The sequence below is a fragment of the Hesperophylax consimilis genome, chromosome 24, assembly GCF_061612785.1.
Source record: "Hesperophylax consimilis isolate HC1 chromosome 24, BYU_Hcon_1.0, whole genome shotgun sequence".
NCBI classification, from domain to species: Eukaryota; Metazoa; Arthropoda; class Insecta; order Trichoptera; family Limnephilidae; genus Hesperophylax; species Hesperophylax consimilis.
This window is the reverse complement of record NC_142859.1, coordinates 3999187-4143365: the sequence shown is the minus strand read 5'-3', so window position 1 is coordinate 4143365 and position 144179 is coordinate 3999187. Positions and strand designations below refer to the sequence as shown.

General features: G+C 39.4%; 4 protein-coding genes, 1 long non-coding RNA gene and 2 other non-coding genes across 7 annotated transcripts in view; 6 read left to right on the top strand and 1 right to left on the bottom strand.

The window, feature by feature from the left end:
• The first annotated feature begins 8570 nt into the window (after window positions 1–8570).
• Window positions 8571–16119, top strand: LOC149411827 (ELAV-like protein 2). Its single transcript, XM_089646575.1, has one exon. The coding sequence runs from the start codon at window positions 8817–8819 to the stop codon at window positions 9879–9881; it is 1065 nt and encodes a 354-aa protein (XP_089502701.1). The 5' UTR covers window positions 8571–8816; the 3' UTR covers window positions 9882–16119.
• A 38089-nt stretch (window positions 16120–54208) lies between these two features.
• On the top strand, window positions 54209–113344 carry Cpsf160 (cleavage and polyadenylation specificity factor subunit 1). The gene is made up of 28 exons (XM_089646545.1): window positions 54209–54612; window positions 55405–55619; window positions 56676–56843; window positions 57365–57525; window positions 58170–58309; window positions 60364–60474; window positions 60962–61143; window positions 61822–61960; window positions 62535–62692; window positions 64503–64689; window positions 66087–66217; window positions 66617–66755; window positions 67862–68118; window positions 68490–68633; window positions 69443–69637; window positions 70231–70419; window positions 71813–71954; window positions 72558–72748; window positions 78673–78890; window positions 80093–80239; window positions 81009–81081; window positions 81302–81454; window positions 81743–81937; window positions 82599–82713; window positions 107264–107446; window positions 109623–109752; window positions 111477–111582; window positions 112716–113344. The coding sequence occupies exons 1-28, from the start codon at window positions 54450–54452 to the stop codon at window positions 112794–112796; spliced, it is 4413 nt and encodes a 1470-aa protein (XP_089502671.1). The 5' UTR covers window positions 54209–54449; the 3' UTR covers window positions 112797–113344.
• An 8627-nt stretch (window positions 113345–121971) lies between these two features.
• LOC149411825 (uncharacterized) lies at window positions 121972–124341 on the bottom strand. Its single transcript, XR_016304661.1, has 2 exons — window positions 123777–124341; window positions 121972–122692 (listed from the first exon to the last, which is right to left on the bottom strand). It is a non-coding gene; the product is annotated as an uncharacterized LOC149411825 (long non-coding RNA).
• A 178-nt stretch (window positions 124342–124519) lies between these two features.
• LOC149411824 (PR domain-containing protein 11-like) lies at window positions 124520–129890 on the top strand. Its single transcript, XM_089646251.1, has 10 exons — window positions 124520–125662; window positions 125746–125813; window positions 125892–125944; window positions 126097–126179; window positions 126266–126349; window positions 126429–126679; window positions 126763–126905; window positions 126996–127126; window positions 128496–128602; window positions 129780–129890. The coding sequence occupies exons 1-10, from the start codon at window positions 125563–125565 to the stop codon at window positions 129888–129890; spliced, it is 1131 nt and encodes a 376-aa protein (XP_089502377.1). The 5' UTR covers window positions 124520–125562.
• A 6193-nt stretch (window positions 129891–136083) lies between these two features.
• On the top strand, window positions 136084–136202 carry LOC149411823 (5S ribosomal RNA). The gene has a single exon (XR_016304738.1). It is a non-coding gene; the product is annotated as a 5S ribosomal RNA (ribosomal RNA).
• A 323-nt stretch (window positions 136203–136525) lies between these two features.
• Window positions 136526–136644, top strand: LOC149411822 (5S ribosomal RNA). The gene has a single exon (XR_016304736.1). It is a non-coding gene; the product is annotated as a 5S ribosomal RNA (ribosomal RNA).
• Window positions 136645–140460: 3816 nt separating this feature from the next.
• Window positions 140461–144179, top strand: part of LOC149411821 (uncharacterized) — a 4375-nt gene continuing 656 nt past the window's right edge. The window contains exons 1-10 of the mRNA XM_089646250.1: window positions 140461–140572; window positions 141061–141138; window positions 141220–141287; window positions 141379–141431; window positions 141584–141666; window positions 141750–141833; window positions 141913–142163; window positions 142247–142389; window positions 142480–142610; window positions 143988–144179. The exon at window positions 143988–144179 is cut by the window's right edge and continues 656 nt beyond it. Of these exons, the coding sequence (XP_089502376.1) occupies window positions 140461–140572; window positions 141061–141138; window positions 141220–141287; window positions 141379–141431; window positions 141584–141666; window positions 141750–141833; window positions 141913–142163; window positions 142247–142389; window positions 142480–142610; window positions 143988–144179 (1195 nt within the window). The remainder of the gene's footprint in view (window positions 140573–141060; window positions 141139–141219; window positions 141288–141378; window positions 141432–141583; window positions 141667–141749; window positions 141834–141912; window positions 142164–142246; window positions 142390–142479; window positions 142611–143987) is intronic.

The following is a 144179-nucleotide window of genomic DNA, read 5'->3' as shown; positions in this document are numbered from 1 at the left end:
CACGTGGGAGATTATAACGAGTGTGCGGAGTGTCAATAAACGTCATAGGTCTGAGTCAACAGTCTTTTATTTTTAATAATCCCCGATATAATAATACTGAATACCAAAAATGAAAAATCGGTAACTATAAGCCACAGGACCTCCAGTAACGTCTTCTAAAACCGGCGTCGGCAGGCCACGGGATCTCCGGTAGCGTCTTCTAAAACCGGCGTAGGCGAATAAAAAGCGGTAACTACAGGCTACAGGACCTCCGGTAGCGTCTTTGGAAACCGGCGCGGCGTAGGCGAATAAAAAGCGGCAACTACAGGCCACAGGACCTCCGGAAGCGTCTTCTAACGGCGTAGGCGTATAAAATTAAACTAATTGAAAATTTGAAGAAAACTGTAGTTTTATTTAAAAAACAAACCCTCGACCCCGGAACACTCATCGTTCGTTATATTTGAGCGAATGAAAGTGAAAGATACTCTTTTAGTGAGAGACCACCAGATAGAATCAAAACGGTACGTTGCTCTGAATGGATTTAGCTATGATTTGATAAGTGATTATCTGAATAACAGTAGGTATCTCCCAACTTCTCCCCCTTCAAAATAATCCATAAAATGTGGATACCACAGACCCACTAACAATGGGAAGGCTACTTTGGCATTGCATAAAATATTCAACTTGCCGAACAACACTTTGACAAAAAATTATGCGTAAAATGAACATCGATGCCATAAAAACACTCAATTTGAATCGCATCCCTTACCAAACAAAACCACCCTCTCCAATTTGCCACCACCCATCACAATAATTCGCAGCCCACCGAGCCACTTCCCTTTCCCACCCCTCCCGCCCACTGGGAGTGAGAGCCTCCTCATCTCCTTCCCCTCCCCAGTGTTATTTCACAGGTAGCAAACGCCCATCGCAGGAATAAACAAGTAACACCCACCCCCTCTGATCGCGTGATCAGTGAACAGGCAAAACGTATGCCGTCTGATATGGAAACAGGTAAATATATTCTGTACATATCTCTCTTTAGAAGCATTCTAGAATATAACTTTGCAATTTAGTCACCAGCTGTCTTTAATAATCATATTAATATCATTGAAAGAGTCCAACGCAATTTTTTGAGGTGTGTTAATTTTAGACATACATATTTTAAAGTCAATAGATTATGAGTTTTTATTACTTTCATTCAAATTATTGAAATTAAGTGCCAGAAGAAAACTTACTGATATTATATTTTTACTAGCTGTCCTGTACGCGGCGTTTCTGGGGGTTATCTCAGTCTTATATGTATTCAGGTTCAGCTTCTTTGAAGACATACAACAAGTTATTGCTTCTAGACATTGAGCTATACGGATCTTGAGACTATTGATATTATAATAAGCTAAACTGGTTGTTGATTTCGATGTCGATCTCGATGTGTAAGCGTCTCTGCAATTTGATGCAATTACAGCAGTTAATATACGAAATAAATGTCTGTCCTATCCGATTGGCATTTGGCACAGTTGTTAGTGTAGTTGACTCCGATCCCTGGGGAGGAAAGTTCAATTCTCAATCAAAGCAAAAAAAAAATCAGTTTTGACATTATAAAAGAGATTTATTATGGTAAAAAAAACTTGGTTTTTCACGGGCTGATTTTTTTAATTTTACGTAATTTTTAGAATTTCTTACATTTTTTCAATCATCAATATTTAATTAAAAATAAAAATTCCTGAAAACTTTTGTGATACCGCATGAATAAACAATTCAAAGTTCAAACAAAACGCAAATTAAATTCGAACAAAGAGTTTCGTCTTAATAATAAAACCAATTATTATTACATGGAAAAATCCAAACAAAGAACAACCCTTCATCAACTTAATAAACAAATTAACAGCTTCACACAAATTGACTAATTCATTGAAAAATGAACAAAAACTGTAAACAAAGTTTAGAAATTAATTAAAAGTGCGTTTTGTTGAGACTTTGACATTGGTTACATTATCGGGGGGGTTTACCGAAGGACGCGATGGGGTCAATGAAACAAAGCAGGGGTAGGTGAATTATTTGAATGTATATTGCAGTGGCGCAGTCAGGATGTTTTTTAAAACTTTAAAAAAACATAAATTTTGTTTTTATTTATCAAAATTCTAAATTAATGTTTATAAGACAAGGTTTTTTATGCAAAGCACAAAGGATAACAAATTATTATAAGCAATAATTTGTCGCCCGAAATATCAATACAAATTGAAAATATCTCCTGAGTAAAAATAAATGCTGCCAACGGGAATTGAACCCGCACCTGTGCTCTGGACCACTGAGCTACGTCGGCTTATTCCCAACACGCCAAATAATTCAATATGTACTTGTGCTTCAATCAACAATTACAGCTGAATATATTTTAAAAATAAAGTTGGTCGTTTACAGGTGAAAAAATATAATAAGCAGTAATTGTTGACTGAAGTACTAGTACATATTGAACACCCTCGTAACCTTCACTGGCTCAAGTGCCCTGAAAGCATCCATTACAAATTGTGCTGGATGGTGTTTAAATCCATCAATGAAATGTCCCCACCCTACATCTCTGAACTATGCGTCCCGGAAAACATTGGTCTGAGGCAGTCAACTCTTAGATCAGCAACATCATCAGATGTAGGCAGACTGATAGAACCTAAGCGGAAGTCAAATACTAAGTTTGGTGATCGCGCTTTCGGAGCATCTTACAACTTACCTTTTTAAGCTGTCATACCCTTAAATAAAATATATCATTCCTGAGAGAAAGTCCAGTTATATCCAATTTTCCAATTATGTCCTAAATCCTGTATCTAAATTTCGCTAATAAACAATTAGTTAATGTTAATTAAGTGTTCATCTCAAGTGACCTACCACGTAAGTATTGTACTGCATATTATCTACATAAATAGTTAGTAAAAACATAGATCACTGTAGAAATGTATTATAATAGAAATGTATAGACCGGTCAGTGGTTGAGTGGGCATAGCGCTTGGGTCTCACCCGAGCGTCACGTGTTCGATTCCTCGGCTGGCTAAGTCCTCCAACACAACACAAGCAACATTTTCGGCTTTCTGTGGTGGTAGTAGGAGATTTTCAAACATTGTTGGGTTATTCGTAACCCGGGAATGTTTGTCTTTCTTTTAAAAAAAAAAAAAAAAGTTTGTACAGCGCCCTTGAGGTGATTTTGCACAAAAACGGCGCTATATCATCCAATTATTATTATTATTATTTATAACAAAGCCTTTCCTACAAAAATAATGATGGTTGTTTACAGGTGAGAAAATATAATAAGCAGTAATTGTTGATTGAAGTGCTAGTACATATTATTTGGCGTGTTGGAAATAAGCCGACGTAGGACATCAGAAGGTGCGGGTTCAATTCCCATCGACGGCATTTATTTTTACTCCGGTGATAAAAAGGTTTTTCTTTGGGAGATAAAGATGTTTTTTGCATTTACAAGTTTCGCTACTACTAGTTTCTTTTTCTATTAAATAAAATTGTTCAGTGGAAGAAATATAACACGTTTCGTCGGCAAGAATTACTGGAAAACATTCAAGTAAGTTACTTTTGTGATCAAGCCGTTAGAAATTGTGTTGTTGCATAATTTTGTTTCGTACGTTTTTATTCAGAACGTTTAAAATGGTCACTGATGTGAATAAATATCATTGTAAGCTTTATACTTAGAAAAACTTCCGTAGTTTTATGTTTGTTGTATTTTGTGAAGGGGGGACGGTAGGCTCCTAGGTGCGCCACTGGTATTGTGTATGGTACTGGTATGTACAATGTACATGTAGACGGGGTAAGTTGGCACTGTATTCCTGATAATATTATGATCGTGATGTATGCGTGTGTTGGGCCATGCACTTTCGACAACGGGGGTGACTTCGTGTATGTACATCATTTTTGATCTGGTATAATGTGGTATTGATTTTTGTCTGGATTTTGGCAACTGAACATGACTGAGTGTGCAATGATGTAGATATTTCCCTTTGACATATGAAACTTTAGAAGAATTATATTAGAACCGAATTAGAACCGATAAATTTTACCAAATACATGTTCCTACCTACATATTATAAGGTCTGACTGGGTTTGTATAACTACAATATTTGTAAATTATTCGTGACTTGTGATTTAGTGCTTTTATTTCAATGAGTAAACTTTTAGCGTGAAAGATTTTTTTTTTCAAATTGTTTAAGAGGTCGCTACCGATTACTTATATTTGATATTTCAATTTGGAGGACGGGTATGTAAGTACCTACCTATAATATTATATTTGGGGAGAAAATAATTTTTATTGCCATTTTTTAAATTGGAACTAATCTGTTAGGAATTCAGACAAGCGATAAAGTACCTATCCATAATATGATATTTCGGAAGAAAATTATTTTTATTGCCATTTTTGAAATTGGAACTAATCTGTCAATAATTTAGACAATCGAAAGAGTACCTACCTATAATATGATATTTGAGCTGAAAATCATTTTAATTGCCATTTTAGAAATTGGACCTGATCTGTCAAGAATTCAGACAAGCGAAAATCATTTTAATATCCATTTTAGAATCCTACAAAAAAGTCCCGTATTTTTCTTGAATATGCGCTAGCATATAAAACATAAAATTTTAAACTTTACTGCTATTTTCAAACAAATATTACTACGTACTCAAATAGGTCCATTATTGTTTCAGCTGAAAAAATAAACATCATATCAGTATGATATAATTATTTAACACAACACAAAAGATCTCCTCTGAATTGAGGAAACAACTAGTTGGATTAGTTGGGCGATGTTGTGAGGCAGGTTAAAGAAGGGGCAGAAAAAATAAGATTCTTGAAAATATTGGGTATTACCGGTCTTGTAAAGGCCCGAATTAAAAAAATTAAGGAATTAAAAAATTGATGCCTAAGAAAAATCACAAATTCCGGTTATCTCTTAATCCAGAGAGACCCCTTAAAAAAAACTGAAACTTCTGTTTCGTTCATATGTATATAATGGACTTCTATATAAACTTGTTAGTACGGTCATCTCCGGAGAAGTTCAGACAAAAACACAAAAATATAAACTCGTGACAAGATATATAGAAAACTTATTAAAACGACAAGCAAACAAAACAATATTTCAAAAGGGATCTTACTACGTGGCTATTAAAGTATATAAAAACCCTTCACGTAACATGAAACAAATTGACGATATACTCCTCACTATAAAATGATTTGTATAGGCAGCCCAGATTTACTTCACCTCATTGAATTTCATATACCTATGAGAGCAACTCGTTCCAAAATCTTGTTTAAATATAACAAACCAGGATTGAACATTTTAAGCTTGTACAATGTACATGTACATAGATTACATGAGGTTAGTAATAGATATGAAGATGTAGCAGATCTATTTAACTGCACGGAATGTAGGTACAAAAAGGCTATACTATCACATGTTTGAGTCAATACTAATCTAAGCTTTTTTTTTTTTTTTTATAAAAGAAAATTACATTTTTCACTTATTTAACTAGAAATAACATATATATTACACATAAATATATTACACACTGATATTATTCACTTTCATTTTTTTGTTGATTGAGCATAAAACTGAGCAATTTTTTTTTAAATGTACCTATACTTTTTTCATTTTTAATTTCGTCTGGGAGGCAATTGTATATGTTGCTTCCCTCGTAACCAATGGATTGCTTGCCATAATGAGTATGTATGGTGTTTAAATGTATTTTATCGTGTTGCCGTGTAAAGTGTGTGTGTACTTGGGACGTTTTAATGAGTTCTGTATTTGTATGTATGAGTTTATTATTTATTTTGTAAATAAGGAGACATGTATTATATTCATATAATTTTCTTAATTTTAATAGTTTTGTTTCCATATATAATTTTTTTGTTGATGTTCTAGATTTGAAGTGAAATAGTTTTTTGATTACTTTGTTTTGTGTTACCTGTAGTTCGTTTATATATGTTTCACATGTATTTCCCCAGATTTCAACCAAGTAGTTTAAATGTGAGTGTACGAGGCTATAATATAAACCTTTTTTAATTTTATTTGGTAACAGATATGATATCCGGCTGAATACGCTAATTAAGGGGGTGATTTTATCTTTAATATCTTGAATATGCTGTTTAAAAGTTAGGTGTTTATCAATGCACAGTCCAAGATATTTCTCCTCTTAGTCTACTTATAAGCATTTTGCATTTACTTGTAACTCTTGCTTTTATAACTGTCTAGAGTTTTTGTAAATTTTAATATTTCTGATGTCATTGCATATAATTTATTGTATACTAACTGACATGTACCTGGCGTTGCTAGGGGTTATGTTTAGGAGATAGACATATACCGTTCCGGACTTTTTTGTAGGCCTTTAAGAAATATGATTCCGTTCTACATAATTTTGATGTATCTCACAAGGTTTAGCTAGCGTTGGCAATGTAAGCGCACGAAAATATATATCTATTTTTTAAGACTTGAATTCTAAACATCGACTTTTCTTCAATTTTTATAAATATAATATACATGTATTATATACACAAACCTTTCGAAAAAAAATCTGTAAATGGTGATGAAAACCCTATCAGAATCCCTTGCGTAGTTTAGAAGAACTAAGTGCACAGACAGACAGAGGTTGATAGTGACTTTAATTTATACTATTTAGAGATGGTATATTTATAACGTTGATATCAAATAAATATATATTTACCTACTTCGCTATTTGTGAATTTTGTTATCTGTTATAAATAAGACGTACCTATACCTATAAAGTATATCATTTATACTTTCTGTATACTTGTACAATAAATGTATTTTGAATTTGAATTTCAATTCAATACAATGTATTTTAACATATTTTCTCGTTAGTATGATCAGCTGTTTGTGTGTATGAATTACGATACCTCAATATGTGAGTGTTTGTACTCCCGTGGAGAGGGGAAGTGGAAAGTTGCGGCGGGGGAGGAGGGGTGGGGGTGTAAGGGAGGTGTTCTTATCAAAACGCTGTGAGTGAATTGGGTGCACCCAGGCTTGCCTATGGGGGAGGGTGACAAAACAGGGCTGTGCCAAAAGCTGGACATAATGAACAAACATAACTTAAACAAAATATTACTAATGTAGGCATAAGTAATTTTGTCAATTAGAATTCGTAGAAATCGAACAAAATCAAATCAAATGTACGTTTTCTCGTGTAAGTCAGACTCAAAAAATATTAAAATGATTTTCGGTCAGTGACTAAAACACAAAATCATACAATGCAAGCAAATCTGAAAAAAAGTTCGTATGATGAAGATTTAACATTTCAAAGAATTTTTATAGATCTGATAAAAAATATTCTAGGTTTATAAAAAGGGTCACTATTTTTTTTAAATTATGGTTCCAAATATATCTGTAGTGTCTTAAAATGTTTAGGTGATCAATTTCTCCATAAACGGCTTTTAGCATAAATTTTAATATTTTAGCAAAAGCAACATATACAGGGTGTATCGGCACGTACCCGACAAACTTTAACCAGCTATTCCTTAGCATATTTGGAGTAAAAAATCTTATGTGCACTTTGCTGTCCGGTAACGTTTTTTTTTAATAAAAATTTTACTATTCATATTTTCACCACATGTCACCACTGTTTTACCCTTTGACAAAGTTTGAAAACCCATCTGGCAATTATTTTATTCGAATTCCGTTGAATAATGCACGTGTGTACCTATATTGGCGCACGTTTACAGTCACAACGAAATAGCACGGCACCATTCGTCTCATTTTTAACTATTATTATTTAGTGTGTGCGAAAGAGCGAAGACGCTTTTTGACATACTTGCTTATAACAGCTGTTTAACACGAAACGCAATGCCAATGACAGTGATGTAGTGTGGAAATTTTAATTTTTTTTGTTTTTAATTGAAAAAAAAATGCTACCGGACAGCAAAGTGCCCATAACATTTTTTACTCCAAATGTGCTAAGGAATAGCTGGTTAAAGTTTGTCGGGTTAGTGCCGATACACCCTGTATATATAGATAGAAAAGAAAATCGACTAACTAAACGCACAAAAAAAAATCAGTTAATTATAATTATAAAATAGATGTATTGTCATCGACAACGAGTCTATCTGCCGAGTTCCAGCTCGATCGGATGTCGGGAAGTGACTTAATATCCGCTTCCAAGATTTGCATTCATTCATCACTGAAAACAAAAGTGAAATTCAAATACAAGTATTCGTAAATTGAAAAAGTTTGAAATTGATTATTTCATAACAGGTAGGTAAATTATTTTGCACCATTCATTCTTTATTGTTACTTAACCGTAGTTTTTTAGTAATTTTTTTCTGTGGCCTGTCATGATATGATAAAAAAACTTTCATTTTAATTTTGACAATATCGAATCTATAGTTAATATAAGTGCATTGTTGCACAATCCTCCCCTGAGTCGCGGGGGACTCCGGGGGAGTCTGTCAACAAGCCCTGCCCGGGGCAGCCCTACACACAACACACCCGTACGAAGGGGATAGGGTGGAAAAGGGGGATGAAGCGAGGGGTGCAAGCGGCGCAGGGGTAGGCCGGATCAATACCCTGCCAGCGGTTCATAGTGAGGCTAGCGACTGGTCGACTAGGTCGTGTATTTTTGTTTCCTACGTTTTAGTTTCTATTTCCTTTTATTTCGCGTTTCTTTTTATAATTTACCGATCGTCCTCTCGTGAGACCGAATCTTCCGCTGGACCGTTGGGCACACGAGCCAACACGTCTCGCATATCGTTCGGTGGTTGTCAGGCGCGTGCTCGCGCTACTGACACGGGGCGTTGCCTCCATCCTAGCTCCATCCCCGCCAAGAAGCTGCCCCAGCAAATCATGATGTCCAAAGTCATCGACACGGAGCAGCAGAACGGGGGCGTCGAGGAGAGCAAGACAAACCTCATCATCAACTACCTGCCGCAAGCCATGACGCAAGAGGAGATCCGTTCTTTGTTCTCCAGCATCGGGGAGGTAGAGAGCTGCAAACTCATCCGGAATAAGGGAGCTGCCTTCCCCGATGCGCTCAACCATGCGCTGCAAGGAGGCCAGAGCCTGGGCTATGCCTTCGTCAACTACCACCGCGCGGAGGATGCCGAGAAAGCCATTTCCACGCTCAATGGATTGCGACTGCAAAACAAGACCATCAAAGTGTCCTTCGCGAGGCCTTCGAGTGAGGCCATTAAGGGAGCCAACCTTTACGTGTCGGGCCTGCCCAAGAACATGGGACAGTCGGAACTCGAGGGTATGTTCAGTGCTTACGGCCGCATCATCACTTCCCGGATCTTGTGCGACAACTCCGCGGTGCGTCCTTTCGGCGGTGCTGAAGTCCCTGGGGTCAGTAAGGGGGTGGGTTTCATCCGTTTCGACCAGAGATCGGAAGCCGAGCGTGCTATCCAAGAGTTGAACGGTTCGGTGCCGAAAGGAGCAACGGAACCGATCACAGTGAAGTTCGCAAATAACCCGAGCAGCAGTGGAAAGGCCATGGCTCCGTTGGCAGCGTACCTCCCGCACTTGCGCTTACCTGCGCCCCTCCCTCGTTTATCCAACAACAAGTCGCTGATGGCCATCAACAAAGGCATGCAGCGCTATTCGCCGCTAGCCGGGGAGCTGCTGGCAGGTGCCGTACTGCCTCTTCCGGGCTCGGAATGGTGCATCTTCGTATACAACCTAGCTCCCGAGACTGAAGAGAACGTCTTGTGGCAACTCTTCGGCCCTTTCGGTGCAGTGCAGAGCGTCAAAGTCATCAGGGATCTGCAGACCAACAAGTGCAAGGGGTACGGCTTTATCACGATGACCAACTACGACGAGGCGGTGGTGGCCATCCAGTCGCTTAACGGTTACACGCTGGGCAACCGAGTGCTGCAGGTGAGCTTCAAGACCAACAAGATGAAGGGGATGTAGAACGCGGCCCCCGGTTTGGCGGCCCTGCAGCTGTGCGCCCACCAGCGCGTTGGATAAGGATCTCCAGGCTTGGTAAATGCGTTTAGTGACCCGGCCGATATCAATTTAGTTAGAGAAATGGATTATCTTCCAACTTATTCATTAAAAACAATTATTTAACTTGTATTAAACGTATCACGTAATTTGTGGATGTTTCCCTCGACATTATGTTCGCTTTATATAGAAGTTAGAATTCAATGTTGTTACCAGAACCGGATAATCTCTTAAGCGCATCGGGAAATATCTAAATGTTTTATCTTTGAAATAACCCAATGGTTCTGATCGACTCCCCCTTGACCTAATCCCCTTTGATATTAGCCAAATTACAGTTATAATAATTATGATGAATTACTTAGCTGTCCATGTTATTATAATATTATCTTATATTCTCCTATAATTGGGTATCGTAATCAGCTCTTCGTCGTGTTTGTATTTTCATTATAATATTTATTACGATTTCGATTTCGTCATTTAGGCAACATTAGTAGCCCAACGGTCCTTGGCGGGCAACAGGGGGCCTGGCGGGGCAATGACACTGACACTGACACTAAACTGACACTCGCACACACACTGACACATACACATAGAAGGAAAAGGGTGGATAGGAATCTAGGGATCGGTATGAATCTATCCCTCCCGCTGCGGACACCGACACAAGTCTTGCCACGCCCCCGCCACCGCTCCCAGCCCGCGCTTTTTACTATTTACGAATAAAGTACACGTATTTACTCTACTAAGTACATAGCATATTTCTGTGTTTTTTCAATATTATAATATTATTACGATATTTTGTGTCCGTAGCAGTTTTCTTTGTTTGTGGTTATGAAGGAATATTCATTATCCACAATTTGATGTGACGGCCGCCGCCTGCCTACGGTTAGGGCCGGTGCACGAACCGGATTTCTAAGCATACTCGTGTGAACAGGCCATTAGTTAACCCTCTGGCAGCGGGCGTGCGATAGTTCTGCAGAGATAGACAGCTTTATCGATGTTTTAATGTATTCGAGTTAAGAAATACAGTGATTTAGGTGTCGGCCTAACGGAAGCGTTATAGAAAACGGAGCGACTCACCATACGACTACCACATGAAGTATCTTCTTTTGGCTTCTAGCTTTTCATAATATTTTCTCCTCCGATACGTGTCTATAACTAAGTGTAACTATTGTTAGTATATATTACAAGGGAGGTATTTAACGATACATGTGCAATGAATATAAAACCTATCACTCTTAACTTTAAGAAATGCAATATACGTCGTTTAGTCACTCCTAATATACTTCGGCGACGATTCGACTAACAAGTCGAGGATTGGCTGAAAAGCACTTGGTTGGAAATCCAGTTACCATTGTTAATATTTAGATATTCTCATTATTTGAGGGTTGTGTGTTTGTCAGTTGTCGCTCCGGAAACCTGCGTTGATATAATATGTATTTAAATTATTATAAGTAAGCATTATTACTTCCGATGTGGTTAATTCGATGAAAACAATGAATACAAAGCGTGCAATAAATAAATAGCCATAAATTTCGGATAAGATTGGAAAAAAATTACATGTTTAAAATATGATTATCTGATATTGCGTTTATTTGTATCGAATATGAGTTCGGTGATGCCTTTTTTATACGATGCCTATCAATTGTTGCGAAAAATCTGTCGGTTAATCGAGGAACAATAAAACATATTACGAATTCCTAAATAAATATTGAACAAGCAAAGTAATAAGTAACTGACATGTTTTACAAAACGGAGTTTAATTGGAGTTACCTAAAGCGGACAGTATTTTTTATTTAAATCTTGTCTGCATTATGTTTTGAAGAACATTGCATAAGAGAAGGTCATTCGGTGCTTGTAGCATAAAAAGGTCTTCAATTAAATCGGGACAGGTCATTTTTGAGGCTCGCCGCGTTTATAAAATAATAAATTATTATTTTGGAAAGATTATTGAACGCTCAAGAGGGTGTGATTTCGAATTGAAATGAAAAAGGCAATACTGTGATAGTGTAAATAACAGATATATTCGGATAGGGCTTCAATGTCGAGAACATTGACGGAGGGAAGAATAGGGATTTGTTAAAATTATTTATTGGAAATAAATAAACGCACTATCGAGAAGTGTGAATTCAACAATCGGATTAAAAACAAAGGTATTACGGAAAATACAAAATTGTAGTAGGATAAGATGTGGGCTGTGACTTTAGTAAGCAGATTGCATATTGAAATCATGTACAAAAGATTATGGCCATTAACCAATAAGTTAAATGTTTCAATCAAATATTCAAAATCAATGTCCGTCAAACTTTATGCGTTATAAAATTGTTGATGATATTGCAAAGCTTTGGCGTAAGCGTTATTGATAGCAGTCAATTTCATCAGTAAAGGGATAAAAAATTGCGCACAAATATGCAAAAAATATTAACATAGTTGAAATCCGACTACCTAAAACTTCCGTTGTCTTTGTTCAATATAGCATAATCTCACTATCGAGTGCAACAAAGGCAGTTTTGTGGAAAGTACGTAGTTATTTCAAACTGTTTTCCTGATAAAAGTCATGTTTGCGCTTATCATATTTACAATGGAAGAAAACACGTTAAAACTTACTTATCGTGTAGCGCAAATATTGTCTCATTTTGAAAGATGTCTCCAACTTTACATGTAATTCAGAGTTGGACTGATTCTTTGAAGTTTCTTAGTGGAATCAGGTCGGTTTCAAGCTGTGTGTAAATACGATTTGTATTGTGATATTTCTTCGTGTAATACGGGTAATCCTAATGATTACTGACTTTTCTGATTCCATACATTTTCATGCTTACGCCCAGAGGCGTGCTACATTTCTATTGATTTTCTGTTTGGAAACATAGCACACATTATATTTCGACAGCCATTCGTAAAGAACTTAATCCTTCAAAAGTTACTGGAAAGCATATTGGTAAATGTTAGTTGTTTTCACTTGGTTCTGTGCTTTTACTTACCGGGAAGTTATACAAGTTAAGAGAAATAAATTCATTTTACTCGTCACTATATTAGAGAAAAGTATTTTAAAATATGCAGGTGCTTCTGTAATTGGACTTCATAGATTTATATATTTATCACTTTAAAAATAAGAGAAAGAAATTTATCGGTATCACTTGAACGAGTGCCCGGTTAGCATTAAAATACTATAAATGATACCATTCACATCTTCCATAGACAAAATATGTAACTATACCCGCATACACGTTGCTCAAAAAGGCTCAAAGCATTCCCTAAATAAATGTAGGGAAGACTTTCCCATTCCATGTCCTTCCATCGGAGAACCGATTGTCCTATAATATGTCAAAACCTTTCCCCTTTTGCTGTAAATAACGGTGATTCTTTAACATTATCGATTTTTTGAGTGAAAGTAATAAAATTAGATGTCAACAAAAAATAAAATATTTTTGTTAAGAAAAATATTTGTGGTTTTAGATCGGTATTGGCAGCGAAAGGGTTAAGAACCAATTTTCAATTATTTTGACAAAAAATATTTTTCCATGCAATATTCACATTAATTGAAATGTGCTTTCAAGAAATCATTGACTTGAAAATTGAACTTGTTTTAAAATGTGGAATGTGTGTAATATTTCATACATAAAAGTCCTATTATCTCATTCTTTTCCTTTATATAATGATTTTAGTTGAGGTGTTCATAATATAATCAACTCGTGGTAATGTTTAATATGGGAAGTATAACAAATACTCACAATTTTCTTGGAAGACTGTATCTCGAACTATGTGATTAACAGTATTAACGCCATTAAAGTAAATGAAAAACATTATATTATTAAAATAAAACATGCTTAACAGTTTCGTAACTGTCACAAAACATTCCAAATGTAAATCCCTACAATAATATTGTAACTTTTAGAAAAAAATGCAACCATTGGAAGTTACTACCAAAGTGTATAAAAAATATTCAGAATTAATTTTTTTCTTGAATTGTATTGGCACATTTAAAAGGCCTAGAGCCAAATTATATTCGGGCACATATCAAACCATTTTTGTTTGAAAAATATTTACTAAAAATTTTCGAAACTAAACTGTATTAAAAAAGGTACATTCTTAATGCCACTTTAGTATGAAGGAATGATCCCACGCTATCCAATAATAATTTAAACACGTTTACTGAATTTGTGTTTAGTTGTAATGTTGCACTTAATAAGTACTTATGCATATGTTATTGCATATTTTTTGAAAATCACCTCCAGTTTATAAGTAGCATAATATTCATGAGATTGTTTTACTTGACGATTAAATTTGCAATAAAAGTCACCCGAGTTGCAAAAAATGCAATATATAATATAGCACTAAAAGAAAAGTGAAAAAAAGTGGCGGAAATTTCTCCAGAAAGAATAAATGAAAAAAAAACTTTAATTGCAAATCTAATTAAGTCTAATTTTATATTTTTGGCAAAACATTACAAAGATCAAGACCTTCATATTGGAAGAATCAGAAAACTATTGTTTTGTATAGATAGTGAATCATTGTGATACTCAAGAGAATTAACATCATAATCTTAGTTATTATAATGATGAAATAAGCAATTGTTTTAGAATCCTATTGGCAGAAAATCATAATTTACCAGTACCTACCTAAAAAATGCAATATTGTAATTTAAGGTAAATATTAAAAATACGAATCTTATCTCAGAATAATGACTATGACGCATTATGTTGGAAATCACACTACGTGATTACTGCAGGTACTTACCTAGTACTTATCCATCTCAAGGAATCTTTTAACGTATTAATATGTAAATATGATTTAAGAAAAAGATGTTACTAATAAATTAAACAGAACAAGACAGAAAAAAACGGTTTCAATTGGAAATCGAACACAGGACATCTTACCAAGACAACATATTTAATCACTCGATCATTGGGACCTTAATTTTGTGTCGATCTCAATTTTAAATTCAGAATTAACAAATAATAAATAATTAATAAATAATAGACGTTGTCCCGGTAAGGCAGGTATCCTGGGTTCAATTCCTAGTTGAGGCCGATATCTTTTTATTTTTCTGTGTCTTGCTGTTTCATGTTTCGTTTAAATTTATTAGAAGTATCTTATTCTTCAATGAAATATTACATTGATGGTATAACCTTCAAATTTGTTAAAAGACAAATTAAATATGTAAATGTTTACGACACAATTGTAACAAAGATGGCCAAAGATTTCTCTTCTTCTTTGTGTGGAAGTCTCGATAGTAAGTAATATTGAGATTACAAATTACGATTGAGATATAATGTAAAATGATCTCTTATTTAAACTGTTTGGTGACCTGATAATGTAAGTGCGCTAAAACCTGTAGATAGAAGTCGAACCATTCCTAAGTGTGGTTTTTAAGTGAAATAATGATGGGAGTCACAAGTCCCAATAGCAACACAAGTCCAATGTCTCAAATAACAAAGCACAATGTAAAATAATAATGCATAAATCATGCTTAGTTAAGAGTTCTTTGCAGGTTACTGGAAAAGCTTTCTTGGAAAAAATGAAAATTTTAAAGGGTTAACCTTTTCAGCGCCGCTGTAACATTTGTGTAATTACCTTAGTAACCGGTAACCTGTTAAGGAATACGATTATACAGCATGTGAGAGAAGTTCAGTCGATAAAAAGAGATGGATAGATTGAAACACCAACATTTTATTTAAAAAAACTCGTTCTTCCTTCATTATGAAAGTGAATTTTGTACCTAGATTTTTCACGAAGTTGAATTCCCACCATGCATAAAGGAGTTTCTGTAGAGATATTGAAATGTTTCCAGTGACAATTATTATTTAATATTGTTGTTTTGATGAAATGATAACGTAAAGGAAGTGGCCGTTTTCTTTTATAAATTGTCACAATTCATTTTGAACAATAGTTTATAAATACTTAATCGATATTAAATATCCTCAATGGTTGTCATTATACATTTTCTTGTTCTAAATATATATTTAAAAAATAAGGCTTAATAATATATTGTTTTTATTTTTGTTTCATTTCTGCTTCTCTTCGTTATTTTTCCTTCTGATCCCTTATTTCATATTTACATATTGTTTTAGTTTTATTTTCAACATCAATTATTTAACAAACATTGGTTTTAGCTATGATCATATTTATTATTTATTTAAATAATGTAATGTTCTCTCGATTAATTATAATATGTAAATATGATGAATTGTCCCTTCCCATTTATCCCTTAATTCTATTGTATTACTTTACAGCTACTTACATAATTTTGTGAATGTTTATTATTTGCAAAAATCATCGAATAATTCCGCATTGGAAATAAATACTACAACGTAAGACTGTTGTTGAATAATTTTACATATTCAATCTTGATAAATATAATGAACTTAATGATTGGATTTACTTGAAATTTTTATTTACAACCTAAATCATCTCTAATGGATTCATTCCAAATCATTAACAACATAATGACCATGGAAAACCTTCATTTTAACTACCTACAATGTGTGTTATTTATGTAAATAATTATAGATAGAGAATTCACACGCAGATGGGAGAATGTGAGCGATGGCAAGTTACACGAATGTAATCTAACGTACATATTTCAAGAGTATTAGATTACATTCGTGTAACTTTCCAATTGCAGATCTAATGTAACGCAAAATACGCGTAAGGCATTAAGAACTCAAACGCAGATGGGCGAAAGTGAGTACTTATTCTAGCAACGTGCATATTCCAGCATTCTTAGATTGCATTCATGTAACTTGCCAATTACAGATCTGATGGAACGCTGGATGAAATACGCGTAATGCATTGAGAACTAACACACGCAGATGGGCAAATGTGAACGTTGGCAAGTTTTTTTTTTTTTTCTTATTATTTCTGGCTTTCACCCTTCAAGGGTGTTCTTGGCAATCATTTAAAATTATTGAGAAATGAAAGGTGAATTTAAATATTAATTTTATTTAAATAGGCAAATTTCAAAATTATAATGAAAATTGGAGTTGAGTTCAGACTTAGAAGAGATGAGATGTTGAATGGAGGGGAGGCAATTTTAGATAAGGCTTGATAGAAGAGAGGATATTTGTTTAGAGAGGGACAACCAAAAAATATGTGATCTAAAGTTCCCACTTCTAGACCACAGAATGTACAATCTGGGGAGTCAAGGACGTGAATTTTAAAAAGGTGGGAAGGAACGGAACAATGTCCGATCCTCATTCGAATGAGTGAAGAAATTTCTTTTTTGGAAAAATGAGGGAATTGCTGAAACCACGGTTTTGATGGAATAGTCCTTTATATTGAAGCATAGCAGGCTCCCTTGGATTGACTAGCAATGTGCCAATACTCCGACCAAACATTGCGGGATCTATCTTTGATGATGGAAAAAATGTCAGATAGGGGAATGTGGTTTACGCACGAATGTAATCTAATGTGGATATACCAGCAGAGTGCACGTGATCCGTCACGATGTGTAGGTGTGTAATCTGTGGCGACGTGTGATGATGGACAACAAAATAACCTTTACATGTTAACTCCAAATATGCTCAGGAATCACTGGTTAAAATCCTTCGGATACGTGCTGTTACACCCTTCATAGATCCATAACCACTATTTAAGGCAGTTATGCACTTCAAAAAACAATTAATCAAGTAATATATACTGTTAACATTATTGACCTTGATAATATAATATTTGAATGAGGACATTCAAAATTTGAGGTAAATATCTAGAGACGCGCCTCATCCTTAACCTTACAAATTATTTTTAGAACACTCCGTTTCTGTTTAATTACAATGATGAACAACTATTTCAGTCTACGGAGAAGCAACATAATGCATTTTAATTTATATTTAACAAATTCGTCATGTTCACTTTGCGGTCATCTTACTTCATGTCGTACTACGGCAATAAATAGGTTTTAAAGTTAGTTTTGCTTGCATCTGTTTTTGAACAAATCCCAACAAAGAAACAAAGATTCTATTAAGTGTAGTTGGTTCTTGGTTATTGTCAAATTAAAAAAATATACCTGCCTTTAAATTCCTATTTTCAATTTTTTTTAATATTGTGCGCGTATTGAGTGAGGCGAGCTTCTGGACGTTTACCCAATTTGGCATGTAAAACATATTTCAGAGTAACAATAAAAGGTACTTTTACTAAACTAATAATAAAAATCATTCAGGGTTTCAGTAAAAATATCAATTTTATTTGCAATATCAATCCGCAATACGTAATGGTACGTATACATTTTCGAACCGAAACGCGGACCGAGCCACGAATTACGGGAAAGGAACGAAGCAACTGTAAGCGGCGTTTCGCGCCATGAGGTTCAGTTCGGCATTTCGGTTCGCGTATGTATACGTAGCATTATACGCAATAAGCAACAAATACACAACCCACGATAATTATTATTCCCATATATTGGAGGACGTGATCAAGAAACCACCACGTTAGTTTCGCAAACAAAGGGGAATAGGTACCCACCTACAAAAGGTTACATTATTATTTCTGGGTAAGTACTGATTAGCGCGCTTTTTGTACCTGCGCACTACACTGCGCAGTCCTGTAATAGATCAGTATAGATTAATCAATCCAATATTGTATTTTCTATACCTTTCTTGAAAGAATTGTGTGTTTATATGGATAAAACTATTTATTAACATTCATATTGCGACCGTATGGGCGCAAACAAATAATTCGTCTTATAATTAGGGGTACGTAAATTTCGTTTTTCACGTTTCTCATGAATATTATGCTACTTAGCTAAGAAGTAGAGTAGATTGTAGAATAGTGTTTTGGTAGGCGAGAGGCGTTAGCGCCTTTAAACTCGAGTTCATACCAGCTGCATTGCTTAGAAGTAGTGTAGATTGTGGAATAGTGTTTTGGTAGGCGAGAGGCGATAGCGCCTTTAAACTCGAGTTCATACCAGCTGCATTGCTTAGAAGTAGTGTAGATTGTGGAATAGTGTTTCGGTAGGCGCAAGTCGTTAGCGCCTTTAAACTCGAGTTCATACCAGCTGCTTAGCTAAGAAGTAGTGTTTATTGCGGGTTCGTGTTTTGGTAGGCGCAAGTCGTTAGCGCCTTTAAACTCGAGTTCATACCAGCTGCATTGCTTAGAAGTAGTGTAGATTGTGGAATAGTGTTTTGGTAGGCGCAAGTCGTTAGCGCCTTTAAACTCGAGTTCATACCAGCTGCATTGCTTAGAAGTAGTGTAGATTGTGGAATAGTGTTTTGGTAGGCGCAAGTCGTTAGCGCCTTTAAACTCGAATTCATACCAGCTGCATTGCTTAGAAGTAGTGTAGATTGTGGAATAGTGTTTCGGTAGGCGCAAGTCGTTAGCGCCTTTAAACTCGAGTTCATACCAGCTGCTTAGCTAAGAAGTAGTGTTTATTGCGGGTTCGTGTTTTGGTAGGCGCAAGTCGTTAGCGCCTTTAAACTCGAGTTCATACCAGCTGCATTGCTTAGAAGTAGTGTAGATTGTGGAATAGTGTTTCGGTAGGCGCAAGTCGTTAGCGCCTTTAAACTCGAGTTCATACCAGCTGCTTAGCTAAGAAGTAGTGTTTATTGCGGGTTCGTGTTTTGGTAGGCGCAAGTCGTTAGCGCCTTTAAACTCGAGTTCATACCAGCTGCATTGCTTAGAAGTAGTGTAGATTGTGGAATAGTGTTTTGGTAGGCGCAAGTCGTTAGCGCCTTTAAACTCGAGTTCATACCAGCTGCATTGCTTAGAAGTAGTGTAGATTGTGGAATAGTGTTTTGGTAGGCGCAAGTCGTTAGCGCCTTTAAACTCGAGTTCATACCAGCTGCATTGCTTAGAAGTAGTGTAAATTGTGGAATAGTGTTTTGGTAGGCGCAAGTCGTAAGCGCCTTTAAACTCGAGTTCATACCAGCTGCATTGCTTAGAAGTAGTGTAGATTGTGGAATAGTGTTTTGGTAGGCGCAAGTCGTTAGCGCCTTTAAACTCGAGTTCATACCAGCTGCATTGCTTAGAAGTAGTGTAGATTGTGGAATAGTGTTTTGGTAGGCGCAAGTCGTTAGCGCCTTTAAACTCGAGTTCATACCAGCTGCATTGCTTAGAAGTAGTGTAGATTGTGGAATAGTGTTTTGGTAGGCGCAAGTCGTTAGCGCCTTTAAACTCGAGTTCATACCAGCTGCATTGCTTAGAAGTAGTGTAGATTGTGGAATAGTGTTTTGGTAGGCGCAAGTCGTTAGCGCCTTTAAACTCGAGTTCATACCAGCTGCATTGCTTAGAAGTAGTGTAGATTGTGGAATAGTGTTTTGGTAGGCGCAAGTCGTTAGCGCCTTTAAACTCGAGTTCATACCAGCTGCATTGCTTAGAAGTAGTGTAGATTGTGGAATAGTGTTTTGGTAGGCGCAAGTCGTTAGCGCCTTTAAACTCGAGTTCATACCAGCTGCATTGCTTAGAAGTAGTGTAGATTGTGGAATAGTGTTTTGGTAGGCGAGAGGCGTTAGCGCCTTTAAACTCGAGTTCATACCAGCTGCATTGCTTAGAAGTAGTGTAGATTGTGGAATAGTGTTTTGGTAGGCGAGAGGCGTTAGCGCCTTTAAACTCGAGTTCATACCAGCTGCTTTGCTTAGAAGTAGTGTAGATTGTGGAATAGTGTTTTGGTAGGCGAGAGGCGTTAGCGCCTTTAAACTCGAGTTCATACCAGCTGCATTGCTTAAAAGTAGTGTAGATTGTGGAATAGTGTTTTGGTAGGCGAGAGGCGTTAGCGCCTTTAAACTCGAGTTCATACCAGCTGCATTGCTTAGAAGTAGTGTAGATTGTGGAATAGTGTTTTGGTAGGCGAGAGGCGTTAGCGCCTTTAAATTCGAGTTCATACCAGCTGCATTGCTTAGAAGTAAAGTAGATTGTGGAATAGTGTTTTGGTAGGCGAGAGGCGTTAGCGCCTTTAAACTCGAGTTCATACCAGCTGCTTTGCTTAGAAGTAGTGTAGATTGTGGAATAGTGTTTTGGTAGGCGAGAGGCGTTAGCGCCTTTAAACTCGAGTTCATACCAGCTGCATTGCTTAGAAGTAGTGTAGATTGTGGAATAGTGTTTTGGTAGGCGAGAGGCGTTAGCGCCTTTAAACTCGAGTTCATACCAGCTGCATTGCTTAGAAGTAGTGTAGATTGTGGAATAGTGTTTTGGTAGGCGAGAGGCGTTAGCGCCTTTAAACTCGAGTTCATACCAGCTGCTTTGCTTAGAAGTAGTGTAGATTGTGGAATAGTGTTTTGGTAGGCGAGAGGCGTTAGCGCCTTTAAACTCGAGTTCATACCAGCTGCATTGCTTAGAAGTAGTGTAGATTGTGGAATAGTGTTTTGGTAGGCGAGAGGCGTTAGCGCCTTTAAACTCGAGTTCATACCAGCTGCATTGCTTAGAAGTAGTGTAGATTGTGGAATAGTGTTTTGGTAGGCGAGAGGCGTTAGCGCCTTTAAACTCGAGTTCATACCAGCTGCATTGCTTAGAAGTAGTGTAGATTGCGGAATCGTGTTTTGGTAGGCGCAAGTCGTTAGCGCCTTTAAACTCGAGTTCATACCAGCTGCATTGCTTAGAAGTATTGTAGATTGTGGAATAGTGTTTTGGTAGGCGAAAGGCGTTAGCGCCTTTAAACTCGAGTTCATACCAGCTGCATTGCTTAGAAGTAGTGTAGATTGCGGAATCGTGTTTTGGTAGGCGCAAGTCGTTAGCGCCTTTAAACTCGAGTTCATACCAGCTGCATTGCTTAGAAGTAGTGTAGATTGTGGAATAGTGTTTTGGTAGGCGAGAGGCGTTAGCGCCTTTAAACTCGAGTTCATACCAGCTGCATTGCTTAGAAGTAGTGTAGATTGTGGAATAGTGTTTTGGTAGGCGAGAGGCGTTAGCGCCTTTAAACTCGAGTTCATACCAGCTGCATTGCTTAGAAGTATTGTAGATTGTGGAATAGTGTTTTGGTAGGCGAGAGGCGTTAGCGCCTTTAAACTCGAGTTCATACCAGCTGCATTGCTTAGAAGTAGTGTAGATTGTGGAATAGTGTTTTGGTAGGCGAGAGGCGTTAGCGCCTTTAAACTCGAGTTCATACCAGCTGCATTGCTTAGAAGTATTGTAGATTGTGGAATAGTGTTTTGGTAGGCGAGAGGCGTTAGCGCCTTTAAACTCGAGTTCATACCAGCTGCATTGCTTAGAAGTAGTGTAGATTGTGGAATAGTGTTTTGGTAGGCGAGAGGCGTTAGCGCCTTTAAACTCGAGTTCATACCAGCTGCATTGCTTAGAAGTAGTGTAGATTGTGGAATAGTGTTTTGGTAGGCGAGAGGCGTTAGCGCCTTTAAACTCGAGTTCATACCAGCTGCTTTGCTTAGAAGTAGTGTAGATTGTGGAATAGTGTTTTGGTAGGCGAGAGGCGTTAGCGCCTTTAAACTCGAGTTCATACCAGCTGCATTGCTAAGAAGTAGTGTAGATTGTGGAATAGTGTTTTGGTAGGCGAGAGGCGTTAGCGCCTTTAAACTCGAGTTCATACCAGCTGCATTGCTTAGAAGTAGTGTAGATTGCGGAATCGTGTTTTGGTAGGCGCAAGTCGTTAGCGCCTTTAAACTCGAGTTCATACCAGCTGCATTGCTTAGAAGTAGTGTAGATTGTGGAATAGTGTTTTGGTAGGCGAGAGGCGTTAGCGCCTTTAAACTCGAGTTCATACCAGCTGCATTGCTTAGAAGTAGTGTAGATTGTGGAATAGTGTTTTGGTAGGCGAGAGGCGTTAGCGCCTTTAAACTCGAGTTCATACCAGCTGCATTGCTTAGAAGTATTGTAGATTGTGGAATAGTGTTTCGGTAGGCGCAAGTCGTTAGCGCCTTTAAACTCGAGTTCATACCAGCTGCTTAGCTAAGAAGTAGTGTTTATTGCGGGTTCGTGTTTTGGTAGGCGCAAGTCGTTAGCGCCTTTAAACTCGAGTTCATACCAGCTGCATTGCTTAGAAGTAGTGTAGATTGTGGAATAGTGTTTTGGTAGGCGCAAGTCGTTAGCGCCTTTAAACTCGAGTTCATACCAGCTGCATTGCTTAGAAGTAGTGTAGATTGTGGAATAGTGTTTTGGTAGGCGCAAGTCGTTAGCGCCTTTAAACTCGAGTTCATACCAGCTGCATTGCTTAGAAGTAGTGTAGATTGTGGAATAGTGTTTTGGTAGGCGCAAGTCGTTAGCGCCTTTAAACTCGAGTTCATACCAGCTGCATTGCTTAGAAGTAGTGTAGATTGTGGAATAGTGTTTTGGTAGGCGCAAGTCGTTAGCGCCTTTAAACTCGAGTTCATACCAGCTGCATTGCTTAGAAGTAGTGTAGATTGTGGAATAGTGTTTTGGTAGGCGCAAGTCGTTAGCGCCTTTAAACTCGAGTTCATACCAGCTGCATTGCTTAGAAGTAGTGTAGATTGTGGAATAGTGTTTCGGTAGGCGCAAGTCGTTAGCGCCTTTAAACTCGAGTTCATACCAGCTGCATTGCTTAGAAGTATTGTAGATTGTGGAATAGTGTTTTGGTAGGCGAGAGGCGTTAGCGCCTTTAAACTCGAGTTCATACCAGCTGCATTGCTTAGAAGTAGTGTAGATTGTGGAATAGTGTTTTGGTAGGCGAGAGGCGTTAGCGCCTTTAAACTCGAGTTCATACCAGCTGCATTGCTTAGAAGTAGTGTAGATTGTGGAATAGTGTTTTGGTAGGCGAGAGGCGTTAGCGCCTTTAAACTCGAGTTCATACCAGCTGCTTTGCTTAGAAGTAGTGTAGATTGTGGAATAGTGTTTTGGTAGGCGAGAGGCGTTAGCGCCTTTAAACTCGAGTTCATACCAGCTGCATTGCTTAAAAGTAGTGTAGATTGTGGAATAGTGTTTTGGTAGGCGAGAGGCGTTAGCGCCTTTAAACTCGAGTTCATACCAGCTGCATTGCTTAGAAGTAGTGTAGATTGTGGAATAGTGTTTTGGTAGGCGAGAGGCGTTAGCGCCTTTAAACTCGAGTTCATACCAGCTGCATTGCTTAGAAGTAAAGTAGATTGTGGAATAGTGTTTTGGTAGGCGAGAGGCGTTAGCGCCTTTAAACTCGAGTTCATACCAGCTGCTTTGCTTAGAAGTAGTGTAGATTGTGGAATAGTGTTTTGGTAGGCGAGAGGCGTTAGCGCCTTTAAACTCGAGTTCATACCAGCTGCATTGCTTAGAAGTGGTGTAGATTGTGGAATAGTGTTTTGGTAGGCGAGAGGCGTTAGCGCCTTTAAACTCGAGTTCATACCAGCTGCATTGCTTAGAAGTAGTGTAGATTGTGGAATAGTGTTTTGGTAGGCGAGAGGCGTTAGCGCCTTTAAACTCGAGTTCATACCAGCTGCATTGCTTAGAAGTAGTGTAGATTGTGGAATAGTGTTTTGGTAGGCGAGAGGCGTTAGCGCCTTTAAACTCGAGTTCATACCAGCTGCTTTGCTTAGAAGTAGTGTAGATTGTGGAATAGTGTTTTGGTAGGCGAGAGGCGTAAGCGCCTTTAAACTCGAGTTCATACCAGCTGCATTGCTTAGAAGTAGTGTAGATTGTGGAATAGTGTTTTGGTAGGCGAGAGGCGTTAGCGCCTTTAAACTCGAGTTCATACCAGCTGCATTGCTTAGAAGTAGTGTAGATTGTGGAATAGTGTTTTGGTAGGCGAGAGGCGTTAGCGCCTTTAAACTCGAGTTCATACCAGCTGCATTGCTTAGAAGTAGTGTAGATTGCAGAATCGTGTTTTGGTAGGCGCAAGTCGTTAGCGCCTTTAAACTCGAGTTCATACCAGCTGCATTGCTTAGAAGTATTGTAGATTGTGGAATAGTGTTTTGGTAGGCGAGAGGCGTTAGCGCCTTTAAACTCGAGTTCATACCAGCTGCATTGCTTAGAAGTAGTGTAGATTGCGGAATCGTGTTTTGGTAGGCGCAAGTCGTTAGCGCCTTTAAACTCGAGTTCATACCAGCTGCATTGCTTAGAAGTAGTGTAGATTGTGGAATAGTGTTTTGGTAGGCGAGAGGCGTTAGCGCCTTTAAACTCGAGTTCATACCAGCTGCATTGCTTAGAAGTAGTGTAGATTGTGGAATAGTGTTTTGGTAGGCGAGAGGCGTTAGCGCCTTTAAACTCGAGTTCATACCAGCTGCATTGCTTAGAAGTATTGTAGATTGTGGAATAGTGTTTTGGTAGGCGAGAGGCGTTAGCGCCTTTAAACTCGAGTTCATACCAGCTGCATTGCTTAGAAGTAGTGTAGATTGTGGAATAGTGTTTTGGTAGGCGAGAGGCGTTAGCGCCTTTAAACTCGAGTTCATACCAGCTGCATTGCTTAGAAGTATTGTAGATTGTGGAATAGTGTTTTGGTAGGCGAGAGGCGTTAGCGCCTTTAAACTCGAGTTCATACCAGCTGCATTGCTTAGAAGTAGTGTAGATTGTGGAATAGTGTTTTGGTAGGCGAGAGGCGTTAGCGCCTTTAAACTCGAGTTCATACCAGCTGCATTGCTTAGAAGTAGTGTAGATTGTGGAATAGTGTTTTGGTAGGCGAGAGGCGTTAGCGCCTTTAAACTCGAGTTCATACCAGCTGCTTTGCTTAGAAGTAGTGTAGATTGTGGAATAGTGTTTTGGTAGGCGAGAGGCGTTAGCGCCTTTAAACTCGAGTTCATACCAGCTGCATTGCTTAGAAGTAGTGTAGATTGTGGAATAGTGTTTTGGTAGGCGAGAGGCGTTAGCGCCTTTAAACTCGAGTTCATACCAGCTGCATTGCTTAGAAGTAGTGTAGATTGTGGAATAGTGTTTTGGTAGGCGAGAGGCGTTAGCGCCTTTAAACTCGAGTTCATACCAGCTGCATTGCTTAGAAGTAGTGTAGATTGCGGAATCGTGTTTTGGTAGGCGCAAGTCGTTAGCGCCTTTAAACTCGAGTTCATACCAGCTGCATTGCTTAGAAGTAGTGTAGATTGTGGAATAGTGTTTTGGTAGGCGAGAGGCGTTAGCGCCTTTAAACTCGAGTTCATACCAGCTGCATTGCTTAGAAGTAGTGTAGATTGTGGAATAGTGTTTTGGTAGGCGAGAGGCGTTAGCGCCTTTAAACTCGAGTTCATACCAGCTGCATTGCTTAGAAGTATTGTAGATTGTGGAATAGTGTTTCGGTAGGCGCAAGTCGTTAGCGCCTTTAAACTCGAGTTCATACCAGCTGCTTAGCTAAGAAGTAGTGTTTATTGCGGGTTCGTGTTTTGGTAGGCGCAAGTCGTTAGCGCCTTTAAACTCGAGTTCATACCAGCTGCATTGCTTAGAAGTAGTGTAGATTGTGGAATAGTGTTTTGGTAGGCGCAAGTCGTTAGCGCCTTTAAACTCGAGTTCATACCAGCTGCATTGCTTAGAAGTAGTGTAGATTGTGGAATAGTGTTTCGGTAGGCGCAAGTCGTTAGCGCCTTTAAACTCGAGTTCATACCAGCTGCTTAGCTAAGAAGTAGTGTTTATTGCGGGTTCGTGTTTTGGTAGGCGCAAGTCGTTAGCGCCTTTAAACTCGAGTTCATACCAGCTGCATTGCTTAGAAGTAGTGTAGATTGTGGAATAGTGTTTTGGTAGGCGCAAGTCGTTAGCGCCTTTAAACTCGAGTTCATACCAGCTGCATTGCTTAGAAGTAGTGTAGATTGTGGAATAGTGTTTTGGTAGGCGCAAGTCGTTAGCGCCTTTAAACTCGAGTTCATACCAGCTGCATTGCTTAGAAGTAGTGTAGATTGTGGAATAGTGTTTTGGTAGGCGCAAGTCGTTAGCGCCTTTAAACTCGAGTTCATACCAGCTGCATTGCTTAGAAGTAGTGTAGATTGTGGAATAGTGTTTCGGTAGGCGCAAGTCGTTAGCGCCTTTAAACTCGAGTTCATACCAGCTGCTTAGCTAAGAAGTAGTGTTTATTGCGGGTTCGTGTTTTGGTAGGCGCAAGTCGTTAGCGCCTTTAAACTCGAGTTCATACCAGCTGCATTGCTTAGAAGTATTGTAGATTGTGGAATAGTGTTTTGGTAGGCGAGAGGCGTTAGCGCCTTTAAACTCGAGTTCATACCAGCTGCATTGCTTAGAAGTAGTGTAGATTGTGGAATAGTGTTTTGGTAGGCGAGAGGCGTTAGCGCCTTTAAACTCGAGTTCATACCAGCTGCATTGCTTAGAAGTAGTGTAGATTGTGGAATAGTGTTTTGGTAGGCGAGAGGCGTTAGCGCCTTTAAACTCGAGTTCATACCAGCTGCTTTGCTTAGAAGTAGTGTAGATTGTGGAATAGTGTTTTGGTAGGCGAGAGGCGTTAGCGCCTTTAAACTCGAGTTCATACCAGCTGCATTGCTTAAAAGTAGTGTAGATTGTGGAATAGTGTTTTGGTAGGCGAGAGGCGTTAGCGCCTTTAAACTCGAGTTCATACCAGCTGCATTGCTTAGAAGTAGTGTAGATTGTGGAATAGTGTTTTGGTAGGCGAGAGGCGTTAGCGCCTTTAAACTCGAGTTCATACCAGCTGCATTGCTTAGAAGTAAAGTAGATTGTGGAATAGTGTTTTGGTAGGCGAGAGGCGTTAGCGCCTTTAAACTCGAGTTCATACCAGCTGCTTTGCTTAGAAGTAGTGTAGATTGTGGAATAGTGTTTTGGTAGGCGAGAGGCGTTAGCGCCTTTAAACTCGAGTTCATACCAGCTGCATTGCTTAGAAGTGGTGTAGATTGTGGAATAGTGTTTTGGTAGGCGAGAGGCGTTAGCGCCTTTAAACTCGAGTTCATACCAGCTGCATTGCTTAGAAGTAGTGTAGATTGTGGAATAGTGTTTTGGTAGGCGAGAGGCGTTAGCGCCTTTAAACTCGAGTTCATACCAGCTGCATTGCTTAGAAGTAGTGTAGATTGTGGAATAGTGTTTTGGTAGGCGAGAGGCGTTAGCGCCTTTAAACTCGAGTTCATACCAGCTGCTTTGCTTAGAAGTAGTGTAGATTGTGGAATAGTGTTTTGGTAGGCGAGAGGCGTAAGCGCCTTTAAACTCGAGTTCATACCAGCTGCATTGCTTAGAAGTAGTGTAGATTGTGGAATAGTGTTTTGGTAGGCGAGAGGCGTTAGCGCCTTTAAACTCGAGTTCATACCAGCTGCATTGCTTAGAAGTAGTGTAGATTGTGGAATAGTGTTTTGGTAGGCGAGAGGCGTTAGCGCCTTTAAACTCGAGTTCATACCAGCTGCATTGCTTAGAAGTAGTGTAGATTGCAGAATCGTGTTTTGGTAGGCGCAAGTCGTTAGCGCCTTTAAACTCGAGTTCATACCAGCTGCATTGCTTAGAAGTATTGTAGATTGTGGAATAGTGTTTTGGTAGGCGAGAGGCGTTAGCGCCTTTAAACTCGAGTTCATACCAGCTGCATTGCTTAGAAGTAGTGTAGATTGCGGAATCGTGTTTTGGTAGGCGCAAGTCGTTAGCGCCTTTAAACTCGAGTTCATACCAGCTGCATTGCTTAGAAGTAGTGTAGATTGTGGAATAGTGTTTTGGTAGGCGAGAGGCGTTAGCGCCTTTAAACTCGAGTTCATACCAGCTGCATTGCTTAGAAGTAGTGTAGATTGTGGAATAGTGTTTTGGTAGGCGAGAGGCGTTAGCGCCTTTAAACTCGAGTTCATACCAGCTGCATTGCTTAGAAGTATTGTAGATTGTGGAATAGTGTTTTGGTAGGCGAGAGGCGTTAGCGCCTTTAAACTCGAGTTCATACCAGCTGCATTGCTTAGAAGTAGTGTAGATTGTGGAATAGTGTTTTGGTAGGCGAGAGGCGTTAGCGCCTTTAAACTCGAGTTCATACCAGCTGCATTGCTTAGAAGTATTGTAGATTGTGGAATAGTGTTTTGGTAGGCGAGAGGCGTTAGCGCCTTTAAACTCGAGTTCATACCAGCTGCATTGCTTAGAAGTAGTGTAGATTGTGGAATAGTGTTTTGGTAGGCGAGAGGCGTTAGCGCCTTTAAACTCGAGTTCATACCAGCTGCATTGCTTAGAAGTAGTGTAGATTGTGGAATAGTGTTTTGGTAGGCGAGAGGCGTTAGCGCCTTTAAACTCGAGTTCATACCAGCTGCTTTGCTTAGAAGTAGTGTAGATTGTGGAATAGTGTTTTGGTAGGCGAGAGGCGTTAGCGCCTTTAAACTCGAGTTCATACCAGCTGCATTGCTTAGAAGTAGTGTAGATTGTGGAATAGTGTTTTGGTAGGCGAGAGGCGTTAGCGCCTTTAAACTCGAGTTCATACCAGCTGCATTGCTTAGAAGTAGTGTAGATTGTGGAATAGTGTTTTGGTAGGCGAGAGGCGTTAGCGCCTTTAAACTCGAGTTCATACCAGCTGCATTGCTTAGAAGTAGTGTAGATTGCGGAATCGTGTTTTGGTAGGCGCAAGTCGTTAGCGCCTTTAAACTCGAGTTCATACCAGCTGCATTGCTTAGAAGTAGTGTAGATTGTGGAATAGTGTTTTGGTAGGCGAGAGGCGTTAGCGCCATTAAACTCGAGTTCATACCAGCTGCATTGCTTAGAAGTAGTGTAGATTGTGGAATAGTGTTTTGGTAGGCGAGAGGCGTTAGCGCCTTTAAACTCGAGTTCATACCAGCTGCATTGCTTAGAAGTATTGTAGATTGTGGAATAGTGTTTCGGTAGGCGCAAGTCGTTAGCGCCTTTAAACTCGAGTTCATACCAGCTGCTTAGCTAAGAAGTAGTGTTTATTGCGGGTTCGTGTTTTGGTAGGCGCAAGTCGTTAGCGCCTTTAAACTCGAGTTCATACCAGCTGCATTGCTTAGAAGTAGTGTAGATTGTGGAATAGTGTTTTGGTAGGCGCAAGTCGTTAGCGCCTTTAAACTCGAGTTCATACCAGCTGCATTGCTTAGAAGTAGTGTAGATTGTGGAATAGTGTTTCGGTAGGCGCAAGTCGTTAGCGCCTTTAAACTCGAGTTCATACCAGCTGCTTAGCTAAGAAGTAGTGTTTATTGCGGGTTCGTGTTTTGGTAGGCGCAAGTCGTTAGCGCCTTTAAACTCGAGTTCATACCAGCTGCATTGCTTAGAAGTATTGTAGATTGTGGAATAGTGTTTTGGTAGGCGAGAGGCGTTAGCGCCTTTAAACTCGAGTTCATACCAGCTGCATTGCTTAGAAGTAGTGTAGATTGTGGAATAGTGTTTTGGTAGGCGAGAGGCGTTAGCGCGTTTAAACTCGAGTTCATACCAGCTGCATTGCTTAGAAGTAGTGTAGATTGTGGAATAGTGTTTTGGTAGGCGAGAGGCGTTAGCGCCTTTAAACTCGAGTTCATACCAGCTGCATTGCTTAGAAGTAGTGTAGATTGTGGAATAGTGTTTTGGTAGGCGAGAGGCGTTAGCGCCTTTAAACTCGATTTCATACCAGCTGCATTGCTTAGAAGTAGTGAAGATTGTGGAATAGTGTTTTGGTAGGCGAGAGGCGTAAGCGCCTTTAAACTCGAGTTCATACCAGCTGCATTGCTTAGAAGTAGTGTAGATTGTGGAATAGTGTTTTGGTAGGCGAGAGGCGTTAGCGCCTTTAAACTCGAGTTCATACCAGCTGCATTGCTTAGAAGTCGTGTAGATTGTGGAATAGTGTTTTGGTAGGCGAGAGGCGTTAGCGCCTTTAAACTCGAGTTCATATCAGCTGCATTGCTTAGAAGTAGTGTAGATTGTGGAATAGTGTTTTGGTAGGCGAGAGGCGTTGGCACCTTTAAACTCGAGTTCATACCAGCTGCATTGCTTAGAAGTAGTGTTTATTGCGGGTTCGTGTTTTGGTAGGTGCAAGTCGTGAGCGCCTTTAAACTCGAGTTCATACCAGCTGCATTGCTTAGAAGTAGTGTAGATTGTGGAATAGTGTTTTGGTAGGCGAGAGGCGTTAGCGCCTTTAAACTCGAGTTCATACCAGCTGCATTGCTTAGAAGTAGTGTAGATTGTGGAATAGTGTTTTGGTAGGCGAGAGGCGTTAGCGCCTTTAAACTCGAGTTCATACCAGCTGCATTGCTTAGAAGTAGTGTAGATTGTGGAATAGTGTTTTGGTAGGCGAGAGGCGTTAGCACCTTTAAACTCGAGTTCATACCAGCTGCATTGCTTAGAAGTAGTGTTTATTGCGGGTTCGTGTTTTGGTAGGTGCAAGTCGTTAGCGCCTTTAAACTCGAGTTCATACCAGCTGCATTGCTTAGAAGTAGTGTAGATTGTGGAATCGTGTTTTGGTAGGCGCTAGTCGTAAGCGCCTTTAAACTCGAATTCATACCAGCTGCATTGCTTAGAAGTAGTGTAGATTGTGGAATAGTGTTTTGGTAGGCGAGAGGCGTTAGCGCCTTTAAACTCGAGTTCATACCAGCTGCATTGCTTAGAAGTAGTGTAGATTGTGGAATAGTGTTTTGGTAGGCGCAAGTCGTAAGCGCCTTTAAACTCGAGTTCATACCAGCTGCATTGCTTAGAAGTAGTGTAGATTGTGGAATAGTGTTTTGGTAGGCGCAAGTCGTTAGCGCCTTTAAACTCGAGTTCATACCAGCTGCATTGCTTAGAAGTAGTGTAGATTGTGGAATAGTGTTTCGGTAGGCGCAAGTCGTTAGCGCCTTTAAACTCGAGTTCATACCAGCTGCTTAGCTAAGAAGTAGTGTTTATTGCGGGTTCGTGTTTTGGTAGGCGCAAGTCGTTAGCGCCTTTAAACTCGAGTTCATACCAGCTGCATTGCTTAGAAGTATTGTAGATTGTGGAATAGTGTTTTGGTAGGCGAGAGGCGTTAGCGCCTTTAAACTCGAGTTCATACCAGCTGCATTGCTTAGAAGTAGTGTAGATTGTGGAATAGTGTTTTGGTAGGCGAGAGGCGTTAGCGCCTTTAAACTCGAGTTCATACCAGCTGCATTGCTTAGAAGTAGTGTAGATTGTGGAATAGTGTTTTGGTAGGCGAGAGGCGTTAGCACCTTTAAACTCGAGTTCATACCAGCTGCATTGCTTAGAAGTAGTGTTTATTGCGGGTTCGTGTTTTGGTAGGTGCAAGTCGTTAGCGCCTTTAAACTCGAGTTCATACCAGCTGCATTGCTTAGAAGTAGTGTAGATTGTGGAATCGTGTTTTGGTAGGCGCTAGTCGTAAGCGCCTTTAAACTCGAATTCATACCAGCTGCATTGCTTAGAAGTAGTGTAGATTGTGGAATAGTGTTTTGGTAGGCGAGAGGCGTTAGCGCCTTTAAACTCGAGTTCATACCAGCTGCATTGCTTAGAAGTAGTGTAGATTGTGGAATAGTGTTTTGGTAGGCGCAAGTCGTAAGCGCCTTTAAACTCGAGTTCATACCAGCTGCATTGCTTAGAAGTAGTGTAGATTGTGGAATAGTGTTTTGGTAGGCGCAAGTCGTTAGCGCCTTTAAACTCGAGTTCATACCAGCTGCATTGCTTAGAAGTAGTGTAGATTGTGGAATAGTGTTTCGGTAGGCGCAAGTCGTTAGCGCCTTTAAACTCGAGTTCATACCAGCTGCTTAGCTAAGAAGTAGTGTTTATTGCGGGTTCGTGTTTTGGTAGGCGCAAGTCGTTAGCGCCTTTAAACTCGAGTTCATACCAGCTGCATTGCTTAGAAGTAGTGTAGATTGTGGAATAGTGTTTTGGTAGGCGCAAGTCGTTAGCGCCTTTAAACTCGAGTTCATACCAGCTGCATTGCTTAGAAGTAGTGTAGATTGTGGAATAGTGTTTTGGTAGGCGCAAGTCGTTAGCGCCTTTAAACTCGAGTTCATACCAGCTGCATTGCTTAGAAGTAGTGTAGATTGTGGAATAGTGTTTCGGTAGGCGCAAGTCGTTAGCGCCTTTAAACTCGAGTTCATACCAGCTGCTTAGCTAAGAAGTAGTGTTTATTGCGGGTTCGTGTTTTGGTAGGCGCAAGTCGTTAGCGCCTTTAAACTCGAGTTCATACCAGCTGCATTGCTTAGAAGTATTGTAGATTGTGGAATAGTGTTTTGGTAGGCGAGAGGCGTTAGCGCCTTTAAACTCGAGTTCATACCAGCTGCATTGCTTAGAAGTAGTGTAGATTGTGGAATAGTGTTTTGGTAGGCGAGAGGCGTTAGCGCCTTTAAACTCGAGTTCATACCAGCTGCATTGCTTAGAAGTAGTGTAGATTGTGGAATAGTGTTTTGGTAGGCGAGAGGCGTTAGCGCCTTTAAACTCGAGTTCATACCAGCTGCTTTGCTTAGAAGTAGTGTAGATTGTGGAATAGTGTTTTGGTAGGCGAGAGGCGTTAGCGCCTTTAAACTCGAGTTCATACCAGCTGCATTGCTTAAAAGTAGTGTAGATTGTGGAATAGTGTTTTGGTAGGCGAGAGGCGTTAGCGCCTTTAAACTCGAGTTCATACCAGCTGCATTGCTTAGAAGTAGTGTAGATTGTGGAATAGTGTTTTGGTAGGCGAGAGGCGTTAGCGCCTTTAAACTCGAGTTCATACCAGCTGCATTGCTTAGAAGTAAAGTAGATTGTGGAATAGTGTTTTGGTAGGCGAGAGGCGTTAGCGCCTTTAAACTCGAGTTCATACCAGCTGCTTTGCTTAGAAGTAGTGTAGATTGTGGAATAGTGTTTTGGTAGGCGAGAGGCGTTAGCGCCTTTAAACTCGAGTTCATACCAGCTGCATTGCTTAGAAGTGGTGTAGATTGTGGAATAGTGTTTTGGTAGGCGAGAGGCGTTAGCGCCTTTAAACTCGAGTTCATACCAGCTGCATTGCTTAGAAGTAGTGTAGATTGTGGAATAGTGTTTTGGTAGGCGAGAGGCGTTAGCGCCTTTAAACTCGAGTTCATACCAGCTGCATTGCTTAGAAGTAGTGTAGATTGTGGAATAGTGTTTTGGTAGGCGAGAGGCGTTAGCGCCTTTAAACTCGAGTTCATACCAGCTGCTTTGCTTAGAAGTAGTGTAGATTGTGGAATAGTGTTTTGGTAGGCGAGAGGCGTAAGCGCCTTTAAACTCGAGTTCATACCAGCTGCATTGCTTAGAAGTAGTGTAGATTGTGGAATAGTGTTTTGGTAGGCGAGAGGCGTTAGCGCCTTTAAACTCGAGTTCATACCAGCTGCATTGCTTAGAAGTAGTGTAGATTGTGGAATAGTGTTTTGGTAGGCGAGAGGCGTTAGCGCCTTTAAACTCGAGTTCATACCAGCTGCATTGCTTAGAAGTAGTGTAGATTGCAGAATCGTGTTTTGGTAGGCGCAAGTCGTTAGCGCCTTTAAACTCGAGTTCATACCAGCTGCATTGCTTAGAAGTATTGTAGATTGTGGAATAGTGTTTTGGTAGGCGAGAGGCGTTAGCGCCTTTAAACTCGAGTTCATACCAGCTGCATTGCTTAGAAGTAGTGTAGATTGCGGAATCGTGTTTTGGTAGGCGCAAGTCGTTAGCGCCTTTAAACTCGAGTTCATACCAGCTGCATTGCTTAGAAGTAGTGTAGATTGTGGAATAGTGTTTTGGTAGGCGAGAGGCGTTAGCGCCTTTAAACTCGAGTTCATACCAGCTGCATTGCTTAGAAGTAGTGTAGATTGTGGAATAGTGTTTTGGTAGGCGAGAGGCGTTAGCGCCTTTAAACTCGAGTTCATACCAGCTGCATTGCTTAGAAGTATTGTAGATTGTGGAATAGTGTTTTGGTAGGCGAGAGGCGTTAGCGCCTTTAAACTCGAGTTCATACCAGCTGCATTGCTTAGAAGTAGTGTAGATTGTGGAATAGTGTTTTGGTAGGCGAGAGGCGTTAGCGCCTTTAAACTCGAGTTCATACCAGCTGCATTGCTTAGAAGTATTGTAGATTGTGGAATAGTGTTTTGGTAGGCGAGAGGCGTTAGCGCCTTTAAACTCGAGTTCATACCAGCTGCATTGCTTAGAAGTAGTGTAGATTGTGGAATAGTGTTTTGGTAGGCGAGAGGCGTTAGCGCCTTTAAACTCGAGTTCATACCAGCTGCATTGCTTAGAAGTAGTGTAGATTGTGGAATAGTGTTTTGGTAGGCGAGAGGCGTTAGCGCCTTTAAACTCGAGTTCATACCAGCTGCTTTGCTTAGAAGTAGTGTAGATTGTGGAATAGTGTTTTGGTAGGCGAGAGGCGTTAGCGCCTTTAAACTCGAGTTCATACCAGCTGCATTGCTTAGAAGTAGTGTAGATTGTGGAATAGTGTTTTGGTAGGCGAGAGGCGTTAGCGCCTTTAAACTCGAGTTCATACCAGCTGCATTGCTTAGAAGTAGTGTAGATTGTGGAATAGTGTTTTGGTAGGCGAGAGGCGTTAGCGCCTTTAAACTCGAGTTCATACCAGCTGCATTGCTTAGAAGTAGTGTAGATTGCGGAATCGTGTTTTGGTAGGCGCAAGTCGTTAGCGCCTTTAAACTCGAGTTCATACCAGCTGCATTGCTTAGAAGTAGTGTAGATTGTGGAATAGTGTTTTGGTAGGCGAGAGGCGTTAGCGCCTTTAAACTCGAGTTCATACCAGCTGCATTGCTTAGAAGTAGTGTAGATTGTGGAATAGTGTTTTGGTAGGCGAGAGGCGTTAGCGCCTTTAAACTCGAGTTCATACCAGCTGCATTGCTTAGAAGTATTGTAGATTGTGGAATAGTGTTTCGGTAGGCGCAAGTCGTTAGCGCCTTTAAACTCGAGTTCATACCAGCTGCTTAGCTAAGAAGTAGTGTTTATTGCGGGTTCGTGTTTTGGTAGGCGCAAGTCGTTAGCGCCTTTAAACTCGAGTTCATACCAGCTGCATTGCTTAGAAGTAGTGTAGATTGTGGAATAGTGTTTTGGTAGGCGCAAGTCGTTAGCGCCTTTAAACTCGAGTTCATACCAGCTGCATTGCTTAGAAGTAGTGTAGATTGTGGAATAGTGTTTCGGTAGGCGCAAGTCGTTAGCGCCTTTAAACTCGAGTTCATACCAGCTGCTTAGCTAAGAAGTAGTGTTTATTGCGGGTTCGTGTTTTGGTAGGCGCAAGTCGTTAGCGCCTTTAAACTCGAGTTCATACCAGCTGCATTGCTTAGAAGTATTGTAGATTGTGGAATAGTGTTTTGGTAGGCGAGAGGCGTTAGCGCCTTTAAACTCGAGTTCATACCAGCTGCATTGCTTAGAAGTAGTGTAGATTGTGGAATAGTGTTTTGGTAGGCGAGAGGCGTTAGCGCCTTTAAACTCGAGTTCATACCAGCTGCATTGCTTAGAAGTAGTGTAGATTGTGGAATAGTGTTTTGGTAGGCGAGAGGCGTTAGCGCCTTTAAACTCGAGTTCATACCAGCTGCTTTGCTTAGAAGTAGTGTAGATTGTGGAATAGTGTTTTGGTAGGCGAGAGGCGTTAGCGCCTTTAAACTCGAGTTCATACCAGCTGCATTGCTTAGAAGTAGTGTAGATTGTGGAATAGTGTTTTGGTAGGCGAGAGGCGTTAGCACCTTTAAACTCGAGTTCATACCAGCTGCATTGCTTAGAAGTAGTGTTTATTGCGGGTTCGTGTTTTGGTAGGTGCAAGTCGTTAGCGCCTTTAAACTCGAGTTCATACCAGCTGCATTGCTTAGAAGTAGTGTAGATTGTGGAATCGTGTTTTGGTAGGCGCAAGTCGTTAGCGCCTTTAAACTCGAGTTCATACCAGCTGCATTGCTTAGAAGTAGTGTAGATTGTGGAATAGTGTTTTGGTAGGCGAGAGGCGTTAGCGCGTTTAAACTCGAGTTCATACCAGCTGCATTGCTTAGAAGTAGTGTAGATTGTGGAATAGTGTTTTGGTAGGCGCAAGTCGTTAGCGCCTTTAAACTCGAGTTCATACCAGCTGCATTGCTTAGAAGTAGTGTAGATTGTGGAATAGTGTTTTGGTAGGCGAGAGGCGTTAGCGCCTTTAAACTCGAGTTCATACCAGCTGCATTGCTTAGAAGTAGTGTAGATTGTGGAATAGTGTTTTGGTAGGCGAGAGGCGTTAGCGCCTTTAAACTCGATTTCATACCAGCTGCATTGCTTAGAAGTAGTGAAGATTGTGGAATAGTGTTTTGGTAGGCGAGAGGCGTAAGCGCCTTTAAACTCGAGTTCATACCAGCTGCATTGCTTAGAAGTAGTGTAGATTGTGGAATAGTGTTTTGGTAGGCGAGAGGCGTTAGCGCCTTTAAACTCGAGTTCATACCAGCTGCATTGCTTAGAAGTCGTGTAGATTGTGGAATAGTGTTTTGGTAGGCGAGAGGCGTTAGCGCCTTTAAACTCGAGTTCATATCAGCTGCATTGCTTAGAAGTAGTGTAGATTGTGGAATAGTGTTTTGGTAGGCGAGAGGCGTTGGCACCTTTAAACTCGAGTTCATACCAGCTGCATTGCTTAGAAGTAGTGTTTATTGCGGGTTCGTGTTTTGGTAGGTGCAAGTCGTGAGCGCCTTTAAACTCGATTTCATACCAGCTGCATTGCTTAGAAGTAGTGAAGATTGTGGAATAGTGTTTTGGTAGGCGAGAGGCGTAAGCGCCTTTAAACTCGAGTTCATACCAGCTGCATTGCTTAGAAGTAGTGTAGATTGTGGAATAGTGTTTTGGTAGGCGAGAGGCGTTAGCGCCTTTAAACTCGAGTTCATACCAGCTGCATTGCTTAGAAGTAGTGTAGATTGTGGAATAGTGTTTTGGTAGGCGAGAGGCGTTAGCGCCTTTAAACTCGAGTTCATACCAGCTGCATTGCTTAGAAGTAGTGTAGATTGTGGAATAGTGTTTTGGTAGGCGAGAGGCGTTAGCACCTTTAAACTCGAGTTCATACCAGCTGCATTGCTTAGAAGTAGTGTTTATTGCGGGTTCGTGTTTTGGTAGGTGCAAGTCGTTAGCGCCTTTAAACTCGAGTTCATACCAGCTGCATTGCTTAGAAGTAGTGTAGATTGTGGAATCGTGTTTTGGTAGGCGCTAGTCGTAAGCGCCTTTAAACTCGAATTCATACCAGCTGCATTGCTTAGAAGTAGTGTAGATTGTGGAATAGTGTTTTGGTAGGCGAGAGGCGTTAGCGCCTTTAAACTCGAGTTCATACCAGCTGCATTGCTTAGAAGTAGTGTAGATTGTGGAATAGTGTTTTGGTAGGCGCAAGTCGTAAGCGCCTTTAAACTCGAGTTCATACCAGCTGCATTGCTTAGAAGTAGTGTAGATTGTGGAATAGTGTTTTGGTAGGCGCAAGTCGTTAGCGCCTTTAAACTCGAGTTCATACCAGCTGCATTGCTTAGAAGTAGTGTAGATTGTGGAATAGTGTTTTGGTAGGCGCAAGTCGTTAGCGCCTTTAAACTCGAGTTCATACCAGCTGCATTGCTTAGAAGTAGTGTAGATTGTGGAATAGTGTTTCGGTAGGCGCAAGTCGTTAGCGCCTTTAAACTCGAGTTCATACCAGCTGCTTAGCTAAGAAGTAGTGTTTATTGCGGGTTCGTTTTTTGGTAGGCGCAAGTCGTTAGCGCCTTTAAACTCGAGTTCATACCAGCTGCATTGCTTAGAAGTAGTGTAGATTGTGGAATCGTTTTCGGTAGGCGCAAGTCGTTTGCGCCTTTAAATTCGAGTTCAGGTTTGCTGCTTAGCTAAGAAGTAGTGTAGATGGTGGAATCGTGTTTCGGTAGGCGCAAGTCATTAGGGCCTTTAAACTCGAGTTCATACCAGCTGCATTGCTTAGAAGTAGTGTAGATTGTGGAATAGTGTTTTGGTAGGCGAGAGGCGTTAGCGCCTTTAAACTCGAGTTCATACCAGCTGCATTGCTTAGAAGTCGTGTAGATTGTGGAATAGTGTTTTGGTAGGCGAGAGGCGTTAGCGCCTTTAAACTCGAGTTCATATCAGCTGCATTGCTTAGAAGTAGTGTAGATTGTGGAATAGTGTTTTGGTAGGCGAGAGGCGTTGGCACCTTTAAACTCGAGTTCATACCAGCTGCATTGCTTAGAAGTAGTGTTTATTGCGGGTTCGTGTTTTGGTAGGTGCAAGTCGTGAGCGCCTTTAAACTCGAGTTCATACCAGCTGCATTGCTTAGAAGTAGTGTAGATTGTGGAATAGTGTTTTGGTAGGCGAGAGGCGTTAGCGCCTTTAAACTCGAGTTCATACCAGCTGCATTGCTTAGAAGTAGTGTAGATTGTGGAATAGTGTTTTGGTAGGCGAGAGGCGTTAGCGCCTTTAAACTCGAGTTCATACCAGCTGCATTGCTTAGAAGTAGTGTAGATTGTGGAATAGTGTTTTGGTAGGCGAGAGGCGTTAGCGCCTTTAAACTCGAGTTCATACCAGCTGCATTGCTTAGAAGTAGTGTAGATTGTGGAATAGTGTTTTGGTAGGCGAGAGGCGTTAGCGCCTTTAAACTCGAGTTCATACCAGCTGCATTGCTTAGAAGTAGTGTAGATTGTGGAATAGTGTTTTGGTAGGCGAGAGGCGTTAGCGCCTTTAAACTCGAGTTCATACCAGCTGCATTGCTTAGAAGTAGTGTAGATTGTGGAATAGTGTTTTGGTAGGCGAGAGGCGTTAGCACCTTTAAACTCGAGTTCATACCAGCTGCATCGCTTAGAAGTAGTGAAGATTGTGGAATAGTGTTTTGGTAGGCGAGAGGCGTTAGCACCTTTAAACTCGAGTTCATACCAGCTGCATTGCTTAGAAGTAGTGTTTATTGCGGGTTCGTGTTTTGGTAGGTGCAAGTCGTTAGCGCCTTTTAACTCGAGTTCATACCAGCTGCATTGCTTAGAAGTAGTGTAGATTGTGGAATAGTGTTTTGGTAGGCGAGAGGCGTTAGCGCCTTTAAACTCGAGTTCATACCAGCTGCATTGCTTAGAAGTAGTGTAGATTGTGGAATAGTGTTTTGGTAGGCGAGAGGCGTTAGCGCCTTTAAACTCGAGTTCATACCAGCTGCATTGCTTAGAAGTAGTGTAGATTGTGGAATAGTGTTTTGGTAGGCGAGAAGCGTTAGCACCTTTAAACTCGAGTTCATACCAGCTGCATTGCTTAGAAGTAGTGTTTATTGCGGGTTCGTGTTTTGGTAGGTGCAAGTCGTTAGCGCCTTTAAACTCGAGTTCATACCAGCTGCATTGCTTAGAAGTAGTGTAGATTGTGGAATAGTGTTTTGGTAGGCGAGAGGCGTTAGCGCCTTTAAACTCGAGTTCATACCAGCTGCATTGCTTAGAAGTAGTGTAGATTGTGGAATAGTGTTTTGGTAGGCGAGAGGCGTTAGCACCTTTAAACTCGAGTTCATACCAGCTGCATCGCTTAGAAGTAGTGAAGATTGTGGAATAGTGTTTTGGTAGGCGAGAGGCGTTAGCACCTTTAAACTCGAGTTCATACCAGCTGCATTGCTTAGAAGTAGTGTTTATTGCGGGTTCGTGTTTTGGTAGGTGCAAGTCGTTAGCGCCTTTTAACTCGAGTTCATACCAGCTGCATTGCTTAGAAGTAGTGTAGATTGTGGAATAGTGTTTTGGTAGGCGAGAGGCGTTAGCGCCTTTAAACTCGAGTTCATACCAGCTGCATTGCTTAGAAGTAGTGTAGATTGTGGAATAGTGTTTTGGTAGGCGAGAGGCGTTAGCGCCTTTAAACTCGAGTTCATACCAGCTGCATTGCTTAGAAGTAGTGTAGATTGTGGAATAGTGTTTTGGTAGGCGAGAGGCGTTAGCACCTTTAAACTCGAGTTCATACCAGCTGCATTGCTTAGAAGTAGTGTTTATTGCGGGTTCGTGTTTTGGTAGGTGCAAGTCGTTAGCACCTTTAAACTCGAGTTCATACCAGCTGCATTGCTTAGAAGTAGTGTAGATTGTGGAATCGTGTTTTGGTAGGCGCAAGTCGTTAGCGCCTTTAAACTCGAGTTCATACCAGCTGCATTGCTTAGAAGTAGTGTAGATTGTGGAATAGTGTTTTGGTAGGCGAGAAGCGTTAGCACCTTTAAACTCGAGTTCATACCAGCTGCATTGCTTAGAAGTAGTGTTTATTGCGGGTTCGTGTTTTGGTAGGTGCAAGTCGTTAGCGCCTTTAAACTCGAGTTCATACCAGCTGCATTGCTTAGAAGTAGTGTAGATTGTGGAATCGTGTTTTGGTAGGCGCAAGTCGTTAGCGCCTTTAAACTCGAGTTCATACCAGCTGCATTGCTTAGAAGTAGTGTAGATTGTGGAATAGTGTTTTGGTAGGCGAGAGGCGTTAGCGCCTTTAAACTCGAGTTCATACCAGCTGCATTGCTTAGAAGTAGTGTAGATTGTGGAATAGTGTTTTGGTAGGCGAGAGGCGTTAGCGCCTTTAAACTCGAGTTCATACCAGCTGCATTGCTTAGAAGTAGTGTAGATTGTGGAATAGTGTTTTGGTAGGCGAGAGGCGTTAGCGCCTTTAAACTCGAGTTCATACCAGCTGCATTGCTTAGAAGTAGTGTAGATTGTGGAATAGTGTTTTGGTAGGCGAGAGGCGTTAGCGCCTTTAAACTCGAGTTCATACCAGCTGCATTGCTTAGAAGTCGTTTAGATTGTGGAATAGTGTTTTGGTAGGCGAGAGGCGTTAGCGCCTTTAAACTCGAGTTCATACCAGCTGCATTGCTAAGAAGTAGTGTAGATTGTGGAATAGTGTTTTGGTAGGCGAGAGGCGTTAGCACCTTTAAACTCGAGTTCATACCAGCTGCATTGCTTAGAAGTAGTGTTTATTGCGGGTTCGTGTTTTGGTAGGTGCAAGTCGTTAGCGCCTTTAAACTCGAGTTCATACCAGCTGCATTGCTTAGAAGTAGTGTAGATTGTGGAATAGTGTTTTGGTAGGCGAGAGGCGTTAGCGCCTTTAAACTCGAGTTCATACCAGCTGCATTGCTTAGAAGTAGTGTAGATTGTGGAATAGTGTTTTGGTAGGCGAGAGGCGTTAGCACCTTTAAACTCGAGTTCATACCAGCTGCATTGCTAAGAAGTAGTGTTTATTGCGGGTTCGTGTTTTGGTAGGTGCAAGTCGTTAGCGCCTTTAAACTTGAGTTCATACCAGCTGCATTGCTTAGAAGTAGTGTAGATTGTGGAATAGTGTTTTGGTAGGCGAGAGGCGTTTGCACCTTTAAACTCGAGTTCATACCAGCTGCATTGCTAAGAAGTAGTGTTTATTGCGGGTTCGTGTTTTGGTAGGTGCAAGTCGTTAGCGCCTTTAAACTCGAGTTCATACCAGCTGCATTGCTTAGAAGTAGTGTAGATTGTGGAATAGTGTTTTGGTAGGCGAGAGGCGTTAGCGCCTTTAAACTCGAGTTCATACCAGCTGCATTGCTTAGAAGTAGTGTAGATTGTGGAATAGTGTTTTGGTAGGCGAGAGGCGTTAGCACCTTTAAACTCGAGTTCATACCAGCTGCATTGCTTTGAAGTAGTGTAGATTGTGGAATAGTGTTTTGGTAGGCGAGAGGCGTTAGCACCTTTAAACTCGAGTTCATACCAGCTGCATTGCTTAGAAGTAGTGTAGATTGTGGAATCGTGTTTTGGTAGGCGCAAGTCGTTAGCGCCTTTAAACTCGAGTTCATACCAGCTGCATTGCTTAGAAGTAGTGTAGATTGTGGAATAGTGTTTTGGTAGGCGAGAGGCGTTAGCGCCTTTAAACTCGAGTTCATACCAGCTGCATTGCTTAGAAGTAGTGTAGATTGTGGAATAGTGTTTTGGTAGGCGAGAGGCGTTAGCGCCTTTAAACTCGAGTTCATACCAGCTGCATTGCTTTGAAGTAGTGTAGATTGTGGAATAGTGTTTTGGTAGGCGAGAGGCGTTAGCACCTTTAAACTCGAGTTCATACCAGCTGCATTGCTTAGAAGTAGTGTTTATTGCGGGTTCGTGTTTTGGTAGGTGCAAGTCGTTAGCGCCTTTAAACTCGAGTTCATACCAGCTGCATTGCTTAGAAGTAGTGTAGATTGTGGAATAGTGTTTTGGTAGGCGAGAGGCGTTAGCGCCTTTAAACTCGAGTTCATACCAGCTGCATTGCTTAGAAGTAGTGTAGATTGTGGAATAGTGTTTTGGTAGGCGAGAGGCGTTAGCACCTTTAAACTCGAGTTCATACCAGCTGCATTGCTTAGAAGTAGTGTTTATTGCGGGTTCGTGTTTTGGTAGGTGCAAGTCGTTAGCGCCTTTAAACTCGAGTTCATACCAGCTGCATTGCTTAGAAGTAGTGTAGATTGTGGAATCGTGTTTTGGTAGGCGCAAGTCGTTAGCGCCTTTAAACTCGAGTTCATACCAGCTGCATTGCTTAGAAGTAGTGTAGATTGTGGAATAGTGTTTTGGTAGGCGAGAGGCGTTAGCGCCTTTAAACTCGAGTTCATACCAGCTGCATTGCTTAGAAGTAGTGTAGATTGTGGAATAGTGTTTTGGTAGGCGAGAGGCGTTAGCGCCTTTAAACTCGAGTTCATACCAGCTGCATTGCTTTGAAGTAGTGTAGATTGTGGAATAGTGTTTTGGTAGGCGAGAGGCGTTAGCACCTTTAAACTCGAGTTCATACCAGCTGCATTGCTTAGAAGTAGTGTTTATTGCGGGTTCGTGTTTTGGTAGGTGCAAGTCGTTAGCGCCTTTAAACTCGAGTTCATACCAGCTGCATTGCTAAGAAGTAGTGTAGATTGTGGAATCGTGTTTTGGTAGGCGCAAGTCGTTAGCGCCTTTAAACTCGAGTTCATACCAGCTGCATTGCTTAGAAGTAGTGTAGATTGTGGAATAGTGTTTTGGTAGGCGAGAGGCGTTAGCACCTTTAAACTCGAGTTCATACCAGCTGCATTGCTTAGAAGTAGTGTTTATTGCGGGTTCGTGTTTTGGTAGGTGCAAGTCGTTAGCGCCTTTAAACTCGAGTTCATACCAGCTGCATTGCTTAGAAGTAGTGTAGATTGTGGAATCGTGTTTTGGTAGGCGCAAGTCGTTAGCGCCTTTAAACTCGAGTTCATACCAGCTGCATTGCTTAGAAGTAGTGTAGATTGTGGAATAGTGTTTTGGTAGGCGAGAGGCGTTAGCGCCTTTAAACTCGAGTTCATACCAGCTGCATTGCTTAGAAGTAGTGTAGATTGTGGAATAGTGTTTTGGTAGGCGAGAGGCGTTAGCGCCTTTAAACTCGAGTTCATACCAGCTGCATTGCTTAGAAGTAGTGTTTATTGCGGGTTCGTGTTTTGGTAGGTGCAAGTCGTTAGCGCCTTTAAACTCGAGTTCATACCAGCTGCATTGCTTAGAAGTAGTGTAGATTGTGGAATAGTGTTTTGGTAGGCGAGAGGCGTTAGCGCCTTTAAACTCGAGTTCATACCAGCTGCATTGCTTAGAAGTAGTGTAGATTGTGGAATAGTGTTTTGGTAGGCGAGAGGCGTTAGCGCCTTTAAACTCGAGTTCATACCAGCTGCATTGCTTTGAAGTAGTGTAGATTGTGGAATAGTGTTTTGGTAGGCGAGAGGCGTTAGCACCTTTAAACTCGAGTTCATACCAGCTGCATTGCTTAGAAGTAGTGTTTATTGCGGGTTCGTGTTTTGGTAGGTGCAAGTCGTTAGCGCCTTTAAACTCGAGTTCATACCAGCTGCATTGCTAAGAAGTAGTGTAGATTGTGGAATCGTGTTTTGGTAGGCGCAAGTCGTTAGCGCCTTTAAACTCGAGTTCATACCAGCTGCATTGCTTAGAAGTAGTGTAGATTGTGGAATAGTGTTTTGGTAGGCGAGAGGCGTTAGCACCTTTAAACTCGAGTTCATACCAGCTGCATTGCTTAGAAGTAGTGTTTATTGCGGGTTCGTGTTTTGGTAGGTGCAAGTCGTTAGCGCCTTTAAACTCGAGTTCATACCAGCTGCATTGCTTAGAAGTAGTGTAGATTGTGGAATCGTGTTTTGGTAGGCGCAAGTCGTTAGCGCCTTTAAACTCGAGTTCATACCAGCTGCATTGCTTAGAAGTAGTGTAGATTGTGGAATAGTGTTTTGGTAGGCGAGAGGCGTTAGCGCCTTTAAACTCGAGTTCATACCAGCTGCATTGCTTAGAAGTAGTGTAGATTGTGGAATAGTGTTTTGGTAGGCGAGAGGCGTTAGCGCCTTTAAACTCGATTTCATACCAGCTGCATTGCTTAGAAGTAGTGAAGATTGTGGAATAGTGTTTTGGTAGGCGAGAGGCGTAAGCGCCTTTAAACTCGAGTTCATACCAGCTGCATTGCTTAGAAGTAGTGTAGATTGTGGAATAGTGTTTTGGTAGGCGAGAGGCGTTAGCGCCTTTAAACTCGAGTTCATACCAGCTGCATTGCTTAGAAGTCGTGTAGATTGTGGAATAGTGTTTTGGTAGGCGAGAGGCGTTAGCGCCTTTAAACTCGAGTTCATATCAGCTGCATTGCTTAGAAGTAGTGTAGATTGTGGAATAGTGTTTTGGTAGGCGAGAGGCGTTGGCACCTTTAAACTCGAGTTCATACCAGCTGCATTGCTTAGAAGTAGTGTTTATTGCGGGTTCGTGTTTTGGTAGGTGCAAGTCGTGAGCGCCTTTAAACTCGAGTTCATACCAGCTGCATTGCTTAGAAGTAGTGTAGATTGTGGAATAGTGTTTTGGTAGGCGAGAGGCGTTAGCGCCTTTAAACTCGAGTTCATACCAGCTGCATTGCTTAGAAGTAGTGTAGATTGTGGAATAGTGTTTTGGTAGGCGAGAGGCGTTAGCGCCTTTAAACTCGAGTTCATACCAGCTGCTTTGCTTAGAAGTAGTGTAGATTGTGGAATAGTGTTTTGGTAGGCGAGAGGCGTTAGCACCTTTAAACTCGAGTTCATACCAGCTGCATTGCTTAGAAGTAGTGTTTATTGCGGGTTCGTGTTTTGGTAGGTGCAAGTCGTTAGCGCCTTTAAACTCGAGTTCATACCAGCTGCATTGCTTAGAAGTAGTGTAGATTGTGGAATCGTGTTTTGGTAGGCGCTAGTCGTAAGCGCCTTTAAACTCGAATTCATACCAGCTGCATTGCTTAGAAGTAGTGTAGATTGTGGAATAGTGTTTTGGTAGGCGAGAGGCGTTAGCGCCTTTAAACTCGAGTTCATACCAGCTGCATTGCTTAGAAGTAGTGTAGATTGTGGAATAGTGTTTTGGTAGGCGCAAGTCGTAAGCGCCTTTAAACTCGAGTTCATACCAGCTGCATTGCTTAGAAGTAGTGTAGATTGTGGAATAGTGTTTTGGTAGGCGCAAGTCGTTAGCGCCTTTAAACTCGAGTTCATACCAGCTGCATTGCTTAGAAGTAGTGTAGATTGTGGAATAGTGTTTCGGTAGGCGCAAGTCGTTAGCGCCTTTAAACTCGAGTTCATACCAGCTGCTTAGCTAAGAAGTAGTGTTTATTGCGGGTTCGTGTTTTGGTAGGCGCAAGTCGTTAGCGCCTTTAAACTCGAGTTCATACCAGCTGCATTGCTTAGAAGTAGTGTAGATTGTGGAATCGTTTTCGGTAGGCGCAAGTCGTTTGCGCCTTTAAATTCGAGTTCAGGTTTGCTGCTTAGCTAAGAAGTAGTGTAGATGGTGGAATCGTGTTTCGGTAGGCGCAAGTCATTAGGGCCTTTAAACTCGAGTTCATACCAGCTGCATTGCTTAGAAGTAGTGTAGATTGTGGAATAGTGTTTTGGTAGGCGAGAGGCGTTAGCGCCTTTAAACTCGAGTTCATACCAGCTGCATTGCTTAGAAGTCGTGTAGATTGTGGAATAGTGTTTTGGTAGGCGAGAGGCGTTAGCGCCTTTAAACTCGAGTTCATATCAGCTGCATTGCTTAGAAGTAGTGTAGATTGTGGAATAGTGTTTTGGTAGGCGAGAGGCGTTGGCACCTTTAAACTCGAGTTCATACCAGCTGCATTGCTTAGAAGTAGTGTTTATTGCGGGTTCGTGTTTTGGTAGGTGCAAGTCGTGAGCGCCTTTAAACTCGAGTTCATACCAGCTGCATTGCTTAGAAGTAGTGTAGATTGTGGAATAGTGTTTTGGTAGGCGAGAGGCGTTAGCGCCTTTAAACTCGAGTTCATACCAGCTGCATTGCTTAGAAGTAGTGTAGATTGTGGAATAGTGTTTTGGTAGGCGAGAGGCGTTAGCGCCTTTAAACTCGAGTTCATACCAGCTGCATTGCTTAGAAGTAGTGTAGATTGTGGAATAGTGTTTTGGTAGGCGAGAGGCGTTAGCGCCTTTAAACTCGAGTTCATACCAGCTGCATTGCTTAGAAGTAGTGTAGATTGTGGAATAGTGTTTTGGTAGGCGAGAGGCGTTAGCGCCTTTAAACTCGAGTTCATACCAGCTGCATTGCTTAGAAGTAGTGTAGATTGTGGAATAGTGTTTTGGTAGGCGAGAGGCGTTAGCGCCTTTAAACTCGAGTTCATACCAGCTGCATTGCTTAGAAGTAGTGTAGATTGTGGAATAGTGTTTTGGTAGGCGAGAGGCGTTAGCACCTTTAAACTCGAGTTCATACCAGCTGCATCGCTTAGAAGTAGTGAAGATTGTGGAATAGTGTTTTGGTAGGCGAGAGGCGTTAGCACCTTTAAACTCGAGTTCATACCAGCTGCATTGCTTAGAAGTAGTGTTTATTGCGGGTTCGTGTTTTGGTAGGTGCAAGTCGTTAGCGCCTTTTAACTCGAGTTCATACCAGCTGCATTGCTTAGAAGTAGTGTAGATTGTGGAATAGTGTTTTGGTAGGCGAGAGGCGTTAGCGCCTTTAAACTCGAGTTCATACCAGCTGCATTGCTTAGAAGTAGTGTAGATTGTGGAATAGTGTTTTGGTAGGCGAGAGGCGTTAGCGCCTTTAAACTCGAGTTCATACCAGCTGCATTGCTTAGAAGTAGTGTAGATTGTGGAATAGTGTTTTGGTAGGCGAGAGGCGTTAGCACCTTTAAACTCGAGTTCATACCAGCTGCATTGCTTAGAAGAAGTGTTTATTGCGGGTTCGTGTTTTGGTAGGTGCAAGTCGTTAGCACCTTTAAACTCGAGTTCATACCAGCTGCATTGCTTAGAAGTAGTGTAGATTGTGGAATCGTGTTTTGGTAGGCGCAAGTCGTTAGCGCCTTTAAACTCGAGTTCATACCAGCTGCATTGCTTAGAAGTAGTGTAGATTGTGGAATAGTGTTTTGGTAGGCGAGAAGCGTTAGCACCTTTAAACTCGAGTTCATACCAGCTGCATTGCTTAGAAGTAGTGTTTATTGCGGGTTCGTGTTTTGGTAGGTGCAAGTCGTTAGCGCCTTTAAACTCGAGTTCATACCAGCTGCATTGCTTAGAAGTAGTGTAGATTGTGGAATCGTGTTTTGGTAGGCGCAAGTCGTTAGCGCCTTTAAACTCGAGTTCATACCAGCTGCATTGCTTAGAAGTAGTGTAGATTGTGGAATAGTGTTTTGGTAGGCGAGAGGCGTTAGCGCCTTTAAACTCGAGTTCATACCAGCTGCATTGCTTAGAAGTAGTGTAGATTGTGGAATAGTGTTTTGGTAGGCGAGAGGCGTTAGCGCCTTTAAACTCGAGTTCATACCAGCTGCATTGCTTAGAAGTAGTGTAGATTGTGGAATAGTGTTTTGGTAGGCGAGAGGCGTTAGCGCCTTTAAACTCGAGTTCATACCAGCTGCATTGCTTAGAAGTAGTGTAGATTGTGGAATAGTGTTTTGGTAGGCGAGAGGCGTTAGCGCCTTTAAACTCGAGTTCATACCAGCTGCATTGCTTAGAAGTCGTGTAGATTGTGGAATAGTGTTTTGGTAGGCGAGAGGCGTTAGCGCCTTTAAACTCGAGTTCATACCAGCTGCATTGCTAAGAAGTAGTGTAGATTGTGGAATAGTGTTTTGGTAGGCGAGAGGCGTTAGCACCTTTAAACTCGAGTTCATACCAGCTGCATTGCTTAGAAGTAGTGTTTATTGCGGGTTCGTGTTTTGGTAGGTGCAAGTCGTTAGCGCCTTTAAACTCGAGTTCATACCAGCTGCATTGCTTAGAAGTAGTGTAGATTGTGGAATAGTGTTTTGGTAGGCGAGAGGCGTTAGCGCCTTTAAACTCGAGTTCATACCAGCTGCATTGCTTAGAAGTAGTGTAGATTGTGGAATAGTGTTTTGGTAGGCGAGAGGCGTTAGCACCTTTAAACTCGAGTTCATACCAGCTGCATTGCTAAGAAGTAGTGTTTATTGCGGGTTCGTGTTTTGGTAGGTGCAAGTCGTTAGCGCCTTTAAACTCGAGTTCATACCAGCTGCATTGCTTAGAAGTAGTGTAGATTGTGGAATAGTGTTTTGGTAGGCGAGAGGCGTTTGCACCTTTAAACTCGAGTTCATACCAGCTGCATTGCTAAGAAGTAGTGTTTATTGCGGGTTCGTGTTTTGGTAGGTGCAAGTCGTTAGCGCCTTTAAACTCGAGTTCATACCAGCTGCATTGCTTAGAAGTAGTGTAGATTGTGGAATAGTGTTTTGGTAGGCGAGAGGCGTTAGCGCCTTTAAACTCGAGTTCATACCAGCTGCATTGCTTAGAAGTAGTGTAGATTGTGGAATAGTGTTTTGGTAGGCGAGAGGCGTTAGCACCTTTAAACTCGAGTTCATACCAGCTGCATTGCTAAGAAGTAGTGTTTATTGCGGGTTCGTGTTTTGGTAGGTGCAAGTCGTTAGCGCCTTTAAACTCGAGTTCATACCAGCTGCATTGCTTAGAAGTAGTGTAGATTGTGGAATAGTGTTTTGGTAGGCGAGAGGCGTTAGCGCCTTTAAACTCGAGTTCATACCAGCTGCATTGCTTTGAAGTAGTGTAGATTGTGGAATAGTGTTTTGGTAGGCGAGAGGCGTTAGCACCTTTAAACTCGAGTTCATACCAGCTGCATTGCTTAGAAGTAGTGTTTATTGCGGGTTCGTGTTTTGGTAGGTGCAAGTCGTTAGCGCCTTTAAACTCGAGTTCATACCAGCTGCATTGCTTAGAAGTAGTGTAGATTTGGAATCGTGTTTTGGTAGGCGCAAGTCGTTAGCGCCTTTAAACTCGAGTTCATACCAGCTGCATTGCTTAGAAGTAGTGTAGATTGTGGAATAGTGTTTTGGTAGGCGAGAGGCGTTAGCGCGTTTAAACTCGAGTTCATACCAGCTGCATTGCTTAGAAGTAGTGTAGATTGTGGAATAGTGTTTTGGTAGGCGAGAGGCGTTAGCGCCTTTAAACTCGAGTTCATACCAGCTGCATTGCTTAGAAGTAGTGTAGATTGTGGAATAGTGTTTTGGTAGGCGAGAGGCGTTAGCGCCTTTAAACTCGAGTTCATACCAGCTGCATTGCTTAGAAGTAGTGAAGATTGTGGAATAGTGTTTTGGTAGGCGAGAGGCGTTAGCGCCTTTAAACTCGAGTTCATACCAGCTGCATTGCTTAGAAGTAGTGTAGATTGTGGAATAGTGTTTTGGTAGGCGAGAGGCGTTAGCGCCTTTTAACTCGAGTTCATCCCAGCTGCATTGCTTAGAAGTCGTGTAGATTGTGGAATAGTGTTTTGGTAGGCGAGAGGCGTTAGCGCCTTTAAACTCGAGTTCATATCAGCTGCATTGCTTAGAAGTAGTGTAGATTGTGGAATAGTGTTTTGGTAGGCGAGAGGCGTTGGCACCTTTAAACTCGAGTTCATACCAGCTGCATTGCTTAGAAGTAGTGTTTATTGCGGGTTCGTGTTTTGGTAGGTGCAAGTCGTTAGCGCCTTTAAACTCGAGTTCATACCAGCTGCATTGCTTAGAAGTAGTGTAGATTGTGGAATAGTGTTTTGGTAGGCGAGAGGCGTTAGCGCCTTTAAACTCGAGTTCATACCAGCTGCATTGCTTAGAAGTAGTGTAGATTGTGGAATAGTGTTTTGGTAGGCGAGAGGCGTTAGCGCCTTTAAACTCGAGTTCATACCAGCTGCATTGCTTAGAAGTAGTGTTTATTGCGGGTTCGTGTTTTGGTAGGTGCAAGTCGTTAGCGCCTTTAAACTCGAGTTCATACCAGCTGCATTGCTTAGAAGTAGTGTAGATTGTGGAATCGTGTTTCGGTAGGCGCAAGTCGTTAGCTCCTTTAAACTCGAGTTCAGGTTTGCTGCTTAGCTAAGAAGCAGAGATGTGCAAAATGGGTACCCAAAACCATTTGAAATGCAAAATGGAAATGGGTCAAAACTTTTCCATTTGAAAATGCAAAATGCAAAATGGTTTTTAGAAAAGCATTTCAAATGCAAAATGCAAAATACCTATTTTCAAAATGCATTGAAAATGCAAAATGGTTTCTCAGGTCAAACAATTAAAATAATTATAGAATTTTTAAACAATTTTGTCATTTAACAATGTAGAACATATTGATACATGATGATGGTGGTGAATCCAAAAACACCACGACAACAGATTATGAAACCACAAAACATTTGCGCGGGACTAATGTTGCCAGCGTAAAAACATAGAAACTGCTATCTAACATTTAATATTACAGCGTCATGGCCATGTTCAGTATTTGAATCAGTATTTTTTGTAATGGTATCACTCAATTGCCAGGGCTCCTACCAGGGAGCAACTTGACAAATGTAAATTATCTCTCATAGCGAGGTTGAGGACCGACTGATATTTGGGGCTTATGAAAAAAAGATGAGTGGAGAAAGTAGGAAGAATGTTTCAAAAAGCATTTAAAATGGAAAATGCATTGAGAAAAGCATTTAAAATGCAAAATGCAAAATGGTTTTCAGAAAAGCATTTAAAATGCAAAATGGAAAATACCCATTTTGCATTTTGCATTTCCATTTGAAATGGATTTATTTGAAATAAAGCACATCTCTGCTAAGAAGTAATGTATGTTGGCGTCCGTCCATCTCTTTTCTTTCAAGCAGTCACTCGCTCATGCGCGTATGGTATAGTTGTGTTACTAACGTCAATATGGGCCGCCCGAAAGTTGAATTATCTGAACGAGTAAAAAAGTTCAAAGAGGATGGCTTGTATTTAAGCGATACTTACATCTTAACGTGCAAAAACTGCAACGTGCGTTTGGAAGGAGAGAAGTTAGATACTTTGAAGAAGCATACGACTTCTGTTACTCATTTAAGATAGAAATCTGATCCTGATCCTCAACCAGGGTCCTCTGGAATAAAAGGGCAATCCACAATGGTTGGTGCTTTTGAAGCGCAAAAGCGTGCCAAAACGGAAAAAGAGGAATTTTTGCTTGGCTAGATCATCCAGCTGTTCGCAGTTACATGGAAAAATATGTGCCTGGCTCGGGTATCCTGCCTTCTGGAGATAATTTGAGACGTAAGTACGTACCACAGTGCGGTGTTTCGGAGAAAGATGAAGTGAAACAAAAGTATCAGCCTGTAGTTGTAGTGGCCGACGAAACTTCTGACAAACAAGGCAGACGTGTCTTTGCAGTTTTACTTAAAACTGTCTCTTCAGAACCACAGCAGTCTTGTTTCTTAGCAAGTGTAAATTTTTTAGACACTGCCAATGCTTCCACTTGTTCTCAAGCAATAATTGATACTTCGAAAGAATACGAAATTCAATACTCTCATGTACATGATTTAGTGTCTGACTCTGCAAGGTACATGGGTGCATGTTTCAACTTGCTAAAAATACTACTGGGTGACCATGCACTGCACTTTCAATGCTGGGCGCACAAAGTGAATCTTGTGGGTGACATTTTTATAAAAGAATTCAAGGAACTGAACTCTATTGTGGCCAAGACAAAGTCAGCCTTTTTGCATTCTAGAAAAATGAAAAGTTCCTATTTAAACTTTCTACGACAGCATGCTCCACAATTAACTCCAAAACAACGCCTGTTGTAACCAGGTGGAATTCTTGGTTTAAATCTGTGATTTATTTGAATGAGTATATGCAGCAAATTATCGATTTTCTTAATGAATACTGATGAAGAAGAAGCTCTTGTGGATGTAATGCAAGTTTTAGTTACATCAAAATCTTGCTACCCTGGATTTGCAAAAGCAGCTATTCAACTGCCCTGTCAATAGTGTTGATGCCGAGATGAACTTTAGTATATACAACATTGTCGTAACTGATCGCAGGCAAACAATGAAATGTAGAAATTACAACAATGCTAGCCTTTAATTGAGTTTTTTACACTGTATTTTTTTTGCGAAATTTTCTATTTTGATTTTTTTTAAATGCGAAATCACGATTTTTTATTTGCGAAATTTACGTACCCCTACTTATAATGTAAAGCATAACTTGCAAAAAGCGTATTTTGACAAAATAATTAAATTAACGCCATCTATGAACACGTAGATTATACAGAATGTCGCATTTAACCAAAACCTCCTAATGGCTAATAATTGGTAAGGTCTCAAGCCAATAATAGTTTCATCAAAATACAGATTTCTACTATAGGTGCGGTAAGTAAATTACTTCATTACCGACACGAATGCGAGGTACGTACTTTTGAGTGTTTACATCAACAAGTCATTTCAATAAAAGAGGTTCATTCAGAAAAAAAAACCAGTGGTAATATTTTAAAATCGGTGGCCACAGTTAATACGAATTATGTATATATATATTCAACTTAATTAATATAAAATACAGCTATTTTCTTCCGGGAATGGAAAACATTGAATTAAAGTTCTATTTTTTGTCAATCAAACATTCAAAATTTAATGCTTTTTGACATTTCGGACATTTTTTTGATTTGACGTATTCTTCATGAGTGTGGCCAGCGATTTTAATAGTTTACCTGATCTGATATTATTACAAATTAATGAATTGCAACATGCGTGTAGCCCAAAATATCTCTACCTGCTAACAGAAACATATGTAAAGTGCATAAAAAGCACCCTATTGATTACGAGCCGGTATTTCAGTGTACTTAGGAATTCTATCAGTCGGATTAGATTATCAGGGTTCCTACTAGAGAGCAACTTGAAGAATGTAAAAATCATCTCTAAAGCCAAGCTTAAAAAGCAACTGAAATACCAGCCTGTCATAATCCAGTCATTTTCGTATTCGAGTTAGCGCCTATATCAAAACATTTTATATAAACGTTTTGTTGCATTGGAATGCATTACCAACAAACACATTTTTTCACACATGTAGCCATATGGCAGCTTTGCTGAACCAACGTTTTTTTTACAAAACCTATATTTTGTGTGTAGTTATAATTAATCTGAATAAAATAATTAATAAAAAATTGTAACTACTAGTGCGCATTTTTTCTATTGCTTTATTTATTATTATATTATTTACAAAGTAGGTAAAGCGAGATTTAAAAAAAAGCCAAAATAGACGTAAAGAAGTTAAGTGGCAATAACCAAGTAGATTGAAACGTTGTTCCGGTAAGACTAAAATCCTAGGTTTGATTACCAGTTGCGACCTTTACCATTTTTATTATCTATGTCTTCTTTTGTTTCATGTTTTGTTTGGATTAACTTATTAGTATCTATTATCTTCTTCAATTATAATAGCTGTAGAGTTCAGTTGGTTGGGAATTTTAGCTAAATACAAAATTTTGAATTATACACAGAAAAATACTTTGAGAGTAATAGCTGTGGTCATCGTTTTGTAATTTTTAGGGCACAATGGCGACATTGCAGGTAGATACCGCAGAAATAATATATCAATATATTGTTGCCATAAAAAAAGAAGACGAAGATGAATAATATTGTGACAGCCGCTGATGGCGGTGTTTGTAAACTCTCACGGTGCTTTATATTTATTTGGTTTAATTTAAAATGCTTTGTATTATTATACTGAGTAATTGAACTGAAACAACAAAAAAATGGTTTAAATGTTTTGACATAAAGTCATTGGCAAACAAGAAGCGATAGCGCCAAACTCACCGGCTCGGTTTTAGGTTATAGTAGTACCTGCGCTTTCGCGCTTCGTTTCTTGTTATTTTTAGGAAAATAAGTGAAAATGTTCTCGATTTGTCGTCAAAACCACCCGGCTACGGGAATCGAGCATTCTGTGAGCTGTTGTTTCTTCAATTCGGATGAAAAATGTGTCGTTACCGCCGGAGCGAACATTTTGAAAGTGTTCAGATTGATTCCGGATACCGACAGCAAAGAAAAATTAGAGGGTAAGCCTGCTTTTATTTACCATTTTGGGTAAATATTTACCCAAAAGCCGCACTTTGAGACACAGTTCATGGAAATTACACTACGTTTCAACTTAATTACTACAAGAAATAACTATTTACGTGCACAACATAGCTTATTAGGTTCTTAGTTTGGGTAATTTATATGCTTTCTGTGAATTTAGATTGAATAGTCACTCCCCTCTAAAAAAATTCATATTAACTGCACAAGATCGTTTTATAAGGGACATTTTGAACTTTTATTGAATAAAAATGGAACTTTAATGGATCTTTAATGGATCTTTTACCATCTCTCCCAGTGTAAATAGTTGTTTCTTGTAGTAATTAACTTGAAACAAGGTGCACCTTCCATAATCTGTTCCTATTAAAAGTGCGGTGGTTAGGTAAATTTTTACCCAAATTTGAATTATAAATAAACATTCTAAATAAAATAAATGATGAATTTAAACATACAATTATTATCAGTGGGAAGGCGTCCAGTTGGCCGCACCTGACAAAGTTGTGCGAGGAGAGACTGGGCCTGCAAAGGCTGAAGTAGAGCAGGACTCGACGTGCCTCGTTAAAACAATGGGCCACCAACCCGAATAGGACAAGAAGATGATGAGATTATTATTAGAAAAAGCGGTGAGAAGAGAGCAACAGCCCTTGAGCTGAGGTCTCTTAAAACAATGAGTTTGTTTGCAGGTGTCGATAGAGTCACTTTAGTCGTGTTTGTTGATTGGCTGCAACACAATATTTAAAATAAACCTACTTATTATTTTGATGACCTTGTAGATGGCAATCCCCCCAAGATGAAGCTGGAATGCCTGGCCAACTACACTCTGTGGGGCTCCATCATGTGTCTGCAGTCTGTCAAGGTGCAGGGCACGGGACGAGATCTGCTGCTCGTGTCCTTCAAGGACGCCAAGCTCGCCGTGCTTCAGTACGACCCCGCCACGCACAGCCTGGCAACACTGAGCTTGCACTACTTTGAGGAGGATGATATGAAGGTGACTGAGTTATTGATATTTTAATTAATTTTATTTTATTTGGTTTTACGCCTAGTCGGGCTTTTACATGGATTTTAAGAACAGAATATACCTAGTGAGCTATTGAATTTTATACACAAAGTTTTTAAAGCATGAAATAACATTCAACTGATGTACTGAATATGAAACTCCCTTTTTCTCATTTTTCCCTCCCTAAACACTTTTACACAGAACATATACTATATACATACCCTTATGCAAATCATTTTAAATAACATACTTTTGTATACCGTCCTTGGACGGGTTATATACATACTTTGTTATTACTTTGAAATTTTCTTAATATTAACCCTCTGTCTGCTGTACACTTACTGATGTTCTTACTTAAATAATAAAATAAAATAATATAGAAACTAGAACAATACTACATATAAGACAAATCACTAAAACTACATTACCAACGCTTCTGTAATTTGTAGGATTCAACAAAGTGCAGGTATAGATTACGCTTAATTCTATAAATGGTCTCAGTAAATATGTCAATAGTACTCCCAAACATGTTGCCCAGATCATGCATCCTTTTGGTTAGTGAGTGTGCCTGATAGTTGGTTGTGTATGTATTGCAGAAGAATGTTACATTTTGTCTTTTGTTTCTAGTCGGCACATGGAATTTAATAGTGGCAACGATGGTAGGACGGTCAATTAAGTTGTTAATTACTCTGTGTAACACAACCAGGTCTGACATAACTCTCCTGTCAGACAGTGTTATTGAATGCAATTGATTCATCCAACTGACATAATTAACGTAATCAATTGGAATTTTGAGCTTAAAATTTATATCAAAATATCAAAAAATGAATGCAATTAATGCGAAGCCACAGTCAAGTTAACTTCTCAGAAGCTGGGCGTACTGCACAGGGCCTCCAGATACTGCGGACAGTACACAACTGCTGATCTGTATAAATCGCAAGTGTATAATAATAATTAATAATTGGATAATTTTTATAGCGCCTTTTTTGTGAAAAATCACCTCAAGGGCGCTGTAAATTATATTATGTTATAATATCTGTCTTTCAGGGAGGTTGGACTAGCCACAACCACATCCCCTGGATCCGAGTTGACCCCGAGAACCGGTGCTTCGTCATGCTGCTGTATGGAAGAAGATTAGCCGTGGTCCCCTTGAGGAGAGAGGCCAACACCGAGGATGGGGATCCACTGGAGTTCAAGCCACTTGACACTAAAACTGTAGGTTTTCTGCTTTTATGTACTGTTTTTTTAGTGCCTATTTAATAATGATTATTGTACAATTTGATTGCTGCCCTGGAAAATTATTAAACTTAACTTAATAAATGTTATAATTGGCACGGAATAAAGCTGGTAGCAATTTGTATGTACAGTGGAATCTTGCTTAACAAGCATAATTCATCCCACAATCTTACTTATAATGCAAAACACTTGTTAAGCGAAAAACAATTATTCCCATATGAATCAGTATGATACGATAATGCATTCCAAACCATTCCTATGTTCGGAAATGTAATTATTAATGTTCTCAAAAATTAACTTCTAAAAATCATATTTTTGCAAGTTTCTAAGAGAAGTCTCCTTACTCGTTATGCAAAACAACGCTCATAAAGCGGAAATTTTTTAGACAGTTCGTTTTGGTAGTTATGCGAATCACTCGCTACAGGAGTGTAAAATATTGCAACTTCCCTTTTTAAAAGCAATAAATATCCACCTGATGACTTAAACATTGATAATTCCAGCCCCAACCGGTATCCGCAAAGGCCCCCGTGATGGCCTCCTACGTGATAGTGCTGAAGGACCTGGATGAGAAGATTGACAACATAGTGGACCTGCAGTTCCTGCACGGCTACTATGAGCCCACTCTGCTGCTGCTGTATGAGCCCGTCAAGACCTTCCCGGGGTAACACACTATTCTATCATCAAGCATATTCATTTTGGCTGTGGGTCAGTCTGTGAGTGATTGTAACTCTGGTTCATTGAACTCGGATTTGTTTTGAATTTTAGTGATTTTCAAAATTGGAACTGATCATGTCAAAATTTAGACAAGTGATAAAGTACCTACCTATAATTAATGTCCAAAAAATTTTATCTACAAAAAACAAACAAATAATACTAGAGCTTAAAGTCAAAGAGCGCTTTCTTCAAAAAAACATATGTTCTAATAGTTCGAGGGCTTAAAGTGGAACAACGCCGTAATAATTATTGGGATGTCTTTTTGTCGATAACGTTGTTTGAACGCAAACGGCACGTAACGCCGTTTGCGTTCCTTTTCCATGATTCCTGGTTCGGCTCCCAAGTGTAAACCCCATAAGGGATCGATTTGCAGATGCATTACAGATATAATATAAATTTATATTTTATTGGATTTACAAATTCACTTTTATTTGAATTACAACCAGGCTGATTTTTCCTTTTTTCCTCTATTCCCTCCATCTTAGATAATTGGCAATTTAATAGAACTACTTTCTCTGACTGGTGGGATTTCTTAGAACTTGTATATTTTACAAATTTTAAAATTTGTTTATTAACATTTGTTGTCTCCAGGCGTACAGCTGTGCGTCTAGACACCTGCGCCATGCTCGGGGTCAGTCTAAACTTGCAGGCAAGAGTTCACCCCGCCATTTGGTCTGTCACGGGATTACCCTTCGACTGTGTTAGCGCTGTGGCTATTCAGAGACCACTGGGTAAGATTTATTTAATTTATTCCACTTGGTTAACCTTTTGCAGGTACGTATGAACTCTTATACTTACGCATAATAATGTTGTCTCCCAATTTTTAATATTTATGAAAATGTATCATATTAGAGTTAGTAACACCAAAGGTGACCGGATAAATCATCAAAATGATAATTCATCACATCTTTAAAAAGTTGTGATGAATTAAGTAGGACTACTACTGAGTTAAGTAGGTTAGGTTAGGTTTAATTTTTTTTTTTTCATCGTTTCTAATGACTTTATATCACTTTTTAAAGGTGTGTTGAATTATCATGGAACCGTTTCAGCTGAGAGGGGATTTAATTTTATATTTTAGGACCGAGATTTGAGAATATTTTTTCTGTTGTTAACCTTCCAGCGGGCGCGTAGAGAAATTTCCCTTGAGCGGGCCGCTTATCGTAAATTTTACGTCATCAAGTTTTCTCCATGTAAGTGGTGTTTTCTTTATACAAATGTTAGGGAATTTTTTTAAGGATATGAAGAATGATAATAGGCAGTACTTAAAAAAAAATTGACTTTCTTAAACAAAACGAAGCAACACTCTAAACATTTTAATATTTCAAAACAAAATTTGTTATCGACCTATTTAGTCAGAATCAATATTCCCATCCTTACAATTGTTACAAACCACCTCAACTGAAGAATGGTTCTTGCATGTAAAACTTTTTAATCTTAAGTTATTAGAACAATATTAGAAAACTATTTATTTAATGTTATATATTTATGTTAAGAAAGTGAAATGTAAATTTCTTTTAACTTAATAAATTAAAAAAAAAAAAAAAAAAAAAATGTAAAGGACTGGCAACGGCAACACTTCATTGATGCTGAGGATCTTTTCTTATCTAGTGCACATAACCGACAAACACCGAGTTTTGGAAAGCTTATGTTTTCTTCTTCTGTCATCGGTTCAATTGCCCTACCGTAACTCACTTTGAGAAAAACATTTATATCTTGCGGTAAATGTTTGACATTTGATTTGACTCTAGAATAGCTTGAAGCTCGATGCTTACAACTAAGTGGAAAGAGTGGGGGAAGCGATAAGGCGCGTCTGTCGTAAATTTTACGACAGCGCGCCCGCTGGAAGGTTAATATAATACATTTGTAAATAACATGAAATTTCGTTGTAGGAGACAACCTCGTTATACTTATCTACTGCTAATAGTGACTTACCTAGCTTTCCTCTTTCAACTCTCTTATTTTTGTTGAAAAATATGAACAAAATTGTCATCATCAATCATCAAAAATACTAATTTCGGTTGTCTGTACGTGTAACTCTGGTTCGATGAACTCAGATTTGCTGTCAAACTAGGATTATCATTCATAATCATTGTGGGTCTGTCTGCAAGTGATTGTAACTCTGGTTTGATGAACTCAGATTTGCTGTCGAACTAGGATTATCATTCATAATCATTGTGGGTCTGTCTGCAAGTGATTGTAACTCTGGTTTGATGAACTCAGATTTGCTGTCGAACTAGGATTATCATTCATAATCATTGTGGGTCTGTCTGCAAGTGATTGTAACTCTGGTTTGATGAACTCAGATTTGCTGTCGAACTAGGATTATCATTCATAATCATTGTGGGTCTGTCTGCAAGTGATTGTAACTCTGGTTTGATGAACTCAGATTTGCTGTCGAACTAGGATTATCATTCATAATCATTGTGGGTCTGTCTGCAAGTGATTGTAACTCTGGTTTAATGAACTCAGATTTGCTGTGAATTTATGTGTCATTTTCAAAATTTGTAACTGATAAAGTACCTACTTATAATATAATATTTTTAACAAAAAATTATTTTTATTGTCATTTTAGAAATTGGAACTGATTTGTCAAGAATTCAGACCATCTCGTGATTGTTCACGGGTCTGCACTAGTAAGAGAATAATTTTTGACATTTCAATGGTATGACCTAGAAATTGTTAAAGAAAAGGTTAAAAACTGCCCTGGGAAGTTAACGCGGATGAATGAAATAATGGTCTGCTCCAAATCCCTGTCTTTTCTAATAATGTATGTTAAATTTTCCAGGTGGCTGCTTGATACTGGCTGTAAACTCCATAATTTACTTGAACCAGTCCATCCCTCCGTACGGCGTATCTCTCAACTCCATGGCCAACCATTCTACCAATTTTCCACTGAGTAAGTGCCTAAATGATATGCCAAAGTGATAGCATGCAAATTTTCTGTTAAAATAATAGTCATTCAGAATATATTACGAACATGTGTTATTTTCCCAATGAATATCATGACAGAATGCAACAATATCAGTATGTCAATATCAAAATTTTTCTATGAACTTGTGTTCTGCTGTCCTCATAAAACATTAGCTTTTAACTGATTTGTTAGGAACTCTGTCAATTCATTCGTTAAATGCCTACAGTTCCGTTTTTAACAGGAAAATGAATAATATGACCAAATTTTTAATAAATTTAGAGTATTTTATATCAGCAAGTTTTCTCCGTGTGGTTTTCATTAAATAGCTTTTGACCCAGATTCACTCCTCCCTTCTTCTAAAAAATACTCCACACAGCATCACCCTTGGGAAGACTTGAATTTCTTTGAATAACCTCACAATGCAATCGATCATAGCCTGAATTTAAAAATGAATGTTGCTTTTGTTGTACAGAAATCCAAGAAGGTGTCTGCCTCTCGCTGGAGGGGGTCTGCGTCAGCACCCTGGCTTCGCAGAAGCTAGTGCTGTCCCTTCGCAGCGGTCAGCTCTATTTACTGACGCTGCTGGCGGATTCTGTGAGGAGCATCAGGGCTTTCCACCTCGACAAGGCGGCCGCCAGTGTCCTGACTACATGCGTAAGTTATGATGCACACATCATTATCATCGACCGGTTTGTGGCTCAGTTGACAAACGCGTCTGGTTTCCATCCTGGCTCCGCAGAAGCTGGTTATCAAAATTTTAAAAAATTTGAACATAACCTCACATTTAAATATATTTAAAATACTAATTTCGGTTGTGGCTCTGTCTGTAACTCCGGTTCAATGAACTCTAGAACCTTGACTTTGAATTGTGGTAATTCAAGTGATAAAGTACCTACCTGTAAAATAATATTTTTAACAGAAAATTGGTTTAATTGCCATTTTCAAAATCGGAACTGATTTGTTGAGATTGAGGTCCTACAACAAAATTTCATTTCACATTAATCAGAGTGTGCTAAGGATAAATTTTTTTTAATTTTTGACAAATACCGAATAGTACCGAAGATAAGCTGTCAAAAAGTTGCGGCCAGCCGAAAAGCTTTTAGAATCACGATACATTTTCATCAAAATAAAAAAAAATTAGGAGACAACCTCATTCAGACTATCCTGTGATTTTCACCGGGTCTGCGCTAGTTATGTTCTAAAATTTGTTACAAAATCAGTGTTAATCGGTGTCGCCATAGCAATAAAAGAAAATTATTAAATTATTCCACTTTTTTATTTTATTAAATTAGTATATTTTGTTGTGAAACTATCCCATTCATAAATTTCCAGATGTGCATCTGCGAAGACAGCTTCATGTTCCTTGGATCTCGGTTGGGTAACTCCCTGCTGTTGAGGTTTACAGAGAAGGAGCGGCACACGCTTCTGCAGGTCGAGAGACCCACTGCCACCATTGACCTCACTACCGAAGGTAAAAATCATCATTTTTATGCAAGTTGAACCGGTGAAATGGTGAATCAATCAATTTTTTAACAACTAATGGTTTAAATAAACTTGTCAGAGTCCAGTCTACTCTTCAACGCATTTTGAAAGACAGTAAACAGCTGAAAGTAATCCCATAGTGACTGATTTCCTTTAAAATGAAAACTTAAATCAAAAAAAGTTACATAGTTACACTTGTGTATCACTAGTTTCCGGAAACCATGTATAAGTCAGTTTTTAAATCACCACTGATGATCTCTTTAATATAATATATCTTTATATGATACTTTTCGAGAGAAAAATAAAGATATTTAAAAAAAAAAATTTAACCAACACATTTGTAATTAAAAAAAAATGATTCATTATTGTATCTAGTTGTTTTTTTTTTCTATGGAATCTTCAAAGGTTCTAGCTCGGGGTGGAAATGAGTTGTTGAGCTGAAAATATTAGTTAATACCCAATTCGAATTTTGTTGTACCCACACCTCCCATAATATGTATTAGAAAAAAGGTTTTATTCATTTTAAAGTAATTATTGTTCTTAATAGTGTTTTTGGCTTTTAGTAATTACAGATTCATCGACTAACGCTAAGAAACGGCGTCTTGAGTCCCTCAGCGATTGCATGGCGTCAGATGTACAGGAAATCAGAGATAAAGATGAACTGGAAGTGTACGGTTCAGACAGAAGGACATCCACAGAACTGACTACTTACATGTTTGAGGTTAGAAATAACGCAACAACAATAAATTTACCAATTTTTACAATTCATTCAAAGTGAACCTTAGAAAGTAAATTACATTAAACAGAAGAAATAAATTATTAACTGCTTGCGTGCCAGAATTAGTGTCTATCGGCCACGAAAAATTTGTATCCATTAAACGCCGCTGTGGTCGATAGGCACAATAAAACATACTTTCTTTTCATGGAGTTTTGCATAGTAAAAAATATTCATAGTTTAGGCAACAAAATAAACCACTCGAATGATTTTTGGCATTTTATGCCAAGTTTGCAAAAACGTTTTGAACAATCGCTTGCCAAATTATAGAACCTAAAAATATGGGATGGATGGTGAAATCTAAGTGGATTCATTGGCTTTAAACCGCAGTAAGCAGTTTCACATGTTTCCATAATAGTATTTTGAGGAATGGTATTAATTAGATAATATGGTAATGTATATATATGACGCCAATTGCTCGAGTGGTTGAGTACTTGCTTTTCGTCTCGTAAAGAACAGTTGAGAAGCTGATATCTCAAAATTTCTATTATGTATATTGGAATTAAATCATGGAACTGTATTTATTTACTGGAAAGGCTCATATATTATGTATTTTTGTTATGAAGAACACCACCTTATGGAGAATACTAGCTTTTTCCTGTGGCTTTGTTCGCACGGTATTAGGGAGAAATTACTGTAAAAAGTATGTTCCCGCGGAAATGAAATGTTTTCCCGGGGTGAAAAGTAGCCTATATCACTTCCCAGTCCTCCAACTATTCCTATGTAAAAAATCACGTCGATCAGTCTCTCCGTTGCGACGAGAAAGAAAGACAGACAAACGCACTTTCGCATTTATAATATTTGTTAAGATAGGGGCCGTTCAAGTATTATGTAAGCACTATGGGGGGGCAGGGGGGTCTTTGCTTTGCTTATTTTTGATGACATGGGGGGGTGGGGGGTCGAGATAGTGATTACGTCAGCACTGCTCAGCAGTAGTTATTTTTTTTTACACATTGGCAACCCACACATTGTCTATGTTTGAAATTCGAATACATATTCGGGGATTCCCACAAATAATTAATACGTTTAGGTACTCGCTTAAAAAACAGAATACATTAACAGAAAAATGCATATAGGTACCAATTTTTACGTAAGCATGGGAGGGGGGGTAAGAGCTTTGCTTACTTTTGGTGACAAGGGGGAAGAGGGGGTAAATAATTGTAATAAATCTGCTTACGTAATACTTGAACGGCCCCATAGTAAAACTTTAAGAATATTTTCTGATTCCTTTGTAGTATATTTTTTTGTAAAATGAGAGAAAAAACATTTCTTTGAATATAAATAGCTATTCTAGGGAAACTATTATAATATACTATTCTTATACATTTTACATCTGGTAGGACGGTACAATTGAGTAAGTTATTACTAAAATAGAATTAGCTGGCACACGGCTAGCCATGCGAAAATTTTGCATTGGCCCACAACGGAGGTGTTAGGTCGTTAAAGAAAAGGTTTGTAAAATACTGGCACCGTCATAGTTAGATTAAATCCCTGATTTTTCTTCATCATCTCATACACACTCTTCTGTTATACCGACTCCTGGACATGACCTGAGTATTTACATTGTACATTTGATGGTCCCATTTCTTCCTGAGTGCTCCTAGAATAGGAAGAATTTAACCTTTTTTCTTCTTTCAAGGGCATTAAATTTGATTTAATATTGTATTTTTTTTTACTTGAAAATCAAAATGGCTTTTCCAAGATATGATTAAATAATATAATATAACAGAAAGAATCAACTCCCCGTAAATTCCAGGTGTGTGACAGTCTCCTCAACATAGGCCCCATCGGAGACGTGTCCATGGGAGAACCTGCCTTCCAGGAGTCGGGAACCGGAGGCGGGGTGGAGTTGGTCACCACCTCGGGCTACGGAAAGAATGGGGCGCTCTGTGTCCTGAGACGAAGCGTGCGTCCGCAAATTGTCACCACGTTTCATCTGCCGGGTAAGTTTCTGCAAGACATTGAGCAACCTAGTTACAAGAGATAAGTATTTTAGAAGATCATTTGATGGTAGTGGTGTTCTTCTTGATGAGCCTTCTAGCACAAACAAATCGATAATGTGAGTAGCTTGTCGTCGTTCCCGAGCAAGACTGCAGGTCGCCAACGAGCAAGCAAAAGTTTCTTTCTGTTCCTTATACAGGGTGTCCGGAAACTCGTTGTACAAGCGGGAAACTGGTGAATCTACATCACATTTGGAGTCGATTTTGTAGTATATTTTTTTTTTATTTGAGCTTTCGTTATCGAGTAAATCGAGTTTGAAGTTGATTTTTTTTTATTTTTTTTTTTTTTTTTTAATCAAATTCTTATAAATTATTACTGAAGATCAAAGTACCCAACTAATTAAAACTATTTGAAAGTAAAACAAATGAAGAAACTCGGATTTGAAGCATTATTTTGAAATCACCCTTCATTTAACCCGGTGTAATCATAAAATATTTCTGCTCTGCAGGGTTAAATCATCTGTTATTCAACCCTAAACACCAGAAAAAACTTTAACCCTAAAATAGCCGAAAAATATATTTTTTTGGTTTTTTTTTTTTTTTGAAAATGCTCAAATCAAAAAACTTTATGTTTTTTTGGGTTCCCCATGTGGTGTAGATTCTCCAGTTTCCCGCTTGTACTACGAGTTTCCGGACACCGTGTATACAGTAGATCCTCGTTAATTTGAAATCCAAGGGACATCAAAAATCAAATTTCAAATTAGAATAGATGCTGAAAATCCAGTTTCTCCGCCGCCTCTTCAAATTTAGGTAGTATCTTTGGAGTAAATTCGTAATAATATGAATTATTCCCATATAAATGCAATTTTTGCAGCTGTGGTCAGCTCTTCAAGTTCGCTTTTTTTGTGCTGTTGCTGTGGGAATATTAAGAGCGCTCAATGGGCGTCTTAATAAATAAACATAATGAACTGTTATTAGGTATGCTTTTAGTTTAGTCGATGCGAGCTGTTCATTGGCGATCTGCAGTCATGCTCAGAAACAAGTTGCTGACATTATCGATAAAACCTTTATTGATGTGCTTGTGCTAGGGGGTCTGGTGTCCATCTTCAGTTCATAGGCCCATTGGACTATCTCCTATGCTTCACCTTATAACTTTGACAGCAGTCCACTCTGTTGTGTTTAAATGTTTAAAGTTCACCAGGATTAACATTGGGTGTCATATCGCCTGGTTCCTAAATAGCTTCCCAGATATATGAAATATTCATTAACCTTTTAAATGCCAGTAGGTAGAAGTGTAGCTGTGCACAGCAGGCCAAGAATGCGAGTTAACTCGCTCTTGGCACAGAAGCGGTTAAGAGTATAGACCATAAATCTTATAATAATAATGAACCTCTGTCTAGGTTGCATCGACATGTGGACCGTGATCGGTGAGCTGCCGGGACAAGCAGAGGCCGCCAAAGACTCGGCCAACCCCACCACTGAAGACGGAACCCACTCCTACATGCTTCTGTCTCAAGAAGACTCTACTATGGTAAGTTTAACTTCTATCAATTATTTTTACTAGTAGTTGCAGAGGTTTAGAATCCCTGCAAAACTAGTGAGTAATAGTGTTAACCTTTCGATTTGTCTTTCTTTTTTAACGTAACCTAACTATGTATATATTTTAGACTGAAAAAGAAGACAAAACATCAAACTATTGGCGTATTTTTAACTTCTTATACTTCTGCATGGATGTCTGATTCAATGTCATGTTGTTGCAATTCTCAAAAATGTTGCTCAAACACCACGCATTGGAGTCTCATTTGTTATTGTTGTTTAAAATATCATAACATCAAAAGTTTCAAATCTGAAATATGCTTAACTTGCACTCCATGTAGTGTAAGTTAGTACAGGTTGTCTTTAATTCCCAAGAATATCATTTTTTTTACAGGTTCTTCAAACTGGACAAGAAATCAACGAAGTGGACAATTCAGGCTTCTTAACTCAGGCCCCAACAATATTTGCTGGCAATTTGGGGAACAACAAATACATTGTGCAAGTTACTACTATGGCTATTCGGCTAATCAAAGGTAAGTTTCTCAATGTAATTTATAAAAAATAATAAAAGTGGTCTTAGCTTTGAGCCCTGTGGAACTCCATAGTAAATTGTGGTTAGTTAATTCTGTAAGTCTGAAAAATCCTGACATAATGATAATTCAGGGCTTCAGGAACAAATCCAAAGTAATGCCTGTTTCAATTAAGTGCAATTGCCGATTTGTCCTGATGGTTGAATTTGCACATTCAAAAGTGTTCTGAGATCCTTTTGGAGATGGTCCATTCTGTTTGGCCTACATACACCTTGTCACATCCGGAGCAGCTGAATTTATAAACTCCTTATCCAATTTTGTCAAAGGGCATAATTGTGTGATATTTCACACACTTTGCCTACCCATGCGAATAAAGAGCATGATGTTTAGATAGTTGAGATTCGTTTTTAGTTTTTATAAATATATACCTACCATAAAATGGGATGACTTCTATCAATTTTCAACTTTGTAACTAAATATGTAACTTTTTATAAAAACATTTGTTTTGGAAAATTTCATGCGGTATTTATTGCACAAGTTTAAAGTATCGAAATATATATAAAAATGAAATTGAATTTTTGTTTCAGGTGTCAAAAAAAAACAGTTTAAAACATTAACGTAAAACATTTTGACCAGTTTAAAACATTTGACAATTTGTCAGTGTATGAGTTGGCATCGCGTTTGGGTAGGGCGTTCAATTCCTCGGCTTTTGTAAATAAAAAATGCTAGTTTGAATATTCAAGTAGACATATATCGATAGACTTTATAATATAAATGACATGGTATTCTAATCATTGAGGAATTTATAAAATTATTTATATTTCTCTGTCAGAAAATATTTAAAAAAACTGCTTCACAATTCAACCATCGATATGTTTAAATATAGCTAGAAACCAATTAATTTGACACTTATTTTCGAATCGTCATTGTATGCACGTTGTTGAAAAAAAAAAAATCATTAAAAAGAAGCGAGTAATTTCTGAAATATCGGCGGTGTTCAAAGTCACCCCCTGATTACAAAATCGCCCCAAATGTACATACATAATATTCTTAATGCTACGTTTTCAGAGTTAATAATATTCCTTTTGCATTTCTTTTCATGATTCCAGGGTCCCAACAAATCCAGCACATTCCGTTAGAGAGCTGCGCGGTGGAGGCATCCTGCGCGGACCCCTATGTTTGCGTGGTGTGCCTCGGGGGCCGTGTGCTGGTGCTGGCCCTGCGTGAGGTTGCGCGCGGGGGCTCGGGGCGTCTGGCCGCGCTGAGGCACCACCCGCCCTCCCAGCCGCATGCGCACTCCACCACGCTGTTCAGGGACCTCAGCGGGCTGTTCTCTTCGCAGGCTGTGCAGGAGGATCAATCTCACGTGAGTCTATTATATTCTATCGGCTACATTAACACAACATGACGGCATGCGTGGTCGAGGGGTAAGCAATTCGAAGCTCGCGGGTTTGAATCCCGGCATGAGCAAGTAAATTTTATTTGATGTATTTGTGTTATTTCACAATTTATTCATTTAAAATAATATATTGTATACTTGCAGCACATTCCAGAGTGGAAGATACTCTCAGTATCACCCCGGTGTGAGACCAACATTCAAAATTGAAACGTTCCTTGAAATGGCTTTTGCCGTGTTACTTCCTCACCTTCCTCTCCATTATCTCTTTCCCCTCTTCAGGTCGTCGATCAGTTTTTTTTAGATGTTTCCCAATGTTTATATTTTTCTTTGATTTTTAGATCAAAGGCGAAAATCCAGTCAAAAAGGGAATGAAAGGTGGAAATGTTAAGAGAGAAGGAGCCATGGATCCAAACGTCATACATGATGTGGATGAAGATGATCTCCTCTATGGTGGTAATCAAACTCCCGCGTCTATGGTTTCAGTAAGTATTTTTTAGCTCTCTTATTATGGAAAGACACGTAAATAAAGAACACTGTTATAACAGCCAATCACTTTTATTTTTAAATCAATTCCAATATATTAATAATAATACAAAAGAACGCCTTTGACTCAAGCAGTTGTTCGCTCAGAGTTCGAAATTAGAAGAAGTAAATTTGATTCTGTACTGAAAAAATACGAAATGGTTGAGTTACTACTATCGCTCTATTGATAAATGAAAATGACAATATAGATATTTGTGGCATTATTTTTTTAGTAACATGATATCTTATAGCCCAGCTACACTACTCGCGAAGTTGATCGAAGTTGACCGAATACGATAGTGTGGGCACGAACTTCGCTTCGCTTCGGGCAACTTCGCTTCGCTTCGCCCGACTTCCGATTGTTGTCGGTAAATGTGCCCGAGTCAAAGGACTCGAAGCGTCACGGCATAAATAAACCAATCACTGACTGGTTGGACTGAGTTACTCGCGAAGTTGCACGAGTGTGTGGGCACGCACTTCGAACTTCGGCTAACTTCGTCGAGGACTTCGTCGAAGCGTCGAAGCGAGTAGTGTAGCTGACACTATAGATTCAAACCTTTTTTATCATAATTGTTTGCATCTCTTAAAATTAAATGGACTTCACAATTTATTTTTTTGCAACCTAGTGACCAGTACAAGTGCTGTTCTGCAGTTGTCCCGGATTAAAGCCTTCAGAATAAAGATTTGAAGGGCAGCAGAATAAGAAAACGGGTATTTGATATCACATTCATATTCTGTTATAATTTAATTATTTTTCCAATAATTACAGTTGATGCAGAGCGAACGTGGTCAGAGGGAAACAGTGACAGGACACGTGCGCCGCGATTGGTGGCGACGCCACTACATCGAGCACAAGCCATCTTACTGGCTCTTCATCGTCAGGGTTAACGGCAACATGGAGATATACAGCTTGCCAGACATGAAGCTCAGCTTCCTGGTGAGGGATATCACTTCAGGACAGAAAGTAAGTTGGATATATGATTTGTTAAGGACATGCCTGCCATGGCTGCACCACTACATCTACACACTTAAGATTAGTTACGAAATCAGACTGTGGAGACTTGGAATATGATTTTTAGTTTTGATGTAAATTTTTTTTTTTTTTTAATGAAGCCTATACAAATAAAATTACAATGTAGAGGTGGGGAATTGTAAAACACACTTACTTTTGATTTGAAAAATTGATTGAAAACAAAATATATTCACGTTCGACATTTGTATTTAACTGACTTAATAAAGTAGATTAATAAGTTTTACTGTTGTCTGAGTGACATCTATATAATATAGGTATGAAAAAACACACGCATACTCAAATGCAACATTGTGTCAAGATTTTAAAGAAATCGATGAATAACTTTCGGAGATTTAAGATTTTGAACAAATGAACATTAACAATTTTATTTACATATATAGATTTTAGTCTATATTATATTTTACATGTATGTATATATTTTCAAATTTTCTTTATGTAACTAAAAAAGCCAATCAAGATAGTGTGCCATGACAAAAGTGCATTTGGTGTAATGTTGTATAATATTTATTTTGTTTATTTGTCAGGTGCTAACAGACAGTCTGGAGTCAGTGCCATTCCTGACGGGGCTCGGGGCCCCCGAGGACCTTCTGTCTGATATACCTGACGGGGCCTCTGCCGAGAACCTCAAGGAGCTGCTGGTGGTGGGGCTAGGGAACAAGGGCTCCAGGCCACTGCTGTTCCTCAGGATGAACAACGAACTGATGATCTATATGGTAGGTTATTATTTGATACTTGGTATGATAGATGCAATTTCATTACAAAACAGAACAATAATTTAAAGTGAAGAAAACTGACCTAACCTATTACTGTACTCGCTTTGTAATCGCCACTCGATTATCCGACAACTACTATAATCCGCTGTTACTTTTACTAATTGATAGCACAAAATCGAGCTCTATAATTTGTCATTCATATGGCAAATTCAGTAGTACGCCGTTTGCCTAGACTTGAACGCCAAGCTTTGTACACCGATGGGTTGGGTTGTCTTAAGCCTAGTATTCACGGACGAGCATGTCCGAGCGAGCAAGACGTCACATTTCTGAACTGATTTACTGTACCGCCGTCTAGCTTGATAAAGATGACCACTGAACCGCCATTATCGCCAGGGCACATTGATTATTGTTTTAGAATATTTCAGTCTCTGTGTATTCTAGCAACTGTCGCATATGTTTCTAATCATTTCGTTTTGCAACATTTTTTGTTTAATTAAGTTTACAAAATTGAGTCTTCTAGCAAGCGTAAACATGACGCCTTAATTTTAAACAAAAAAATGGAAATTTTACAATATATGATATGATTTGTAATGGTACTGGTTCAAAACATTATCGTGATTAATTTTTGGGTTACTATGCTGTGTTGCGCTTTCTCCTCTTTTAGTCAACGTTTTGGACAACATTACAGTATGTATTAGCGATATAACGATACCGATATATCGGCCGATATAATCGGCAACGTGCAACTAAAACTTTGTTTTCTTAACAAAAATCTACCAAAAGTAAATTTTAATTACTAACTCCATGAATCTTTCTTTTTTATAACTATGTGATTTATTTAATTCCAAACAAATAAATGCTTTTATTAAATTTAATTTCTGCATTTTTATTGATTATTTTTCTTTCACACTCCTAAGGGCAATCAATATTGGCATCACTATCGGTATCGCCGATTATTTTTGTTAAGAATCGGTATCGTATCGGCAAAATCATGTATCGTTAAGCAGGGTACTCACCAAGAGTGTAGCACCGTGTAACGTAACTGATACTGTATCAATCTGCAAGTGGGTACGGCTCGTCCACGGTAACCGCGTATTCAGCTACAAGCTCCCGGATTCGCAGTGTGATCGCAGTGAATCCGCCGTCGGCGGCTCGCTGCGATCACACTGCGCTCCACCCGCGAGCGGCTCGCAGTAGGCTCGCGCCTACGTACTCACTTGATACAGTATCAGTTACGTTACACGTTACACGGCTAGATGAGTACCCTGCTTTACATCCCTAGTATTTATCATCAGGGCAGACGTGTAGATTGTGGTGAAGTGTGTTTTTTCCACAATTACGTTGAAAAAGGTCCATTTGTATGTACAAAGGTTTTTATTTTTGATCTTCACAGGTATTCCAATATGCAAAAGGCAACTTGAAAATGCGCTTCAAGAGGATGTCTTTAGGACTATCTCGTACCCCAGAGCCAGATGTGACTTACCAACACCAAGACGAACCAGTCAAACTAGCCGTCAAGAAATTGAGATACTTCAGTATGTATTCCTTCAAATTATTCAACCATTGGACAAATTTGGTTACATACATGTATTGTTGAAATTATCTATTTTTTTTTAAATTAGACATCAGTTGAATTCGAAAATTTTAATAAATTGTCACAAATTACATTGAATAGCAAAATAATATTCCCAACTGTCCAAATAATTAAAAATGTCTTTTTTTTACCCGACAAGCGTGCAATATGCAAAACTGATCTACCTCTTGTCTTTGTCACGGACGTGACCCAAACTTTTAGTTTGCGAGATTGAATCTACTACAACAACATAGTGCCATTTCGTTTATTATATACGGCGTCTGTAGAGACAGAAGATATTATAGACCTCCCTCCACATTTGACGAATTGACCAAGTGTTCACAAAGAGATATTCTAACTGAGATGTTGGAAGTTGCCACTCTCCAATTCATTCAAATTAATTAAGAATTTGACCAGTTTCCATTTGTATAATATTTTACATGAACTATTTTCGTCTTTTCGTCAATTTTGGTGGTCAATGACCAATTGACCTGATGAGACAGCTGCCCCTGATTACAACACTCTCGTGATGAACTAATTCATTGTTATTACATATTATTAATAGGCAACATAGCTGGTTACAATGGTGTGTTTGTGTGTGGGTCCCCGGGGCTGTGGGTTCTCCTGCCCCCCCGAGGGGAGCTGCGCTGCCACCCGCACACCAACACACTCCCTGACTCCAGCAGCCACGTGGCCCTCTTTGCCCCCTTCAACAATGTCAACTGTGCACAGGGATTCCTCTACTTCAACATTCAGGTAAATACTTTCATTCTTTCCAATATACAATTCATTTTTACTTTAAAAAAAAAAAAATTCATTTTACCAAACTGGACTTAACCCCTCGGGGTCGGTCCCTGCATTTGCAGTGTTGGAGAATCGTGCCCAAGCACTGCAATTGCAGTGTCGACGCTATACATTCATTTTGCCTTCGGATATTATCTCGACTGGGATAGTCAAAAACAAATATTTAAATGTCACTTCATCAAGTATGGTGTCTGCATGTTCACTTTAACTAAAAAAAATTTTTTATCTATTAAAGTTTCTTGTCGGCTCCTATGGAAGAAGATTTAAAAAAAGTGTTTATTTAACTTTATTAATTACATTTCATTGGTGATGTACTGTGCCTGTCTTACTAGGAAGTCCTGTGTTGAGAGCAGACACAGTTTATAACATAAGCAGTTTACAATAAAAATAGCATCCCAATATTACATTTAAAATAAAATACAAACATCGTCGTACCATTGCAGGGTTTTCCAATAAGAGGTGTTATTTTGAATAGCCCGCTATTTCGGTAGATGTTACTTTTGAAGCTGTCATTTTTTGACATTTGACAAGTAGAAACTACACCATTAATAAAAATGGAACGATACACGCTTCAACAATGCATTGAAATTCACTTGAGTGAATCAAATGCAAATCATCTTGAGTGATGAGTCTCATTTCCACCTCGGTGGCTTCGTCAACAAGCAAAATTGTCGCATCTGGGGCTCGGAAAACCCAAGAGTTATTATTGAAAAGCCTCTCTATCCTCAACGTTGTTATGTATGGCCATGTTGGCAGTCCTGATGCGTCACGTGGGAGATTATAACGAGTGTGCGGGCAGTCAATAAACGTCATAGCTCTGAGTCAACAGTCTTTTATTTTTAATAATCCCCGATATAATAATTGGCGACGAGGATAATCTAAAAAGTTTAATGTAAAAACGAGTAATATTCATTTAATAGTCCAGTGTAAAACAGTGATTGCGTCTGTGTTTTTTTCAATCATTTTAACATGTCTACGAGTACTTTGCCAGTGCCGCAATACGAGTCGAGTTGTGAAACCTTCGGAATGTTTTTAGAACGTGTTCAAATTTATTTAAAAATAATTAATATTACGGACAAAGAGAAAATTGGTTATCTTTGTATAATTATTGGTGCGGAAAAATATAAAATTTTAAAAGAAACAGTTCATCCAAAAAATATTGAAGAGTTAACTTATAACGAGATTGTAACAACACTTCAAAATAAATATGAAGAAAAAAAATGTACGATCGCCCAAAGATATAAATTTTATAATCGTCAGCAACAGTCGAACGAGGGAATTGATGATTACATTTCCGAAATAAAAAGTCTGTCAATATCATGTAATTTTGGAGCATTTCTGGATGAAGCCTTGAGGGATAAATTGGTGTGCGGTGTGAAAAATGAAGCCATGACTATAAGATTACTGTCTGAAGATGAATTGCTGAGTTTCGAAAAAGCAAAAAAAATTGTCAAGAATATGGAGACAGTAAGTTGTTCTGCTAAAATATTACACAAAGAAGATCTTTCATCGGGAGTTTTCGAAGTAAAGCCGAAAACGTCACGTCAAATGAGTACTAGTCCGCAACAAGGTCAAAGGAGTTCAATGTCATCAAGTCGTCTTTCATCTCCATCACGTGGAAATCCCAGAAAAAGATGCGAGAGGTGTTTTATCAGTCATCAACCAGAGTTATGTCCGTCTAGGAATTGGAAATGTTACAAGTGCAATACATACGGTCATACGTCAAAATTTTGTTCTAGTGCAAAATCAATTGTTATTAATCATGTAAAATGTGTGAGTAATATAAATGTTTTAAATATGTCCGTGTCTGAAACAGCTAATATTGATTTGTTTGTAAACGGTAGGAAAATGTCCTTCATGATTGACACAGGGAGTTCATCGACCTTGATAAGTCACAAAATGTACATAAAATTTTTCAAAACTTGTAAATTAAGTCAGTTCTATGGTAATTTGTTTACAGCAAATAGTCAAAATTTAAATTGTTTTGGATTTTTTATGGCAAAAGTAAGTGTAAGAGATGATTCTAATTTTGTCGTGGATTTACCAGTATTAGTTATTAAAAATCTATCGTCTGAAGCTATTCTTGGTAGGAATTGGATAAATGTTTTGAATCCGTCTTGGGAAAATACATTTATAAATTCTTTTATGTCAAATATTGGTAATGATAATACTGTAAATTCCGTGTCTGTCAGTGGAAAAAATAAATCAAACATTGTCGAAAAATTGTCACAAAAATATTTAAATTCTTTTTCTAAAAAAAATAACGACTTACCAATTAAAGAGTTTTCGGTAAATTTAAGTTTAAAAAATAATTCAACTCCTGTTTTCCACAAAGCATATGAGGTCCCTTATGCACTGCGTGTAGAAGTATGCCAAGAGCTAGATCGTCTTGAAAGCGAAGGCATCATTTCTAAAGTTAAATATAGTAGTTGGTCTTCTCCAATAGTCTGTGTACCAAAACAAAATGGAAAAATACGTTTATGTGCAGATTTAAAATCTACAGTCAATCCACAATTGAGAATTGATCAATATCCTATTCCACGTCCAGAGGATATTTTAAATAATTTTTCAGGTTGTCAAGTATTTTGTAAATTAGACTTAACAAATGCATATTTACAGTTGTCTGTGTCAGATTCTAGTAAAGAATTACTTACAATTAATACATGTAATGGTTTATATGTGTACAATCGTGTACCTTTTGGGTTGTCATCGGCTCCTGCCACATTTCAAATGGTCATTGATACAGTCTTGGGAGGCATAAAAAACTGTGCTGCATACATTGATGATATTTGTGTAGGTGGTAAAGATGAAACGGAGTGTTGTAATACTTTAGAAAAAGTTTTGTCAAAGTTAAATGAGTTTAATATAAAAATTAATGTGTCAAAAAGTGAATTTTTTGTGTCTTCTTTTGAATTTTTAGGTTTTACTTTGTCAGGTCAAGGCAAAAGTCCGTCTTTGTCGAAAGTTGAGAAAATTAAGTCTACTGGGTGTCCAGAAAATGTTACTCAACTAAAATCGTATTTGTCAATGTTGAATTTTTATAGGAATTTTATTCCTATGGGTCCTACTGTGCTAGAACCACTCCATAATTTATTAAGAAAAAATGTAGAATGGTGTTGGTCTGATGAATGCGAAAAAGCATTTATAAATAGTAAGTCTCTCCTGTCAGATAAAACTATGTTAGTTTTATTTGATCCGTCAAAACCATTGTGTCTTACAGTCGACTCCAGTGCATACGGTGTCGGATGTGTCTTAAGTCATGTCGTAAAGAATCAAGAATTTCCTATAGCTTTTGAGTCTGCAACGTTAAATTCAGCTCAAAGAAATTATAGCCAATTGCACAAGGAAGCCCTTGCTGTTATTTTTGGAATCAAGAAATTTCATAAATATTTAATTGGTCGTCATTTTACCATATATACTGATCATGCTCCATTGTTGTCTTTGTTTGCCGAAAATAAAAAAGTCCCCGTTTTAGCTGCATCACGTCTCATAAGATGGTCTATAATATTGTCCGCGTACAATTATAAATTAGTTTTTAAAAACGGACTGAAAATTCCTCAAGCTGATGTAATGTCACGTTTGCCAAGTGAACAACAATTTAATGAAGAGGAATGTAATTTTGTATACATGTCAACACCCTTAATTCCATTTTCAGAAGTTGAAAGTCATTCTGAAAAAGATGAAATATTATGTAAAGTCATTAAGTATGTTTCAATCGGTTGGATTGAAAACTTGTCAAGTCCAGAAATTAAAAAATATTTCAAGTTCAGAAATTTACTGTCGGTCAAGGGAAAATGTCTTTTATTTGGTGACAGAATTGTAATACCAGAATCTCTTAAGTCTAAAGTCTTAAATTTAATACATTATGGTCATCCTGGTATAGTCAGATCAAAAATTCTTGCTCGTTCTTATGTTTGGTGGTTAGGTATGAATCAAGATATTGAAGATATTATTTCTAGATGTGAAATGTGTCAGTCGGTACAAAAAGCTAACAAAAACGTGCGTCATAATTGGCCTATTGCTGAAAGTCCATGGGAAAGAGTCCATTTGGATTTTTTTGACTTAAAAGGTTCCAAATACTTATTAGTTTGTGATTCATATTCAAAGTGGATAGAATGTTTTTATATGAAAAATACTAAATATTCGGATTTATTATCAAAATTAAGTGAAGTTTTTTCCAGATTTGCCTTTCCGAAAACTATTGTTTGTGATAACGGTCCTCCATTTTCATGTAAAGAATTTTCTATTTTTTGTAAAGAAAAATCTATTAAATTATTATTTTCTCCACCATATAATCCCGAGTCAAATGGATTAGCAGAACGATCTGTTCAAACATTCAAAAAGATTTTAATTAAATTTATGTTTTCAAAAAACTCTAAATTTTTGTCACCAGCTCAACGTCTAATAGATTGTTTGTATACTTATCGTTCCACTCCTACTTCTGTCACGGGTTTGTCTCCTATGGCTAAAATATTTTCGTATGAGCCACGTACACCTCTTCATATTTTGACAGAAGAAAATATTGTTAATAAAAGTAAGCAATCAAGTCAAAAAGCATTGAAAGAGTATGAGGAAAATGATAAGGTATTGGTATACTTAAGACATCTGAAAGGTCCTATGAAATGGGTTCAGGGAACTATTAAGTTAAAATTAAGTTCATGGGTGTATTTAATTCTTTTAAATGGAGGAGAGGTAAAAAAGGTCCATGTTAACCAAATAAAAAACAGTTGTATAAAGTTAAAATCAAATTATGAAAATCCCGATAAATGGTATGACTTGGGAAGTCAAGAAAATAAAAATGTTAGTGAGCCTTTACCCAGCACTAGTGGGAAAACTGATGTAGTAACTAGGGCTGGCAGATTGGTGAAACCCCCTGTCAGATTTAGTCATAGTGATTATGTTTAAGTTTTATTTGGTATTGTAATTGTTTGAAAATAAACAAAAAAATAAAGGAGGAAAGGATGTTATGTATGGCCATGTTGGCAGTCCTGATGCGTCACGTGGGAGATTATAACGAGTGTGCGGGCAGTCAATAAACGTCATAGCTCTGAGTCAACAGTCTTTTATTTTTAATAATCCCCGATATAATAAACGTGTGACTGTTTGGCGCGGTTTATGGTCCGGCGAAGTCATTGGACCTTACTTTTTCGAAAATGAGGCTGGATCAACAGTTACGGTGAATGAATTGCGCTATCGAGAGATGATTAATGATTTTTTATGGCCTGAATTGGATGGTATTGATCTGGACAACGTTTTCTTTCAACAAGACGGCGCTACGTGGCACACAAGCAACGAAACCATTGATCTTTTACGATTGAATATCAAAATAACACCTCTTATTGGAAAACCCTGTACTTATAAAAGGTTTTGATAAAATCGTTTATGTTTGAGCTGTATTGGCTGATGATCCAAGGCTTGGTGTTTAAATTACATTTGGAATATTTTTTGTTCTGTTTTAATAGTCAGTGGAAGTGCTTTGTTGCAAGGTGTCTAAAATTTCTTTGGCCAGAATTAGTTTTAGTGAAAGGAATAAGTAAGAGATTGTAACCATGTATATACTCATTTGTGTATTTCATTTCACTCATTGCTCGATTTACTGCTTTTTGCTAGAGCAACTAGTCATCTAGTTCCCAGCCAGTCTTTACAAATAATTCGATTATGCAGTCTGCCTAAATTGTTTGAATTTAAACAATGTTTTTATTATATTCGAATTTCACTTTTGTTTTCGTGAATGAATAAATGCAAATTTTGAAAGTGGAATTTAACCCACTTCCCGACATCCGATCGAGCCCAGATTCGTTGTCGATGTAATTAGATAAATCAGAAGTTGGATGGTGTTATAGAGAACTTTAAACATAATGTTTTAACTTTTCTAGTCAGAGTTAAAAATCTGCATCCTCCCGACCCATCTGTCGTACGACGCGCCCTGGCCCGTGCGTAAAGTGCCCCTCCGTAGCAGCCCTCACTTTGTCACGTATCACCTGGAGTCCCGGACGTACTGTATTGTCACCTCCATCTCCGCGCCATCTCAGAGTTACTACAAGTTCAATGGGGAGGATAAAGAACTGTCGACGGAAGCCAATAAAGGAGACAGGTGGGTTAATCTGATTGGTCATAATATTTGTCTGTAACGTGTAACACGGCACGTTCCAGGGTGGAAGATACTTTCAGTATCGCCCTGGTGAAAGAACACCATTCAAAATAGAAACATTGCTTAAAATGGCTTAAGCGATGATGATTTTACGGTTCTCCAATCCGCAGAATCCAAGGTTGCGTGATTACTCTCGGTGTGTAAAATCAGAATTCGAATATTTTAAATTTAGTTTTATTTTTACAAACTCACGATACAGTAATTTACGAACAAAAGCAGAGTGTGTACGTTAGAGGGGAGTTTTGACTAAAACGGCGGCTGAAACCGCTGGAGACAGAATGATTTCTTTGCCGCGCGAGTAAGTAGTATAATCATACCAGTCGAACGTGAATGTAGGGAATGGTAAATATTACTTGTCATTTTCGGGAGATGTCAACTCCCTATAAGTTACCCTACACAATGTTTGGTGACCAAATCTGAATAGCCATGTACTTCCTATCTTCCTCTTCCCTATCTCCTTTCCCTCCCCACTACCCTAAGTCTCACATCATACCCCAATTGGGGATGTCAAGGTCCCACAGGCTCCAGGACAGGTTGGGAGCAGTTTTATTTTTTATGAGCCACCTCACTAGAGCGCTTTTGTCTATACAGTGTAAAGACAGGAGAATTATATTATCACCCTGTTGGGCAGCATTATGAGGCGGGTTAAGGTAGAGGCTGTAGGAAGGAATTATTAAGGCGGGTTTTGAAGAGGCATGGATAACATGAAGGATAAAACACAGATGCCTGTAGCTTCCATACCCGTGCCAACTTACACAAAAACGAGTCAAAAAAACGACCCATTCTCTTGAAGTCAACCTTAACCCTGAACTGGAATTCTGCTTGTGTCCGTTGAGTTTCACATACATGACCAGTTCACAGGGGATTAATGCTGCTAGTTCCTAATAGCAGGCTCCATTGAAATACCCGTAAAACAGACTCAACGTGCCTACTTTGCATCTGTGCATTAGAGATAGCAATGGTCTGTTAACAACGAATTTTCAATCTGATGAACAGCCTCCTTTGCACAGAATCAAGTAGGTTTATAAAATATTTTAATTACTTAATTCAATCGTATTTTAGTTAGGTAATCGGTTAGGTTACTATTGAAGAATCTGCAAGCCCTATACAACTCTTGGTAATTTTTTTTTCTTATTTACTTCCAGATTCCCCTTCCCACTCCAGGACAGATTCTCCGTGATGCTGTTTTCCCCGGTTTCATGGGAGATCATCCCCAACACCAAGATAGAATTGGAGGAGTGGGAACACGTCACCTGCTTGAAGAACGTAAACCTCGCTCACGAGGGTACAAGGTTACTACTAATTATTATTATATATTTTTTTACATTAACTCCACATAGAAAGCCCATAGGAAAATAATTTCCCTCAGAGCTCATGTTATCTTTTGAGGTGCGTTGTTTAAGGAAAGGAAAGAGAGAAAGGAAAGAGGGAAGGGAACAGGTATGATGGGTGGGTATGAATTTGGGAGTCAGTGTGGCAAGGATTGACGTATAAACCCATTCCTCCCACTGTGGTGTGAGGCGATGGGTCGAGAGAGTCCGGCTGAAGAGATTGAAGGGTCTCCCAGACCAGACAAACCTCACCCCATTAACCCAGTCACCACCACAGTTACTAAATGTAGCTTGCCACCTGGCAGAGTAGTTGGATATCCAACGAATAGTTCCCAGGGCGGTGTTACCCATACCAGACTCCCAAAGGACATTTTTACTATTACTGGTGTGTTCCCACAAACAGTTCTCCAACTCGTCATGGAAGGAGATTTTAGAGAATAAGATCTTTATATTAAATCAGGGATTTATTCAATTAGTATTACAAGAGTGACTTCGATGGTCGACCTAACTAGGAGCTGGCTAAATGAGATCTGCAAACAGTTTGTCTGGAAGCAGCCTAACTGACCCTAGCGACTACTGACTACTAGCTGCCATCTTGCGAACTTCCAAGCAAGCTCTTTGCACTGCCCTCTATGAGTGCATCTGTGAAGCTCTTAGCTAACTCACTTCCCAACAATTACCATAGTATTTTATACATTTAGTTTTATTTTGTGTCTTTTCTTTCTTGCAGAACTGGTCTTAGAGGATATATTGTCTTGGGAACAAATTACAACTACAGTGAAGATATCACTTCTAGAGGAAGGGTAAATATTTTCGATAAAACATATACATAGTACATACTTGAACTTGAATTCTTTCTAGGATTGAAAGTGAATTAGTGACATCAATTTTTTTTCAAATCAGTATAGATCACATTTCCATTGAATTTTTGTTCAGTGATGTAACTACTCAATATGTATGTATTTGAATTGATATAATAATATATTTATCTGCTACGATTATTCATTTATGTCCGTGTTGCAGATTCTGATCTATGACGTGATAGAAGTCGTCCCGGAACCTGGACAGCCTCTGACAAAGAATCGCTTCAAGGAAATCTACGCCAAGGAACAGAAAGGGCCGGTGTCCGCCCTGGCACAAGTTGCAGGATTCTTGGTGTCGGCTGTTGGTCAAAAGGTACAGTTCTACTTTATGATTTGTGAATCTAATGATCTTGGGTGTGCATATTGTCACGGCCATTTTTTTTTGTATTGGGGTGTTTGAACAACCTATTGCAACTTTTATAAGAGTATTTTCGGAATTTAATGGCCGCTTTACGCCTCATTGTAGCATAAAAACAATTTACTCTACCTGATGTAAACATTTCGCTGGTACTGCGCGACCTCGGTAACTGAAACAATTGTCTATAAGCGTTGTTGAATTGAATTCTTATAACTAACCTATTTTCTAACTATTATACTTTAGATCTACATCTGGCAGCTGAAAGACAATGACCTTGTAGGCGTGGCCTTTATAGACACACAGGTGTATGTGCACAGAATCCTGGCGGTGAAGAGCATGCTGCTGGCTGCGGACGTGTACAGGTCCGTGGCCCTCATGAGATTCCAGGAGAACCACCGCACACTGTCGCTGGCTGCCAGAGACATGAGGACTGTTCAGGTTTGAAGATAATAATTACTGATTGTGATGATCTTGCCCTTATGAAATTGTATTATATTTAAAGAGAATAACGTAAACGTAAAGTTAGTTTTCAATTTCTCCAAAACGACGAAGTTTTGAGCTTTCAAAGTGATCATTGGTAATGTGTGTAATGGTGTCTCGTGACCTCATAATTCATAATTCCAAAGGTGCTACAATACTGCTTCGCATATACCGTGATGTCACACACTTTCGGACTGCTGAAAATATCAACTTATACGAGGGTTTATATCTTCAGTACTGTTCTAAATTTTCAATTGATTCATTTGTCAATTGAATCATATTTAATTGATTCATTTTCAATTGATACCTTTTTAATTGCTACCTTTTCAATTGATTCATTTTCAATTGATTTATTTTTAATGGATTCATTTTAAATTGATTATTTTTCATTTGAATTGGTTCATTTTCATTTGGTTATTTTTCATTTTCAATTGGTTCATTTTCTCATTTATTCATTTCATTTGAATCTATTTCAATTGATTAATTTTAAATTTATGTATTCACTTTTACCACATGTTGTTTTTGTAAGTCACAAAGTTGTTTGTAATTATTTAGTTGTTGTTATTAGTAGAAAGAAATTGTAAATGAACAAGGTACATTATTTTGTGTTTATTAACAGATTTTCGACATGGAGTTCCTAGTGGACAATACCAACTTGGGTTTCCTGGTGTCAGAATCAGAAGGCAACTTTGTGATGTTCACCTATCAGCCAGAAGCCAGGGAGAGTATGGGAGGTATGCATCAAATAACTTTCATAATAGTTTTAAATTACATACTTTATTTCATAAAATAAAGAAGAACTGCGATGTGGGTGTGTTTCAAAGTGATCCAAAAGTTTGACCATTCTTTGCTTAAATATCAAATGCAGAAATTCACCATCTTTATGAAATTTTCATTTCAATCAAATGGAATGGGGTATACAATGTCAAACGTAGTGGCAAGTGTAAGAGTGATAAAAGGTACGAAGTCATGACTATAGTGAGTTTTTATGTGGCAGTTTTTTTCAAATTCGTTTGATCACCCTTATGTAAGAACATTCGTTTGATCACCATTATGTAAGAACATTCGTTTGATCACCATTATGTAAGAACATTCGTTTGATCACCCTTATGTAAGAACATTCGTTTGATCACCCTTATCTTAGAACATTCGTTTGATCACCATTATGTAAGAACATTCGTTTGATCACCCTTATGTAAGAACATTCGTTTGATCACCCTTATGTAAGAACATTCGTTTGATCACCCTTATGTAAGAACATTCGTTTGATCATCATTATGTAAGAACATTCGTTTGATCACCATTATGTAAGAACATTCGTTTGATCACCCTTATGTAAGAACATTCGTTTGATCACCCTTATCTAAGAACATTCGTTTGATCACCCTTATTGTACGAAACAATATACTGTCCGTACAATTACTGTAGATACGAAGGTAGCTGGGTACACTTTTTAGGCGTTTTCAGTCTTGGTAGATGTTTGTAGAGCCTTTGTGGTGGAGTTTAATGCCACGATCAGAGAGGAATTTATTCCAGATCTGAACTGACGAAAGCAATTTAATACTGGCAAAAACTGAATTTACTACTGAATAAAACACTTGAAAATATTTCTTGAGACTTTTGGAGACTTGGAGATGGTTTCTTCAGGAGAGAGGATTCTCTTTCAGAGGTAGTTGTTGAACTGACCTTGTATGGAATTCGGTTCTCTATTTATAGAACGTTTTCAAATCGAACCCTCTCGGAGGCGTTCTATCCTCTTTCGTGAGGAGTAAAGTGGTTAGGTATTTTTCCTCTCTGCAATTATCTTGTTGAGAGGAAAGTTATATTTTAATATGATACCTTCCACCAAGTCAGTTCAGTCTACCAAAACCATCTCCCGCAGTCCCGTTTATTTATTTTATAAATAATTATACAAATTTTCATATTGGGTTTGAGGTTAAATATCTTTGGTTTGAACATTTCCCAAAGAGTAACAAATATAGTTAGATATAATTATTCATGTTATTGTATTAGTATATAATCATTTCTTGAGGTTGGTATTTATTTCGTAGTTATATCTTGCATCCTTTTCCCGTAAATCCAGTCTGATGATATCACAATTAATCACATCTGAATCTGTTATCAGTTTTTGATAAGGGAGTCAAGGTGATATGCTGGGCTGTGGTTGGTTGGAAACGGCGGCCATCATGGAATTCCATCCGGGGAGTAGTGGAGGGGGTCCTACGTAAATACTGAGTAGCTTTCCTAGCGGTGGTCACTTCGTGGGTTGGTGTGTCCGAGGGAGGTGGTGGATGATTATTCTCAGATGTGTTTCAGGTTCTGTTATTATATTGCTATGTAATTATCTTGATTAATCACATATAATACATCATTTGATTGAGTTATTTTGATGTAAAGATTTCCAAATGTGTCGGCGACACGGTATCAAGCGGTTTCGGGGTTGAAGTGCTTTTGTGTTTTTTGGCGTAAATATGAATTCTCTTGAAATATTCTGGAGGTCTGGATACGTATGATACACTTATGTAAGAACATTCGTTTGATCACCCTTATGTAAGAACATTCGTTTGATCACCATTATGTAAGAACATTCGTTGGATCACCCTTATGTAAGAACATTCGTTTGATCACCCTTATGTAAGAACATTCGTTTGATCACCATTATGCAAGAACATTCGTTTGATCATCCTATTATGTAAGAACATTCGTTTGATCATCCTTATGTAAGAACATTCGTTTGATCACCATTATGTAAGAACATTCGTTTGATCACCCTTATGTAAGAACATTCGTTTGATCACCCTTATGTATAAAACGCGAACCTTCTTCATGGATGGGGGACAGAGGGCTACCACACCATATAACTCCCTTGATCGTACTGGGGCTCGGTTCTGAGTTTTAGCGGCACGCACATTGTTATCTTTTATGATATATATTGATTATGTGGCGTTTCCCGGCTGACCCCAGTAAGAAGTGGTTGGGGGTCAGGGGTTCTTCGTCTCGTGGGTCGACCGATATATGGGTTAGTGGGCGGTTGTTCACAATGAATTCGGCCTCCGCAAGGGCTGTGTGTAGAGTTTCTTCTTTAGGCGTCCTTTCCTTAAGCGTTGCGTTTAAGGCCTTTTTAACTGACCTCACTAATCTCTCCCACGCTCCCCCCATGTGGGGACTCATTGGTGGTATGAAGTGCCACTCTATGCCTTGGGTGGCTACTGCGTCGATCATCTTGGTATCCTGGCTCAGTGACATCAGGGCGTCTCTCATTTCAGCGTCGGCTCCATGAAAGTTTGTGCCGTTGTCAGAGTATATGGCAGTTGGTTGTCCTCTCCGTGCGGTCATTCTTTGCAGGGCCATGATTGCGGAGTCAGCTGACAGTGAAGTGGTTAATTCCAGGTGGATGGCGCGTGTTGAGAGGCAGGTGAAGATGGCTCCGTAACGTTTTTCTCTGTGTCTGCCGACTGTTATGGTCATAGGACCGAAATAATCCAGCCCGCAATGTGTGAATGGGCGGATGTGATGTATCAGACGTGGTGGTGGTAGTACGCCCATCTGGGGTGGTTTGGGTTTACTGCGTTGTATGTAACACATGGGGCAGGCGTGCGCAATCTTTCGGCTTGTCGTACGTAGTCTGAGCACAAAAAAATGGCTGCGTATTTCTGCTACTGTTTTTTCCGTGCTGGGGTGGTCTGCCTTCTTATGGTAGTGATTGATCAGGAGACGGGTGTATGCGTTGTCGCCATCCAGGATGATAGGAGTCCGGGCTACTCTCTTAGCCTTCTCTAAGGTCTGCAGACGTGTGCCCATTCGGAGGATACCGTCAGGTCCGAAGAAAGGGTTCAGGGCGTTGAGGCGGCTGCTGGCGGGTAACTCTTTCTTTTCTTGAATGGTGTGTAGGTCCGAACTGAACGTGTCTTCTTGTGACCTCCTGATCCATCTGTGTTCTGCTGCTTTTATTTCCTCAGCTATTAGTGGTCCCTCCGGGGTTCTGTTGGGGCCCATCCGGCATCGTCTGATAAAACGGAGAACCCAGGCAGTCGAGCGGATCAGTCGGTGCCACGATGAGAACCGTTCAACTGCTGGTAGAGCTTCGCCTCGTTCGGTGATAAGTCCGACGTAGACAGGTTTGACTTCCAGAGTTAGGTCATCAGGTTTATGGGCGGGTGCGCGTTCTTTGGGCCATTTGTCTTCTGAGTGGGTGAGGAAGGTTGGACCGGTGAACCATCTTCCTTCTGGTGTCAGGTCGGGTACTTCGAGGTCCCGTGTGCCGATGTCAGCGGGATTGAGCTTCGTAGGTACCCATCTCCAGTCGGGTATTCTGGTCAGCTCGTCAATCTCTCCTAGTCGGTTGGCCACAAATGTTGAGTAGGCTCGTGGGTCAGTGCGTAACCAGCATAGTACTGTTGTGGAGTCTGTCCAAAAACATGTGCGGCGGATATTGGCTGTGCTCTCTTTCTGGATGGTTTGGGCGAGTCTTGCTGCAATGAGGCCAGCTTGCAATTCGAGGCGGGGAATGGAGAGAGGTTTCAGTGGTGCGACTTTGCATTTACTTGCAAGGAATGTCGTCTGTATCTTCCCTTCTATGTCTTCGGTGAAGTAGGCTACGGCGCAGCAGGCTTGTTCTGATGCGTCACAGAAGAGATGTAGGGTTACGTTGCTTTGTTTGTTGTAGAGGCAACGTCTCGGGATTGATATGCTGTTTGTGTGCAGTAAGTTCAACCAGCTTGTCCATTTCTGCGCGTGTTCGGGTGTGATAGACTCGTCCCAGCCGACGTTTGATCGCCATACTTCTTGCAGAAGTACTTTTGTTCTGATGGTCAGGCAGCCGATGAAGCCCACGGGGTCGAAAATCTTCATAACTGTTGACAGCAATTGTCGTTTTGTTGGTAATGTAGTAGCTTCGGATGGAGTCATCTCGTGAAATGAGTATAGGAAGTGATCAGTGGATGGGTCCCAGATTAGTCCGAGTACTCGTTCTGTTTCTGGACTCCCGTTGCTGATGGCTATGGTGGTATTGGTGCGATCTTCGTCAGGAAAGTTGGCGATAGCTGCTGGTTTGTTGGATGCCCAGTTGGTCAAATGGAACCCTCCTTTCGCGAGGAGGGCACTCACATCTTGGGTGAGTTGGGCAGCTTCCTGGTGAGTGTCTACTGCATCCAAGTAGTCGTCCATGTAGAACTTGGTGCGAACAGCTGCTGCGGCGGATGGGTATTCGTGCTGGTATCTTTCAGCGACCTTGTTCAAGACAAACTGGGCGCTGCTTGGGGAACAGGTGGCGCCAAACATCATTGAAGTCATTTGATAAGTTTCGGGTTCGTCCTTGGTTGATGTTCGCCACAAGAATCGCTGTGACTGTTGGTCTTCTGGTTTTATTTTTATTTGTAGAAACATCTCTCTGATGTCAGCAGCAATGGCGACGTTTCCTTCCCGGAAGCGCATGATGTTTCCCAGGAGAGATGACAGCAGGTCGGGTCCTGTGAGCAACTGGTCATTGAGTGAAGTCCCGCGGCATCGGCTGGCTGCGTCGAACACCACTCTGATCTTCCCTGGTTTATTGGGGTTGGTCACTGCAAAGTGTGGCAGATACCATTGTCGGGGTGTACGCGTGGATGCTTCTCTATCTGACAGTTTTTTCGCATAGCCTTTGGATATCAGCTGATCAATCTTGTCGGTGTAGGCTGTTTTCAGGGTTTCATCTCTGGATAATTTCTTCTCCAGGGAAATTAGTCGTCTCAGCGCGCACTGTCGGTTGTCAGGTAAGGTGGCTTCTGGGTTGCGCCATATTAAACCAGTTTCCCATCTTCCAGTAGGCAGGGGTCGTGTTGTCGCAGTCATGAGCGCCATTGCTCGTTGTATGTTTGTGTTGACTCGGGTTGCTGCGGTTACGCCAAGTGAGTCGACGGTAAAATTTGTTTTCAGCAGTTCTTCCAATCGTATGTCTGAGGCCGTCTCACGTTGAAGTGCCAATGTGGTGGCTGGGTGCTCGTATCCTGGGTTTGAGCCACCATGGGCGATCCATCCTAGTGCGGTACGTGATATTATTCGTGTAGAATCATTGTCTTCTTGCACTTCTCGTGACACAATCAGGTGGGCGTTATCTTGTCCTATTAATATCTTCGGGATGACGGGCCTTCCGTTGATTTGTTGTTGAGGGAGGTTGAGGTTGCTTATCGTGTTGGCGGTGATTTGATATGTGTCGCCTTGGCCAGCCCCTCTTATCGTCAGTCGCACTCGTTGGGATAGCTTGTCAGAGGTGCACATCCCTTTAGCACCGTGGATTCGTAGACCGTGAACTGGGCCGTATGCTCTGATTTGTGCTGCTGTATCGGTGTCGACTAGTGTCACGGTCGATCCTTCGTCGAGAAGCGCAAATGTTGAACATGTGTCTTGACTTGGTGCACTGAGTATGACTGGTATGATCTTCAGAAGGACGGTCTGGTTTGTGTTCTGGCGTCACAGGTTCACGGTATTTTGAGGTGATTGTGGGCCTCCGTGTAACAGGGTGTGATGTGGGTAATAGCAACCCTCTATGCTGCACCCTTTTGTTTCCTCGCAGAATCGAGAATGATGTTTTTCCAAACATTTCCTGCACAAGTTGGCTGCACGAACTGTCTCCCACCGTAGGGGAACGGTTTTGGCTGCAAACTCTCGGCACTCTCTGATGTGGTGGTCACCGCTGCACTGGACACAACTGCTCGTGGTTACTTGGTGTTTCTGGTTCATCCCGGGATAGCTGGGTGGTGTGATCGCCTTACGTTTGAGGGTGTATGGCGTCTTTCCTGCGTTGTTGTTTTGCCCTTGGTATCCTGCATGGACTTGGTCTCGGCGTGGGCGAGGCCTCGGACGGTCTACCATCCCGCTGTTTGGTATTGCGTTGGTTATTTCCTTCATAAAGGCAGCGAGTTGGGTGATGGTTGCAGGGGTGCGCTGTCCGCGAACTTCCATCAGCCAGGCTAGACGCAGAGTGTTTGGCAGCTTGTCGGTAATGTCGCTCAGCAATGTTGGGTTGGTGAGGTAACCCTCGGTCTTCAGGATCCGGAGGGAGGCCACCAAATTTTGTACGGTCCCGGAGAAGTCAGCCAGGTCTTCCAGAGATACGTCAGGTGTAAGGTAGGGCAGCTTTTTCACTTTTTCGAGCATAAATTTGGCTATTGCTCCAGAATTGCCGTACCGTTGCTCAAGTACGCAGAGGATTTCGGGTAGTTGAAAGGGATCCATCAGCAGGGGCGATACGGTCTCTCGAGCCTTGCCTTTGAGGGCGCGTTGCAGTCGGATGAGGTTCTCGCTGGCGGTCATTTGGCAGGTGGTAGTAGACTGCATATACACGGTGTCCGGAAACTCGTAGTACAAGCGGGGAACTGGAGAATCTACACCACATGGGGAACCCAAAAAAACATAAAGTTTTTTTTTTTGAGCATTTTCAACAAAAAAAAAAAAAAAACCAAAAACAAATATTTTTCGAATATTTTAGGGTTAAAGTTTTTTCTGGTGTTTAGGGTTGAATAACAGATGTTTTAACCCTGCAGAGCAGAAATATTTTATGATTACACCGGGTTAAATGAAGGGTGATTTCAAAATAATGCTTCAAATCCGAGTTTCTTCATTTGTTTTACTTTCAAATAGTTTTAATTAGTTGGGTACTTTGATCTTCAGTAATAATTTATAAGAATTTGATTAAAAAAAAAAAAAAAAAAAAAAAAAAAAAATCAACTTCAAACTCGATTTACTCGATAACGAAAGCTCAAATAAAAAAAAATTATACTACAAAATCGACTCCAAATGTGATGTAGATTCACCAGTTTCCCGCTTGTACTACGAGTTTCCGGACACCCTGTATTGCGCCTTCCAGGTAGGCCACTCGAGCGGGTCCCCGGAAAATATGGGCAAATCCTTTGCCGAAGACTGTCTGGCGATGAGTGCTGCCATCCTTGAGTCATCTTCCAGTGTTCGAGGGGTGTCCTGGGATCTGGTGGAGCGGATGGCGTCTGCCATTATTGACGCTATTTGAGTCAGTGGGTCGGCGCCTTGTCGTAACCATTCTTGAGTATGTCGTGCCCTCTCATCATTTGTAGGAGGTGGTGGGAAGAGCGGAGAGTCCAGGTTCGTCAGGAATGGCTGTGGCTGATACTCCATTGTGTGGTGAGTTGGGTATCCTTGTCCTGATATGGTGATGTTAGCTGCAGGGCTCGGGGGTACATTTGAAGTTGCTTCAGGTGCGGTTAAGTTGTGCATCGGTTGGGTAGTAGTTTGACGTGTTGCTGCGTTCAGGGCCGATTGTAGTTCTGCGATTTGTTTAGAATGTTGTTCCTCCCGAATGCGCATTTCTCGGCGTAGCATTTGGAGGGAGTCTTCAGTTGATTCAGAAGGTGTATCGGGCTCTTGGGGGTTCTCAGTAGCAGGTTCTTCTTGACCAGTGTTGATAGGCTGGTTTCGGTTTCGGCTGGTCTCAGATGATGTTGAGGCTTTGCGGCCGCTGCGGAGTGACGGCATCTCTACTTTGGATGAGACTGAAGACGTGTGTAGATCCGGCTCGAAGGACCAAATGTACGAAACAATATACTGTCCGTACAATTACTGTAGATACGAAGGTAGCTGGGTACACTTTTTAGGCGTTTTCAGTCTTGGTAGATGTTTGTAGAGCCTTTGTGGTGGAGTTTAATGCCACGATCAGAGAGGAATTTATTCCAGATCTGAACTGACGAAAGCAATTTAATACTGGCAAAAACTGAATTTACTACTGAATAAAACACTTGAAAATATTTCTTGAGACTTTTGGAGACTTGGAGATGGTTTCTTCAGGAGAGAGGATTCTCTTTCAGAGGTAGTTGTTGAACTGACCTTGTATGGAATTCGGTTCTCTATTTATAGAACGTTTTCAAATCGAACCCTCTCGGAGGCGTTCTATCCTCTTTCGTGAGGAGTAAAGTGGTTAGGTATTTTTCCTCTCTGCAATTATCTTGTTGAGAGGAAAGTTATATTTTAATATGATACCTTCCACCAAGTCAGTTCAGTCTACCAAAACCATCTCCCGCAGTCCCGTTTATTTATTTTATAAATAATTATACAAATTTTCATATTGGGTTTGAGGTTAAATATCTTTGGTTTGAACATTTCCCAAAGAGTAACAAATATAGTTAGATATAATTATTCATGTTATTGTATTAGTATATAATCATTTCTTGAGGTTGGTATTTATTTCGTAGTTATATCTTGCATCCTTTTCCCGTAAATCCAGTCTGATGATATCACAATTAATCACATCTGAATCTGTTATCAGTTTTTGATAAGGGAGTCAAGGTGATATGCTGGGCTGTGGTTGGTTGGAAACGGCGGCCATCATGGAATTCCATCCGGGGAGTAGTGGAGGGGGTCCTACGTAAATACTGAGTAGCTTTCCTAGCGGTGGTCACTTCGTGGGTTGGTGTGTCCGAGGGAGGTGGTGGATGATTATTCTCAGATGTGTTTCAGGTTCTGTTATTATATTGCTATGTAATTATCTTGATTAATCACATATAATACATCATTTGATTGAGTTATTTTGATGTAAAGATTTCCAAATGTGTCGGCGACACGGTATCAAGCGGTTTCGGGGTTGAAGTGCTTTTGTGTTTTTTGGCGTAAATATGAATTCTCTTGAAATATTCTGGAGGTCTGGATACGTATGATACACTTATGTAAGAACATTCGTTTGATCACCCTTATGTAAGAACATTCGTTTGATCACCATTATGTAAGAACATTCGTTGGATCACCCTTATGTAAGAACATTCGTTTGATCACCCTTATGTAAGAACATTCGTTTGATCACCATTATGCAAGAACATTCGTTTGATCATCCTATTATGTAAGAACATTCGTTTGATCATCCTTATGTAAGAACATTCGTTTGATCACCATTATGTAAGAACATTCGTTTGATCACCCTTATGTAAGAACATTCGTTTGATCACCCTTATGTATAAAACGCGAACCTTCTTCATGGATGGGGGACAGAGGGCTACCACACCATATAACTCCCTTGATCGTACTGGGGCTCGGTTCTGAGTTTTAGCGGCACGCACATTGTTATCTTTTATGATATATATTGATTATGTGGCGTTTCCCGGCTGACCCCAGTAAGAAGTGGTTGGGGGTCAGGGGTTCTTCGTCTCGTGGGTCGACCGATATATGGGTTAGTGGGCGGTTGTTCACAATGAATTCGGCCTCCGCAAGGGCTGTGTGTAGAGTTTCTTCTTTAGGCGTCCTTTCCTTAAGCGTTGCGTTTAAGGCCTTTTTAACTGACCTCACTAATCTCTCCCACGCTCCCCCCATGTGGGGACTCATTGGTGGTATGAAGTGCCACTCTATGCCTTGGGTGGCTACTGCGTCGATCATCTTGGTATCCTGGCTCAGTGACATCAGGGCGTCTCTCATTTCAGCGTCGGCTCCATGAAAGTTTGTGCCGTTGTCAGAGTATATGGCAGTTGGTTGTCCTCTCCGTGCGGTCATTCTTTGCAGGGCCATGATTGCGGAGTCAGCTGACAGTGAAGTGGTTAATTCCAGGTGGATGGCGCGTGTTGAGAGGCAGGTGAAGATGGCTCCGTAACGTTTTTCTCTGTGTCTGCCGACTGTTATGGTCATAGGACCGAAATAATCCAGCCCGCAATGTGTGAATGGGCGGATGTGATGTATCAGACGTGGTGGTGGTAGTACGCCCATCTGGGGTGGTTTGGGTTTACTGCGTTGTATGTAACACATGGGGCAGGCGTGCGCAATCTTTCGGCTTGTCGTACGTAGTCTGAGCACAAAAAAATGGCTGCGTATTTCTGCTACTGTTTTTTCCGTGCTGGGGTGGTCTGCCTTCTTATGGTAGTGATTGATCAGGAGACGGGTGTATGCGTTGTCGCCATCCAGGATGATAGGAGTCCGGGCTACTCTCTTAGCCTTCTCTAAGGTCTGCAGACGTGTGCCCATTCGGAGGATACCGTCAGGTCCGAAGAAAGGGTTCAGGGCGTTGAGGCGGCTGCTGGCGGGTAACTCTTTCTTTTCTTGAATGGTGTGTAGGTCCGAACTGAACGTGTCTTCTTGTGACCTCCTGATCCATCTGTGTTCTGCTGCTTTTATTTCCTCAGCTATTAGTGGTCCCTCCGGGGTTCTGTTGGGGCCCATCCGGCATCGTCTGATAAAACGGAGAACCCAGGCAGTCGAGCGGATCAGTCGGTGCCACGATGAGAACCGTTCAACTGCTGGTAGAGCTTCGCCTCGTTCGGTGATAAGTCCGACGTAGACAGGTTTGACTTCCAGAGTTAGGTCATCAGGTTTATGGGCGGGTGCGCGTTCTTTGGGCCATTTGTCTTCTGAGTGGGTGAGGAAGGTTGGACCGGTGAACCATCTTCCTTCTGGTGTCAGGTCGGGTACTTCGAGGTCCCGTGTGCCGATGTCAGCGGGATTGAGCTTCGTAGGTACCCATCTCCAGTCGGGTATTCTGGTCAGCTCGTCAATCTCTCCTAGTCGGTTGGCCACAAATGTTGAGTAGGCTCGTGGGTCAGTGCGTAACCAGCATAGTACTGTTGTGGAGTCTGTCCAAAAACATGTGCGGCGGATATTGGCTGTGCTCTCTTTCTGGATGGTTTGGGCGAGTCTTGCTGCAATGAGGCCAGCTTGCAATTCGAGGCGGGGAATGGAGAGAGGTTTCAGTGGTGCGACTTTGCATTTACTTGCAAGGAATGTCGTCTGTATCTTCCCTTCTATGTCTTCGGTGAAGTAGGCTACGGCGCAGCAGGCTTGTTCTGATGCGTCACAGAAGAGATGTAGGGTTACGTTGCTTTGTTTGTTGTAGAGGCAACGTCTCGGGATTGATATGCTGTTTGTGTGCAGTAAGTTCAACCAGCTTGTCCATTTCTGCGCGTGTTCGGGTGTGATAGACTCGTCCCAGCCGACGTTTGATCGCCATACTTCTTGCAGAAGTACTTTTGTTCTGATGGTCAGGCAGCCGATGAAGCCCACGGGGTCGAAAATCTTCATAACTGTTGACAGCAATTGTCGTTTTGTTGGTAATGTAGTAGCTTCGGATGGAGTCATCTCGTGAAATGAGTATAGGAAGTGATCAGTGGATGGGTCCCAGATTAGTCCGAGTACTCGTTCTGTTTCTGGACTCCCGTTGCTGATGGCTATGGTGGTATTGGTGCGATCTTCGTCAGGAAAGTTGGCGATAGCTGCTGGTTTGTTGGATGCCCAGTTGGTCAAATGGAACCCTCCTTTCGCGAGGAGGGCACTCACATCTTGGGTGAGTTGGGCAGCTTCCTGGTGAGTGTCTACTGCATCCAAGTAGTCGTCCATGTAGAACTTGGTGCGAACAGCTGCTGCGGCGGATGGGTATTCGTGCTGGTATCTTTCAGCGACCTTGTTCAAGACAAACTGGGCGCTGCTTGGGGAACAGGTGGCGCCAAACATCATTGAAGTCATTTGATAAGTTTCGGGTTCGTCCTTGGTTGATGTTCGCCACAAGAATCGCTGTGACTGTTGGTCTTCTGGTTTTATTTTTATTTGTAGAAACATCTCTCTGATGTCAGCAGCAATGGCGACGTTTCCTTCCCGGAAGCGCATGATGTTTCCCAGGAGAGATGACAGCAGGTCGGGTCCTGTGAGCAACTGGTCATTGAGTGAAGTCCCGCGGCATCGGCTGGCTGCGTCGAACACCACTCTGATCTTCCCTGGTTTATTGGGGTTGGTCACTGCAAAGTGTGGCAGATACCATTGTCGGGGTGTACGCGTGGATGCTTCTCTATCTGACAGTTTTTTCGCATAGCCTTTGGATATCAGCTGATCAATCTTGTCGGTGTAGGCTGTTTTCAGGGTTTCATCTCTGGATAATTTCTTCTCCAGGGAAATTAGTCGTCTCAGCGCGCACTGTCGGTTGTCAGGTAAGGTGGCTTCTGGGTTGCGCCATATTAAACCAGTTTCCCATCTTCCAGTAGGCAGGGGTCGTGTTGTCGCAGTCATGAGCGCCATTGCTCGTTGTATGTTTGTGTTGACTCGGGTTGCTGCGGTTACGCCAAGTGAGTCGACGGTAAAATTTGTTTTCAGCAGTTCTTCCAATCGTATGTCTGAGGCCGTCTCACGTTGAAGTGCCAATGTGGTGGCTGGGTGCTCGTATCCTGGGTTTGAGCCACCATGGGCGATCCATCCTAGTGCGGTACGTGATATTATTCGTGTAGAATCATTGTCTTCTTGCACTTCTCGTGACACAATCAGGTGGGCGTTATCTTGTCCTATTAATATCTTCGGGATGACGGGCCTTCCGTTGATTTGTTGTTGAGGGAGGTTGAGGTTGCTTATCGTGTTGGCGGTGATTTGATATGTGTCGCCTTGGCCAGCCCCTCTTATCGTCAGTCGCACTCGTTGGGATAGCTTGTCAGAGGTGCACATCCCTTTAGCACCGTGGATTCGTAGACCGTGAACTGGGCCGTATGCTCTGATTTGTGCTGCTGTATCGGTGTCGACTAGTGTCACGGTCGATCCTTCGTCGAGAAGCGCAAATGTTGAACATGTGTCTTGACTTGGTGCACTGAGTATGACTGGTATGATCTTCAGAAGGACGGTCTGGTTTGTGTTCTGGCGTCACAGGTTCACGGTATTTTGAGGTGATTGTGGGCCTCCGTGTAACAGGGTGTGATGTGGGTAATAGCAACCCTCTATGCTGCACCCTTTTGTTTCCTCGCAGAATCGAGAATGATGTTTTTCCAAACATTTCCTGCACAAGTTGGCTGCACGAACTGTCTCCCACCGTAGGGGAACGGTTTTGGCTGCAAACTCTCGGCACTCTCTGATGTGGTGGTCACCGCTGCACTGGACACAACTGCTCGTGGTTACTTGGTGTTTCTGGTTCATCCCGGGATAGCTGGGTGGTGTGATCGCCTTACGTTTGAGGGTGTATGGCGTCTTTCCTGCGTTGTTGTTTTGCCCTTGGTATCCTGCATGGACTTGGTCTCGGCGTGGGCGAGGCCTCGGACGGTCTACCATCCCGCTGTTTGGTATTGCGTTGGTTATTTCCTTCATAAAGGCAGCGAGTTGGGTGATGGTTGCAGGGGTGCGCTGTCCGCGAACTTCCATCAGCCAGGCTAGACGCAGAGTGTTTGGCAGCTTGTCGGTAATGTCGCTCAGCAATGTTGGGTTGGTGAGGTAACCCTCGGTCTTCAGGATCCGGAGGGAGGCCACCAAATTTTGTACGGTCCCGGAGAAGTCAGCCAGGTCTTCCAGAGATACGTCAGGTGTAAGGTAGGGCAGCTTTTTCACTTTTTCGAGCATAAATTTGGCTATTGCTCCAGAATTGCCGTACCGTTGCTCAAGTACGCAGAGGATTTCGGGTAGTTGAAAGGGATCCATCAGCAGGGGCGATACGGTCTCTCGAGCCTTGCCTTTGAGGGCGCGTTGCAGTCGGATGAGGTTCTCGCTGGCGGTCATTTGGCAGGTGGTAGTAGACTGCATATACACGGTGTCCGGAAACTCGTAGTACAAGCGGGGAACTGGAGAATCTACACCACATGGGGAACCCAAAAAAACATAAAGTTTTTTTTTTTGAGCATTTTCAACAAAAAAAAAAAAAAAACCAAAAACAAATATTTTTCGAATATTTTAGGGTTAAAGTTTTTTCTGGTGTTTAGGGTTGAATAACAGATGTTTTAACCCTGCAGAGCAGAAATATTTTATGATTACACCGGGTTAAATGAAGGGTGATTTCAAAATAATGCTTCAAATCCGAGTTTCTTCATTTGTTTTACTTTCAAATAGTTTTAATTAGTTGGGTACTTTGATCTTCAGTAATAATTTATAAGAATTTGATTAAAAAAAAAAAAAAAAAAAAAAAAAAAAAATCAACTTCAAACTCGATTTACTCGATAACGAAAGCTCAAATAAAAAAAAATTATACTACAAAATCGACTCCAAATGTGATGTAGATTCACCAGTTTCCCGCTTGTACTACGAGTTTCCGGACACCCTGTATTGCGCCTTCCAGGTAGGCCACTCGAGCGGGTCCCCGGAAAATATGGGCAAATCCTTTGCCGAAGACTGTCTGGCGATGAGTGCTGCCATCCTTGAGTCATCTTCCAGTGTTCGAGGGGTGTCCTGGGATCTGGTGGAGCGGATGGCGTCTGCCATTATTGACGCTATTTGAGTCAGTGGGTCGGCGCCTTGTCGTAACCATTCTTGAGTATGTCGTGCCCTCTCATCATTTGTAGGAGGTGGTGGGAAGAGCGGAGAGTCCAGGTTCGTCAGGAATGGCTGTGGCTGATACTCCATTGTGTGGTGAGTTGGGTATCCTTGTCCTGATATGGTGATGTTAGCTGCAGGGCTCGGGGGTACATTTGAAGTTGCTTCAGGTGCGGTTAAGTTGTGCATCGGTTGGGTAGTAGTTTGACGTGTTGCTGCGTTCAGGGCCGATTGTAGTTCTGCGATTTGTTTAGAATGTTGTTCCTCCCGAATGCGCATTTCTCGGCGTAGCATTTGGAGGGAGTCTTCAGTTGATTCAGAAGGTGTATCGGGCTCTTGGGGGTTCTCAGTAGCAGGTTCTTCTTGACCAGTGTTGATAGGCTGGTTTCGGTTTCGGCTGGTCTCAGATGATGTTGAGGCTTTGCGGCCGCTGCGGAGTGACGGCATCTCTACTTTGGATGAGACTGAAGACGTGTGTAGATCCGGCTCGAAGGACCAAATGTACGAAACAATATACTGTCCGTACAATTACTGTAGATACGAAGGTAGCTGGGTACACTTTTTAGGCGTTTTCAGTCTTGGTAGATGTTTGTAGAGCCTTTGTGGTGGAGTTTAATGCCACGATCAGAGAGGAATTTATTCCAGATCTGAACTGACGAAAGCAATTTAATACTGGCAAAAACTGAATTTACTACTGAATAAAACACTTGAAAATATTTCTTGAGACTTTTGGAGACTTGGAGATGGTTTCTTCAGGAGAGAGGATTCTCTTTCAGAGGTAGTTGTTGAACTGACCTTGTATGGAATTCGGTTCTCTATTTATAGAACGTTTTCAAATCGAACCCTCTCGGAGGCGTTCTATCCTCTTTCGTGAGGAGTAAAGTGGTTAGGTATTTTTCCTCTCTGCAATTATCTTGTTGAGAGGAAAGTTATATTTTAATATGATACCTTCCACCAAGTCAGTTCAGTCTACCAAAACCATCTCCCGCAGTCCCGTTTATTTATTTTATAAATAATTATACAAATTTTCATATTGGGTTTGAGGTTAAATATCTTTGGTTTGAACATTTCCCAAAGAGTAACAAATATAGTTAGATATAATTATTCATGTTATTGTATTAGTATATAATCATTTCTTGAGGTTGGTATTTATTTCGTAGTTATATCTTGCATCCTTTTCCCGTAAATCCAGTCTGATGATATCACAATTAATCACATCTGAATCTGTTATCAGTTTTTGATAAGGGAGTCAAGGTGATATGCTGGGCTGTGGTTGGTTGGAAACGGCGGCCATCATGGAATTCCATCCGGGGAGTAGTGGAGGGGGTCCTACGTAAATACTGAGTAGCTTTCCTAGCGGTGGTCACTTCGTGGGTTGGTGTGTCCGAGGGAGGTGGTGGATGATTATTCTCAGATGTGTTTCAGGTTCTGTTATTATATTGCTATGTAATTATCTTGATTAATCACATATAATACATCATTTGATTGAGTTATTTTGATGTAAAGATTTCCAAATGTGTCGGCGACACGGTATCAAGCGGTTTCGGGGTTGAAGTGCTTTTGTGTTTTTTGGCGTAAATATGAATTCTCTTGAAATATTCTGGAGGTCTGGATACGTATGATACACTTATGTAAGAACATTCGTTTGATCACCCTTATGTAAGAACATTCGTTTGATCACCATTATGTAAGAACATTCGTTGGATCACCCTTATGTAAGAACATTCGTTTGATCACCCTTATGTAAGAACATTCGTTTGATCACCATTATGCAAGAACATTCGTTTGATCATCCTATTATGTAAGAACATTCGTTTGATCATCCTTATGTAAGAACATTCGTTTGATCACCATTATGTAAGAACATTCGTTTGATCACCCTTATGTAAGAACATTCGTTTGATCACCCTTATGTATAAAACGCGAACCTTCTTCATGGATGGGGGACAGAGGGCTACCACACCATATAACTCCCTTGATCGTACTGGGGCTCGGTTCTGAGTTTTAGCGGCACGCACATTGTTATCTTTTATGATATATATTGATTATGTGGCGTTTCCCGGCTGACCCCAGTAAGAAGTGGTTGGGGGTCAGGGGTTCTTCGTCTCGTGGGTCGACCGATATATGGGTTAGTGGGCGGTTGTTCACAATGAATTCGGCCTCCGCAAGGGCTGTGTGTAGAGTTTCTTCTTTAGGCGTCCTTTCCTTAAGCGTTGCGTTTAAGGCCTTTTTAACTGACCTCACTAATCTCTCCCACGCTCCCCCCATGTGGGGACTCATTGGTGGTATGAAGTGCCACTCTATGCCTTGGGTGGCTACTGCGTCGATCATCTTGGTATCCTGGCTCAGTGACATCAGGGCGTCTCTCATTTCAGCGTCGGCTCCATGAAAGTTTGTGCCGTTGTCAGAGTATATGGCAGTTGGTTGTCCTCTCCGTGCGGTCATTCTTTGCAGGGCCATGATTGCGGAGTCAGCTGACAGTGAAGTGGTTAATTCCAGGTGGATGGCGCGTGTTGAGAGGCAGGTGAAGATGGCTCCGTAACGTTTTTCTCTGTGTCTGCCGACTGTTATGGTCATAGGACCGAAATAATCCAGCCCGCAATGTGTGAATGGGCGGATGTGATGTATCAGACGTGGTGGTGGTAGTACGCCCATCTGGGGTGGTTTGGGTTTACTGCGTTGTATGTAACACATGGGGCAGGCGTGCGCAATCTTTCGGCTTGTCGTACGTAGTCTGAGCACAAAAAAATGGCTGCGTATTTCTGCTACTGTTTTTTCCGTGCTGGGGTGGTCTGCCTTCTTATGGTAGTGATTGATCAGGAGACGGGTGTATGCGTTGTCGCCATCCAGGATGATAGGAGTCCGGGCTACTCTCTTAGCCTTCTCTAAGGTCTGCAGACGTGTGCCCATTCGGAGGATACCGTCAGGTCCGAAGAAAGGGTTCAGGGCGTTGAGGCGGCTGCTGGCGGGTAACTCTTTCTTTTCTTGAATGGTGTGTAGGTCCGAACTGAACGTGTCTTCTTGTGACCTCCTGATCCATCTGTGTTCTGCTGCTTTTATTTCCTCAGCTATTAGTGGTCCCTCCGGGGTTCTGTTGGGGCCCATCCGGCATCGTCTGATAAAACGGAGAACCCAGGCAGTCGAGCGGATCAGTCGGTGCCACGATGAGAACCGTTCAACTGCTGGTAGAGCTTCGCCTCGTTCGGTGATAAGTCCGACGTAGACAGGTTTGACTTCCAGAGTTAGGTCATCAGGTTTATGGGCGGGTGCGCGTTCTTTGGGCCATTTGTCTTCTGAGTGGGTGAGGAAGGTTGGACCGGTGAACCATCTTCCTTCTGGTGTCAGGTCGGGTACTTCGAGGTCCCGTGTGCCGATGTCAGCGGGATTGAGCTTCGTAGGTACCCATCTCCAGTCGGGTATTCTGGTCAGCTCGTCAATCTCTCCTAGTCGGTTGGCCACAAATGTTGAGTAGGCTCGTGGGTCAGTGCGTAACCAGCATAGTACTGTTGTGGAGTCTGTCCAAAAACATGTGCGGCGGATATTGGCTGTGCTCTCTTTCTGGATGGTTTGGGCGAGTCTTGCTGCAATGAGGCCAGCTTGCAATTCGAGGCGGGGAATGGAGAGAGGTTTCAGTGGTGCGACTTTGCATTTACTTGCAAGGAATGTCGTCTGTATCTTCCCTTCTATGTCTTCGGTGAAGTAGGCTACGGCGCAGCAGGCTTGTTCTGATGCGTCACAGAAGAGATGTAGGGTTACGTTGCTTTGTTTGTTGTAGAGGCAACGTCTCGGGATTGATATGCTGTTTGTGTGCAGTAAGTTCAACCAGCTTGTCCATTTCTGCGCGTGTTCGGGTGTGATAGACTCGTCCCAGCCGACGTTTGATCGCCATACTTCTTGCAGAAGTACTTTTGTTCTGATGGTCAGGCAGCCGATGAAGCCCACGGGGTCGAAAATCTTCATAACTGTTGACAGCAATTGTCGTTTTGTTGGTAATGTAGTAGCTTCGGATGGAGTCATCTCGTGAAATGAGTATAGGAAGTGATCAGTGGATGGGTCCCAGATTAGTCCGAGTACTCGTTCTGTTTCTGGACTCCCGTTGCTGATGGCTATGGTGGTATTGGTGCGATCTTCGTCAGGAAAGTTGGCGATAGCTGCTGGTTTGTTGGATGCCCAGTTGGTCAAATGGAACCCTCCTTTCGCGAGGAGGGCACTCACATCTTGGGTGAGTTGGGCAGCTTCCTGGTGAGTGTCTACTGCATCCAAGTAGTCGTCCATGTAGAACTTGGTGCGAACAGCTGCTGCGGCGGATGGGTATTCGTGCTGGTATCTTTCAGCGACCTTGTTCAAGACAAACTGGGCGCTGCTTGGGGAACAGGTGGCGCCAAACATCATTGAAGTCATTTGATAAGTTTCGGGTTCGTCCTTGGTTGATGTTCGCCACAAGAATCGCTGTGACTGTTGGTCTTCTGGTTTTATTTTTATTTGTAGAAACATCTCTCTGATGTCAGCAGCAATGGCGACGTTTCCTTCCCGGAAGCGCATGATGTTTCCCAGGAGAGATGACAGCAGGTCGGGTCCTGTGAGCAACTGGTCATTGAGTGAAGTCCCGCGGCATCGGCTGGCTGCGTCGAACACCACTCTGATCTTCCCTGGTTTATTGGGGTTGGTCACTGCAAAGTGTGGCAGATACCATTGTCGGGGTGTACGCGTGGATGCTTCTCTATCTGACAGTTTTTTCGCATAGCCTTTGGATATCAGCTGATCAATCTTGTCGGTGTAGGCTGTTTTCAGGGTTTCATCTCTGGATAATTTCTTCTCCAGGGAAATTAGTCGTCTCAGCGCGCACTGTCGGTTGTCAGGTAAGGTGGCTTCTGGGTTGCGCCATATTAAACCAGTTTCCCATCTTCCAGTAGGCAGGGGTCGTGTTGTCGCAGTCATGAGCGCCATTGCTCGTTGTATGTTTGTGTTGACTCGGGTTGCTGCGGTTACGCCAAGTGAGTCGACGGTAAAATTTGTTTTCAGCAGTTCTTCCAATCGTATGTCTGAGGCCGTCTCACGTTGAAGTGCCAATGTGGTGGCTGGGTGCTCGTATCCTGGGTTTGAGCCACCATGGGCGATCCATCCTAGTGCGGTACGTGATATTATTCGTGTAGAATCATTGTCTTCTTGCACTTCTCGTGACACAATCAGGTGGGCGTTATCTTGTCCTATTAATATCTTCGGGATGACGGGCCTTCCGTTGATTTGTTGTTGAGGGAGGTTGAGGTTGCTTATCGTGTTGGCGGTGATTTGATATGTGTCGCCTTGGCCAGCCCCTCTTATCGTCAGTCGCACTCGTTGGGATAGCTTGTCAGAGGTGCACATCCCTTTAGCACCGTGGATTCGTAGACCGTGAACTGGGCCGTATGCTCTGATTTGTGCTGCTGTATCGGTGTCGACTAGTGTCACGGTCGATCCTTCGTCGAGAAGCGCAAATGTTGAACATGTGTCTTGACTTGGTGCACTGAGTATGACTGGTATGATCTTCAGAAGGACGGTCTGGTTTGTGTTCTGGCGTCACAGGTTCACGGTATTTTGAGGTGATTGTGGGCCTCCGTGTAACAGGGTGTGATGTGGGTAATAGCAACCCTCTATGCTGCACCCTTTTGTTTCCTCGCAGAATCGAGAATGATGTTTTTCCAAACATTTCCTGCACAAGTTGGCTGCACGAACTGTCTCCCACCGTAGGGGAACGGTTTTGGCTGCAAACTCTCGGCACTCTCTGATGTGGTGGTCACCGCTGCACTGGACACAACTGCTCGTGGTTACTTGGTGTTTCTGGTTCATCCCGGGATAGCTGGGTGGTGTGATCGCCTTACGTTTGAGGGTGTATGGCGTCTTTCCTGCGTTGTTGTTTTGCCCTTGGTATCCTGCATGGACTTGGTCTCGGCGTGGGCGAGGCCTCGGACGGTCTACCATCCCGCTGTTTGGTATTGCGTTGGTTATTTCCTTCATAAAGGCAGCGAGTTGGGTGATGGTTGCAGGGGTGCGCTGTCCGCGAACTTCCATCAGCCAGGCTAGACGCAGAGTGTTTGGCAGCTTGTCGGTAATGTCGCTCAGCAATGTTGGGTTGGTGAGGTAACCCTCGGTCTTCAGGATCCGGAGGGAGGCCACCAAATTTTGTACGGTCCCGGAGAAGTCAGCCAGGTCTTCCAGAGATACGTCAGGTGTAAGGTAGGGCAGCTTTTTCACTTTTTCGAGCATAAATTTGGCTATTGCTCCAGAATTGCCGTACCGTTGCTCAAGTACGCAGAGGATTTCGGGTAGTTGAAAGGGATCCATCAGCAGGGGCGATACGGTCTCTCGAGCCTTGCCTTTGAGGGCGCGTTGCAGTCGGATGAGGTTCTCGCTGGCGGTCATTTGGCAGGTGGTAGTAGACTGCATATACACGGTGTCCGGAAACTCGTAGTACAAGCGGGGAACTGGAGAATCTACACCACATGGGGAACCCAAAAAAACATAAAGTTTTTTTTTTTGAGCATTTTCAACAAAAAAAAAAAAAAAACCAAAAACAAATATTTTTCGAATATTTTAGGGTTAAAGTTTTTTCTGGTGTTTAGGGTTGAATAACAGATGTTTTAACCCTGCAGAGCAGAAATATTTTATGATTACACCGGGTTAAATGAAGGGTGATTTCAAAATAATGCTTCAAATCCGAGTTTCTTCATTTGTTTTACTTTCAAATAGTTTTAATTAGTTGGGTACTTTGATCTTCAGTAATAATTTATAAGAATTTGATTAAAAAAAAAAAAAAAAAAAAAAAAAAAAAATCAACTTCAAACTCGATTTACTCGATAACGAAAGCTCAAATAAAAAAAAATTATACTACAAAATCGACTCCAAATGTGATGTAGATTCACCAGTTTCCCGCTTGTACTACGAGTTTCCGGACACCCTGTATTGCGCCTTCCAGGTAGGCCACTCGAGCGGGTCCCCGGAAAATATGGGCAAATCCTTTGCCGAAGACTGTCTGGCGATGAGTGCTGCCATCCTTGAGTCATCTTCCAGTGTTCGAGGGGTGTCCTGGGATCTGGTGGAGCGGATGGCGTCTGCCATTATTGACGCTATTTGAGTCAGTGGGTCGGCGCCTTGTCGTAACCATTCTTGAGTATGTCGTGCCCTCTCATCATTTGTAGGAGGTGGTGGGAAGAGCGGAGAGTCCAGGTTCGTCAGGAATGGCTGTGGCTGATACTCCATTGTGTGGTGAGTTGGGTATCCTTGTCCTGATATGGTGATGTTAGCTGCAGGGCTCGGGGGTACATTTGAAGTTGCTTCAGGTGCGGTTAAGTTGTGCATCGGTTGGGTAGTAGTTTGACGTGTTGCTGCGTTCAGGGCCGATTGTAGTTCTGCGATTTGTTTAGAATGTTGTTCCTCCCGAATGCGCATTTCTCGGCGTAGCATTTGGAGGGAGTCTTCAGTTGATTCAGAAGGTGTATCGGGCTCTTGGGGGTTCTCAGTAGCAGGTTCTTCTTGACCAGTGTTGATAGGCTGGTTTCGGTTTCGGCTGGTCTCAGATGATGTTGAGGCTTTGCGGCCGCTGCGGAGTGACGGCATCTCTACTTTGGATGAGACTGAAGACGTGTGTAGATCCGGCTCGAAGGACCAAATGTACGAAACAATATACTGTCCGTACAATTACTGTAGATACGAAGGTAGCTGGGTACACTTTTTAGGCGTTTTCAGTCTTGGTAGATGTTTGTAGAGCCTTTGTGGTGGAGTTTAATGCCACGATCAGAGAGGAATTTATTCCAGATCTGAACTGACGAAAGCAATTTAATACTGGCAAAAACTGAATTTACTACTGAATAAAACACTTGAAAATATTTCTTGAGACTTTTGGAGACTTGGAGATGGTTTCTTCAGGAGAGAGGATTCTCTTTCAGAGGTAGTTGTTGAACTGACCTTGTATGGAATTCGGTTCTCTATTTATAGAACGTTTTCAAATCGAACCCTCTCGGAGGCGTTCTATCCTCTTTCGTGAGGAGTAAAGTGGTTAGGTATTTTTCCTCTCTGCAATTATCTTGTTGAGAGGAAAGTTATATTTTAATATGATACCTTCCACCAAGTCAGTTCAGTCTACCAAAACCATCTCCCGCAGTCCCGTTTATTTATTTTATAAATAATTATACAAATTTTCATATTGGGTTTGAGGTTAAATATCTTTGGTTTGAACATTTCCCAAAGAGTAACAAATATAGTTAGATATAATTATTCATGTTATTGTATTAGTATATAATCATTTCTTGAGGTTGGTATTTATTTCGTAGTTATATCTTGCATCCTTTTCCCGTAAATCCAGTCTGATGATATCACAATTAATCACATCTGAATCTGTTATCAGTTTTTGATAAGGGAGTCAAGGTGATATGCTGGGCTGTGGTTGGTTGGAAACGGCGGCCATCATGGAATTCCATCCGGGGAGTAGTGGAGGGGGTCCTACGTAAATACTGAGTAGCTTTCCTAGCGGTGGTCACTTCGTGGGTTGGTGTGTCCGAGGGAGGTGGTGGATGATTATTCTCAGATGTGTTTCAGGTTCTGTTATTATATTGCTATGTAATTATCTTGATTAATCACATATAATACATCATTTGATTGAGTTATTTTGATGTAAAGATTTCCAAATGTGTCGGTGACACGGTATCAAGCGGTTTCGGGGTTGAAGTGCTTTTGTGTTTTTTGGCGTAAATATGAATTCTCTTGAAATATTCTGGAGGTCTGGATACGTATGATACACTTATGTAAGAACATTCGTTTGATCACCCTTATGTAAGAACATTCGTTTGATCACCATTATGTAAGAACATTCGTTGGATCACCCTTATGTAAGAACATTCGTTTGATCACCCTTATGTAAGAACATTCGTTTGATCACCATTATGCAAGAACATTCGTTTGATCATCCTATTATGTAAGAACATTCGTTTGATCATCCTTATGTAAGAACATTCGTTTGATCACCATTATGTAAGAACATTCGTTTGATCACCCTTATGTAAGAACATTCGTTTGATCACCCTTATGTAAGAACATTCGTTTGATCGCCCTTATGTAAGAACATTCGTTTGATCACCATTATGTAAGAACATTCGTTTGATCACCCTTATGTAAGAACATTCGTTTGATCACCATTATGTAAGAACATTCGTTTGATCACCCTTATCTAAGAACATTCGTTTGATCACCATTATGTAAGAACATTCGTTTGATCACCATTATGTAAGAACATTCGTTTGATCACCCTTATGTAAGAACATTCTTTGGATCACCATTATGTATGAACATTCGTTTGATCACCCTTATGTAAGAACATTCGTTTGATCACACTTATGTAGGAATATCTGTAAAAAGTTGTGTTTTATGATTATGACTTGATTTTAAAATAACAATTATGCATAGCATATTTTCATTCTTTTAACTCGACTCCACCAAGATGAAATTCTGGGTGCTTCACAGCGGTGCTTTATACATTAACTAGCTGACGTGTACCCGGCGTAGCTTGACTTTTCTGTACTTTCAATAAATATAATATCCATGTATTATATGTATAAACGTTTCAGAAGAAATTCTCTAAATGATAGTGAAAACCCTATCAAACTCCGTTGCATAGTTTAGAAGAACTAAGCGCACAAACAGACGCGGATAGTGACTTTGTTTTATACTAATGTATTACGAATTTACTAAAAGTTTACCAGGAAACGGCCTGTAATCCCGTTTTTAGTTCATTGTGATCTGGGATGTTCCCGAACATTCCATACTATTCATAAACCTTCCACAACATTCCAGAATGTTCCGGGATGTTCTGGAATGTTGTTGAAATTTCTAAAGGGCGAAACTTCCAGCCCTTATATCTTCATGAGCACGCCCTTCAAGTAAAAACGGGAATCTTCTTCATAGATGGGGGATAGGGGGCTACCACACCATATAACTCCCATGGTCGTACCGGAACTCGGTTGTGAGTTTTAGCGGCACGCTCATTGTACACTTACTTTTATAATATATATTGATTATGTGACAATTGTACAAACTATCACTTTTCTGTCTTATGTATATGTTGTTCCCCAGGTCAACGGCTGATCAGAAAAGCGGACTATCACCTCGGCCAGAAGGTCAACTGCATGTTCCGGATCGCGTGTAGACCTGAAGAAGATGAAGCCACCAACATGTCCGCTCCCACCACCAATAATAATGCCGCTATGACTACAGTGGCTCAGTATAGCAAGGAGAAGAGGCACTGCACCATGTTTGGTAAGCTACAAATAATGCTCTTGGTATCATTGAAGAAGAAGATAACACTAATAAATCTAAAAGAAACATGAAACAGAACAAGACACAGAAAAAAAGCAAAGATAACGGTCACAACTAGGATTCAAACCCAGGATCTCTTGTCTTTCCGCGACAGGCGTGTTAAACCACTCAACCATTGGGACCTATTTATTAAACTTCTTATTTGTCGATCATATTTCTAATTCAGATTTAACAATATCATCTTGAAACTATTTTTTCACAATTTTTGCAGCTACCTTTTTAAATGATCACAAAGTTTCTAATGAAATTGGTTTATAACCTAGATAGTGTCTAGGATAAACATATACGATTTTTTTTATTTATATGGGATACCTACTGACATTATTATTATCTTCTTCAATGATATATTCAGAGATGTGCTTTATTTCAAATAAATCCATTTCAAATGTAAATGCAAAATGCAAAATGGGTATTTTCCATTTTGCATTTTAAATGCTTTTCTAAAAACCATTTTGCATTTTGCATTTTAAATGATTTTCTCGATGCATTTTCCATTTTAAATGCTTTTTTGAAACATTCTTCCTACTATCTCCACTCATATTTTTTTTCATAAGCCCCAAATATCAGTCGGTCCTCAACCTCGCTATGAGAGATAATTTACATTTGTCAAGTTGCTCCCTGGTAGGAGCCCTGGCAATTGAGTGATACCATTACAAAAAATACTGATTCAAATACTGAACATGGGGCCATGACGCTGTAATATTAAATGTAAGATAGCAGTTTCTATGTTTTTACGTTGGCAACATTAGTCCCGCGCAAATTTTTTGTGGTTTCATAATCTGTAGTCGTGGTGTTTTTGGATTTACCATCATGTATAATCTTTGTTCTACATTGATGTCCATTATTATGACAAAATGGTTTAAAAATTCTATAATTATTTTAATTGTTTGACCTGAGAAACCATTTTGCATTTTCAATGCATTTTGAAAATAGGTATTTTGCATTTGAAATGCTTTTCTAAAAACCATTTTGCATTTTGCATTTTCAAATGGAAAAGTTTTGACCCATTTCCATTTTGCATTTCAAATGGTTTTGGGTACCCATTTTGCACATCTCTGGATATATTACATTGATGGCCATAATCTTCAAAATAAGTTTAACAAAATAAGTTATGTACGTAGTTTGTCTTTGTACTAATGACTCTTGTGTTTGGTGTGGGACTTACAATTTAGCCCTTATGCGTAAAAACAAATCAACTCAAATTAATCGCCATATATATCCATCTAGGTTCATTTAAATCAAAATTTGTTTTTTAAATTTCAACCACAGATGGCAGTACAAGTCCTAGAGTGACAGTCGGTAGCGCGCCCGTCACGTCAGCGGTCACGTTAAGTCACACTGACGGTTTGTTCGGACTGCGCTTAGAATATTTGTCATTAAATTAACTTTTTCTGTGAATCTGTGCTGATTGGCTGAAAAACATTTTGTCGATTGTTTTAGTGAATTGATTTCAAAAGATGAATAAATTGATTAAAATACATAAAAAAGTGTTGTCTATAAATTGAAATATCTTATAACATATAAATTTATTTTACTTTCAATGTATGTATATGTATTTGTTCACTACATTCAAATGCAATATTTAACAGCCAAATATCGCAGAAAACACTTTTTTACACGACTCCGTTTTTTCACATTACTCAAAATATACGATAATGAAGGCATTTTTATGTTGAATTAATTTTCTACATCGATTTAAAATGTGTCATTTTGATTGTCGCCAAAAGACATATTCGTTTTTATTTGTGAATTGGACAGTGTTGACGACATGCCGGGCAACATTGGTGATAGCCGTCTTACCAAAAATTGGCGTTTTCTATTTCATAATGACGTTGTAGCCAGTTGGAACGGTTTCTGAATGTGTGTTTTAAATCGGTATATAATCAGATAAACATAATCAGTAAAATAAGATTTAAATCTTCGATACATTTTTAACGGCATTCATAGTTTGTGAAAATACCTAGTTAGTTTCGAATTTTTTAATGCTATTTTCTTTTCAGATTTCATATCTGCAGGCAATATCATTACTCAAAATCTCTGAACAAGTACATGATTGAGAAAATAACAAGTACATAATAATGTACGATGTTTCATATGTCATTTGGTTATTTTCCAGCAACTTTAGATGGAGGTTTGGGCTACGTGCTGCCCATATCAGAGAAGGTTTACCGAAGACTTCTCATGTTGCAGAATGTCATGAATAACTATTGCTGTCATTTGGCTGGACTGAATCCTAAAGCTCACAGGTAAATATTCATTATCTTTAACTCCTCAGGCCTCTGCCATGTTTTGACAGAAGTTCGGAGTATTTCCGCTTTGCAATAAAATCCAAATAAGTGGAATATTTCTGAATGTATCGGAAAACTAAAATCTGCCTTTGAAAAGTGATTTTTATAAAGGCAAATTTTATTATTAAAAATAAAAATGTAATTTTTGAAATATTAAAATTTTGAACATAAAAAAAATTTAAATAAGTTTTTTTGTAACATTTCTAATAAAGTAAATATATTTATAAAAACACACTTATTTTGTTAGACAAATGTATTATAAACATTATTGTCAGCTCATTTTTTTGTTGTTTCATAAAAATATTTAGTAAAAAATTCTTGAAGTTTCATAATTTTTTTTCAAAGTGCGTTCGGAACCTTTGGTTTCATAAAAGTACATTTAATTTCTTCTGTAGTTAACTTCTAGATTTTAATATAAAGCGTTGTGTTTTCTCTTTCTAATACTATTTAGATTATATTTCTCACCATGACAGTAAGGGAGATATAACGATTTCTATGAGACCGTGTGAGTTGTTCCCAAAAGTGAACAATTTAGCTTGAAGGGTTAACTAACTAACCATCACGCCGTTTCCCCAGGGGTAGGCAGATAGGACAGTCCGCCAAACAACTCGGTCTTGCCTTCGCATTCACTCCGTATTTGGACAATACCTGGTGTTGTTAATCGTCATTTCACGCTAAATTGCAGGGTGGGATTCTCCTCCTTCCAAATGTCCAAATGTAACTACAGCGTAGGGAGTGTGGCGAACCCATCGCTCAGGGAGTTGAAACATGACCTGCAATAGCCATCCCAAGCTAAGGTATGATCTACCGTGCTCAGGCTGAATGACCTGGGAAACAGTGTCATAAACGGTGTCTCCGAGAAACTGGGTCGCAACTCGGAGTATTTAGATCTTTCCTCGTGGGACCTTCAGAGAACCAAGGAGGAGTGGAGGGGAGAGGTGAGGCTGCCTCCATGAACTCTTCCCTTGTGGGGCCTTCAGGGAACCAATTGGGGATTGGAGAGGAGAGATGTGACCTGGGAAGACACACTGTGGAACCAGAAAACGTAGCCACATGCAATGACAACCCTAGAGAACTTTATAAAAGGGACCGGGTGACTGTTGAAGGAATGAGGTAAAATGGTAGATAGCACTATGGGCATATGGTCTAAGTGCTCACGGGAACTATATGTAAACTGTCTCCGCCCTATAAATAAAAAACAATATAACTGATGTTGTGGTTTATTCAAGAAATGCTGGAACCCTCCTGGTGCCAACATGATTGTCACATGGTTTGCCTCCAGCTCTTCGAAATGATACTCAGATTTTGCGTAAGATCTTCTAGGTCTATGATTGTAACTTATATTTTCCACCAGCTCTGCTGGGGCTTAGGATCACAGGGGTCTAACTATTTATTAGTGACACAAAGCTCTACCTTGTACATACAGCCGTTTAAGAGATACAGTTGGGCATATTTGCATTTATCTCAAAATAATGTTTTTGTAGATAGGCCCCTGTGATCCATGTGTCTGATCATTAGCCATTCGTGTAAAGTCTTTTCTACTTGCTCCAATCTTCCACACAGTCAGTCTAATCCACTTCTTCCTCCATCTGCTTCTGATCACTTTTCTGATCACAAGGGGACTGACGTGGTAATGTTTTCCAGTGTCAATAATGGTAAAACTAATTTGTTTTATTTTTTAGAACATACAAGTCTTCAAAAAAGCTGCCTGGCGGTCCAGCAAGGGGAATATTGGATGGTGACTTGGTCAGCCAGTTTCTGTACCTACCACAAAATGAAAAAGTCGAAGTAAGTTCTTGTTTTCAATATTCTTAGGTACAAGATTTTTTTAAATTATTTTCTGTCACCCCAATTGTTACTGTAGAAGAATTTTCTTTAGAAAATTTACCTATTCTTATGTATGTATGTGTATTTTTCAATGAAAATCATGTTTGTAGTTCAATCATAGTTTTGTATGTTTCCTTGAAAATCACAGCAATGGCATGATCATAGTTTGTGTGAATGTTTCATTAAAAAATCACAGTTATGGCATGATCATAGTTTGTATGAATGTTTCCTTAAAAAATCACAGTTATGGCATGATCATAGTTTGTATGAATGTTTCCTTAAAAAATCACAGTTATGGCATGATCATAGTTTGTATGAATGTTTCCTTAAAAAATCACAGTTATGGCATGATCATAGTTTGTATGAATGTTTCCTTAAAAAATCACAGTTATGGCATGATCATAGTTTGTATGAATGTTTCCTTAGAAAATCACAGTTATGGCATGATCATAGTTTGTATGAATGTTTCCTTAAAAAATCACAGTTATGGCATGATCATAGTTTGTATGAATGTTTCCTTAAAAAATCACAGTTATGGCATGATCATAGTTTGTATGAATGTTTCCTTAAAAAATCACAGTTATGGCATGATCATAGTTTGTATGAATGTTTCCTTAGAAAATCACAGTTATGGCATGATAAAGAGTGTATGTTTTATTGAAAGTCACAGTTTCGGCACAATCATGGTTTGTGTATTATGTTCCCTTAAATCACAGTTATGGGCATGATTATAGTATGTATGTATGTATGTTCCTATGAAAATCACAGTTATGTCATGATAAAGTGTGTATGTTTTCTTGAAGGTCACAAAACGATCATAGGTTGTGTGTATGTTCTCATGAAAATAACAGTTATTTTGTGTGTACGTTTCTTTGAAAATCACAGCAATGGCATGATCATAGTTTGTGTGTATGTTCCCACGAAATTTATACTTGTGGCATGGTCATAGTTTGTATGTATGTTCCCATGAAAATCACAGTTGTAGTTCAATCATAGTTTGTGTATGCCGCCTTTACAGTAGGCATATTTACCTTGATTTTAACCATAAAGATGAGGTACCTACAATTATTTTACTGTGTTTTTTTTTTTTGCAGATTGCAAAGAAGATTGGTACAAAAGAGGATGAGATATTGGCGGACCTGGTTGAGATCGACAGATTGACAGCCCATTTCTAGAATATTTAGTGCTAAAAGTGTAAAAATGTATTGATCAATTAATAAAAATAATTAAAGTTTTTATTAAAAAAAAAAAACAAAAGATTCTTACAACATTTTTCATAGTCATTGAAGATATAAATTCATAGAAGTGTGTTGTGGGCGTGTCTGTTAATTTAATAATCTGTAAGGTTAATTTAATCTTACTTCCGATAAAATTTTCAAATATCGAAATTATTTCTTAGATGGATAATCGATTTCATTATCCTGTTTGGGAACTGGGAGTCGGAAAGTTTTATGTAAATTGGCATCATCGATGTTCTTTCAAATCGGTACCTTTAAATCACACTTCTAGGAATTTTCTGTACAGTGTTCATAACCCGTTCCCTGTTGCTGGATAACTACATCAAAACACTCCTGGCACTAATAAAAACAAAATTTGTAGTTTTTTGCGATTTTGGTCAACTACTTTTAGAGTTTTGCAAGAACAAACATACATAGGCTAAATTTTTATGTATTACTAGCTGTCCCGGCAAACGTTCTGCCATATAAATTATTTATAGTGAATATTTCGGTTGTTAAATAAAAAATAACGAATGTATTGTAAGTGTGTGGGGATGAATCTATGGCAGAAAGATGAATGGAGCACTGAAGACGATGACCGCCGATAAAAACACCAACCATTCATTTTCTCATTTCAATGTGTTTCATTAAAGTAACGGACATATTCATTGTTTGATCTTTTAAAAGTTAAATGAAAAGTGAAAAAAATCAATATATTTTTTATCCTTAAGTAGAAAAAAAAATAAAGAAAATCAATATTAATTTCGAAGAGCAATTGAGTGTACAATATATTTTGTCAGTCCGTCGTTAGCTAAAACAAATAAGCTCGATGGTTTGCCCACGCGAGAACATGCCAATTATAATTGTCCATGTGAAAAACATGGAGTGCCGAAAATTAAGCGCTTGTTATATGCCAGTTGATTTTCTCAAACTGTCAAAATCTCTTCATTTTTTGTCGCTAGAGGGCGGTAGTTGTACATTAATGAACTTGTCAAAATACAATGTCAAATGTGCATTCATCATGTCGCGCATCATGGACGTACGCAATCGAAAATCTTAAATATTAAGTAAAACAAACAGCTTAGTAAAAAGGTATGACTTATTTGCAGAACCTACTATTTTGGTAAAGCATTTACTTCATTCATTCACTTGCTGTTGTTAAATCTAATTAGATTTGAACGGCTTTTGGCTTTACGAATCGCATTTGAGAAACATTTCACACGCACATTCTCGGTATCTTGTTGGATTTGTATGTCTGTTCTTTCTGCTCTACTAATTCGCAGGTTTGTTGCTTTATCTGTTCGACGGCCCAAAATGGGCCCCCTTGCGTCTTGCTGGCATTTTTCACCGTAATACACGCACACAAATAGATAAATTAAAATAAATCGTACAAAATTATGCACGCACTGCGTTGTGATACATAACAAATGCCAAATTGGATGTCAAACTGTCGCGACGCTTCTCGTGAATGGCTTGCGCATGTGTGGATGAATGTTCGATTAGGCGAACGCAGCGCCATCTGTTATTCATCAACGTAAATAATTTTGCTACGCGACGGTTAAATTTTTTCATACATACATACTAAAATCACGATTAAAAAATGGTAGGGTGATGGTAGGAGGGTGAAAATTTAAGGTTATAGATATGTTTTGATACTAAATAATAAAAAACTACAACAAATATTTTTTGTCAAAAAAAACAGAAAAAAAATTCTGGACACCCTATTCACCTAACGGTATTTATTTATTTATTTTTATTTATTAATCTTAAGTTAGCTCACATCTTCGTGTGTGCTAATAGTTTTATAAACATATAAACATGTACATTGTTTGGCAAACATAATCTTTCTTTAAATATTTCAATAAAGTCACAAAAAAAGAAACATTAGTAATTGAGATAGACATATTTTCTTAATTCATTTTTGAACTTATTAATATTTTCTATCACCGCAATTTCCTTCGGGATTTTGTTATAGAGTTGAACGGCCTGGTACATCAGAGATTTTTGGGTGCTTGTTTTTTTTCTTGTTGGCAATCTAATTTGCTTAGAATTTCTCGTCCCGTGTCCGTGTATCTCGTTATTGTAATTTATTTTTCTTTTCAGTTCCTTAGACATCATCCCTATGTTAATTTTATGCATAAAAATAAGTACATTCAAATACACAGTTTGCTTCACCGTCAAAATATTCAGCTCCTTTAACATGTCTCTTATCCGTGTGTATATGTTGCATATATATATGAAATATACTTTAAAACCTATTCTCATACCGAACAATTATACATAAAAAAATTCATAAAAATCCGTTTCGGAGGAGTGCGACCACAAACACCGTGACACAATATTTTTATACACGGTGTCCGGAAACTCGTAGTACAAGCGGGAAACTGGAGAATCTACACCACATGGGGAACCCAAAAAAACATAAAGTTTTTTGATTTGAGCATTTTCAAAAAAAACAAAAAAAAAACCAAAAAAAAATATTTTTCGGCTATTTTAGGGTTAAAGTTTTTTCTGGTGTTTAGGGTTGAATAACAGATGTTTTAACCCTGCAGAGCAGAAATATTTTATGATTACACCGGGTTAAATGAAGGGTGATTTCAAAATAATGCTTCAAATCCGAGTTTCTTCATTTGTTTTACTTTCAAATAGTTTTAATTAGTTGGGTACTTTGATCTTCAGTAATAATTTATAAGAATTTGATTAAAAAAAAAAAAATAAAAAAATAAAAATCAACTTCAAACTCGATTTACTCGATAACGAAAGCTCAAATAAAAAAATATATACTACAAAATCGACTCCAAATGTGATGTAGATTCACCAGTTTCCCGCTTGTACTACGAGTTTCCGGACACCCTGTATACATATATATTTTTTTAACTTTTTCCCATTTTTTCACCCTGTATATATAGAAGATGGTGGTCTCTCACACAAAAATATTACTATATATATATATTGTCCTCTTCCCGTATTATGTTGATCCAGTAAGAAGTTGTTAAACTAAGTTGATCCACCTTTAACACCATATAACTTGGCTATTATGGAATACATCTGAATGAATTGACAACAGTGGTACAATAATTATCAATGTTGCCAGTTTGCCAGAAAAACCATTTGATATACTGTTAGTAAAATTTTCAAAATTTGTATGGAAATCGGATGCATAATTTATGTTGATCTACCCAAATTGGCATACTTATGTTGATCTCATATATATTGATCTTTTCCCGTAGTATGTTGATCTACCCAAATTGGCATACTTATGTTGATCTCATATATATTGATCTATTCCCGTAGTATGTTGATCCAGGTAAGAAGTTATTAGACAAAGTTGATCTGTGTCCCTATATATGGTTTTACTAAATGAACCAATCAAGGGGCAATCGGTGGACTGTTCATCACAAGGTTTTATGTGATTCCGTAATCTTTTGTGATATTGAACTCAAAGTATTAGTCTCTAGAGTCGAATATCGCATGAAATGACTGTGAAATGGTACCGTTTCAAATCAAAATGACGTGTGTTGCTTGAATTGTTTATAAGAAATGTATGCGTATTTAGATCGAAACGAAAATTTCGCAAAAACAAATCCATAAAAAAATCATAACTTAGCAGGGGTACACGGGTTCATAGGGTGAGGTTTGTCTAGGTCCTGGCGGCGGATGCGTTTTCCCATCTACTGCGTGGCGGGCCGGATCGAAATAAACTGGTTGAGGGATACCTTTCGACCATAAAAATCCAAAATGGCGGCAAAAGGAATAATGTTATGTAGGAAATTTTTAACCTGTATCTTTTACCATCTCTCCTGATTACGCTTCGTGACTTAGTAGGGGTGGCCGGGTTCTTGGTTATAATGGGTAATTAATGGATGATTGGACGCGGTTGGAGCTAACTAAAAACTGTCTATTAGTATAGCACTGCACATGTCATCCATAAACTGTGAAACAAATCAGCCTCTCGTTGGGTGGTCATGTTAAATGAATGTTATTCACTGATGTATTAATCATTATCTGATTATAATACTGAACCAATATTTCTATTTTCATTATAAAAAAAAAATGAATATCGCACCAGAGTCCCAACTGCTACCGTCTGGAGCCAGTGAGACTATGGCATCCCCAATTGGGGTTGTTGTGAGACTGAAGATATTGTGAACCTCGAAGGAGATGACGGGGAGAAAGTTGGGAGAGTACCTGGCTATTCAGATCTGGTTGCCAAACACTAATTGTAAAATAGTACAAATTTATTTTAGTAAAATTTATTTGAGCCCGCGACCTTCGGATTGCTAGTCGATAGCCTTACCCCTCGATAACGGAGGCCGTCATTTAGGTACGTTTTAAATTATGTTTTACATTTGAAAGTAGAAGTTTATCACAATTTGGGAGGAGGGTATGTGTACCGCCGCCCCGGGAACCATTTATTTGATAACTCACACTTCTGCCATAGGTCTCCCCAAGTTGTTTGATATGTTTGGTGACTTATCAGGAGTGCCCGAGTTTATGGGGTGAGGTATGTGAGGGGCTTGGCGGCGGATGCGCCTGCCTAATAACTGCGTGGTGGGCCGGATCGATTAGTCCTCTTTCAACGCATCGCCTTGCAACGCAGTAGGAGAGTTAGATTCTTATGTATATCACTCGAACACACTGAACCCCAGATTACTACCCACCCATCAAACCTATTTACTTCCCAGAACTCACTCTCCTTCCTTTCCTTCAAAATTCCCCAAGCACAGCATTCACAAAGATGACATAGGCCCTGAGGGTTACGATTTTCCTCAGGGCCTCCTGTGTGGATATGATGTAAAAAATATAAGAAATAAACAACAATCTCGCTAAACGTTGGCGGTGACCTATGGTAGCGGTGTTGGTTATCTAATAAATGGTCCCGGGGCGGCGGTACACATAATTGTAATAGTTCTCGAGGGCTCTGATGTACAGAGATTATGGCTCCTGTTGATTGACGATCATATACTAAAATATCGTTGGTTGGAATCGTAGCTTGAAATGACTTTAGCCATGTTTAGTAATAAACAAATTAGAATAAATTTTTTAGCAATCATAATTTAAAATTTGAAAAATTTAATTCTCACCAATCTAATCGCCGCAATTTTAATAGTCACATATTATGGATATTACGCTTTCTTCTTCTTCTTCTTCCTAGCACTATCCCAACTCATTGCCTAGGTAGGCTGTTGGGGTCGGCTCTTCTCGTTCTCAGGTTATAGCTTCTTCGGTTCTGAGTGTCGCTTTCATCTAGGCCGTTTCTTTGTTTCAACTTAATCATTACTTCGCTTTGTTTCAACTTAATCATTACAAGAAACTTACGTCGGGAGAAATGGTAAAAGATACATTAAAATAAAATTTTATTCAATCAATGTTCAAAATTTCTCTTATAAAATGACTTAGACAAATCTCACCCCATGAACCCGGGCACCCCTGCTAAGTCACGAAACGTAGTAAATGATGCATTAAAGTTACATTTTTGTTTAATCAAGTTCAAAAGATTTTGTTGATCTCATATATATTGATCTATTCCCGTAGTATGTTGAATGTTGATCCAGGTAAGAAGTTATTAGACAAAGTTGATCTGTGTCCCTATATATGGTTTTACTAAATGAACCAATCAAGGGGGCAATCGGTGGACTGTTCATCACAAGGTTTTATGTGATTCCGTAATCTTTTGTGATATTGAACTCAAAGTATTAGTCTCTAGGAAATTTTGAACCTGTATCTTTTACCATCTCTCCTGATTACGCTTCGTGACTTAGTATGGGAGGCCGGGTTCTTGGTTATAATGGGTAATTAATGGATGATTGGACGCGGTTGGAGCTAACTAAAAACTGTCCAAAGAAGCGAAGCTAGCAGTCCACAATGTAGTGCTGGTACCTACCCTAATATATGGAAATGAGGCATGGAATTGGCAGAAGAAGGCTGAAAGTAGACAGAATACTGTAGAAATGAAATCCCTGAGGCATATGTGCAGTAAAATCATGTATGACGAAATGTGCGTATGCTGTGCCTATTCTACAGGTATTTTATAAGAGCCTGTTAAAAGAAGCTAGCAGCATTGATCCCCAGTGCACCGTGCACGTGCGTGATACTCGACGGACACGAGCGGAACACAGGTTCACAGTAAAGTTGATGTTATCTATGTATGAACGGGTCGTTTCTCCGACTCGTTTTACCGTAAGTCGGCTCGCATGTGGAACGAGCTATCAGCATCTGTTTTTCCTCGTCCATATAATTCGCGCCTCTTTAAGACCAGCATTAATAAATTCATTCCTACAGCCCCTACCTTAACCCGCCTCATAACGCTGCCCAACCGGTTGGCGACATAGTTTCTATGTATTTAACGTGTAAAGACAGGGGCGCTCTAGTGAGAGGTGTCACATAAAAAAATCATACCGCCGAATTTGAATATGGAGACTTACAAAAACTTCCGTCTGGAGCCAGTGAGACTATGGCATCCTCAAAGGAGACCTCATAGGAGATGACGAGGAGGAAGGTGGGAGAGTACCTGGCTATTCAGATATAGCCAAACACTAATTGTAAAATAGTGCAAATTAATTTTAATAAAATTTATTTGAACCCGCGACCTTCGGATTGCTAGTCGAGAGCCACCTCAAGTAGTTTGATATGTTTGGTGACTTAGCAGGAGTGCCCGGGTTTATGGGGTGAGGTTTGTTCGGTTCTTGGCGGCGGATGCGCTTGCCTACCAAATGCGTGGTGGGCCGGATCGATTAATCCTCTTTCAACGCATCGCCTTGCAACGCAGTAGGAGAGTTGGAATCTTATGTTTATCACTCGAACACACTGACCCCCAGAATACTACCCACCCATCCATACCTATTTCCTTCCCAGAACTCACTGACCTTCCTTTCTTTCAAAATACCCCCAACACAGCATTCACAAAGATGACATAGGCCCTGAGGGTTACGATTTTCCTTAGGGCCTCCTGTGTGGAGACGATGTAAAAAAATACAAAAAATAAACAACTATCTCGCTAAATCGTTGGCGGTGACTAATGGTAGGTGTATTGGTTATCTAATAAATGGCTCCCGGGGCGGCGGTACACATAATTGTAATAAATCTCGAGGGCTCTGATGTACAGACATTATGGCTCCTGTTGATTGACGAACATATACTAAAACATCGTTGGTTGGAATCGGTGCTTGAAATGACTTTAGCCATGTTTAGTAAAAAACAAATTGGAATAAATTTTTCAGCAATTTCAATTTAAAATTTGAAAAATTAAATTCTCACCAATCTAATCACCGCAATTTTAATAGGCACATATTATGGATATTACGCTTTGTTTCAACTTAATCATTACAAGAAACTTACGTCGGGAGAGATGGTAAAAGATACATTAAAATAAAATTTTATTCAATCAATGTTCAAAATTTCTCTTATAAAATGACTTAGACAAATCTCACCCCATGAACCCGGGCACCCCTGCTAAGTCACGAAACGTAGTAAATGATGCATTAAAGTTACATTTTTGTTTAATCAAGTTCAAAAGATTTTTTAAGCATGGATTTGACGTTTTTGAAAGTTCCATTTCAATATAAATACGCGTGAGGCAGTCTATCCTCTTTAAGTACAGAGTCATTTTCATAGAATATGGATGTTCTAACGGAATCTAAAAAGTACCACAACGCGCGCGAAATTGGCGGTTACAAGTTACAACACATGCAAGCGGTCAAGTTTGTCAGAAATATATAGATCAACAAAATAAATCGTGTAAAATGTATATGCGACCGAAAAATGGGCGTGGCTTACAGCAAAATCTCGATGACACAAGTTGATCTGTAGGGATTTACATATGTATGCCAGCTTGGGTAGTGGATCAACATATCCGGGGTGGATCAACAAATGCAAACGGATCAACATATACCTGGCGTACCGTCGCGCGAGATCAACATAGTACGAGAGGGGATAAATATATATATATATATATATATATATATATATATATTGTTTTAAAATATTAATATAAACCTCTAATTTTAACTCTCGCTAGTGAAACTTTTTTGTGTTCAGCTAACATTTTCGGCTTTTCTGTAGAAAAGTCAAATAAAATAAAGACTGGATGGACACTTATAAAGAGGCTGAACATGGACTAACTGCACTTCAAAATTGGCTTCGGATGAACTCTCTTACGCTCAATATAATTAAAACTAATTATCTAGCCTTTTCAATAAACTCAAGAGGTCAACCGGGTAAAGAATACACTCTAAAATTGCACGAGTGTCAAAACAATAAGTCACATTGCTCTTGCCCTATTATAACAAAGGCAAAAAGTATTAAGTATCTAGGAGTGGAAATAGACGAAAACCTTAGATGGGACATACACATAAATAAACTCACTAAAAAGCTTACGAGACTTGTATATTTCTACAAAAACCTAAGAAACATACTACCTAGGAAAGACATCAAAAAAGTATTTTATGCTTTAGTTCATTCCCGTATTGAGTACGGAATTCTAGTATGGGGATCTGCTACAGCAAATAATATTAACCACTTAGATATTGCTCAAAAGAGCATTATAAAAACCATACTAAAATTACCCATCAGAACCCCCTCAAAAGATATTTTCAAGTGTTTTGACATTCTAAATTTAAAACAAATATATGCCAAGAATATTCTAATACATCATTTTAAAAACAGAAAATCTCCTAATGAAACTTGGATACATGATACAAGAGCCTCAAAAAGGGATATACGAGATGTTCCAAAATTCAAGACAAGTTTTGGCCAAAGAAACCACATATATCTGGCAACCAAACTTTACAACATCCTTCCTCCAAGTTTGAAAAAGATAGAAACGATAAATAAGCTTAAGGAAAAAATCAAAACATGGGTGAAAGAAATTAATGAAGACATACTAGAAAATGTACTAAAAACATCATAGAAACTAAAAAACAGAAAATCAAAAAATTCTACCAGTCCGCCTCAGCACAGGACTACCTAGTGAGGAGGACTAAGAAGAAACTATATGAATGAAATATTATAGATTTTTATATAATGTAAATCTCATCAAACCTTATTAAATAGACACTAATAAATAAAAAATGGGCATAAATAAGTAAAAATCTCATTTTATAATAAATTTATATTTTATTCTTCATATTACATTATAAATATTTATTACTATAAAGGGTAAATACTGCATATTTACTTGTTATATTTAATTCATTAATATAATAAAATTTATTAATGAACCACATTAATAACAATGTTGGCACAAACATTTGCAAAACAATAATTGCATTTTTTCTTGATATCCCTCATTATTTTATGGAGCTTGGAAAATAGGTAGGGAATATAATAAAATAGCTTGGGCTTGTAGATCTAAAAATAAAAGCTGAACAAGAAATAGCTTTGGATAGAAATGTAAATACAAAACAAAATATGTTTTAAATGCTTCACACAGGATAGGCAAGAACCAATACAAGTTTGTTGTTTTTTTATTAGAATTAAGAAAATCATTGATGGCAGCAATTTTGCATTTTGTAAAGTCGGTACCTATTAATTATTTTTGAAAATGAACACCTTGTCATAATTCGAAATAAAAACGCTGCTTTCAGGATAAGTAGGAACCAGGCCAAGTACTTACTTATTTTGCAGAAAAATCTGTGGTATTTTTATTTCTTTGTTCATTAATGCTGATATTGGTCATATTGATGCCTCTCGTCCAACGCTTGTTGGGGATCGTGCAGACCGAGGGCGCGCCTCTCTGCCTCTCTCGGCACCGATGAGGGCGTGGTCGGCGGCGATCTGCTCGAAGAGGGTGAAGTGCTTCACCTTGGCGTGCTCCATGGCCTCTGTGTCGTGGGGGGCGTTGGCAAGATGGGCAGCTAGAAAATTTTTTTTTTACCTAAACGGAGGTTTAGGTAAAAATGCACAAAATAGGTTTTCAGAGTCTTAGTTTGGGTTATTTTAATAATTTAAAAAACCTTAAAACTTAACTTTGATAGAGAAAATATGGAACTTAACCCTTTATAGGACAACTTTTTTTTTAACGATACGCCCTTAATGGTTTTATTTATGTATTCTATATTCATTTTGATGAACAGAAAAAACCTTTTTTTTTGTTTAGTCTTTTTGAAATTTTCGATTTTCCAGACCGGTGTCCATTTAGGTAAATAAAATATGATTAAAATTTTTGTTTTCATTACAAAAAGACAGGTTGGTAAGGAAAAATGTACTTTTATTTATTTGCGTTACAGGAGAATAACTGCTTTGATAATTTTATAGAGAAACTGACCTGGACGCGATTTTCGTAAATTTACTCAACTTGTGCGAACTTCGGGGCGGTTGGTTCGATTCAAGACCTCTGTGGATTACCTCAAAATGAATAAAACCCATAAGGGTGATTATAACTTGTAAACATAAAGAAATATCTTAGACCTTAATGTTGCAGGTCTCAAAACTATCCGTTTTTAGCTTATGACCTATAAAGGGTTAAATACATCTTTTACCATCTCCCACTACATAATTAGTTATTTCTTCTGACAAACAAATTAAGATGAAACCAAGTGCTATTTATATATTTTTGGCGTATTAAACGTGCAGCGGAATTAGATAAGTTTAATGTTGTATCTTGTAGTAATTATGTAGAAAGCAAGTGCTATATATTTTTATTTTTTGCGTAAGCGTGAAGCGCAATTCGACATGTTTATCATTAAAACATCCGTAAAAATAATTATGTGTAGGTTCCAAAATATTGATTTCGATATCGACAATTATTTTACAGTATAAGGTAATTAAAAACGGATGATTTAAAAATCATTTAGCGTAATTTTTTTTTTTTTTTTTTGGAATTATTTTTTATTTTTAATAATATGTTTACATGGTACATAATTCATTTTACATATTGGGTCTTTTTACTACTCTTCCATTGAAAGCATTTGCTAAATAGTAATGGTTTTATAAATTTACCTGTCATCTCCTAAAAGCTTTAATACATTTGAATATAAATTTCCGGATGACATTGTTGTATGTACGATATTATAGTAGACTTCAGAAAAAAATGTACGATAACGTTTACCAATGTTTACAATGCAATAATATCAAACAAAATCACATCAAAATCATTTTGAACTGTCAGATCCGAAAATGGCATACATGTGTTACCATACTAAAAATAATGTATGTAATCATTAATTTGTCAAAGCAGGTACCTTCATTTGTAAAAGAGGGGCATTGTCCGTAACTAATGCTTTGCAAGGAAGTATTATTACCAAACATGACATTCTATGAAACCCGCCTACTAACATTATTTTTAAAAGCTTGTGCAACTAAACTAGCAGAGAATTGAACCCGTAGCGCTTATGCGGGAACCTGGCGCATTTGTCTTCTTAGCTACTAATCGTTCAAAATGTAAATATTAGACGTTTCAAAATATGTAGGCATATTAGGTGACTAATAAACTAAATCTAACAGGTTTCGATCGTATGTCCTGGTCAAACTCCAACTCAAACCAATAAAAACACTCGCGACATCAAAACGGTTATTGTGGACTCATGAAATGAAAAATCCGGGGAAGTTGTAATTTTTTAAATAGCGAGTTCAGTATTCATCCAAACTATTGAAATCATTGGAAAATTTCAAATTAAATTAATTTATTTAATGTAAATGGTTTTTATATATTAAATGGATATTGCGATAAAAAAATCATTATATTAGATTCAGAAAATTTGATTTTATTGTTGATTTTAAATTAAGTCGGTACCAGGTTTCTTCATTATTCTGTAGATGATATTTTACTAAAAATTGAACAAACAGTATGGAAAAAATTAAGTTTTTCTCAGTTTTAAAATATATACTAAAATAACAATATCAACTCCAGTGGGCTTATTTGTAGTACCTACATATCAACCATACAAAATTGAAAAGTGTGGAAAGAACTTTGAAACTTTTAGCCCCGGCTTTCTAGTGATTATCGTAAAGTTTGCTACATAAAATAACTTTTTTCTGTTGGTAAATCTTTTTTCCAATTCCGCGGGAATTAGTGGCGTCTTCGAAGTTCTCATATAAGTGTATAATAGTGTGCTGCTGAATTTTGTTTCATTATAATAGTTTTATCATTGTGCAGCTTTTTTGCGTAGTAAATTTACAGATTTTTATAATATAATGTTTAAAATGGCCAGTGAAAACCTGAATGTGAAAGGCTTTTTCACCAAGAAGGAATGGAGTGTAATGTCTGAAGAGATACGTTACGGAGCCCATTGCATGTACGTCGTGTACAAACAAGGTAAGACTCCTTTCTCCTCCCCTCTCCTATTTCACCAACCTTAAATAATTGATTAAACGGTTTTAAGATTTTCACAGCATAAGTATTATTGGGATAAATTTGAGGGTTTTATGCCATGTTGTGCTTCCTCCTTCTTTCATCATTGTGGAAGATGTGCACCCACACTTTGGTGATGTTTTGGTGTACCCTGGTGTCCGTATTAAGTTTTTGTCTTGCAGCTGTTGTCTTTGTGCTTGTTGGTAAGTGATGTTGGCAATTTTCTTTCAGTCTACTTCACTGAGGATTACACTCAGGTACAGGTGTAGACAAAAAGGTCTATTCCACTGTTCACTCACCGTGAATTCTTTCGCTCCGCAGCGCTGTCTCTGCTACGTAACTGTGACGCTGTCCAAAACGTTGGCTAATCAGGGAGGAATCGCACCACGGCATAAAACTCCAAAAATGAATCACAAGGTTTATACATACTGATAAATGTTTATCACTTTGTCCACAGGAAAGATTGAAAAACCAGATTTTGTTATTCGGCATGAGAAATTCAAGGCAGAGCTAGAGTCAAAGAGCAAAAAGCAAGGTACACATAATACTATATAATGCATGTTGTATTTAGATTCATAATAAATTTACTAAAGTGTTCCTATTCTTCACTGTTTGTAGATAAGAGTCCGGCATTCAGGCAACAACAACAGAAGACCCGAATGCGGAATAAGCTTAAGAACCATAAGGTGCGTATTGTATTAATGTTCCTCCAGTATTAGTGGTGTATGAATAAGGTGTCATGTGTGTTGGTTGGATTGTTGCAGGTTGGCGCAGTGGAGCAATGCTTGAAGGGCTTCAGCCAGCTGGAAATAGACGAGTAAGTGTGGAAATGAAGAGTTTGTTGTATTTTGTTTGTAACTATATAAATTGTTTCATGTGATCTTTGGTCTTTACTATAGACACTTGACAATAATAATAGTGATGGCATTAACATAGTGATGTAACATAAATATGTTTTGATTCCTGCAGATGCGCACGGAGGAAAAAGTTAATGGATGAGGTGGTTAGAGCATTGGAGGAGGAGTTAGACACGGGTCCAGACAGCGAGCCTGGTGAGTCTTTAGTCCTATAGAGAATAGCGAATATACTGTGGTGTGTGTTGGGTTAATTGGCTTCATGAACACATCCTTACTTTCAGTGTACATCAAGAAGAGGCGGCTGAGAAGACTGAAGAAGGTGAACTACATGGAATTGCAGGAACAGGAGGACGACGCTTACAGCTGTAAGTATGTAGTGGTGGGTGTACTTGTGTGTTTTGTAGTGGTGGAGTGTGTGTAACTGTGTGTGTGTTGAATTTCCAGGGTGTGATGAATGCGACGCACGCTTCCGGACGTTCTGCCCTTTGCACGGACCGCTGCTCATAATACCGGATGACAAGACGGGAGACGCAGAGCTCGGGTGTCCCCCGCATGTAGCGCTGCGGTCTTCGGGAATCCCTGGGGCGGGGCGCGGTGCCTGGGCGGCGGAAGCTCTGCCCAGCGGTCTGCGCTTCGGGCCCTACCGCGGCCAACTCTCCAGCAGACCCAACCCCAACAGCCAATACGTGTGGCAGGTACTACACATCTACTCACTTCTTTTGCTATAACGGCTTACCACATTTATACCAATTACCAATTCGCAAATCATGCTGTACAGGTGCGCCGTCCAAACGGGGGGAGGCACTATATCGATGGCGAGAACATCAGCAATGCCAACTGGCTGCGCTATGTTAATTGTTCGCGCAACACCCTGGAACAGAACCTGCAAGCGTTTCAATACAAGGGGAAAATATTTTACAGGTCAGTGCAATATACTATACTATACTACATTACACTTAGTCCTCAGCTGTTAACCATACATTCTATTTGCACTTCTGCGTATGCTTTCAGAACAGTGAAGAATATAGAGTCAAACACGGAGCTGCTGGTATGGTACGGACCGGAGTATGGGAAGACGCTGGGTATAGATCCCAAGACGTACCACGCACCTCTTTGCACCCGTACACCTACTCCGCTCCAAGGTATACATTCTTCTATATTATATACCACTGCACCGTCCGGAGCCAGTCCCAGACTGGAAGTCAATTGTTGCCAAGTGCCTGGTCATTAAAATATAATCACTAAACATTTAAATTCTGCGTTTCACACAGCCATAGTCATTTTTGGAAAGACCTTGCGGTGGGTATACAATTTAACATGGAGACCGCCTAAATGCATTTGTAAATAGATCTTAACTTAAAATTAATGACTCATAAGGACGGGTTGTTTTACAGAATTTGAACAATTAATCAAGTTCTGTAAAGGTTCCATTTAAGTTCTATTTTTATTGTACCATGGGCCGGTTGTTTCACAGTACTCGGATAATTACAGAACTTGAAAAACTTGTATATGTATTAGCTACGAAATTTGATGAATAGTTCAAATTCTGTAAAACATCCCACCCTCATTATTATTACTGTATTGAAGCTCATCTTTGAATCCACGTAATATTTTATTTGTACTTTTGGTAGCAAATTGTTTTCAATCTACTTCACTACAATGAATAGAGTTGTGATCTATCTGTGACTACATATTTACATTTATTGAGCAAAAACACAGACAACCATTGCTTTTCTTTGCATTTTTTCACATCTCGCACGGGGGTGTGAAAAATTGTTATCACTTCTTCGATAATAATTTGGATAACTTCGGGAGTTATTTTTTCTTCATGATGGTAGAAGTAAAAAAGATGGACAACTTTTTTCGATATTCCATTGTTTTTTTACTGTACAAAAATATTTTTTCATAGAAGAAATTTAAATTTTTTTACTTAAAAAGTACCTTAAAACATTGTAATTTGAAAAGAAATAAGTAAGTCTGGGTTTGATCTTAAATAAGCCAATAAATGAAATATTTAATTAACTGAGGAATTGAATAATCTTGACACAATGTTGCCTGTTGTGTGCTGATGATGAGTTGCACATTTCTAACAGAATGGAAGTTCTTCAGTCTGTCGTATATAGTGGACGACGCACTGAGACGCTCCCAAGTGAAAAGGGTGAAATAAATTGTAAAGGCTTTCCTGTCAATGTACAAGTATTTATCAACTTACTTGCTTTTTGGGAGCGGCTATAGTTATGAACAATAAATACTTAGAGCAAGCGGATGAGTTTGTATGATTTGGAAGTATATGTTTAATGGAAGACTTGGGGCCAGTTGTTTCACAGAATTTGAACAATTCATCAAATTTCAAAGGCAATATAAGGTTTTATACCAACACTGGTGTATAGAAATGAAGCTTGGAACTGGCAGACGAAGGATGAAAGTGAACTGAATGGTGAGGCGTATGTGTTTATAAAACCATGTATGACCGTATTAGGAGTTATTTGATGAAGCAAGTGTTCTCTGCAGGCGGCAGTTCGCAGTGTGAAGAGGAGCGGATGGCAGGAGGAGCCTCAACCAGCGGAATGGGGACAATCGACCCACAGCCCTCCACAAGCAAGGGGCAGAGCTACACTGTGCTGCTTCCACAGAAGAAACCTTTGTCATGTTCCAAATGTGAATACTCCACTAATGATGACAGAAATTTTAAACGTCATAACCTAATCCACACCGGTGAGAAACCATTCTCGTGTGATGTGTGTACGTACACCTGTTCTCAGGCTGGCGACCTTAAACGGCATAAATGCACTCACACAGGTGAGAAACCATTCTCGTGTGATGTGTGTACGTACCCCTGTTCTCAGGCTGGCCACCTTAAACGGCATAAATGCACTCACACAGGTGAGAAACCATTCTCGTGTGATGTGTGTACGTACACCTGTTCTCAGGCTGGCGACCTTAAACGGCATAAATGCACTCACACAGGTGAGAAACCATTCTCGTGTGATGTGTGTACGTACACCTGTTCTCAGGCTGGCCACCTTAAACGGCATAAATGCACTCACACAGGTGAGAAACCATTCTCGTGTGATGTGTGTACGTACACCTGTTCTCAGGCTGGCGACCTTAAACGGCATAAACGCACTCACACAGGTGAGAAACCATTCTCGTGTGATGTGTGTACGTACACCTGTTCTCGTGCTGAAAGCCTTAAAGTGCATAAATGCACTCACACAGGTGAGAAACTATTCTCGTGGGATGTGTGTACGTACACCTGTTCTCAGGCTGGCGACCTTAAACGGCATAAACGCACTCACACAGGTGAGAAACTATTCTCGTGTGATGTGTGTTCGTACACCTGTTCTCGAGCTGACAATCTTAAAGTGCATAAACGCACTCACACACAATCATATCCAAAATAAACTTAATGCTAGTCTCACACGAGTGCTATTCTCTCATAATATGTGGGCTTGGTCTGTTTCACCATATTGCTCGCCACACATTCTTTAATATATGGAAATTTTTAAATTTAAATTTTGTTTATTTGCATTGTAATTTTACATTCTTATTTTACAGTATTAGGAATAAATTATATCACTGACCAATAAAATAATGACATTCTCTCATAGTATAATATAATGTGGGCTTGGCCTGTTTCATCATGTCGCTCGCCATACATTCCCAATGTGAATGTATGGCGAGCGATATGCTGAAATAGGCCAAGCCTATATAATGAAAGGTTAGCATTCGTGATCCTACCTTCATTACTCCGACATGGCACATCTTACCGTCACTGATGGTTTTACCACACAGACACCTCAGGGATCTCTCTTCTACGGCATTCAATCTACTTTTGTCTGCCAGTTCCATGCGTCACTGCCATCCGTCAGGGTTGGTATCAGCACTCCATTGTGGAATGTCTAGCCTCACTTCTTTGTTTAATACAAGTAACCGTTTATACATTGTTTAATGTGCGGTAGAGAGAGGTTGGTAGCACTTCATCTCTATCGCTCCAAGTGCTCTTTGCTTCATTCAGAATGAGATTTAATCATTCTAAAGTGAATCATTTCAAGTATATAGGTAAAGCTTAGTCATTAAAAACTTCCCGGTCAAAAATCACTTCAAGTGATCTTCGCAAGTAGTCAAATGACTGAAACACATTCGACTAAGAAATCATTTTCAAATGTAATCTTTTTTACAACTTACCACCGCCTGTAACTAGAAACTTACACCTACTTATATTATTTAACTACTGACCTGTTCATTTACTCAATTTAGTGGTTTTATATCTGAATCAGAGACGTAGCTAGACTGGCGAGGGTTTTTCGTGAAAGAATTATCCTAATGTTTAATTTGTTTTTTCTTTTTGTGTATAGAATTTATGTTAAAAAATTTGTAAAATTTATCTATTGGCAAATAAATGTTTTATTATTATTATTATTAATGGCACACCTACTTTTTTGGGGAGTGGTGACAAATGAATGAAAATATGCATTGTGATTAAAAATACAATAAAAGTCGCCATTTGGTAGTACATTCTGATGGCCTCCATGGTCGAGGGGTAAGGCTTTCGACTAGCTATTCGAAGGTCGCAGGTTCATATCCCGGCGTGCGCAAGTATATTTTATTTGTCGAATTAGTGTTATTTCACAATTTAATCATAAATTAATTTATACTAGTGGCACGTTCCAGAGTAAAAGATTTTTTCAGTATCACCTTGGTGTAAGACCACCATTCTGAATTGAAATGTTGCTTGAAATAGCTCTGGCCATGTTTAGTGACCAGATCTGAATAGCCAGGTACCTCTCAACCTTCCCATCTCCTTCCCTACCACCTTTAACCTTCAGCCTCACAACCTACCTCAATTGGGCTGCCATAATCTCACTGGCTCTAGATGGTTGGGAACACTCGGTATTTACATTAAAAAAATAAATAAAATAAAAAAGCATTGTAGTTGTATACGATTTATATAATTTATTAACTCAGGGCTAGAATGTGCCGTAGATTAAATTGTTTACTATTCCTGTTTTTCTCGTCCACAGTCAAACTAATACTTTCTGTCAATTTGTATCACTCGCAACTGTTGGCGAGGCTGTTGAATTATATTATTCATCAACAAACAGACGAATGTTTGGATTGAAAACTTACAATACATAACTTATATCTTACAACGAAGGTCAATTCCTGTATTGCCTCATTCGTATTCTGTGTAAGGAAGTTACAATTACATCTCACATTTATTTTGGTTTTATCTTCTGCGTTGAACTTTGATCGATCAATGTATATTATTATAAGAGTTTATAATTAATTCCTTCATTTCACTTTATTATTCATTGAATTAAGTTCTGTAACTGAAATTATTTCTATGTGTTTGTACTATTTAGTTGAATTTAATAAAAGCATGTACCTAATAATAAAAGTTTATTGTTTTATTTGTACATATTACCATGGGAACTGTATAGTTGGGTGATATTTAAAAAATATATAATATTGTTATAGTGAACAATTCATTTGGTTTCATTTATATCATCTCCACACTGGAGGTCCTAGAGTCTGTCTCGGGGTGGAGGTCGTCTTTGAGGATGCTGGCGGTTACCCACCACTTTCCCAAGAGCGACACAACTCTACTTTATTTTATATAACAACACTTTCTTTTCAAACAATGATTCACCAAGTGTTTCACTAAGTTTGGCAACTGATAGTTGCATTTCAGCAGGTTAGTATAGTACAAGTATCTGCCATAATCAAAGTATGGGTATAGATCACCAAAGGTCACCAGCTCGTCTTCGGGTACAAGCCGAAATGCAGGAGTAATAATTAGCCCGTGGAAACATAAGATATTGACTTCCGGAACTCAATTCCGTGGACAATCCTTTTGAGGCGGGGTACACACACCTAACGCCAAATGAAGTACAGGTTTTTGTTTCTCAGCTCTTAGTTTTTAACTATTTGAATTTCACTTTTGTTTTCTTGAATGAATTGTAATTTCGGAAGTGGAAATTAACCCACTTCCCGACATCCGATGAAGCTGAAACTCGGCAGATTGACTCGTTGCCAATGACCATGAAATTTATCAACTTAACCCAAGATATTTCACAAAGCAAATGTTAAGTTAATAAAAAGAAACGGGTTAAATGATTTTAATTTTCGCCACCTGCTGGCGGGTCTGTCTGGGAGAGCCTGGTTGTGGGATCCGTCACTCCTGGGGCATTGACCCCCGGATTACTACCCACCCCTCATACCTTTTTCCTTCCCAGAACTTTCTCTCCTTCATTTCCCTCAAAAGACCCTCGAAATTACGTTTCACAATGATAGTTATTTTGTACAAAATTCGTAATATTTTTTGAAGAAAAAACATTTTGTAACAGCGGTATGGAGGCAGAAACTAAAATGGAGAACGTACAACACTGATGAAATGTAATTAAAACGAAGTTTTACCGCTGTAATTGTATTTCAAGTGCATGTTTTATGACCACAGTAAAAATTCTATGAATTGCCAGGTACCCAGTACACATTGCACGAGATCTGGAAACTAATTTTTACTTCACAGAAATTCAACACGTTTTGGCGTTTCCTGAGGTCTACAAATAGCACAAAAATACTTTAAAGCGTCTCCTACTCTTCACCAACAGTACGCAAAAGACGCCTTTTAGCTTCTCCCGCAAAGAATGTGTTAAGATAATCGTTACAGAAGTGATTATAGGAATATCATGCCATTGTAGGAATCATCATCACAGGTTTATCAATTAAAATATTGATGCCCTCAATAATAAAAATAAAGCATTGCATAAATAAATATTTGTGTCTGTCAATTCTGAAAATATTGATTTTGGATAAAATTTTACTATTCCACCTGATTCTTAATGCGTATAGATTTTAATTGAAATAACACTTTGTTTCTACTTAATTACAATAACAATAACTATTAACTTCGGTGGAGAGGTAAAATAATAAATTTAATTTAGTTTAAATTAAAATATCAATTTTTGTTTTTGGGGTGTTATGTCGTGTTGTGCTAAGTTACAGTTACGTTACAGTGTCCATCATCAGGGCAGATGTGTGATGATGGACACTGTAAAGTTGTCCGAAACGTTGGCTAAAGAAGGAGTTAGCGCAACACGGCATAACACCCCAAAAACAAATAACAAAAATACTTTTGGCCGTGATAATCTTAATATATCAATATCTCCAATTTTGGTTGAAAATGGGTTAAGTACTGAAATGTACCAAAGATTGCCTATATTTTTTATGGATTAAAATATTGCATCTCCTTAACCTACCATTCCAAAGATATAAACATGTTAAAATATATTGTAAATCCTCCAAGCAATGTTTCTATGAGCACAGATATACAGATATGCGTAATTTGCCGTTTTCAGTTGATACCATGTCGTATTTTGTCCAAATTACAGTAGACAATGCTGCCAACCGTAAACAGGATGGTGTAAATTCTATAAATTCTTTAATTATATAAACACGCCCAAATTGTTGAAATAAAACTTGGTTTAAAACTTAATTAGTACACAAAACAACTATTTACATCGCGGAAGATGGATAAATATGCCCAAAATAGGTTCTTAGTTTGGGTTATTTAAATTATTTGTGCAGATTCAAAGAGTAAAAGAACAGAACTGCTTAATGTATAGAGGACTATAATGTAAAACATGGGAAATATCATAGGTTTATTGATTTTAACTACTTAAATAATTAAAACTTTAATGCATTTTTTTCCATATCCCCCGATGTAAGAGGAGTATGATAATTTTACACAATATTTTAGTATTGATTGTTTTACACCAGGATTTGAACTTATAACAATAATTTAGCTTACTCTCAAATTGAAACAACTTAATAGCATTTCCGTGTAGTTTTCCAACACATTGTTATATGGATAGTTCATATGCATACTCCTTAAATCATGTTTACTATTGCAAAATACACAGGCACCAGGGTTTATGTTGGATTTCAAAATCGTCTTCCTGCGAACCCTTGGCTGGTCGCCTAAATCTGCCTCAAAGCTAGAAATAAAAATGTGTAAATATACAGAATTGCTGGACATCATTAATAAGCAAAATTTTAATTTATTTTTACAAACACTTCGTATCAGTTTAACCCTTAGGAATCAGACCCCTGCATAAGTAGTGTTGAAGAATAGAGCCCACGGTATGAAGTCCTGCAACTGCAGGGTTGACGTGAACATACATTTTGTCATCAAATATTATGTATAATAGTCATAAAGACAAAACGAAAATTGTAACCTCATCAAATATATTATTATTGTCTACTTGTTGGATTTAACAATCTTATCTTTTTATGAAAGGTTTGATTTAAACATATATATTTATAAGATGTGGATAATCTAAATATCGCCTGGCTGACGGCCGCATATATACAGTCGTATATGCTATTAAATTAATCACTGTTGTCATGTCACCATGCGTCGGGTCACATATCAGCCGTTGTCTTTCGGGAGTCCACATTTTGTTTATTGACGGTCATTATTTTATGATAACTGTGTGTATGAAATTGTTAATTTTTATGTTTTTTTATTGATTGCAAAGGCAAAGTTATATTAAAAATAAAGCGAGTTTGCTAACTAACCATCACTCCGTTTCTCCGCAGCGGTAGGCAGAGAAGACGGACCGCCAAACAACTTGGTCTTGACACACACTCCTTGCCTCATTCACATTCATACACTGTCTCATTCATACTCTTCTATTATTCTGACTCTTGACATGGCCCGACTCAAGTATCTGATTCACTTGATTGTGCCATGTTTTCCTCGGGCGTCCCCTACTTCTGCTACCATTCATATTTGCGTCATATATTCTCTTTACACTCATTTCTTCACAAATTCGCTCTACGTGGCCAAACCATCTAAGTGTCCCTTTCTTAATCTTACTCATTACGCTTACATCAAGCTAGAATTCTTTGCGGATCTCCACATTTCTCACACAGTCATACATGGTTTTACCACACATACGCCTCAGGGATCTCACTTCTACAGCATTCAGTCTACTTTCATCCTTCCTCTGCCAGTTCCATGCCTCACTGTCATACATCAGGGTAGGTACCAGTACCCCATTATGGACTGCTAGCTTCGCTTCTTTGGACACGCCCAATCCCATCTATTTCAATTCTTGAATACTTATACTAATTCCATGTATAGTTTGAATAACCACGGTGGCATTACGCAGCCTTGTTTAACACCTGTTGTGATATCAAACCACCCTGTAAAACTACCATACAAATGCAACACTTTTTGCCAGAAACCCTGCAATGAGCATACGAAATGTATTTCAATGTACGCAATGATTCTGTGTATTTCAAATGCATTATATACATTTTATTTTTAAATATTCCGTAAAAACAAATACTGTTTTAGAAACTAGATAAAATTATATGTCCGGAACCGATTGTTACGATAGCGGCGCGAAATCTACTATTCAACAATTACTCTGGCTATTTTTAGGATTTTATTGATAATATCTTTGGAAAGCTGGAAAGAATTATTATTTCTCTTTCTAGCATCAAAAAATTAAGTATTTCCGCATGATAGAAAAAAATGGGTGTGTCAAGCCTACGCAAGACAGAAGTGAAACTTCTAGTATTCTTCTCTCTCTCTCTTTTCATTTCATTCTCTCTTTTTTTCTGTCTATTGACATATTTATAAGTAGCATGTGATAAAAAAAATTAAAAGTTATAAAAAAAGAAAAAAAAAAATTAGTTAAAGCGGGGATCGAACCTCGGTTCTTCACGACCACAGTCGTGCGCTCTGCCTGTAGACAGCGAAGATGAGTTAGGAGAGTGAGTTAAACTAGGTATATAATATTAGCTAGGCTCCTATAGCGAAATGATCCCTTTTTTTCGTCACGGTCATGAGTCGGTTTTACTCCGGTCCTCGAAATTGCATGACGCGCGTAAAGAAGTTTCACTTCAAAAAATTCCTCCAAATTTATGGATATAATTACGATCTTTTTCAAGCGCGTATGTAATGATTATTTTTATCAACGTCGCATACACCTTGCTAATGTTTTCAGTATTATTAGGGCTTTTTTATACTAATTTTCATATATTTATTGGCAGGTAGAGTAGAAATTAATATTTTTTAGCGTTTGCCAACGACCATACCATGTTGAACACACCGGTTCTCGTCCGATCACCGAAGTTAAGCAACATTGGGCGCGGTCAGTACTTGGATGGGTGACCGCTTGGGAACACCGCGTGCCGTTGGCCCATTTTTTATGGTAATTTCATGTTTTTTTTTATTTTTTTATCGTTACTATAATTAATAATATCATAAAATTCTTTAACTTTTCAAGTATGCTACAGGCCTAAAATATTACTTAGTGGATTGATATTATGGTCAACCATTGAAAAAAAAAATTCCTACAAAGTTATGGATGTAATTACGATCTTTTTCAAGCGCGTATGTAATGATTATTTTTATCAACGTCGCACACACCTTGCTAATGTTTTCAGTATTATTAGGGCTTTTTTATACTAATTTTCATATATTTATTTGCAGGTAGAATAGAAATTAATATTGTTTAGCGTTTGCCAACGACCATACCATGTTGAACACACCGGTTCTCGTCCGATCACCGAAGTTAAGCAACATTGGGCGCGGTCAGTACTTGGATGGGTGACCGCTTGGGAACACCGCGTGCCGTTGGCCCATTTTTTATGGTAATTTTATGTTTTTTTTTATTTTTTTATCGTTAACATCATAAAAAATTTTATATCATTCTTTAACTTTTCAATTATTCTACAGGCCTAAAATATTACTTAGTGGATTGATATTATCGTCAACCATTGAAAAAAAAAAAGGCGTTAAAAACAAAAAAATAATTTGCCTTAGCCGAGAATCGAACTCGGATCAACTGCTTGGAAAGCAACTATGCTGACCATTACACCACCAACGCCAGTTGTCGAGATGAGCTAAGAAGCATTTATATTTTACTTCAAAACTTTGACTAGATCAAATGAACTTTAATCGGTCCCGCATTTTCGTTTCGGTCATGAGTTGGTTTTACTCCGGTCCACGAAATTGCATGACGCGCGTAAAGAAGTTTCACTTCAAAAAATATAAAAATACTTTTAAAAAATATGGACTCCCGGTCATATATGATCAACAGGGGTTAAAATACATTGTTTTATTTCTTCGGCGACTGAAATATAACGATTGAACTAATACAAAGTGTTTTATCCAGTGATTCTGGATATTGGTAAAGTTGTCGAGTTCCGCTTCATGCTTGCGTATGTGTTTGATTTCAACTTCAATATTTAATGGAGACTACTATTTAAGTCTGGGGTTTAGGTAAATATGCACAAAATAGGTTTTCAGAGTCTTAGTTTGGGTTATTTTAATAATTTAAAAAACCTTAAAACTTAACTTTGATAGAGAAAATATAGAACTTAACCCTTTATAGGACAACTATTTTTTAACGTTACGCCTTTAATGGTTTTATTTATGTATTCTATATTCATTTTGATGAACAGAAAAACCATTTTTTTTTGTTTAGTCTTTTTGAAATTTTTGATTTTCCAGACTGGTAAAAAAAATTATCTAAAATTTTTGTTTTCATTACAAAAAGACAGGTTGGTAAGGAAAAATGTACTTGTTATTTATTTGCGTTACAGGAGAAACTACTTTGATAAATTTACAGAGAAACTGACCAGGACGCGATTTTCGTAAATTTACTCAACATGTGCGAACTTCGGGGCGGTTGGTTCGATTCAAGACCTCTGTGGGTTACCTCAATGATTACAACCCATAAGGGTGATTATAACTTGAAAACATAAAATAATAAGAAAATATTTTATCATCTCCCACTACATAATTAGTTATTTCTTCTGACAAACAAATTAAGTTGAAACCAAGTGCTATTTATATATTTTTGGCGTAAAGCGTGCAGCGGAATTCGATAAGTTTAATGTTGTTTCTTGTAGTAACTATGTTGAAAGCAAGTGCTATATATTTTTATTATTTGCGTAAGCGTGAAGCGCAATTCGACATGTTTATCATTAAAACATCCGTAAAAATAATTATTAATTTTCTCCTATTCCGCTTCACTCTTAATACGCAATATTTCACTTTAAAATAAATGGATTTAGCTTTATTAAATCAAAACATGATTTATTATGTCGGGGGAGACGGAAATATACGCACTTTAAATTTTAATTTCGTTTATTAAGTCACTTACGCGATATGTCAATTAGTATTAATTAAAATAATATATAGTATATTTGCGGCACGTTCCAGAGTGGAAGATACTACCAGTATCGCCCTGGTGTAAGACCACCATTCAGAATTGAAACGTTGCTCCAAATGGCTTTAGCCGTGTTTAGTGACTAGATCTGAATAGCCAGGTACTTCCCCACCTTCCTCTTTCCCTTCCCCACTTACCTTCAGCCTCACAACATCCCCCAATTGGGGATGCCATAGTCTCACTGGCTCCAGACGGGAGCAGTTGGGACTCTTGTGAGGTATTCACTATAAAAAAAAAATAAAATAAAAAGTATGCGGCGCCGCCGACGGCGACTATATTCATATCAAGAGTTGGATTATATTCATAATATCGTAATTCATACCTACAAAATATTTCATAGACACTGCTGCCAACCAAAAAAAAAATAGTATTGCCATATAAAATAAATAATATCATCGTGTATAATTAATCCATATTAATATGTAAGTCAATGTATTATTTATAACAAATAATCAACATATAATTAAATAAAATAACCCGAATAACAAACAAATAGAATAAAATGTGATTAAACGTATTCCATTTAGGTAGTTTAGGTTAGGTTAGCTTAGAACATGTAAAATAGGTATTAGAATTAAATCACAAACAAGTCTATACAAACCTAGCGTAGCCCACATACTATTTGAAAACTGGGATATAACTCTAAAGGGGACGCGAGCAGGCGTTATTAAAGGGGCATTTTTTTGCTATAGAAAGTCACAGTTAGATTAGGTTAGGTTATATATATTAATTTAATATTTTCAAGATTTTATTTTCTATTAGTTCGTAGGTAGGTACTGTACCTAACCCGCGCACTGGCTAGGTAAATAACTAGTTGTGGTATTTCCGGCAAATGTCACATTATTTTGTTTCTTTCAAATCTCGTGTGACATATCGCGTAAGTGACTTAATAAACGAAATTAAAATTAAAAGTGCGTATTTTTCGATCTCCTCCGACATAATAAATCATGTTTTGAATTAATAGAGCTAAATCCATTTATTTGAAAGTGAAATATTGCGTATTAAGAGTGAAGCGGAATTCGTAACCTTTACCAAAATCATTTAGCGAAATGGTTTTATAAATTTACCTGTCATCTCCTAAAAGCTTTAATACGTTTGAATATAAATTTACGGATGACATTGTTGTTTGTACGATATTATAGTTGACTTCAGAAAAAAATGTACGATAACGTTTGCCAATGTTTAGAATGCAATAATATCAAACAAAATCATTTTGAACTGTCAGATCTGAAAATGGCATATATTTGTTACCATACTAAAAATAATGTAATCGTTAATTTGTCAAAGCAGGTACCTTCATTCGTAAAAAAGGGGCATTGTCCGTAACTAATGCTTTGTAAGGAAGTATTATGACCAGACATGACATTCTATGAAAACCGCCTACTAACATTATTTTTAAAAGCTTGGCGGGAACCTGGCGCATTTGTCTACTCGGCTACTAATCATTCAAAATGTATATATTAGATGTTTTCAAAATATGTAGGCATATTAGTTGACCAATAAACTAAATCTAACAGGTTTCGATCGTGTGTCCAGGTCAAACTCCCAACTCAAACCAATAAAAACACTCGCGACATCAAAACGGTTATTGTGGACTCATGAAATGAAAAATCCGGGGAAGTTGTAATTTTTTAAATAGCGAGTTCAGTATTCATCCAAACTATTGAAATCATTGGAAAATTTCAAATTAAATTAATTTATTTAATGTAAATGGTTTTTATATATTAAATGGATATTGCGATAAAAAAATTCAATTAGATTCAGAAAATTTGATTTTATTGTTGATTTTAAACTAAGTAGGTACCAGGTTTCTTCATTATTCTGTAGATGATATTTTACTAAAAATTGAACAAACAGTATGGAAGAAATTAAGTTTTTCTCAGTTTTAAAATATATACTAAAATAACAATATCAACTCCAGTGGGCTTATTTGTAGTACCTACATATCAACCATACAAAATTGAAAAGTGTGGAAAGAACTTTGAAACTTTTAGCCTCGGCTTTCTAGTGATTATCGTAAAGTTTGCTACATTAAATAACTTTTTTCTGTTGGTAAATCTTCTTTCCAATTCCGCGGGAATTAGTGGCGTCTTCGAAGTTCTCATATAAGTGTATAATAGTGTGCTGCTGAATTTTGTTTCATTATAATAGTTTTATCATTGTGCAGCTTTTTTGCAAAGCGAAGAAGTAAATTTACAGATTTTTATAATATAATGTTTAAAATGGCCAGTGAAAACCTGAATGTGAAAGGCTTTTTCACCAAGAAGGAATGGAGTGTAATGTCTGAAGAGATACGTTACGGAGCGCATTGCATGTACGTCGTGTACAAACAAGGTAAGATTCTTTTCTCCTCCCCTCTCCTATTTCACCAACCTTAATTGAAAAGGGTTTTAAGATTTTCGCAGCAAAATTATTATTGGGATAAATTTGAAGGTTTTATGCCATGTTGTGCTTCCTCCTTCTTTCATCATTGGGGAAGATGTGCACCCACACTGTGGTGAAGTATTGGTGTACCCTGGTGTCCCTATTAAGTTTTTGTCTTGCATCTGTTGTCTTTGTGCTTGTTGGTAAGTGATGTTGTCAATTTTCTTTCAGTCTTCTTCACTGAGGATTACACTCAGGTACAGGTGTAGACAGAAAAGGTCTATTCCACTGTTCACTCACTGTGAATTCTTTCGCTCCGCAGCGCTGTCACCGCTACGTAACTGTGACGCTGTCCGAAACGTTGGCTAAACAGGGAGAAATCGCACCACGGCATAAAACTCCAAAAATGAATCACAAGGTTTATACATACTGATAAATGTTTATCACTTTGTCCACAGGAAAGATTGAAAAACCAGATTTTGTTATTCGGTATGAGAAATTCAAGGCAGAGCTAGAGTCGAAGAGCAAAAAGCAAGGTACATAATACTATATAATGCATGTAGTATTTACATTCATAATAAATTTACTAAAGTGTTCCTTTTCTTCACTGTTTGTAGATAAGAGTCCGGCATTCAGGCTACAACAACAGAAGACCCGAATGCGGAATAAGCTTAAGAACCATAAGGTGCGTATTGTATTAATGTTTCTCTATTAATGTATTAGTGGTGTATGTATAAGGGAATAAGGTGTCATGTGTGTTGGTTGGATTGTTGCAGGTTGGCGCAGTGGAGCAATGCTTGAAGGGCTTCAGCCAGCTGGAAATAGACGAGTAAGTGTGGAAATGAAGAGTTTGTTGTATTTTGTTTGTAACTATATAAATTGTTTCATGTGATCTTTGGTCTTTACTATAGACACTTGACAATAATCATAGTGATGGCATTAACATAGTGATGTAACATAAATATGTTTTGATTCCTGCAGAAGCGCACGGAGGAAAAAGTTAATGGATGAGGTGGTTAGAGCATTGGAGGAGGAGTTAGACACGGGTCCAGACAGCGAGCCTGGTGAGTAAAGCCTATAGAGAATAGAGAATATACTGTGGTGTGTGTTGGGTTAATTGGCTTCATGAACACATCCTTACTTTCAGTGTACATCAAGAAGAGGCGGCTGAGAAGACTGAAGAAGGTGAACTACATGGAATTGCAGGAACAGGAGGACGACGCTTACAGCTGTAAGTGTGTAGTGGTGGGTGTACTCGTGTGTTGTGTAGTGGTGGAGTGTGTGTAACTGTGTGTGTGTTGAATTTCCAGGGTGTGATGAATGCGACGCACGCTTCCGGACGTTCTGTCCTCTGCACGGACCGCTGCTCATAATACCGGATGATAAGACAGGAGACGCAGAGCTCGGATGCCCCCCGCATGTAGCGCTGCGGTCTTCGGGAATCCCGGGGGCGGGGCGCGGTGCCTGGGCGGCGGAAGCTCTGCCCAGGGGTCTGCGCTTCGGGCCCTACCGCGGCCAACTCTCCAGCAGACCCAACCCCAACAGCCAATACGTGTGGCAGGTACTACTCATCTACTCACTTCTTTTGCTATAACCGCTTACCACATGTATACCAATTACCAATTCGCAAATCATTCTGTTCAGGTGCGCCGTCCAAACGGAGGGAGGCACTATATCGATGGCGAGAAGATTAGCAATGCCAACTGGCTGCGCTATGTTAATTGTTCGCGTAACACCCTGGAACAGAACCTGCAAGCCTTTCAATACAAGGGGCAAATCTTTTACAGGTCAGTGCGGTATACTATACTATACTACATTACACTTAGTCGTCAGCTGTTAACCATACATTCTATTTGCACTTCTGCGTATGCTTTCAGAACAGTGAAGAATATAGAGTCAAACACGGAGCTGCTGGTATGGTATGGACCGGAGTATGGGAAGACGCTGGGTATAGATCCCAAGACGTACCACGCACCTCTTTGCACCCGTACACCTACTCCGCTCCAAGGTATACATTCTTCTATATTATATACCACTGCACCGTCCGGAGCCAGTCCCAGACTGGAAGTCAATTGTTGCCAAGTGCCTGGTCATTAAAATATAATCACTAAACATTTAAATTCTGCGTTTCACACAGCCATAGTCATTTTTGGAAAGACCATGCGGTGGGTATACAATTTAACATGGAGACCGCCTAAATGCATTTGTAAATAGATCTTAACTTAAAATTAATGACTCTTAAGGACGGGTTGTTTTACAGAATTTGAACAATTAATCAAGTTCTGTAAAGGTTCCATTCAAGTTCTATTTTTATTGTACCATGGGCCGGTTGTTTCACAGTACTCGGATAATTACAGAACTTGAAAAACTTGTTTACATAAACACATATTAGCTACGAAATTTGATGAATAGTTCAAATTCTGTAAAACATCCCACCCTCATTATTATTACTGTATTGAAGCTCATCTTTGAATCCATGTAATATTTTATTTGTACTTTTGGTATCAAATTGTTTTCAATCTACTTCACTACAATGAATAGAGTTGTGATCTATCTGTCACAACATAGTTACATTTATTGAGCAAAAACACAGACAACCATTGCTTTTCTCTGCATTTTTACACATCTCGCACGGGGGTGTGAAAAATTGTTATCACTTCTTCGATAAGAATTTGGATAACTTCGGGAGTTATTTTTTCTTCATGATGGTAGAAGTAAAAAAGATGGACAACTTTTTTCGATATTCCATTGTTTTTTTACTGTACAAAAATATTTTTTCATAGAAGAAATTTTAATTTTTTTATTTAAAAAGTACCTTAAAACATTGTAATTTGAAAAGAAATAAGTAAGTCTGGGTTTGATCTTAAATAAGCCAATAAATGAAATATTTAATTAACTGAGGAATTGAATAATCTTGACACAATGTTGCCTGTTGTATGCTGATGATGAGTTGCACATTTCTGACAGAATGGAAGTTCTTCAGTCTGTCGTATATAGTGGACGACGCACTGAGACGCTCCCAAGTGAAAAGGGCGAAATAAATAGTAAAGGCTTTCCTGTCAATGTACAAGTATTTATCAACTTACTTGCTTTTTGGGAGCGGCTATAGTTATGAACAATAAATACTTAGAGCAAGCGGATGAGTTTGTATGTTTTGGAAGTATATGTTTAATGGAAGACTTGGGGCCAGTTGTTTCACAAAATTTGAACAATTCATCAAATTTCAAAGGTAATTTAAGGTTTTATACCAACACTGGTGTATAGAAGTGAAGCTTGGAACTGGCAGACGAAGGATGAAAGTGAACTGAATGGTGAGGCGTATGTGTTTATAAAACCATGTATGACCGTATTAGGAGTTATTTGATGAAGCAAGTGTTCTCTGCAGGCGGCAGTTCGCAGTGTGAAGAGGAGCGGGTGGCAGGAGGAGCCTCAACCAGCGGAATGGGGACAATCGACTCACAGCCCTCCACAAGCAAGGGGCAGAGCTACATATCTAGCACACATTTTAAACGTCATAACCTAATCCACACCGGTGAGAAACCATTCTCGTGTGATGTGTGTACGTACACCTGTTCTC

What these genes read in the sequence shown, in the direction of transcription:
- LOC149411827 (XM_089646575.1), top strand. Translation starts at nt 8,817, where the DNA reads ATGATGTCCAAAGTCATCGACACGGAGCAGCAGAACGGGGGCGTCGAG.
- Cpsf160 (XM_089646545.1), top strand. Translation starts at nt 54,450, where the DNA reads ATGTTCTCGATTTGTCGTCAAAACCACCCGGCTACGGGAATCGAGCAT. An exon ending in CCAGTGTCCTGACTACATGC is followed by an intron (nt 61,144 to 61,821) that starts GTAAGTTATGAT and finishes ATAAATTTCCAG; the next exon opens with ATGTGCATCTGCGAAGACAG. An exon ending in CATTGACCTCACTACCGAAG is followed by an intron (nt 61,961 to 62,534) that starts GTAAAAATCATC and finishes TTTGGCTTTTAG; the next exon opens with TAATTACAGATTCATCGACT.
- LOC149411824 (XM_089646251.1), top strand. Translation starts at nt 125,563, where the DNA reads ATGTTTATCACTTTGTCCACAGGAAAGATTGAAAAACCAGATTTTGTT. An exon ending in ACAGCCAATACGTGTGGCAG is followed by an intron (nt 126,680 to 126,762) that starts GTACTACACATC and finishes CATGCTGTACAG; the next exon opens with GTGCGCCGTCCAAACGGGGG. An exon ending in TACACCTACTCCGCTCCAAG is followed by an intron (nt 127,127 to 128,495) that starts GTATACATTCTT and finishes TGTTCTCTGCAG; the next exon opens with GCGGCAGTTCGCAGTGTGAA.